At 40.6% G+C, this 143667-nt stretch overlaps 1 protein-coding gene across 8 annotated transcripts; it reads left to right on the top strand.

Annotated features, from left to right (window-relative positions):
• The first annotated feature begins 56638 nt into the window (after positions 1-56638).
• Positions 56639-142501, top strand: DOK5 (docking protein 5). Of its 8 annotated transcripts, XR_006285462.1 has the most exons (9): positions 61534-61645; positions 100579-100686; positions 119034-119148; positions 119228-119368; positions 121817-122006; positions 123307-123442; positions 130509-130603; positions 135226-135346; positions 140432-140453. XR_006285462.1 is itself a non-coding variant. In XM_027822296.3 (8 exons), exons 1-8 carry the CDS (start codon positions 56930-56932, stop codon positions 140494-140496), a joined length of 942 nt encoding a protein of 313 aa, XP_027678097.1. In that variant the 5' UTR covers positions 56639-56929; the 3' UTR covers positions 140497-142501. The 8 variants fall into 8 exon arrangements, 7 of the variants coding, with proteins under 7 accessions (XP_027678097.1, XP_007059820.1, XP_043383134.1 ...); XM_027822296.3 differs by lacking the exons at positions 61534-61645; positions 130509-130603 and adding an exon at positions 56639-56995 and having other exon boundaries at positions 140432-142501; XM_007059758.4 differs by lacking the exons at positions 61534-61645; positions 130509-130603 and adding an exon at positions 56642-56995 and having other exon boundaries at positions 119249-119368; positions 140432-142501.
• The last annotated feature ends 1166 nt before the right edge of the window (positions 142502-143667 follow it).

The raw sequence follows: 143667 nt of genomic DNA, 5'->3' as shown, positions 1-143667 counted from the left end.
CCAGTTGTTGACCTGTCATCCCTGAGCTGATTTTAGGGAATTCTATCATGCAGGATTAAACTGCATATCCTATTCCAAAGCATGTTAAAATGTTTTAAATAGTTAAAATAGAAGCCATTAGAGGTGTACTGCAAGTAGGGGAATATAAAATATTAATAAGTATTTGAGATAGGCTTTACAGTAACTTGAGGCCTAGTAAGGCTTGTTAGTTTAAGTGTTACTGTTAGCTTAAGTGTCGCAGGCCGTTAGCATGAGTGCTTGACCAAGGCCTGGAAATTTAGCAATAAGTATCTTGGGACAAACAAGTAACCATGAGATTAATCACATTATGGTGTTGGAAATACTGGGCAATGTATTGATGCAAATATCTTATATCAGCAATTGGAACCCCAATGATGGTTCCCTGGAAAGCCACACATGGAGAGGGATCAAAGGGCAATTTAAATACTGTCAGCAGACATAGATGGATTTACAGAAAAGAGGTCTAAAACAAGATATATTTCCAGCCACTGGTGGGCTCACCAGGGCGATGATATGCCAGAAGCCTGGATTATCACATCCCATTTCTGATGGTCTCCACTTACTTTTCCTTCCATCTTCTTTTCTGATACTTCTGATGGTCTCCGTAAGATTGTGAGTATGCACAATGCAGGGGATTGTTTTGCTATACTTATCTTGCTTTTCTGTGATTGCTATTACACTTGTGTGTATTTAAGTACTAAATAAAGTCCTCATGTCTCTGTGTGATTCACCGTTCTCATCTCCAGTAATAAATTTACATAGGTGCCTGAATAAAGAACGTGTTGTTAGTGACTTGTGTAATTTTACACTCTAAATTAATCAAAGGCTACACAGTTTAAGCATTAAGGTCCTGATCCAAAGCCTATTGAAGTGAGTTGGCTTTGCACCAGGCTCTAAGGTAAAGGGTCTCAGGTGAGCCCAGACACACTCCCCCATGGCTGGTTTTCCCTACAACCCCAATGATAAGGGCAGATAATTCTCTTCAGGGGCAGACGTTTAACTTCCTAGTGGAAGGCCTATGTATCCAATCTAGAATACATCACAAAAGAAAGCAGTGATGAAAATAGCTTTGTGACATTTTGTACAAGAGAGGTGAATGCAGGGGCAGAGATGCTGTCAACAATGGAGATTGATCATTCAGTGGCTACCTCTGTACACTGTACAAACCTCACATTTCTTTTCTCTATGCTGCTGTACTTCAGTATACCCACAAAAAATGTAAAGTGTATGGCTGCCTGCTTTCTCTTTGCTGCTTCCCAGGAGTGGCATAAGCAGAAGAACAGATGCTCCCTACATCTCAGTCTCAGCAACATCAAGGTGCAGGGAGAATGGTTGGAAGAGGCTACATCATAAAATTGAAAAAATGAGGAAAGCACAATCTGCTTCACATTTTTGGCTGGTTATCTGATTTCTGCCAGTGAGGAGAAAGATTGATTTTTACTCTCATTAGCAGATAATATTGGAAAACATCAGCACGTTAAATGTAATTCTGCATCTGAGCATAAGCTTTCATCACTCTGTAGCCACTATGGGCCTAAGCCTGCAAAGTGCTGAGTTCTTCGTCCAAGTTGCTGAGCCCACACAGGAACAGGGAAATGCCAAAAAAATACCCATCAGAAAGCCCAAAACTTGTTTGCAGTGGTGTTGTAGCCATGTTGGTCCCAGGATATGAGAGAGACAAGGTAGGTGAGAATATCTTTTGTTGGACCAAGTTCTGTTAATGGAAGGTATAGGTTTCCAAGCTACACAGAGATCTTCTTCAGGTCTTCTTTGAGTTCTGGGTAGCTCACAAGTACCTTCTGCCAACAGAAGTTGGTCTAATAAAAGAGATCACCTCACCCATCTCATCACTTGCTGTAAAAAAATTGATCCCCCCCTCGCCCCCCCAATTTTTCCAAATTTCAGTCTACTCAAGAATTGGTCAAAAGATGGAGAGAAGGGCAATTCTTAAAAATCTAGTTGAAAAATGTTCCCATTTATTTTTCAAATTTTGAAAAATTTGAAATGTTAATTTTTCTAAACTTTAAAACTTCCAACCAGCTCAGCGATTGGTAGGTTTGGGCCTTATCTGCTCACTCTAAGGCTGGCCCTACAACCTGTTGGCTCCTAAGCTTTGTTTGTCTTTGATAACTGAAAGTTCTTCACATGAAACATTTCTGAGTTCTTGGTATATGTTTCACCAGCCATTGGACACATACCCTGCTGCCAGGCACCCAGCAGATCCCTGATTCACATTTTCACATTCTCCCAGCAGAATTAACCTTGCTCATCAGTCACTGAAGTCAATGAAGGGTCACCTTCCAAGAACCCACTCAGCAATGCATGGGCTTAGCACCAACTAGTAGCAACAGATTTAATATTAATGTTCATAGGATCTTAATTTTTTTCTTTGTAAGCTTAAATCCTGGTAAGTAAAAACAACTAATTAAACATTGAGGTCACTTTACAGAACTCTTGGTGGAATATGACAAAATACAGGACTTATGAATGACCATAACATGGGCATTCTGAAGTCCAGCAGTCTGAAATGCAAATTGCAATATATCAGCTGTGACCCAAGAACCCCTTAAATCCAATGGGCAAAGGGATTATAGTAATATCCTGATTCTGATATGTGCATTCTGGTTCACCAAAGAACGTCATTGAGATCTTGAATGAAAGCTGGGGTCACACTGGTCATTGATATAATTGTGAAATGTATGTACAGATATTATGTAAGGAGTTATGTTTATATATACAGAAAATATGTTTTAAAGTCTCTGTCAGAACAGAGGTGAAAAACAGGTTTTCTTCCAGACAGGAGGTAAGATATGTGTATCTCTCTATTGGGATGTAAATTAAAAAATTGTAAGCTTATACAATGGATGACATCCATATTATACAATGGATGACAATTTACATACAAAGTCAGAGGTTAACGAAGAGATGTGAAGTCAACAGGGAATCAGCCTAAAGGAAAAAAAAGCCACAGGTGTTTATGCTATCTCTGAATACAGACAATGAACTTGGAGGGAGGGTTAATATGTAGGAGGTAAAGAAGACACCTCCCCTCCCCTTTCACCCCCTCTGCACCTAGGAAGTAAAAAGACAGCATGTTTACATTCATGAAAATGGGATCTCAGCCAGCCTCAGTTAAAAATGCTGAAGAAAACTTTGGGTGAGACAAAATTTGTTAGACAGGAAATTAACCTGTTAATGAAGTTTAGTGTCTAGAAAGCACATTATGATTTTGTTTTATAGGTAACCATTTGTTTCCAATATCCTTACTGAGTATCACTTGAATCTTTTCACCATAAATATATCAAGTGCTATGATGTTAAGCAAAATGGTAGTTCTGAGTTGAATCTTGCAAACTGATGTGTGTACTATTCTTCTGCAGACAGCTGACCTGGTACTTTTCTGAGTTGCCAGTGACAGGGTCTGGCTATCAAAGGGAAATACTTCAAAGGGACTTGGAGACTGGGATGCATCTATTGTTAAAGTGTAAGACAGAGTAAAGTCTGGCATAGTCCAGAGGAGAGTGCTTGATTGGCTAGAAGGCTGGGGGTGTTAGGAAACCGACACCCAGCCATGCACAATCAAAACACTACTACCCTGGAAACAAGGTGACACACAGTCCTGGGTACCCCTAGAACCATCAGATTGGCTCACAATTTTTTAGATGAAAAGTTGTATTGTTGTTTGTTGTTGGTGTTGCAGTTGAAACTTTGGGTCACCTGGAATGAGATCAAGGCCCCATTGTGCCAGGTATTGTACAAACACACAGGATGAAATCCTGGTCCTATTGAATCAATAGGAGTTTTGTCACTGACTTCAGTGTGGCCAAGATTTCACCCATAGTGAGAGCCAGTCCTTGCCCCTAAGAATCTGCAGTTTAAGTAGACAAAATAAAAGGTGGGAGGAGAAACAGAAGCACAGAGAAGTGAAGTGACTTGCTCAAGGTGACACAGCAGGCCAACAGCAAATCCAGGAATAGAATGTAGGTATCCTTGTATAAGTTACTTACTAACTACACTGAAGATTTGGGATTACTCTCTGCTCAGCAGTGGAGGCCGAATTACTCACTCAGGCCAACATCACTTGTGATTGTGAAGCCATCTGTATTGCATGAATATAAATTCTGTTCTCTTCTGTACAGTTATAGCATTATGGGACTGGCATGTTCCACATAGAGAGAGGGAAAGTGAAACACATTACTGTCTTTAAAAAACAGGAACAGTTTTCTGGCAACATACAAATGACCATGCATCCAGAAAGATAGATTATTTCATTTTACTCCTGCTGACATGCAATATGTCAATTAAAAGATTAACATATTTTTTAATTCAGCAGATTGATTTTCACTTTGCCTTATTTTAAAGTAATTCATCGTTGTTTGCTGCCTGAAAGAGACGTGATATGTTTATTCATTGTCTAGTCGAAAATGGTGATTGCTGTGTGAAGCACTTACTTCCAGTCTCTTCGTCCTCTCTAATACTCCTTCCATAAACCAGTACCACTGGCAGCTTGTGCATTACAGAGGCAGAGGAATGCAAACAGCACTCTTGTTTTGTTACTGACTCATTGCATGACCAACACTGGGTCAACATTTTCAGGTTTAGGTTCCTAAAGCTGTGCAATGAAATTGGGCAGTGAAATAATTGATCCAATGTTCGGAAGTGCTGAGCTCCTGCAGATCCCACTGAAGTTTTAGATACCTAATGATGTAATTAGGTAGATAACTTTAGGCACCTAAATTTGAAAATGTTGGCCTTAATCTCTACCTCACAGGACTATTGTGAAGATTACTCTATGTTTCTAAGGCCTTTAGGATTACTTGGATGAAAGGCTGTTTAAGTGAAAAGAGAGAGTGGAAACAACAACAATAATAATATATGGTCTAATATAGGAATATTTGTTAAACAGATCAAAAAGCATTCTAGGTAATCAGTAATATTATAAACTACACAGATTTTTAGGGCCAGATTTTCAGCCCAGCCATAAAACCATTCTGGTGCTCACAATTTTGTGAGCACAAACAATTGCAGGTACATTTGTGTGCCCACAATTATTTCCAGGTGTGGTTTATAAAATTAATAGTGATGGGGCATTTTTCACTTGCAGATCCAATGTCCTGTACAGAGGTGCAAGTACTGCCATTTTTCAGATCTAGAAGCTAATAAGAGAAGTGACTTCCTTCAGGTTAATTGGTAACCCAATGGCACCTCTGGGAGTAGAACTCAGGTGTCCTGACTCAGACCAGAGGCCTACCCACTCGACCACACTGCCACCCTATTTAACTGGAAGGAAATTTTTCAATGAAAATTTTTACATGTAAAATTATAAAATGTTCCTTATTTTCCAGTCAAATATTTATCATTTAAACATCTAAGACTTGATCCTGTAACCAGTAATGTCAGGGACAAAGCCTTCACTGATTTCAAAAGTGCAGGACTCTAAACAGTTGTTTAGAGAAAATCAGATAGTATCTAAATGACCTGAACTGCAAAAAATTGTAGTGTCACCAATGACAGGCTGAAAAACACACCAATGTTGGATGATCTGTCTCTTAGTATTCCTCTTCTCATAGCAGTAGTTAAACTAATGAAGAATCTATGCCTGTCACTTCACTTAGGTTCCATTAGAATCAAATCTCTCATTTAAAATGTGGAAACCTGAGCACAGAAATTGCTCAACAACTGACTACCCATTTTGATCAGAACCATACTTCATTTCTGAAAGCAATTATTATGGTTCTTGACAAATGTAATATTCTTGCTGTAATCTTATTAATAGTAGCAGCAGTACTAAGACAAGTTGCAGTCAGGATGAATTTACTGCCAAGGCTAAACTATTTATTTTCAATGATACTCATTTTTCAAAGAGCAGATGGTTTAATTCTCCAAACCAGCTGCTAATAAATAGCATTTGGAAAATCAGAGGTGAGGAATTAAATAACAATCATATCCACCCTTGAAAAACAAAAGTTTTGGGACAGGTATGTATTTCTTTCTCAAGTGGATTTTTATCTTTTGACTACAGCAAAGAGACTGGGAACTATGCAGTGCCTAAAGTGGTATAAAACATAAAGAAGGTCAATGTAAATAACCAGCTTTTCAAAAGCAAGCTTTGGGGAGTGTAATTTTGGGTGTTGAAAATGTTGGGTGGATAAATTTAGATAATCAGGATACCCAAAACCTTGGAGGAGTTTGCCATAAATATAGTGATATGATTTGCACAAAGACTTGAGGTTAATATATTTATTTGTCTGTACTGGAGTGGGGAAGGGGAGAAGTATATGGGAATACTTAGTTGAACTGTATCTCAAATGACAGGTTTCAGAGTAGCAGCCGTTGTTAGTCTGTATCCGCAAAAAGAAAAGGAGGACTTGTGGCACCGTATGCTCAAATAAATTTGTTAGTCTCTAAGGTGCCACAAGTCCTGCTTTTCTATTTTGTATCTCAAATGTATCTTCAGAAGAAAGGTAAAGTTTTTAACGGCCAAGTCTCATCTGAAGCTTTATCTACAGTAGACAATTACATCATTGCTGTTTGCAGTGGTTTTGTCATAGTGTTTCAGGTTGCAACTCAGCATCCTCACTGGCCATGATGTTTGGGAGTAGAGTAAGCACCACATCTACACACCTTGCTCCCTTCTACCATTAATAGATTTGTAGATTTCAATGTGATAGCAACTTGGCCAACACACCATGGATTGAACCAGGGGCCTCTAGAGCTAAGAGCATGAGTTGCCACAGCTTGAGTTAAAAAAGTATCTTTTATCTTGCAGAAAATTGAAAGGGTCTGTTTGGAACATTAAATTTAACCTTCAGTTCTGAACAGCACCTAGCTGGTACTATAATAGCCTCAGATCCTCTGCAGATTGGGCACAGAGGGGGACCTGTAGTATACACTCAGTAGTGGGTGACAGTCTGGGATTTACTCAGGTGGGCTAGATGGGTTGTCTTCTGTATCTGTGTGTGGCATTACTAATGCCTTGGTTCTTGTTTTCTTTTTTTCAGACCTCAGAAGTCTGTGATACAGCTGAAGCAGTTGCATCACTATGGTGCCAATCCCAATAAGGTAAGTGCAGTGATGCATTGCTCTAATGCAGTCAAAGCTTGAGATGCAAGTTCTCCTATAATGTTCCCATTTAATCTTGGTCTGGCAAGAATGTGGAAAAAAATCCTCCATAATCTCCTTAGATGGGATTCATGGAATGTCTTCCATCCTTCCAAGCATGCCATGCTTCACACTGAGCCATCACAGATCGGGATTGTAGCCTGCATTAAATTTTCTATTGTAGGTCAGTCTAAGACGCTTCTGTCTTGCAGAAAATTGAAAAAGACTGGAACAAGGAAAATCAGAGAGTGCCAGTTTGCCACATGTCGAATACTGGCTGTAAGCTCTTGGACTCCTATTGTAGCAGTGTTGGGCCCAGTGGAGTTAAGCCAGGGATGAATTTGGCACTTGATGTCTTTTCTGTTGTATGCCAAAAGAAACAGCTTGTGAGGCGGTGTTGGCCCAGGGATGAGATGGCAGAAATGGCAGTCTACAGTCTCGTATCAAACTGCAATTTGAGAGTATCCATCAATAAAAAAATAATGGTGTAACTCAATGACTGCTAGGGTTGCTAACAAGGAAAATCAGAGAACCCACTGCTGCTGCCTCAGACTCCATAACGAAATAAACAAAAAAAAAAAGGCCTAGGAAAGAAGAGTTCGGGAGGCACCATGATTTACAATCCCATTGGCAAAATTTACTATCTGAAAAAATGAAATCTCCTGTGTTCTTAGATGGATTGGGGTGTTTGATTTTAGCAGTAGATTTCTCCTCCCCCACTCCTTCTGCTGGGAAGTTTTCTGTATTTCTGTTTCACCTTGTGAATACCTTATCATTAGCTGAAATTTTCATGGAGAGGTCAGGTGGCAAACAGGGTCCAGTGGTTAGGGCACTAACCTGGGACCTGATCAGCACAGACTTCCTATGTGACCTTGGGCAAGTCACGTAGCTTCTTTGTGCCTCAGGTCTTCATAAGTAAAATGGGGGTGATAACACTTCCCTAGCTCACACGAATGTGGTGAGGATAAGCACAGTAAAGATAGTGAGGTGCTCAGATCCTGTGGTGATGGGGGCTGTACAAATACTTTAGCTAGAAGGCAAACTTTATGGTCATAAAAGGGTCACAAACCCAAACAAAAATAAGCAGGCAGCAAGAAGGATGACTACAAAAAGCATGCAACATTAGCAAAAGCAGTATTTAATACACCAAATAATGCTACCTATTCAGTTGTATGATACAATGGGAGGGAAGGAAGAGTAGGATGAAGGTTTATAGCAATATGGTTATACAGTTTCTCCAGATAGTTATGCCTATGGTTCACTGTCTAGCAATATATGAACACATGTTCAAAAAAACCCAAATCCCTCCCATGGTTACAGCCAAAAAATCCCATCAGTCTTTGGCTATTGGCAACCCTTGACTACAAATCTATGATTATTTTCTTTGTAAATTGGAATTTAAAATACTAAAATACTAAGCGAAATACCTCCCTTGCCCATAATCCACTCTGCCATTCTCCCCTACTCAATCCAAACTTCTCAGTTTTCCCCTAGGGCCTCTTTTCCTGTGTCCTCCCCACACTGTTCAGCTGACTATCATTCTTCTCTCTGCACATATGTCCCCACTAGAGCTGTGCAGAGGATGGGGATGTTCAATTTCTGAAAGATTTTTGAGATTTCACAATTTGGCTTTGTTCTAAAATTAGGAAAGTTTAAAAATTCTCCATCAAGGAAAATTCTGAACAAAAATTGCTGAGTGTCAATAGAACCATTTCCTTTCAACAAGATCAAATTGTTTTGTTTCAATTTAGACTTTTTAAAAAAAACATATAATTTTATTTAAAAACAAAATGCAAAATAAAATAGCATTTCAAAACAAAAAAAAATTAAAATGTTTCATTCCAAAAATGTGAGAGCAGGATATTTTAACATTATCAGAACTTTTTTCTGGTTTTCTTCTAAAATGAAATTTCAGCAAAATCTCTTGTTTTTTGAAGCATTTAGATAGAACGGCATATTCCAGCTGACTGAGGTTCTGGGAATATGTCTCCCGCCATCACTAGCTCCCACTCATTGTACTAAAGAAGAATTCAGAAAAGTAATTCCTAACCTCACATGGGCTGTTGCCAGGAGACATGCTGCCCCGTGTGGATTTGCTGGATGTTAGGAGTGGGGTAGTGCTGGGGTGTGGTGTCTGCGAGGGTCCTCCTTCTGCTACACAGGGAAGGGACTGGGCCTTCATGCTTCCAGCTAGCCACTGGGCAGCCATGGGCTCCCACTTTGTGCTTGCCAGGGGAGCAGAATATAACTGCCATATATCTGTAAATCAGCAAGAGTCAAGATAAAATTATAACTGCTAAACACTTAGTACGTAAAAAAGAGCCTTAAACAGCAAACCAAACTTTTCTGGAGCATTAATGGCATTTTAATAGGGCTATCTATTTAGACAAGAGATAGCAACCACAGCTGTACTAGATACATTGGAGGCTTCAAGCTTTCGAGAAGGAATGGCATTCAGCTCTTTGCTTGTAATCTCTCTGGAGTTCTACAACATAAGGGACTCTTTTTTGCTGCGAGTTGCACATTTAGCAACTAATTGCTAGTTGCACATCTTACCAAAAAGAGAGACGTGCCATTCTTTCATCCCCTTATTAATCAAACAATGATCCGGAAAGGAGGAAGATGCCTCTATTAAATAGTTTGGCCCTAGTAGAAGTGATTAAAGTTTCTGGCCTGAGCATAAAGAGACCTGTGTGTTATGAATGCTTTGGCAGTGATGGGAAAGATGCACCCACAGAGCAACGAATGGCACTCTGCACTTGGATGCTTCATCAGAGTGGTTATGAAGGTTTCTTGGAGGTTAGGAGAAGAGATGGCTTAAACACCATATGGCCAACTCATACATAAGCATAACTGAGTTCATGATGTTACTATGTTGATTATAACGTGCAGTATAACACTACTACTATACCGGAGCCTTTAGAAATAGCCTTTGTAAACACAGTGCACCTGCTTCTGCAGCATTTTTCACAAGTGGGACACAAAAATAATGGCTGATAATAGTTGTCACACTCATGCATCTTCTGAATATTGTTAAAGCACCAGTTGGGCGTGTAGTTCATACTTATTCATATCTTTATTCTTTCAAAAGCACTGCCTTCTGCCTGGAGGCAGAACAGAGCTCCTTTTGGTAAAATAGATACATGTTTAATATATAGGAAACAAGGTAAAAGGCTAAAAGGAATGAAAGCTCCTTCGTTACGGCCCTAATTCAGGAAAGCATCATTATTCAGGGAAGAGATCTGTATCCATTAAACCATTACTTCAATGGGATTTAAAAACATGCTTCTGTGCTTTTCTGATTCAACGTCCAGACATTTACCATTCATGTATTGCTTCTAGTGCACTGAGACCTATAAGATATTTTCTTAGATGTTTTGGACTCAGACCAAAATGGCTTAGTGGATACAGATCTCACACAAGAAATCCTGGTTTTTCATAATTACTTTGACATTACCATGGCATTCACTGCCCCTAGATTGAATCTCATGTTTGGTCTACACTTAAAAGTTATGTCACCATAGCTACAACAGTCGGGTGTGCAAAAAAAACCCCACACTCCTGACTGACATAGCTTTTCCAGTCCAACCCCCAGTGTAGATGCAGTTCGGTCGCTGGAAGAATGCTTCCATCGATGTAGCTACCATTGTTCATTATTCCTACACCACCAAAAAAAACCCTTTTGTTGCTGTATGCTGTGTCTACGCTATGGGGTTATGCCAGTATAATCTCTGTAGGGTAGGCATAAGATGAATCCAATGGACAGATTTAGAGGCAACTAGTACATTAACAAGTGTCATACTCTTTGGAGCTGTGACAGAGTCACTGCCAAATGTCAGAACCCTTTCAGAAAGGAAATAGCAAACCCAGAGAGCACACAGCTCTTGCTAGAGTCTGCAGCTGAAGGACTGAGCTACACATTTGCTGCTCCGCTTTGCCAGTAAACTGTATTGGGAATTGAGCTACAGTGATAGCCAGATCTGGCACACACATCTGTATGCTGAAGATCAGGCAGACAACTGTGGGAGTTTTATTAACCACTGCAGATCCTTTTGCACAAATAAATAAGAGCACTACATTAACAAGGTCTATTACATCTCCTTTCTTGATTTCGTCTGCTTGTTGTAATAACATTCTACCAGCAAAGGTACTTTTGTTTAATTTAAAAGATGTTTTCCCCCATTTTGCATTTGTCAATAACTGTGTCACTAGATAATAAGCAATCCTAGTAAAAATAAAGACTATATTGATTGCCAATCAATTCCAAAGTAGGACACGTAAATACTGAACTAAGTTTTAATTACAATGCCATTTACTAAACTGGCAAGTTTACACTACCCCCTGCGTTCTTTGTTTTATTACTTAACCGAATAGCTGAGGGATGTTTAAGGAGATTATAAAATCTAAATTATTTAGTTGTCAAACAGATCTACTATCAGAGTCGAACTCATTAAAAGCAAAAATCAATAATGCTGTGGCTTCCATAACATTTATTTGTTGCATCCTTCCATGTTCCGACACTGGATGACAAGGCTTATGAGTTCTGGAGATACAGCATTGACATTCTCTGGTGCTGAATAATAATCATGTGAAGAGGAGTAGAGAGAGGATTTTAGCTGAATTACACAGTAAAGGTTATCTGGTTCATTATTTTCAACTTATGTTTCATAGTGAAGTGTCCGTTATAAAGGGAGAAGGAAATCAGAGGGACAAGACTGGTGCTTCCGCTCCTTCACTATTCTGAAATGCAGTTTTGAAGCCAGTCAGCCCTGGCGTCATATTTCCTGCTCACTCTTACAAGCTGGAAAGAGACTGTCTTCCAAGTGGGCGATCCTAGCGGCAATTAGACAGTGGCACAGGAAAAAAGCAATAATTTTCATTAACTTGGTAGCGCTGAACATTTCCGACAAGAAAGATTTCTGAGTGAAACTGTACAGTGAAACTTTATTAGGATGAAAGTCGCCCATTGATGTAACTAACAGCTTCTGGTTCACTCATTCTCTTTCTGTTTCTTGCTTTCTTTCTGCTGTCATTAATATGAGCATATATTGCATTTCTTACTATTTTCAGAGTGATGTGCACTGAAGTACACTTTGAAAATCTGACCTCTTCTTTCTAGAATGGAAAGGACTGATATGATAAATAGCTGGGGCTTGCTTCTCCAATCCCTGCACCTTTTCTGTGTAAAGTGGGTGTAAAACAGACTTGGCATTCAATTTGCACTTGTGTAAATGTCTACACAAGGTGTAGAGTAGTAGCGAATCAGGCCCTAAAATGTATATTCTGTCATAAAACTGTGTACCATTTCCAGGACTTCAAGTGTCCCAGTTCATATCTCTCCTTAGAGTTGGATGAAATTTTCTGGACAAATAATTTATTCATTGAAAAATGCAGTTTCAGGGGACACCACCTCCACATCCTTGGGTTTTGTGACTGGCACATAAACCCACTTGTGAACCTAGCCCAAAAAATCAAAATGTTTCATTTAAGAAAACTTCAATAAGCTGTTTCAACACTTCAATTTTTTACCCTTTTTTTTTTTTTTGGAACAAACCAATTTGCAGAGTTGACACAAATTTGCTACTTGAATTTGCATTTTTCAGCCAAAAAATTCACCTCTCTACTTCTAAGTAATTTAGGTCCATATTTTCATAGATAATTAGGCACCTAAAATACAGTTGGATGACCAGTGAGATTTTCAAAAGTGTCTATGCAGTTTAAATGCATAAGGGAGGGAGGGAGAGAAGCATAGCTCAGTGGTTTGAGCATTAGCCTGCTAAACTGAGGGTTGTGAGTTCAATCCTTGAGGGGGCCATTTAGGGATCTGGGCCAAAAATTGGGGATTGGTCCCCTGGTGAGCAGGGGGTTGGACTAGATGAGTTCCTTTCTAACCTTCATATTCTATGAACTCTCATTGATTTCAAAAGGAATTAAGTGTCTAACTCACATAAAATGCTTTTAAAAATCTCACTAGGCACCTATGTGCATCTTTAAGGCACCTATGTGCATCTTTAGTCATCTAAATACTTTTTCAGACTGGCCACTAGGCACTTTAAAAACTTTATCTACTATCTCACCTTCTCTTCCTATTAAATTTTTCAAGGAAAGCTAACACTTTCTGCAAATTTCTCAGTAAAACAACCAATCTTCCACCAATAAAAGAAAAGTTTTAATGGAACATTTTTCACCAGTCATTTTTGACTTATCACATATTACCCATGTCCAACATTTATTTTTAGCATATTTTTCAGCGGTTTTCTAATTAGGAGTGTTCAAAAGTAAAATCTAGAGTTTAACAAAGTTACATAGTAAAATGATCTGAAAAAAATCATAATAAAACACATATAAAGAGAAAAATACCACACTCTGGAGTAATTAATATGTTAGTCTATCTTAATTTCATATTTAAAATTTATAATGGTGAACTGGATTATGGGAATTAAATATCAAACAGTAAACACCCTGAGGTAGCAGGTCGTTAAGTATGATTTCAGACCATTTGGATTGCAAATGCAAGTTTGCATACAAATTCTGGGTTTGTGGATACAGATGGTACACATATACTCTTGCCATTGCACCAGTGTTTGGAAACTTGGTGTGTAAGCTCCATCTATAAACATTCTTTCCTAAACGTTTGTGTTCTGAATACTCCATAGAATATTCTCCTCTTGCTGCCCCTGGAAAACTCACATAAATAGGCTTGGAAAAGCACACACCCAACTACTGGAAAAACATTTATTTTTTTGGAAGTAAAAATAAATCACTCTTCTTTCAGGGCATATTAGAGCGAGATGGAGAAGCTAAGTGGAAGGAGGAGACAGATGGATTGACAGAAGAACTAATGAAGTAAAGTTTATTTGCTGTTGGCCCTCTTTTTCAGCTTGGCATCCACTGGAGCATTTGATTAGTTATTCCAATGAAACACAAGCTTTTTCCTCCTGAATGTCACTGCAGAGTGTCTTGGCCTATTTTTGCAGCCATTCTCCTTTGGCTTTGGTTAGCAGCTTCGTGTTCAATTTTCATGTTAATGGTTCTGGTAAAAATCAGAACCCACCTCAATATAAAAATGAAAAAAACGAAGCAAAGACTCAGTCAGGAAAATGTATTGGTCCTATCAGTAAATAAATAGCCCGTTCTGTAGGCTAGAGTCTGCTTAGCCCCGACATGGTGTGCCGTTGGGTGGTGGGGATGGGGTGAAAAAGCAGACTCTCCCCTCCTATTTGTGTCTAGGCAAAACTTCTGCCCCTGCACTCAGACTGTTCCCTAACTATTCCCTAGGAAGACATTATGTTCTGAGGAAGATGGAGACAAAGACGATTCAGAGCCCTGGCAGTCTCCTCTATATACCAGCCAGCTGAGCTGGCTGGCATCACAGAAGAGAGTACGCTGTATCTTTAAAATCGCAGGGTCGTGTAAGCCCGCCCCCTGTAAGACTTCCATGTGCAGAATGCCTCTTTAGTGTTCCCACTGGGTCAGTGCAGGTCTGGCCCCCATCTCAATACAAGCTAAATTGCACAATCTATACCTGGGACAATGCTTTAAAAAAAGCAAGAGCTAATCCCATCAGTCTAAAGGCAGTGCAGTGTGCAACCATGCAAAGATCCAACACCCAGGCTGGTGGGTATATCCTTTGTCTGGATGATTGTTTACAATTTCAGAATTACCATTGATTTTTAAAACCATCACTCAGAGTGACCCCATGCTGCCAGCCATTAAAAACAAGACAGCTGAAGAAAAATATACCTTGGGTCTATCATCAATCAAAGGGCAGAAAGAGTGTGTGTGGGGGGGAACTAACACAGGCACCATTTGTCATCCAACCAATCATCCATAGGTTAATGTCTGAGGCTAATGAATATTTGGAATGGGGATGGGGAGAAGCAAGGACAAATGTTTGTGGAGCCAGGAATGCTGAATAAAGGAGTGAACCCTGACTGGGGGATGTCCTTCTTTCCCCAATTTCTTTTCTCACTGCTTCCCATTCTTTTAGACTTTTGAACATTGATTTATCTGTTTTGCTGTCAAGATTCAATTTCTCTCTGTTCTGATCTCTCCAAAAATTTTAGCCAAGATTTTCAAAACTGGATGCCTGAAATTAGGCTTCTAACTCCATATATAGGCACCTTGACAAGATATCTGATTTTTCAAAAGTGCTGAGCTCTCATAAGCTCCTATTAAAGTCAATGGGAGTTGCTGGTGCTTCTGAAAATCAGGCCACTTATTTAAGTTTCTAAATAACTTTTGGTACCCAGTTTTGAAAATCTTGGCTTTTGAGTCTACCATGCACTTGGGCCTTCTGAGCTAGATTCAGAATTCACATTTTGAGACCAAAACTGAATGTGTTTATTTGATTCTATTTTACTTTAAATATGTTTGGAAAGCACTGAGAGATTTATATTTTTTTTGAATGGTGATGTATAAATGGGGCTAAATTCTGCTTTCAGTGTGAATTTGGAGTAACTATTTCAATGGCATTAATCTAGCTTTAGCAGAGTAAATGTAAATTGCATATAGCTTATTATTGCTCTATTCCAGCCTTTTACTTCCACATATTACACATTTTATGCTGTTTATAAAGTGTGGTTATAGTTAGAACAGAAACTGTACTGAGTTCCATGTTTATTCCCTCTCAATAACTTCTAGGTCAGATTTGATCAGTTTACAAGTCAAAGGATGTTTTCTTTCTAACTGCCAGAGTTGTAAACTCAGCTGAGATCTGAAAGTCAAGCTGTGAAGAGCAAGGGTATCCTGTTCTCTGCCTCATGTACATACATTGTCAGCTTAATTTTGCTTGCAGAATCTTTTATTACCAGAAAGAGAGAGACAATGTCTTAATTTTCAGATCCCAGAGTGTCTTAGTCTTCTGACACTCTGCAGGTTCTATTATAGACCAAAACGTTCATAAGAAATCACAGTCTGGAAGTCAGCTCTGCAAGTACTAAGAGGAGCAAAAACATATCTTTTCAGTAAAGACAGCAGATATCAATTAAAGATCAACAGGAATCTTCTTCCCGGTTCTTTTTTGGAGTGGGAGACTATAGAATAGGTCAAAGCTGCTGCCACACCCAGCTGACAAAGGAGACAAAATGGCTTTTGGAATGGCAACAACAGTTATGTTAAGGGCTATCAACTTAATAAATTGACTTATAAAAGTTTATAATTAAAAATCAAACTCTTTTAGGGATGAAATTCTCCCGCTTGCAAAGGGCCCATGCCTCGTTTTAATTACATATAAGCCCTGTCTTGGCAGCATAAGTGGTACATAGGCTGAGTGCTGGTCCTCACGTTAGGTGCTTTGAATATTATTGGTTAAAATCAATCACAATATTCAGCAGATGGAAAAAGATGGCAAGGTTGTGAAATAGACTAATAAGGGAAAATATTAATATAAATTTCAAATTATATTCTGTGCTGAAGTGGGTCCATTTTTCTCTGATGAAAAAGGTTTTTAGAGCTTCCTGCATTTTATTTAGGGAGGAAACTGCAGCAAAACGTTTGATGCGAAGACAATTTGCTTTTTCTTTCAAAATATTGCATTATGCTGTTATCTATTTGTATATGTGATTGCTCAGCCTAGGTTATTTGCCTCTTAAATGAATGTTTCTGATTATTTTAATTGAAAATGGCATAGTATAATTAACATCTCTTTAATTCCAGATTTTCCTTCTTATAGTTTCCACTTATAAAATTGTTTCCCCACTTACTTTTCATATATACAGAGCAAACTAATGAGATGTTGCTGAGAACAGATGTTGATAGGAACAAATGGATCCATATGGGGTCTTGTGTTTTTGCTTCACTGTGGCTATCGGTATTATTGACTGATGAAATTCAAAGTTTGGATGTTACATTTGAATAAGTATTCACAACTCCAGGGGTGAAATTCTGGACCTATTAAAGTCAATGGCAAACTCCCATAGACTTCAATGGAGCCAGGAATCACTTTGGATGCTTAACAGAATCATATCAATAGTATCCATGACAGGGATGGAGATCTGAGGAAAGGCCTTACAAGACTTCTGGTTTTTCCCCCTCTTGTCTGGCTGGAACTGTCATGAACCAGGACGTGGGCAGTGAGGCCTAGTGGCTGGGACAGGAGCTAGAGTCAGAAAGCCAGTAATCAAAGCCAAGGGGTCAGAGCTCAGAGTCAGGAATCAAAGCCAAGGGTCAGAGCCAGAGTTAAAAAACCAGTAAGGAAGCAGGGCTGGAGTGGACTGGGCAGGGCAGGAGCCAGACTGGGAACAAGGCAGGATCAAAGCTGGAGCAAGGTAGGTCCAGGAAAGATCACAGCTGCTAGCGTTATGTGTTCAGCAGCCAGAGACCAGTTGTTGAGGTTGGGCTTAAGGGCAGGTTTACTGACTTCCTTGGCCAGTCAGGTAGGACTGCTGTGGCTCAGCTGTGCTCATAAGCTGACCAGAGACTGGACAGGTACAGCTGCAAGTCCGCATTCCTGACAGGAATCTAGTAGCCCAGGAGAGGCCCAGGCTAGAGCCCACTGAATTCAATGGGAGTTTTCAGACTGTCTCTAAAACTTGATTCCTGTTTGATGCCAATTTATTTTCTCTGACCTGGTGCACCCATCATTAGCAGTGCCATGGGCTAGTAACTATTGACTGCCATCATGGCTACCTCTGATCTAGTGTGTGCAGAGTAACTGGAGTTCAGTCTGTGAACAGCAGGCAGTCTGGCCTTCTCAGTCATTGAGTTGGTGCCAAATTGCTGCATTATTTTGGGACTGTACAAACAGCTAATTAGGAAGGGGAGGGTTTCCCCCACATCCCGTCTGAGACTTTGTTCCAGATCACTCCTTTCTGCAGAAATATCCATGGTGAAGGAATAGGGGTGGGGGAACTGCTTTCAGGACCTTTCCTGGTGTCCCTGTCAGTTGTGTGTTTTACCCCAGTTTTAGTAAGCAGATGACAGCTGCTGGAAGGATCCATTGAGGAGCTGAGCTAGAACGGCTGATGACCAAGCTGGCTAAGCTTACAGGAACCTCAAGAACCATCATTAACCAGGCTTTTCATGTTGCTGCTTTCCTCTTTGTAGGGTCCCCCACCCCACCACAGCTTCCAGAATGATCCTTGCAAGGGGAGGACTGTGCACTCCACTCTGACACCCTGCACACCCCACTTTTCCTGCTAGCTACCCTGGTTTTCACTTTGAACATCTGGTCACTCTAAGCATATCAGAATAGAACACAAGAACGGCCATATTGGGTCAGACCAAAGGTCCATCTAGCCCAGTATCCTGTCTTCCAACAGTGGCCAATGCCAGGTGCTCCAGAGGGAATGAACAGAACAGGTAATCATCAAGTGATCCATCCCCTGTTGTTCACTCCCAGCTTGTGACAAACAGAGGCTAGGGACACTATTCCTGTCCATCCTGGCTAATAGCCATTGATGGACCTATCTTCCAGGAACTTATCTAGTTCTTTTTTGATCCCTGTTATAGTCTTTGCCTTCACAACATCCTCTGGCAAGGAGTTCCACAGGTTGACTTTGCGTTGTATGAAAAAATACTTCCTTTTGTTTGTTTTTAACCTGCTGCCTATTAATTTTATTTGGTGACCCCTAGTTCTTGTGTTATGAGAAGGAATAAATAACATTTCCTTATTTACTTTCTCCACACCAGTCATGATTTTATAGATCTCTATCATATCCCCCCTTAGTTGTCTCTTTTCCAAGCTGAAAAGTCCTTGTCTTATTAATTTCTCCTCATACGGAAGCCGTTCTAGACCCCTCATAATTTTTGTTGCCCTTTTCTGAACCTTTTCCAGTTCCCATATGTCTTTTTTGAGATGGGGCGACCACATCTGCATGCAGTATTCAAGATGAGGGCGTACAATGGATTTATATAGAGGCAATATGATATTTTTTGTGTTATTATCTAGCCCCTTTTTAATGATTCCCAACATTCTGTTTGCTTTTTTGACTGCCGGTGCACATTGAGTGGATGTTTTCAGAGAACTATCCACAATGACTCCAAGATCTCTTTCTTGAGAGGTAACAGCTAATTTAGACCACATCATTTTATATGTATACTTAGGATTATGTTTTCCAATGTGCCTTAGTTTGCATTTATCAACATAGAATTTAATCTGCCATTTTGTTGCCCAGTCACCCAGTTTTGAGAATTCCTTTTGTAGCTCTTCACAGTCTGCCTGGGATTTAACTATCTTAAGCAATTTTGAATCATCTGCAAATTTTGTCACCTCATTGTTTACCCCTTTTTCCAGATCGTTTATGAATATATTGAATAGGACTGGTCCCAGTACAGACCCCTGGGGGACACCACTATTTACTCCACTCCATTCTGAAAACTGACCATTTACTCCTACCCTTTGTTTCCTGTCTTTTAACCAGTTACCAATCCATAAGAGATCCTTCCCTCTTATCCCATGACTGCTTACTATGCTTAAGAGCTTTTGGTGAGGGACCTTGTCAAAGGCTTTCTGAAAATCTAAGTACACTATATCCAGTGGATCCCCCTTGTCCACATGCTTGTTGACCCTCTCAAAGAATTCTAAAATAGGAGGTAATACAGGCCCAAACTCGGCAGTGGATGATGTGCCTCCCCTTGTGTGCAATGCAGCCATGTCAAACAAGGCTAATAAATCCTCTCCACAACCCTTATGGATGTGTGGGCAACGTTATACATTTATTTTGTTTTCATTATATTTTACATGAATTTACTGCTGTTGAAAAGTACTAGCATGTTACTTCTGAAACTAAACTCCCTTCTCGCTGGTAGGGTTGGTTCTTTCTATTCAAGGTAAAGGCACATTGGTAAGAAATGTAAAGCAGAAATGTTGTGGCTTTTGCCCTTCATACAACTCTATTGGTATAAAAAAATACCTTTGAATAGGTGCCCACTTTCCAGAACCCAAAAGAACAAGGCAAAGCAGGTTGATAGGTTGCACCTGGGGGAGAGGTGGGCCCCTAAAAGCTAATTGATGATGAAGCCTAGCTGGGCAGAGCAGGCTGAGCTTGTATAAAGCCAGGGAGCTGAGACCAGAAGAGGGTTGTAGGGCAAATAGTCTATACTTATTTCCTGGGAGAAGGGAGGTAGGTTTAGGACTATAAACTTTAGCAGCAGCCCAGATAAAGGAGTAATATACAGTCCCTCCTTGGGAGAAGGGAGTGTGGCCTGGTAAACTCAGAGAGGGAGGCCAGAAGATAGAAAAGAGAAGTAGGAAGAAGTCCAGGAAATAATGACAGGGTTGGGAGTAAGCAGACTGTAGTTGCTAGAGATAGGGTCCCTAGGCTGGAACCTGGAGTAGTGGGTGCCCCAGGTTCTCCTACCACCTTTGGAAAAGGCAGCACAGGACCTGGCCCTGGGCTAGAAGACTGGAGTGGCATGAGGACAGCTGATCCAGTGGAACTTTCCTACCTTGCAAGGGGAGAACTATTGTGACCTGGTTGGAGAACTAATTCATGATGAGGGAGTACCCTGAGTCCCAGAGAGAGAGAGGGCTGTGATATGAAGAAGGGGGTATCAGATCTGAGTGGAGTTAATCCCCACATGCAGCCACGAGAAGGTGCCCAATGGTGAGTGGACCCTGTGAGATGCTGTTTAATAACTAGGCTTTGCATGTTATATATATTTATGTACATACGTTTCTCCTGTGGGTGGGGTTTAAAACGTAGTACACAAAAAACACACTGCAAGGCTCTCAAACTATTTAAAGGGATACTTCCCAATTCATATATTCTACAGCAGTGGTTCTCAACCTATTTACTATTGTGGGCCACATATGCAGCTCTCTGTCTTACGTGGGCTGCATCCACACAATACATATATATACTATCTGTATGGCCCTGAGGATGTCACATGGGCTGCAGCTGTGCGGATTGGGCTGCGGTTTTGCGAATCACTGCTCCACAGGAAGCTTGCATTTCCATTGCCTGTACTGTACCTCTTATGCAGTTATGTTCCAGTTTCCACAGCTGCCAGTGCATCACTGAAATTCACATAAGAGTAAAAATGATATTCCTTCGTACTTAAACTGGTCTGTGCCATATTGCAGTTTAAAACACACTTTTTATGCTTAAGTTGTTATAAATGCCTGGGAATTTAGGTTGATGATGGAAATAGTAGTTTAAGCTTAACTAAAGCAGAGCTAACAGGCTAATAAAGTACTGTATTATGCACTACTCTTGAAATATTGCAATTAGTACTATGAATGCAAATCTCATAGAATAATCTGACAAAATCATTAGAGTGGGCTTCAGTATCCTGATATATTTGTGAACTTGTGCTACTGGGCTGAATTAATGAAAAACAGTATAATTCTCTGTCCCTACTATTTCCCTTATTTTGATTGTAAATGAATAAATCCTACAGTATGTTTTGACTGTAGAAAACACTTTCTCATTTGGTCAAAAGCCAGTAGTAAAAAATAGCTTATTAGTATAAATTTCTAACTTCAATTTAAAATGATCTCATTCCTCTGTGCTGGCTGCTGCAAAGGCATCAGAGAGGCACTGTGCTGGCAGAAGCATACTTGGAGGCTGTATCCTTCTGCCTGCCTGTCTTCAGAAAAAATCCAAGCTGAAACATTTCAAAACAAATAGCTTTTAGTATAAAATTAATAGCTGTTACTGTATTGCCCCATCGCAACATGTCTGGCCTGCTTTCCAAGCTCCTAAACCATCCAATGAGCTTTTAAAAAAGGTTAAGAAAAACACAACATGGGTGTGATTTCTTTTATTGCATATAAATGCAAATAATCTGGGAGAGCTTTCAAAAAGCACATACTCTTCATGGGGCTGTACGAAAGTCGCCCTCTGATTCTGGGGAAGTAGATCAAAGAAACACACCAAATGCATAGGTGCAGGTGTGGATGTGGAAGGTATTCACTTATGTCTAACACAATAGCCATGTAGGCAATATTCAGACTAAAGGAGAATAATGGACAAGCTCCCCCTGCCTCTTCTGGAATTGGGTTTCCTCTTTGCACATTGTTAAATTATCCCTTGTCCATTATGATAAATCTATGAGCAATTGTTTTGCCTTTGACTCAGGCTAAATGGCATGTCTTTTCCAAGTATTTTCCCAAGAGATTGAGGATATCTCCAGACCCCTATAAAAAGAGAATTCTTTATTTCTCCCTCTCACTTCAAATGCCAAATGGAGTTGCCCTTGAGGAAGGGGAGGGTCACATACCCATAACTGCCCCCTATTCTTCTACGTAGTATCTCGTTACCATTGACTAATCCTCACATTGCATCATAATGACCAGTGCATAATAAATAGGTCCAGGTAGAAACCATCTCCACTTTTCCTGTAGTACAGAGCAAATATGTGTTGACCAAAATTGCTATATACTTTGAACCAAATGAATTGCTTACATCAGAGGGCAACAGCTACAGCTGGGCCTAAAATCTTTTTGACTACACACTGCCAAAAACACAAAAACCGAAAGTTTTCTAGCAAAATATTTTGGCTGTCTGACAAGACTTTTGTTGTGTTTGAAGTATTTTCAGTGAAAAACTTTCATCTTGTTGAAAACCCAATTTTCTGCGGGGGATGTGGAGGGGGAGAAACAGTTTTGACTGAAATAAGGACAACATTTTCTTTGAAAGAATTGAACTTATTTAAAACAGAGCTGAATTTTCTCTTCTGTCCTAAGCTTGGGAAATCTCTGGGTTTTAACTGATGCTAAATAACCTATTAGCATGGATATAGTAGCGCATTTTTTCTTCAAAACACTCTACAAACATTAACTATTAGTACTATGTGGACAGGGGTCTGTGCTATTCAATCAGAGGAACACATGACCTTTCCCCCACCAAACCAAGTGAGTAACGTACAGCAGTTTATGAGCATCTGTTGGCCAGTAATTTCAAGATAAAACAGTACTGCAGGCCACCCTACTTTTTTTTTTTGTCCTGGCCTTCAGATGTGCAATACACATGAGCTTTGGGTTTCTCCAGACTTATTTGATTAGTCATTAGAGGCACATGTGTTGTCTGATGTTGATTTTTCCTGAATCAATTCTTGTTCTTGAGGCAAACTGAATTCCCAGTGATGTCTCAGATCATCCTTCCAGTAGCCAGCTTGAGTACCCCAGAGGGGCCCTGGCAAAACCTGCTAAGCCATTTGGGGAGGTATCCCCCCTGACTTGGGCTGAGGAGTGGGAGCAGACTGGGTCTGCAGTCACAACTCTAGCCTAAGATCTGGAGTAGGCTGTGTGTAGTCTCCACTCCACATTTCCATAATGTGAAATGTCCAACCGTCTCCCTCCAGAGCCCTCATTGGCTAGGGGGTTGGAAGGAAATCCCACCCCTTTTTTGTGCTGCCAGCTTTGCTCTGCTTATGGGCAGCTGGACAGAGCACATCCTCTGTAAGGACACATCAGAGTAGAAGTTTGGAACTACTTACCAAAAGGGAAACCCCACCACAGTTCCCTGGCTCTACTGCAGACCCCATCTCAAAAAGAGAAGACCAGAGGGACAAAATCTCTCCTGCACCCTCCTCAATGGGTGGTCACACTAAATCCCCTGCAGAGGGTGATAAAGCATCTGCCTAGCCATAATGCTCTACGCCTCTACTCCTCCCCACTCAGTGGCCCCACATTAGTTTCACTCCACCCCAGCAGAACTGGAGAGAAAAATTTGGGTCCATAAGAGAAAGTAACTCTTGCTGGACTAGAAACATTTGACTATACCATGCCAGCTGTAACCTCCTCAGTGTAATTATAATTACACTAGGGTTTGAGCTCTTATTCCAGCTACAGGGAAAGTTCTAAACTGAGTTTTTCTAACTGAGTTAACTGTGTATATAATTGTGGAATATTGGATATGATACCAAGTTTGGTTTGCAATTGATAGTATGGTCGTTTTTACTTAATTTGATCTCGGAGCCTGACAAGACTGACATGTAAGCATTAGCTAGCAGGAATATCTTTAATCCCAATGATGGGAGACCTATCTTTCTGTCTGATTTAATAACCAGAGGTTGGGTGGGGGAAGTAACACAATCCAAATGAGGTGAAGTTGTTTGAATTAGGATTTGTAAATCTTCCCTTTGAATATATTGAGTGTTTGCTAAAGGTAATTTTTTCACATTTATTTACCAGCTGGATCAAAAATGATGTCTGTCACAGGTAGGCTCTTTAGACATTGCCATGTAATGTTTTTGTGCACGTCCATAGAAAAAATGGGCCAGCTGATAAGCGCTGTTTAATTGAAAGGTCTCTGTCTTGCCATCTGACATGAATGTCCTAGGCTGAGAAGTTATTTGCTTTTCAGTATCTGTCATCAGCTGCTATTTGTGCATTTCCCTCAGTGGAAAATTAATATTTTCCTTCCATACTTTCCTTCAGTTTTAGCTGCTCAGGGGAAAAAAAATTCATTCTAAAAGATAGCAAACTTAAATTCTCAGCATTTGAGTACTAGCTATATATTTTGAAGACTTTAATAAGGCCCATATTTTCAGCGGGCCTATATGAACGCATCTGCTTAATCTGCAACTACTTGCATGCACAATTGCATGTATAAAGTTACATGCTGCAAAGCCACTAGCTGAGCATATCACTTGCTTAACTGCACATAGATATTTCACGTGCACTGATACATGCACTGAAAATATGGGCTATATAAATACCTTAATTCACATACACATCTGCATGTGGCCATTGGAGACACCTTTGACTGACAGGTGAGAGTCTCCGTATACAACTCCCAGGCCCTTTAAATCATTCCCCCATCCCCCCACTGTGCAGTAGATACTGTTGATAAGTTCTGAGTGCACTATACAGTACAAATTTGAAAGCATAATCTGTAGCTGGAATTTGTTAGGAGTAGAAACAAGCTGCAGAATTTTTTTCATCCTTAGAATCTTCAGTATTTTGAAGATATTCTCATGGTTTTGCTTAGTGCTAAATGGTATGTTTAGATAATTATCTGCTAAATCTTCAGTTCTCCATGATTTCAAGCATATATACATTAAAATAAAGACTCAAATGCTAAAGGTTCTCATGAAATGCCTTTGTTTTAAATATTACCTAGCTTAAGGGCATTAGCAGCATGGCAAATGTAACATTGACATATGGATTTCCTTGAGTCTGGATGTCTGCCATCCACACAGATAATATGTACTTGATATGAATTTCCAGTAAAGGGTAGAAAGAAAATGAATTCCAAAAAATGCCTTTTTCTCAGGCTGGTTCTCCTGTGGAAAAGGCAACTGCTCAAAATCATTTAAAGTCCTCTGTCATTGGAGTAAAAGCAAAATCTTTTACTGACCTCTACCTGTTGGAGACATTTGGCTGGGAGATTAAGTTAAAATTCTCCTGCTGTAATTATGCCCATACATTATAAAGCTACTGTGATGCTTGTTACTAAGATCTTATAATGGACAAGGGATAGATACCCTAAAAGCATCCTCTCATTTAGGGCCTGATAAAATTCTATTAAAATTTAGTCTCAAGGCTGTGACCTGTCTTGGGCAGGGAATGTCTCATTACATCCTAATGGACTATGGTCATTCACGTCTGTATATGAACATAGGCATATAGAATAGAGCATGGGCTGGGTTAAATACTGTGTGTGTGAAGGGTTGGTGGCAGCTCCCTGAGTCTGTTTTAGTCCTGGCTTCAGGACCCTATGTACCCCCAAGAGGTCATAGATAGCTAAGGAGATCTCTCTATCTTCATGGACAATCTCCTGTCACTTCTTTGTTGGGATGAATTTTTCTCACCTTACCCATTGAAGGCAGTGGGCAAGATGCTGCTTAATCTGGCCCAGAGAAAATTATGCTCTACAAATGGTTCTATGTCCCACAGTTCCCTCTCCATGGGCCTTCTCCTTGGGGAGAGTATGAGAGAGCAGGGATATTGTAACATCATTTTGCTGAGCACAAGTGCATGTTGGTTGCCTCCGTTTGCTTGTGCTCCCATTTTGGTGCATTATGTCTGTCCAGTGTGGCTGTAATTCCCTCTGTAATTGTGTCCTATACATGTCATCCCCAGTACATCACATTGGTGCTTTATCTTTCCTTTCAAAGTTTGGCATAGTTTATGACCCACTGTGGGCTGAAAGGTATCTAGCTAGAAAAGACTATCAACTTGAAATAGTAGAGAAACAGCCAGAAGGAGAATGTAGTTACAAGTTATCTACTAAAAATCGCATGTCAAAATCTTAATAGGAAAGTGTACAGTAACAATTATTCAAAATAAGAGTCTTTTATTTAAGGGATGTTAAATGAGATATAAAGCTGAGTGCCAGAGTAGGTGATATCGGTGATAGTCCAAGATTCCTGGCAAATGTCCAATTCAAGAATTACATTCTGGACCACAAGGCTTTCTCTACAATGGTTGCTATGAGCCAACGGCAGGTGTATTGATCCTGTACTGATTGTAGAATATCTTGGGATACTTCTTGGAGATAGTATACACATAGTAATAGGAGTATAGAGATAGATGAAAACACATGGTACACATTTATATAATAAATCTTAAAGCCAACTGGGAAACATCATACCTTTCATTCAGTAACCAAGAGGAAAAAAATGGCCAAGTAGTGTGTGTGAGAAGATTCCCTTGTAAAACCTTGACAAGTACATGCTGACTTTCTCCATATCATTAATTATGGATAATGATAGGTATTTAGAAATTTGTTCACCTTTTTAGTGTACTCGGAGGAGGAGGGCTCCCTAGCCAGCAAGACAGAAATTCTAGCCAGGTTCTTTGACTATTAACTTGATCCCCAACAAATGTGCAATGTACGACACTAATAAAATGCTTCGGTACAGGATGGGTTTTTAAGTGTCAATCTGTGAAAATAATTTATCTTCAAAAAGCCCTATGTCTCTACATAAAATATCTGCAACAAAATCATGGCATTCAGAGGTTTTCCTATGAGCTGAGCTTTGGAAACCAATTGTGGCCACACATTAACACACAGGTAAACCAGAAGATAAACTAAACAAAATCATGCACCACTAAAAACTCTAATTTGTATGCAAATTTATTGGGGAGGGGGATGCAGGGATTTTTCTTAAAAGAGGAAGTGGCTCTAGATAAGAGGCAAAGGTGTTAACATATGACATTTATAATCCGCGGATGTTTGAAGCTGGAAAGAGGTGGGCCTTCACTCTGCAAACTATTTTAATAATAATGACTTTACACAAGTGAAATTACTAATTCATCTAATTTATATTAGCATGTAAATTATTCATTAGCAAAACACACTGAATACAATTAGACTAGCCGGTGGAAAGACTTATAAATTGTCCATGTCCCTGCCCTTGGTGTGAGATCTTAAATCATGTATAATTCCAGGGAATAGCAGTGCTGTGCAGATGACACACATGAAAACTATCTAAAATGTCTGTATATATTTGGCACAGGGAGTTCTGATATGTTTCACAGTTTAAACACTGAGAGGGACACTGCCAAATACATTTGTTTATAGTTTTCACTTAAAATTTAACTCCCTGCTATTTGTAACTTTTCCATGGAATCGTGACTATAACCACCCTTCCCCATTGTTTCCTCTCCTCCCCGTCTATTTGACAAATATTTCGTTCTGCTGGGTTTTTTTTCCCCCAGGGCTGTGGCAGGAAAACCAGGTGCTTTTATTTATGAATTAGTCATTCTGTTTCTGTGCAGTGGGAATGCTTGCTGCACCATTTTTCCTAACTTGCTTTCACAGATGGCCATTTACAGAGGCAGCATGGGTAACTCTGTAAATAACAGCTTATTTTGCATGTGCATTTATCTATTTCTGGGGCTGAGTCTGTCCAAGGGGAAGCATCCTCAGTGCCCATTCACGTCAGTGGAGGTTGAGTGTTCTCAGCAGTTCTCAGACATCTTACATTCTTTCACATCAGGACCTTTTAGCTTATTAGTGTAGGTTTGCAGACTCAAGTAGGAAGCCTGCTCCATAAATTGCTTTTAGAGGAAGCCAGGATAATTAAAATATGCAAGGTACACATTCTCTCTTGGGGTGACAACTTTTCATAGATCTAACAGAGAACTGTTTTTCTTGTAGGAAAACTTGGAGGCATAAAAAACTTTCTCCAGGTTTTAAAGATACCTTCATATTTCACCTGAGTGACATGTTTCAAATAATGCACTAGTATAGAGCTTTTCACTCGTGCTCCATGGACATAAAGTAATCAGTTCTTACAAGTTCAACGCTTCTGTTCAGTAGAAATCCATAGAGATCACTTCATCCATCACTATGTACAGCCAGCTTTAGACTGGGGTGCAGCAGTCACTTCACAATGCACAAGATTACAGAACGGCTTAGAAAAGGGAGTGCAGAAGAAAACTGTATCCAGTTGACACTGCAGGAGAGCTTAGGCAGGCAAAGTAATTGTTGGAATTAGATTTTGGTCAGAAGATCAGGACTAAAACTCTTACAAAATGTCTCAGGGGATCTTTTATGAGCTCAAGAGGTTAAGAATGCAGTGCGGGAGTGTGGAATTCACCCCTGGACTGCTTATATAGCTTTTAAATCCTCAAAATAGGGGTTAAATGGGGACTGCACAGGTCTTGTGGTAGTATTCTGCACAATGGTGAATTTCATCCAAAAAAGTGCAAAACTACTCAAAATTTATCACTTAACACTCCATCACCCATTAGAAAATGGGCTCACTTTGGCAAAAAGTATGCCAATGATGAATTATACTAATGGTAAGCTCTCTGAGGCAGGAATTGTTTGTACAGCACATAGCCCAGTGGGGCTCCAGTCCATGACTGGGATTCCTAGGCACAGCCACATACAAATCAAGGTTTTCTGCTAAAACCGAGCTTTTGAGCAAAGATGGCTGTAACATCCAATACATGTAAAGTGTGGTTTCTTTGCGTACTTCTGAAAGGAAAATAAGAGCGCTTTCCTCTAAATGAGACATTACGGGAAGGAACCTGAAATCCCACAACAGGAAACAGCGATCATTTTTCTAAAGCCATTCCAGCAAATGAAGGACCAAATTCTGAAGCCCAACTCACATGATTCAGGTCACTGGGTTCATGAATGTGAATTTCACGCAGCTTTAGTCAAAATGACTTGTTTTATATCTCATTTGAAAAAAAGTGGCTTTCTTTCCTTGCAATATTAAGTAAATCTCTAAATTTGGGGAGGAGGGGAAATCCCTAGGAGGTAGCCCCTGTAGGTGGAGATGAAAAGAGCTATCTACAGGCTATGCTGAAAATAGAAAGTAAACTCAGCACTGTCACTTCAGCTACAGCTATAAGGTTGGGATCTCACTAAAGTGGGTGATAAAATGGCAGATGAAATTCAATATGAAGTGCAAAGTAATGAACACTGGAAGAGAGAATCCCAGCTATATATACAAAATGATGGGTTCTAAATTAGCTGTTACTACGCAAGAAGGATCTTGGTGCCATTGTGGATAGTGCTCTTAAAACATCCACTCAGTGTGCACCACAGTCAGAAAAGATAATGTTAGGAACCATTAGAAAAGGGGAAAATGATAAAACAGAAAACTACATAGTGCCACTACATAAATCCGTGATGCCCTCACCTCGAATACTCCATGCAGTTCTAGTAATCCCATCTCAAAAAAGATGTATTAGAACTGAAAAGGTACAGAGAAGGGCAGCAAATTACTGAGGACTATGGAACAGCTCCCGTATGAAAAGAGATTTTAAAAGACTGGGACTGGTCAGCTTAGAAAAGAGACAACTAAGGGAGATATGATAGAGATCTATAAAATCATGACTGCTGTGGAGAAGGTGATCAGGGAAGTGTTAGCTACCCCTTCACATAACACAGAATGAGGGGGTCACCTGGTGAAATTAATAGCAGCAGGTTGAAAACAAACATAAGAAAGCACTTCACATGACACAGTCAACCTATGGAGGGATGTTGCCAGGGGACGTTGTGAGGGCCAAAAGTATAGCTGAGTTCAAAAAAATTAGATAAGTTTATGGAGGATAGGGACTTTTATGCCAACTAACAAAGATTATCAGGTATGCACCTCCATGTTCTAAGTGTCCCTAAACCTCTGATGACATGAAGCTGGGACTGGACAACAGGGGTGGATCCCTTAATTCCCTTTGAAGCATCTGTCACTGGCCACTGTCAGAGACAGGATACTGTGGTAGATGGACCATTGATCTGATCTAGTATGGCTGTTATGTTTTTATGGATTATTTTCACTCTTTAGGAGAAAAACTATTCCTATTTCCTAGTGTGTTCCTCATGAGTAAATCCTGCAGTCCTTTCTCAGGGAAAACTCCAAACACTGCAAATTTCAGAGCCCATTTTGAGAGTTGTTGAGTTCTCGGCAACCAGTTGGTTTCAGTAGAAATTCAGTGTTCCAATCTCACCAGAAGTGAACACCTACTAGAAGGGGCACTGCTGAGCATGCACAGTTACCACTGAGTTCTAGGTGCCACAGGATTGAGCCCATTGACTTTTAGTTGAGTTTTCTTTGAGTAAGGATTATAGGCTTTGGTCCTCAGGGTCTTGTGGTCAGAACTTAGCCTTGTACTATATTTTTGTACCCGAGCCAATTTATTACAGATGAGATGGTGCTAACCCCACATCAACCTCATCTGTACTCGTTTGATGCAGAACATAAATTATTTTACAACCATCTTTGCTAAAATGCCTGGGTTATGAATTCAGAATATTCAATGGGCCAAATTCTGCTCTCAGCTATACCAGAATGACTTCTGGCCTAGCTGGAGTTACACCAGCATTACACTGGTGCAACTCAAAGCAGAGTTTGATCCAGAATCTCTCCACTGTTAATTACCATAATGGTAAACAAAGCCTAATATTCTGAATGCATTAAGAGTAAATGAAAAAGGGCATTACAAAGTAAAGTGGTGGGTGGATCCATTTGCTCATCATATGTTAAATAACCCCAGCAGTTAACTCTTTTGCTGGCTAACTGCTTTGCCTTCTATTTTATAAGAGAAAAGTCCTTTTTGAATAAAATTGGGGAACCAGGCTCATGTACCATTGTAATGACTAATTACTCTTTCATGTATTTAGCCACTAAACTTAAGACTCATGAGCAACATTCTCTCCATTTGAGAATACACTTCAAATTGCAGCAAGGTATGCCCGCAATCGATCTAAAATTCATTAGCTGGCTAGTACAACAATGCTTCAACAATCTTTGCCATGTCATTTTGTTTTTACAGTCGTCTGTTTGTACTATCACTTTCAAAGCTTTCTAGTATTTGCAAAGCAGCCTAATAAAATATTGGCCTGTCTATGGAAGATTGCTCATCAGAGATTATTCTAAACACTCAGGTTAGATTATCGCTGTGCTTGGTGTGTTAATTGCTCTCCTCCAATAGCAGTGAGCTTTTTAAAACTAATTTTATCACTGGAAAGTCATTTGAGACCTCTGTTTATTTTGTGATATAAATATGCACCAAGGAAGTCAAATGACTGCAGATGTTTTAGCTTGATGCGGAGCATATATTTTTCAACAAATTCTAATTGCGCAAAATACATAGATGGACTTTGAGGTCAGAAGGGACCATTATGATAGTCTAATCTGACCTCCTGCATAATGCAGGCCACGGAATCTCACCCACCCACTCCTGTAATAAACCCCTAACCTATGTCTGAGCTATTGAAGTCCTCAAATTGTGGTTTAAAGACTTCAAGGTACAGAGAATCCTCCAGCAAGTGACCCAGGCCCCACGCTGCAGAGGAAGGCGAAAACCCCTCAGGGCCTCTGCCAATCTGCCCTGAAGGAAAATTCCTTCCCGACCCCAAATATGGTGATCAGCTAAACCCTGAGCATGTGGGCAAGACTCACCAGCCAGACACCAAGGAAAGAATTATCTGTAGTAACTCAGATCCCACCTCATCTAACATCTCTATAAAGGAAGATTTTTTTCCATTGCCTTGTCTTTAAACTTCTTTCTTTTTTTGAATATCCTCGCCTTATAGCAAAAAAGAAGTTATAATGAAAAAGACTTGATCCCCTGTGTATTGATGGAATAATTAGGTGTTAAACATGGTACCTATTGGAGGAACCAATATGCCAGTGGTGTTAAGGAGCGGAAGGATGATCCAGTGGTTGTCACCATCCCTACCTATAGAAGAGTTGGGCTTAGTTCCCTACTCTGCCACATACTTCCTATGTGACCTTGGGTAAGTCATCTAATCGCTCTGTGCCTCAGTTCCCCACCTGTAAAATGAGGATATTTGAACTTCCCTGCTTCACATTTGTGCCATGAGGATAAATATATCAAAGGCCTGAGTGCACATATACTTAAATGATGGGGGTAAAATAAATACTATAAATAGAGAACTACAATGGTAATTTTGCCAGTGCTACATATTGGCACCTGCTTCACTCCCTTGCCAGCATGGATTTTGACTAGACAACTCAATGCCCATGCATGTGGTTCACCTTTCCCAATACTGCTGACTTAGAATGCACTTAATCTGTAGCTTGAAGGCCATCGCAACTCTGGCAGCCCAACTGATTTTCGGGCTTTGTGCAAAGGAAACAGGCTGTGGACTAAACAGCTGTTGTTGCTATTGAAAGGAAAGTGTGAACAAGGCAAATCCTGAAATGGAATTAAGTGGCCATGTCTCTTCTTTTCCAGCTGCCCCTAGAACTAAGTCAATGAAAATTTCACCAAACTTGAGTTGTTTGCCCTTATTGGCTTGAGCCAAATTCCAAAACAACTCTGCCAATACAACCTAGCTTATAAGGACCTAAAACCTGGCTCCTTACACAACTCCCCAGCCAGATGCACTACACAAGAACTGCAGTTACTGGATAACAGTTCACAGAAATGCTTTAATGCCCGGACTGTCTTACTAAGACAGTATAGTCCCACCTGGCACTTTAGAGCAAGTTCACTTTTTTAAATGATCAGAATGAGTCTTCTCCTGTCCATCCAGTCATCTCTGGCTCCCAAGCTGCTCAGGTACGCACAGGGTGCTGAAAAGAACCTGTGAATTGTAACATCTTACCATTCTCTGACATTCCAAGCAGCGGGATGGTTGGTGGTCATTTATTACTCCTCCTTTGGAGCTCCGACACGTTGGTCTGTGTTATGGCATGAAGCTGCTGCCTGGGTTGGGGTCTTGGTGCCGCAGAGCTACATGCTGATCACCCCTCACGAGGAATGCTCCAGAGGGAGGGTGCACAGGTTCTGGGCTCACCTGTGGCGCATGCATAGTGGCGGCTTCTGATGCTCTTTCACAAGGTGCAGCATGCACTCCTATCTCCTCTCCAGCCCAACCCTGCTGACCAGCATAAAATGGGGAGTTGGGCATGACCCCACCTTTGCCTTTCTTACTTCCTTGGGGTTTATAGTGTCACTCTTGGCCAGAGTCCTCTAGTCTTTATACACGGACAACTCAATGGTTGATCGCACTTGGCCACAACACAGGGGCATTAAAAATAGCTCTGGTCCTCTCCTCACACTTCCATCTACATGTCCCTGCATAAGGCTAGTCACACACAGCCTAGTGCTAAGAGGTTAGCACTGCATTATGGGTTCAAAATAATACAAGTCAGATCACTACAAAAATCTCCAAGAACCTGAATAGTGCACGTGTGGTTGGGAGTAGGGGAGTGAGATACTAAGCAATTAGTACTGCTACATGCATATTAAAATATATGCTAGAGGCTCTTGAGAGAGAAAATACAAGGGGATGTAAGTAATCTTAAATTAATCTCAGGAAATGAGCTTTGCCTGCATGTGGAATAGTCTTCCAAGATATGTGAGTGTACATGTCCTGGGCATATGCGGGAGGAAGCCATGGGCATATGCGGGAGGAAGCCATGGCCCAGAGCCATATTAAATACATGGGCCTAAACTTCCAAGTGACCAGTGACATTGTTTTGGGGTGCTTCAGTGTTGCCCAATTTGAGGCACTGATTTTCAAAAAGTGCCAATTTCAGCTTTCCAGGGACTCTGCTATTGATTTTATGTGAAAAGTGCTCAGATGGGTGGCAGTATAAAACCCTGAGATAGAATAGAGAAATAAATGAACCAACCATATAAATCATAACTCCCGGGGAAAATTTAATGAGTATTTTTAAGCACAGGACCCTTGGCATTGTGACATTAGTCAAACAGCACATACCACACCGACAATAACATTAACAGACCCTTTCTCCTCCTCCCTACCCCATTCCCTTCTCCTGACCCACACATGGAAACTTGCCTTTAGGTAGCCACTCTTTTGATTAGTGAGAAACTAAGCCCAAAGCATATTCAATATCAATTTCCCTACGAAGAAGACATCTTGGTCCCTGTGGATAAACATAGAAACAAATGACACTTGCTGTGACTGTACAGATTGCAGATTAATGGGCTATCCTGCTATGAAGACTAAAAGAAATGATAGCCACCTTGCAGTATTAATCATTTTGTGACAGTCTACCCTAATAGCACCATTTTTATACCTCGATAGGAAAATTTAGCTTTCAGAGTTAAATCATCCATTGGATATCATCCATCCTCACAGTGGTATCCTATGTTTCTAATACAAAATGTTGAATAAAAATGGAATGGGAGAGGTGGCTTACCTTGTAATGTTTTTGATAAATCAGAGGGCTTGGTATCATCTTTTGATTTTCAGATAGACACAAACATAATCATATTCACAACATGGTCAAAGAGATGTTGCCTTTGAAGCAATAGATGAAAAGCCAGCACAAAATGAAGAGATTTGTTTTGTTCATTGATGTCAATATTTTTTTCAGTGCTTGAAAAGAATGAAGGCTGATGGGCCATGTTTGTGTTCCTGATGCATATGTGTGTAAACTTCTGTTTAATCCAGAGAATCGTGGGTTAAAATGTTGAGCTCTAATCTTCTGTTAAGGAAAATGCAAATATTCGCTTATCCAAACAGAGCAAGCCCATCTTTGAAATGCTCATCTTGACATTTCTCCCCATATTTAAAATTCTCTTATCTTATTTGATCTTGACAGTAGAGACCCCTCCTTCATCTATAATTCAAGGGAAAATCTTGTAGACTTTGAATTTAAATCATTGGGGTTTTGTTTATTCTCACATGAAAAAACTGATTCAACCCTGTTTTGACTAAGCTACAAGTACACAAAAGTAGCTCTTTCCTTTTATAGAGTGATTTGTGGATCCAATGCCCACTGGAGTCTTTCCACTGACTTCCAGTGTGCTTTGCATCAGGCCCTAATATTTCCTTTTTACAAAACTCTTCCACCAGTTATGAAATAATAAACTGTGATCTCATAGATGTATACAGGATGACCTCACTTGGTCCTCGGCTGAGATCTTGAGCACAAAAGTGAAAACTCAAGCCAGTGTGCCCTATCAAATATTAATTAAATAAGCTGCACTACCCCAGTGTAAAGTATGCATTACTTTTATTTTACAGATAACATTTCTGTGCCTCAGTTTGCCTAGCTGATTTGCCCAAGGTCACCCAGCAAGTCAGTGGCAGAACTGGGGATAGAAGTCAGTTCTTCCCCTTGATAACTCAACAACACTGCCTTGCAGAACTGTGCTATTATCTGTATTCAGTCACACTGGATAAGTGACTTAACTTTTTTGCCTTAATTTCCCTATCTATTTCCCCATATTTCTGCACACATACCTTACACAGCCAGTGTTAAACTATCCTATGCTCTTTTGTCTGACATCATGCACTTCTCACATCAAATCATTCTTCCAAGCCGCTTCTTGTAATCAAGTATGCTCTGAGGCATGAAATGTGCATGTCTCAATCATGAACAATTACTGCTAGGGTCCCATTGTGTGCTGCAGTGCACTCTTTCCCCGCCCCTCCCTGCATCCTTTTTTCTCTGCTTTTCACACTCTGGACCGCTATGGACTTGTTTTGCAAGATTGTTGCTGTATAGCTACAAATTCCATTTGGTGCAGCCCTGATTTTTCCAGCATGACCCCAAACAAAAACGAAACGAAAAAAGCTCTTTGGCGCAGGGACCACATTTTGTTCTGTTTTTACAGTGCTGAACACGATGGGGTCCTGGTAAATGACTGGAGCTCCTAGGTGCTACGGCAATACAGATAACAATAAATGTGTTACGGTGAGTACACTTGACAGAAAGCTGTTGGACATTTTCCAGCAAGAGAATAGAATGGAATAACTTGATTGGTTCACTGCCTGCAAGTCCTGCTTGGCTATGGTGGAGGATTGGAGCTGGTAATTACATTCCTGACATTTCCTTGTCTACTAGCTCTTCTCCCACCTTCCCTGGTCCCTCCAAAACTTAGCAGAGGGGCACTTAGCCGTTGTGGGGAGTGCTGCTTTGGCTCCACTCATCCTGAGCAACAGGATACCGTCTGCTGCTGAGAGCCTCCCCACCTGCACAGTGTAAGGAAGCAAGCTCCACGCTGATTCAAGGATAGAATGGATGCACTCCATTGGTTAGAATAACCAATTGCTCTACCACAGATTGATCTTTCTAGTGCAGACATACCCCTAAATGGGTTATAATCCTAGAAATGAAATCAAACACAGAAGTAGGTGGAGGTCATATTTATACTTTCTGCTAGCAAAGTGTCAATTAGGACTCAGTAATGCAATGTCTTTACACAATAGCTGTTTGATTTTCTGTTGCCACAGATGCTCATTAGCACACCAGTTCATTAAGTTTCTCTTAATTGCTTCATTGGTTTAAGCTTCAGCAAGCATCTGAAAATATTTTCCATTCAAAATTATAAGAAGCTGGAGATGTGCCCTACTTGATTTTGTTTGTTTTTATTCATTAGAGGATGGTGGTAATTTTGCCTTTAAAATAATAGAAAATAGACTGACCTCACTCAAGGAGAGTAGATCCAAACACAGGCCTCCTCTAGACTCTTTTTAAAAGATGGAGAGTTAGGTGTTTGTCTAAGGTAGCAGTGGTTTCGAACAGCAATGCTTACTGCTCCCATAAGTCTGTCTGGCCCAAGGAATCTGAAGCTGCATTCCTCTCTTCCAGAAAAGATGTAGGATCCTTGGTAATCTCAAATGTTCTGAGACCCCCAGATGGCGTAAGTGGTTCAGAATCTGACACAGAATGTTTTTCTAACCTCTCTTTAATGATGAAGAATGGAGAGGGTTGCTCGACAGAGGCTCTTTTGGTCTGTACAAAATATGAACCTCTGTTCAAATGCTAAGAGCTCCTTGTATATATCTGAGCAGGAATGTTCAGATCAAATGTAGGCTATGGCGAAAATGAAACTGGTGTATCAAATGCACTGCAGAAATGAACTGCTCAGAGTTGGTCGAAATATCTTTTTTTCTGCAGAAAAATTCCAATAAAAGAAGTTTTTGAAATTTTCAGCCACATTTTTGGACATTGTAAAAAAACCCCAAAACCTGAAAACCAAAATTTTCAGCTGACCCTAAAAAAAAAAGTTTCTTCAAAATTGTGTTTAGTTGTAAACAACATTGTCATTTTCAACAAGCCACTTTCATCTGTAAAAGCAATCAACCAGGTTTTTCCATTTGCTGTAATAGTCGTGGGGTTCATAGAAAACTCAGCTCTGGCTTGTTTTTGTATATGAACTAACTCACTCAGCTGCACTCTTCTATCCTGGTCAGTGTTTGGAGAAATGCCTCAGAGTGACATCTGAAGGATTTTACTGCTCAAGGTGCCACCTTCCATGTGATATGTACAACCCAAGTTTTTTCCTAACTCCTTGTATCATTAATGATCTCTTGACACTACTCTGAAGAACAGGGTATTAATTCTTGTGTCCTGGACAAATTACTAGGTTAGGGCTTGTCTACACTGGCACTTTACAGCGCTGCAACTTTCTGCCTCAGCACTGCACGTTTTAGCGCTGTAAGGTGCCAGTGTAGACAGTGCACCGAGGCTGGTAGCTACGCCCTTCATGGAGGTGTTGTTTTTTTTAGGGCTCTGGGAGAGCTCTCTCCCAACACTGCGCCACGACTACAGCACTTTTAACGTTGCCAGTGAAGACGTGCCCTTACATTCCACTTCCCTAAATCCCCCCAACAGAAAAGAGTTTTTCACTCACTGTGTCCAAGGTAGGTTTATCTACATGAATACTGAGTTGTGTGGCCCTACCCCACACTAGCCCGCTGCGCCCTAAGGGTATGCCTCCATGGCCTGTGGCTGTGAGCCTCTGAGCCTGCATCGACAGACTCAAGCTCATGGGGCTTGCACTCCCACACTACTAAGCTGTGGTTTGGACTCTGAAGCTCACCCCTCTTCCTAGGCTTCAGAGCCCAAGCTGCCACATCGACACACCTATTTTTAGCAAGGTAGCACAATCCTGAGTCTTTTGACCCTGGCTCGGAGGCTCGTTGCCTAATTGTCCATGGGCACCTCAGCAGGGTCCACAAACAGCTCATTAGAAGACTTTGCAAGCTCCCATTTTGAAGTGGGGTAGATCCAAGTGGTGGTGGTGATGTACGGAGGACTGTTGGAACTGCAAACTATCATGATAAAAGTGGGAGGGTTTCCTGGTCCTCCTTGCAGAATAGCGGGCTCTGTGGCAAAGCATATGATCAGAGTCAGTCTGAAAAGACACAGCTTAAGTAAAGTTGGGGTGAGTAGTGCCTCACTGCTTTGGGGAGCAATCTGTTTTCTCTCTCTCTGGGTTCTTGTGTGTATATCACTAAATTCTATGAAATAAAGCTGTGTAATGTTGCAATCTTCCAGCAAGAGTCTTTGTTTGTATCTGCTTTCTCTGTCTATACCATGAACGTAACAGTAATATAATGGTGACTGTGTGTGTCTGAGAACAGTATGCTATCCTCTTGTGGCTGACTGCAGAGAGACTAAAATCCTTACTTCTTCTGAGAACTGAGATTATCCTGTTGCTAAAGTGTGCTGTGTTTTAGGAACAAAGGACCAGATTTTTAAAGGTATTTAGATGCCTAAAGATACAGATAGGCACCTCGGGTGCTTTTGAAAATCCCACTAGGTGATACTTTTAAAAATCTAGGTCCCAAATTCCCAGGTTGTGTCCATTTTTGCAGGTAGCTGTTTTTTGTGCCTATTGTTTCATTGAAGATTGGACTGAATGCAAGTAGACTATTACAAACCAGCAGAGTGTGCACAGGATTTATTGCCAATTTTTAAAAAAACAAAACTGTGTATTGTGGAACACATTAGAATAATTTTAGCTATGACAAGTTAGTAAACACCACTGCCTTGATTGCTCGCTTTAAAAGGATGATTGAAAATCCTCCAGAGTCTTTTGTTTGATTTCCCTCTTCCCACCCCCATCACACACCCCAAAACTTCTTGAATGAGAAGATACTACAGCTTCTGGATTTATTTTGAGTTTTTAGACTGAAACTAATTACTCCTGAGGGCATTCTGCACCAAAAATTAAAAATTCTGCGCACAATATTTTAAAATTCTGCAGGTTTTATTTGTCAATAAATAAATGAAGAGGCTCCAGCATGGTGGTGGGGAGCACAGGCCACTGGCTGCATGAAGCTGGGAGATCACCCTGCAGCCCCCTCGCCCTGCACCGTGGGACATGCACTCAGTGGTGATGCTACACCCAACCCTGACACAGCACGAGGCCTGGGACCCTGCCCCTATGTGCCAGGTGCACCAGGCGTGGGGCAGGCAGGCTTGCCCAGGAAAGATCCACATGTGGAGGGGCTCAGTGTGGGGGGATCCAGGTATGGGGTGAGAGGATTCTGTGTGGGACAATCTGGGTGCAGGTAGCTCAGTGCGGGGTCTAGGTGTGGGGGGATCTGGGTGCACAGAGGTTTGTTGGGAGGGTTCCAGGGGCGATGGGACTCACCTTCACCTGGAAGCCCCTGGAGGTTGGAGCTTAGCAGAGGGTCTGGGTGTGGGGGTCTCAGTGTGGGGGTCTGGGTGCTGTGGGAGTGGGGTTTGTTGGGGTGGGGGTCTGGGTCCAGCGAGTTGGGGGTCAGTGGCATGGGGGTCTGGACGTGGGGGCTCAGGGTGGTGCAGGGGGTGGGGCTCATCAGAGTGGGGGTTTGCATGAAGGGAGCTCAGTGGGGGATGGTCTGGGTAAAGGAGTGGGGGTCTAGAGGCAGGGGGTCTGGGTGCAGGGGGGCTCCAGATGCAAGGGTTGAGGTTCAGTGGGGTGGGTTCAGGTACGGAGGGCTAGGGCAGTTCTAGATGTACCGCATGAGGCTTGGCAGGGCTGTCTGGGTATGGGAGGTTTGGAAGCATGGGGGTTGGGTGGATGGGGGAGCAGCTCCCTGTACTGTTACCCCACCCCCAGAGCTGAGGAGCAATGGGGGCAGGAAGCAGGGAGGATGCTGAGCTGGGGGAGGTTTCTGGGGATGAGATGCTGGGGGACGTTTCTGGGGGTGGGTCTGACACAGCCCCAGCAACTCCTTGTAGGGGAAGAGGAAGCCTCGTCCTCTTCTGCCTCCAGCCCAGCCAGGACTAGCAGCTGATTCCAGTTTAGGGTAGGAGACACTGGCTAGGGTGTCCCCAGTCCTGCAGTGATTTACCTCTCTCCTGGCTGCTCTGGGTGCCTGAAATGATGTACCTGTGTTGCTAGGGAGTGGTGCATGTTTGCTCTTGCAGCTTCCCTTTGCTTTCCTGTCAGAAAGTCATTTTTCTGCGGGGAAGCAAAGAAATCTGTGTGGGACATGAATTCTGCTCATGTGTAGTGGTGCAAAATTCCCCCCAGGAGTAACTAATCAACAGAATTTTGTGCATAGCAATGATTTATTTTGGCAGAAGCCCCATGTTCAGCAAAGTCCAGAGTTCTTGTCCCTATGCTAGATCAATATCCCTATCTGATCACTGGTGAAGCTAAAGTGAACTGCTTAGAAATTCCAGCACATTAAGTAAACTAAATTAACTCTTTCTACTTCTTTACAGGGCATAGTGTTTACAGCAATGACTTTTTTTGTTTGGTCTAGAAAACCAGTGCAAATCAGAAGTGTCCACAAATTAGACAATCAATTTTGTCCAGAAGAGACTGAGGTTGGTAATACTGAGATACACTTACCTCTAATGGATAAGCCTAAATCAAAACTTCAGTCATACATCAGCTGATCCACTCAGAAATTACAAAGATGGTGCAACATATAATAGTATGTTAACAGTATTGTCAACCTTATACAGTCAAATCATGACATTTTAAAAAATGTTGTCGTCTCATTTGCGTTGGGGTTTGTGTGTCTTTCAGGTTGACACTTTTCAGCTTTTCTCTGCAATCATGAGGGCTAGAAACTTTCTTTTTTCAAAATGACAGCTGAAATGCTGAGTAATTGCATGACTCCAGGAGCTGGGGCTTTAAGAAAAACACCAAATACTGCAAGGCTCACAATAAAACCATGAGCTGGCAACACTGCAATTAATGCCCCAAAATCTGTTTAAAACATATCAATTCCATTTGATTTATTTCATTAGATTATTCACTGCTGTCTGGAAAGATCAATTACTATTGAAAAGTGCATCCTAGATTCAGATGGGTTCCTAATATAGAAAGAAATCTTGTAGATCCAGGTTGTTAATTGAAGAATTCTATACAATAAAACAAAAAAACCCTGATTTTTTCAAAATTGTAAATCTTGCTTGTAAAGCTTTCAGCTGAATCTTGAAAACAGGTAATTGTACATACATTGTTAATTAGGCTCATTTGCACATGCAGTTAGCCTATTTGCAAGGGCAATTCTAATAAATGCATGCCATTGCACATCTTACATAACTAATCATGTCTAATGTAATTTGAAATGAACCAAGAAAAGTACAATGAAAGCCTCTGGGGCTTGCACTAAATATTGCACAAATATAATGAACTTTTAAAGAAGTTTGTACCTTAAGCAAGTCCCATTAGAATCATTGATTTAATATAGAGAAATTTAAACAAAACTAATGTTTAAATTAAAGTTTAATGTTAGGGAAATGGACTGTCAGGACTTGTGCAGGCTGAGAAGGAATGGCAGCACTTTCAGATTGTAAAGTGTTGCTAAATGCCATAGCAACACTTATTTTGCTATGGAAATTAATAATGTACACGAGCTTTTGCAACTATGAGTTAAGCCATGACTGGCAACTAGAGTTTTTTCTTTCAGTCAAGACCGTCTCCCTTTTAGGAATTCAGTCCTGCTCCCAGTGGATTCAAATAGAGTGTTCGGTTTTGTGTGATTAGAAAGTTGGCAAACCTGCATGCAAGTTGTGGCTTAAGAGCCAGATGATAGGCCTGGGTAACTTGCCCATGGTCACAGCCTGTAAGTGGCAGAGCTCAACAATTTAGAATCCTAGTTCCTGGAATTAGAAAACCCTTTTATTGCACTTAGAGGAACTTAATGGAGTTCACATCCAAATCCCATTGCAAGTTCAATGGGTTGGGCTTCTAAGTCTGTTAGACTCTTTCAAATCCCAACCAAAGTGAGTTATTTCAAATATATGAATGTCTAAAGTTCAGACAGTTTGAGTTGAGACTTTAAATAGAAGGCTATTGTGATGTGCTTAAATGTCAATACGAGAGCACCCGGACAATTTTTCATCTCTGCTTCAAACCTTCAGACAGTGCCAAAGGACAGATAATGCTGCTTCAGCAAGAATAGGTACTATTCAAGCTGACTGTACTTTCTGATTTAAAAAAATAATCTATCTTAATTCTAAAACCTCACTAGCGTTTTGTTTTCAAAGAAGATCTGTGAGCTAGATGGTATATTCATAACGGCTGCTCTTTGAATGAGCATAACTTTGGTTGCAATAGATTAAGACAAAAGATAACATTGATTAGGTAACAGAAGCTCCACACTGGGAGTCCTGCAGTCTTATTTTCTTTCAGTACTGGTATAAAAACTCCTTGTCTAGTATAGTAAATGAAGATGAATCAATATGGAGTTGAATCATATTTATAAGGCGCACAGTGCATTGGACAAAGCACATAGTTTGAGACATGAACTGATCACACTTTATATTATAGGTCCCCTTTTCAATGTCATAATGTATTAATAGATTGTTGTATTTAATAAATGGTTAATGAATTGTTATAGGTTATCCAACAGGTTGCATAATAGGCCTTTAAAACACATTTTAGCATTGGGGTTATAACCACTGATAGCATATACTTCTCATGTCTCTTACATGCTTGGATAACTTATTAACCCTTTAACATTTTTGTAATAAATTGAAACTTTATATTAAGCGTGGCCAGTGAATTTTCCCAATAATGACGCTAAGGTTATACTTGATGTGTAGCCTATAGGTATTTGATAAGTTAGACAGAAGTTAAAGCAGTAGAGCAATGAGCCTACAGGCCTGTATTCTGTAACACATTGGCTTAAGCAGTTAGCATAAATCTTTGAGACCTGTGAACTTTGACATGGATAGATGGCCTGATAGTCATCCTGAGTTTTGAGGAACTGGGAAAGGTGTGTTTAAGGGGGAAGCTTATGCCAAGTTGCTGTAAAAATACTGAAGTGATACTAGGCTCCTATTTTAAGATAGGAACATCCACAGATGTCTGACCACAATAGTGCCAGAGCAATACATTGACATATGATACATTGAGATAATTAATATACTAACGTATAGGATAAGAGCACCCCAATAATAGTAGGATGAGGAAATACAAATACGTAATAGGGGTTTCTCCCATCTTCAATATGTATTAGACATAATGACATCAGTGTAACACATAAAAGTTGTATCCCAGTCTGTGTGTTTGCGAAGGGAGAGACAAAGCCTTTGGGAGGTGCCAGGATGTTGGCCACTGGTGATGGTGATAAGGAAGGTGATGGTGATGAGGAAGGGATAGTGTGAGAATGTATCCCTTGTTCTGCAAGGGATAGTGTGAGAATGTATGTTCAAATGTACATTCTGTATTCTCTCTCTCTCTGTCTTGCTGGTTAGAGTGTTGGTGACTTTGCTAACTGTACTTATAAACTATTACAAGTATAGAAGGATTTTCCTAAGAGTGAGTGTTGCAACCAGGCACACTGGGGTTCCCAAATGAACCATAATTTTAATACTGTGTCTGATCTTAGGACAAGAACTTATTAAACCTCAGAATTAAGTAATCACTACAATTAATACATAAACCATACATCAGGCAACAGAGGTAACCTAATGAATTTCAGATGGGAAATATAGACCTTGCTAATAAGTTGTTTCTTAACTTTGTGCATCTAACTTTTTTGTGTCGTGACTGTTCATGTATCAGTATACTTTTTCCTTATTTTCCCCCCAGTCTCCTCCCCGTAATCAGTGTGCATACCCCCTCAGAGCACAACTGATGAATCCCTAGGCCAGCTGAGCCTTAGCAAGCAAAGTCACCGATGTTAATGAATACTGATTTGGGATATTTTACATGAGATGAAATTTACAATATTTTCCATGGAAATTAAGCGTAAATGGGAGCTCAGTCATTCTTGGGAGTCCCTTAGGCAGGTCACCTTATGAGAAAGGTTCCTACATTCACCTAATAGAACCAGATGTTCAAATTCTGGCAAACTGGCCACATAACTTTGTGATATTAAGCAAATATTTTTATTAAGATATTCTAGAATCAAAACACATGGTTTGAGTGACCCAACATTTTTACAATTAGCTGTGGGTATGGCAAAAGCTGTTGATCTAAGCAATCTATTTCCTTAGTGGAATTCATGTCCTAAAATACCACTCCCCAGGTATGTGGGTGGGGGAGGAGCAATGTCAACAACATGTAAGAGGTGTAGCTATAAGGAAATTTTCTCCAGAATGCAGTCTTTTGGAACAACCTCAGAGAATCCTTGCCTTTGTTTATACTGTGTCCATTACATGCTGGGACAGGACCTAGAGTCTAGTGAGCACGGAGTGAAATTCCTTCCTGTGCAGAAGGCCTAAACATCACTTACGGTCAATTTATGTTGTAAGAATAGGCTTGAATTTCATCCACAGTGCACATATGATTAATAAATTGTCTTTCATAACTTAATGTCACAGAGTTAACAGTTGTTACCAAAATCTTTATTCTACACATGAGCCTTTTGCTACCACTACATTATTGAGGTACATAAATATTTCTGAACTCTTTTTTTGAGTGCAATGTACTTTAGCCATCTTTATTATCATGAAAATATTCATCACATTTTAAATAACACTGTGACACAAGCTCATGCCAAGGCCGTGGGCCTTACTGAACACTGACAAACGCATGGCTGGAAACCAGTCTGCTTCATCTCTGTAGTTAGTATTGTGGAAATAGAAATTAGAGTTATAAGAATGTGTTTAGTATTTAAACTTTGGAATGTTTGTAGGATGCTGCACATATTAATCCTACTTATATCTGTGTACCATGTTAAAAGGTAACATTTACATGTTTGCTCTAACTATAAAAATGTTTATGAAGACTGTAAACTTCCTACAGTCAGGGGAGCAGCATTACCAGCTGTACAATGCTAGCTTACCACAAGAGGCATTCTTCCCAACAGAAGAAGGTCTATAGACATCTGACAAGCCATTGTGCACAAGAGACTATGTTGATTGCTTCCCCCAAACTCCTAAAGAGGGTACGTGCACAAGCCCTCCTCCCATCGCAGCTTGAATGCTGGGGGAAAGGAATAAAAATCCCTGATAAGGAGAAAATGTTACCTTTATGTTGTCTGGACGCTGAAGGGCAAGGATTCCTAAACATGGGCAACTGATCCCAATGCTGCTTGGCTTGGGTTAGCCCTAAAGGATATAAAACTTGCTTATTATAGAAACTTCTGTTATATTTTTGAACTTAAGATTGTACTTTATTTGTGTGTATATGTTTAACTACTTTAGCCTTGTAAATAACTCATTTCTTTTTTTCCTAGTTAGTATACCTTTAGTTATAGGATTGGCTACAGCATTGTCTTCGGTTTGAGATCTGACCTTGGGTAAGTGACTGGTCCTTTGGGACCGAATATTGATATTTTTGGTGTAAGGGACCATCTATCACAAAAGCAGGCTTGACTGGGTGGCAAGATAGACTGGAGAACACAAGGGGACTGTCTGTGGCTCCCTATTAAGGCTATTATAGTGCCTGAGGTGTTCACACTTGTTACTTGGTTGGTGAAATATAAATATGGAACACACAACTAGTTTGGTGTTCATGCCCTGTTCTTTGACAGTCTGCCTTGATTTTGACACTCATGGTCATGAGCCACTCCAGACAGCATGACAAAAATAATACCATCTAACAAGCTCTCAAACCTTTATGGAGCTAGGTTTTCAGCAGTGCTGGAGGAGGGGAGGGCGGGAGGTGGGGGGAGAGATGAGTCATTGGTAGTTTGCCCTTCCATTATACCTATTGGTTTGAACAAGTACCATACATACACCTAAAAGGCAGCTGAGGGGGACAGTCACCTCCTGCCCCCCATTAGCCCTGCTGTCCCAAATCATGAGCTAAGTACCTTTGTTTTGAGTAAGAGGAATGTCATCATATTCAGGTAATTGTGTTTCCTTGATTTTGTTTATTTCGTCTTTGAGTTAATGATTGAGCACAATGTTTGCTTTCAGATCAACTTTCACCTTGAAAAGTCGCAAAGAATATTAATGAATCTGGGGCAGGTTTTCAGACAAATTGGACGTACATTTCCCCATCAAATTGCCACAGTTTAGCCACTTTACAACAATTGTTACTAAGAACTAGACTGAGTCTTTAGGTTCAGACAATATTAAGGGGAGGAAAGTAGCTGCAGTGCCCCAGAGAGCCTTAAAAAGCCACTGTGACTCTGAGTCCTAATTCCTGCACTGAAACCCACCTTGCTCCTCTGGAATAATAACTTACCATATTCCTGTACTGGATGCAAGTTACTCTTCCCCACGTGACATTTTGGAAGAACAGCATGGGAGCTAAGGCTGCCATACTCTGCCCCTTCCACATTCATCTGCTCAAGTGGGAACAGTTCTGGTGCACAACTCCTCCATTTCCCACTTACAACCCCGGCCACATTGCCAGGGCACTATGTAGGGGTTGGGGTTGTCTCAAACCCCCTTCCTCTCCTGAGCAAAAGATTGGACCAGTCATGGTCTGGTCCTGAGTGAGCAAATGGGCAGCTCTGCTCACTTGAATGTGAAACCAATTGAATTAGAGTGTGCAGTTATGGAAAATAAGCTTACAGTTGCAAACTCAAACCCTGAAAATCTATTCCAACATTTATTGATTATAAAAGCAGTTCATAAAACCTGTCTATGGTGTGAAATGAGACCATTAGTATCTTTTCAAAATGCAATCGGCAAATATTATAATTAGACACTTTATTTTCCTTCTAACATTTAACATCAACAAAAAATTGTATACTTTCAGACATAATTTTTCAACAGACATGCAGCAATAAATGCTTAAATATGCATTGATTCAAGATAAGAATTTGCCTTGGAGACATTGTTCACACAGACATCAAATTAACATGACATTGATTCAGTAATGAGTATTTAGGGCAAAACAAACTTCACTGGAATCAGTCAACATTAGGAGAACTATAAAGATAAATGTGGAAGTTTAATTCAGAAATGAATTATTTCTATATGTTCAAAATTATATGATAGAATATGATAAGTTTTCATCAGAACTGTGTTTTCCTAATGATTTGATTACATTTATGGTTTATTTAAAATTAAACATGAATGTTTCTTTGCCACATCAAAGGCATAATTGTCAGGCTCAAGTAGCTAGAGGTCCCTCTTAAAACTAACAAACACCACTAGCTTGAGCCCCCACCCAGGATGTGTTGGATCACTAACTACCTTCCTTGGGTGCCCTTATAATAGGCAATACATCCCAGTTTGCAATCTGGTGTGTGTGTGTGTGCGCGAGTGGGAATTAAACAAGGTAAACTTTATTGGGTGAATGTTGCTATGTTCCCTGTCTATCTAAAGAAAACACTTCCTCACAGTAACACTGGCAGTAGCCCATTAACTTGGACTCCCACCGACCACTGAATGTCCAATAGGCAAATATCCTTTCACCACATCACTTCCCCTTCCTGTCCATGAAACCCCAGTCGTGGTTTGGTGTAAGTGGGTAGTGTAGTTCCAGTGTCCTCATGTGCACCTGGGCAGGTCTGTCTCAAGTTCATTGACATGCTGACTGATCCTGTTCTGAGGCTTCGCCACCTAAACCAGCTACGATTTCAGCTTTATTAGCTGGCTAGGAAGGGGCCTCACTACAATTCACTCAGCTCTGCTGCTTTCCTCTGCAGCTTCAGCAATGAGCTATCTGACTGTTGCACCAGGCTGATGCACCTTCTCTGTTATTTCCTGTCAGTCTTCCCAACAGCACAAGATCCCCAGAGAGGAACCATACCACTGGGGATACATTTCTTCCCATAAGGGAGATGCCTATATTTTCCCCTCCGTCAGGTCAATTCTGGTACACAACCAATTCTGAATTTCTGTATAGCATGATGGATCCCACAGTGCCACTAGAAGAATTTGGGGTAGAAAGCTTATGCAAATGAAACACTCAATCTGTAACTACTTCCACCTGTTCACCAATGGGAGGGCGGGGGAGAGCTCATGCCCTCCAGAGCATCAGGTCACAGGGATCATATTAGTATAATTATGCAGAACTTTATGAACTGGATTTCACTTTGAGGATCAGGTTTTTCAGGCTGCTGAGACTTCCAGAAAGTAGTATGGAGACCAAAAGGGTGAAGTTCAGCACTTCATGTTTACTCCACACCTGAGGAGAGAGGCTTTAAGACAGTGACTTGCATAAGTGCTCAGCAACCTGAGAAAACCTTTACCAGAGCGGTGAGAACAGGTGAGTAGGGGTGGAAGTGGCCAGTGGTCACAACGTATGAGCCTTGAGTACAATCCAGTGCATAGTGGCCATTTTAAGGATTTTTAATTACTCCCAATGCCTGCCAGGAGCAGAGGCTACATAAGTGTTGGCAAGATCGGTACTTAGAAGGAAGTGAGCCAGATGCTTGGCCCCTCTTGTGGCAGCACAAGAAAGTAGCCTTTTAGCTGCCCTAAAGTTAGCTGTGGATTCGCGTGGCATAGGAAATTCCCAAAGTAGCCTAAAGCTGACATAGCCGGCTTTATACTGCCCACTCTTCTCTCTCCCCTAACAAAAGATGCATGTTTGGGTTGAACAGAGCCTCTGGCTACCAATTGCTAGGAATTCTAGCCCCTGACTTGTCCATAGAGGAAATATTCCTGCTAGTATCATTTAGAGTGTTTTTAGGATGGGATTTGGTCCGTTGACCGTGGGGTCAACCATGAGGGCTGCTGATCCAGAAATGTACCTGAAAGTTCTGAGCAAACACTAACCTTCAGCCAGCTGTTGGTGCCTCCTGATGAAAGCCGGGCACAGTGGTCATGCTAGTCCATCAGCCTTCAAAGCCCACACCTCTCACCTAACTTCTCCTTAGTAGATCATGAGTAAAAAAGCACACCACTCAGGAGCTCTAGTGGTGGCTCAACACTGGTCCCACACAACTCTTACCAGCATGCATGCAGGATCAAGCTCTAAAGAAGCAATAGGATGACCCTCTTTATATTTTATATTAGTATGTCATATAATCTTATTTTGTGGATACACTTTCAAAATGGTATACAGGGATTTAGCTGTGCAAGCTCCACTAACATTAATGTAAGTAATGCAGCTAAATACCCACACAACTTAACATATCTATCTCTTAAGAGATAATGTCATAGATTAGAATTTGCATTTTGCTATTGCTGATGCCTGTATCTCCAGAAAAGATGCACTGCTTCCTTACTGCTTGTAGTTTGTTTTCACTGATAGCTATAACAGATTTAGGACTAATCCTGGGAATAACACCCTTGTGCTGACTCAGGCTGAGAGAATTACATAGACAATGATCCCTGCCACCTGGAGAAGATAGCCTGTATCAGTCAGAGCTCTCCCTTAGCAGCCAGTTCAAAGGAAGCTGTCAGTCCTGGAGCTGCGCTCCGGTATGCTGTAGATTCTGATGAATTACATACTGGAAAAAGAAGAATGGATGATAACTTTGTGATCTGACATTCAGTTCTACTTAATGCCTGAGTCACTGTTGTGTGGCTGGAGGAAGGTCCCTTGGCATATGTCCTCAGGAGATTGAGGATGACAAAGTTGTTTGGATACTTGTAACCTGTCACAGAAACACAAAGCAAACAAAATAAATGTTTTGTTTCTCAGTAGGTAATGTTACCCAGGATTCAAATGCATTCACTTTGCTTGCAGATTTAGTCAGCATATATTTATTTTTATCTTAACATTCACCATCTTGACAGTAATTTTTGTTAGGCACACAATATTAAAATCAGAAGCACAGCTTCCAGTAAAAGGACACATTCCATTTGTTGCTGGTATTTTTAATATATTCTGTCTCGCCTCACTTTGGCCTATATAAAATAAAAATATTTGAATGGGACAGAGGCAAGATAATTACAGTAACCTAGGACTCCACAACCTATGTTACTCCATAAACTGGCATATCAGCCTGGTCAATAGATTATTTATTTTCATAAATCATAACATTACAAGGTGTTTTCAGTAAGAATTTCTTTCCCAGTTGTGCAGTGGGTAAATACTTCTATTCATTAATGACCATATTTATTTGTTTTTAAAGTTAGGTGGGCAGTGAGCTGAATTTGTATATCCTGTCACCTGATTTACAGGGGCAATCATAGTAAATTCATTCAAACTTAGGTCCTTTTTTTACTGACTTCACAGTCTTGAAAATCTGGCAATAAATTAGGACGTTGAGTGGGTTCTAGCAAAAACACTCTATATATTTACAAATATAAGGAAAGGACGGAGGCGCCAAAGAATAGCCCAATTTTTAGGGCTGCCCAAATTTTATGATCCTAACATACAACTCCTCTGCCAGAAATATGTCCAAGTAGACTTAGGGATTCACAGTCTTTGATCACTCGTGGCCATGTTTAACCTTGACTACTCCTCTGTGATCACATCCACGAACTTGCTATGCCTAATTCTTTTTCAACAGCAACCACCACAATAACCCCACTGCACTGGCCTGATAGAGGCATAATTCCAGGGCTGAGCCAGGACATCTGGCTTACCTAGACCTTCCAAGTTCTACAGTCATCCTCTCCAGAAAATGGTCCACCCTGATAATGTCAAGATAATGACAATAAGTGTTCTTGGAGTGAACACTGACATTTTCCCAAGAAATCCTCCTGGAGTTAAGTCTTTTGTGTCCAATGTTAATGTTGCTCCATCTGGTTGCTCAAATCAGATTAACTGGATAGCTGCATAATTTGGGAAATTCCCAAAACATTCCTATAGCCAAGATAGGGCCATTTTTTGGCCTTGTTTAATCAGACAGAGTGATTAGGTAGAAGAAGACTCCCCCTTGGTTTTCTCTTTATATAAAAGGATCTCAAAATAGAGAGGATAAAGTTATGCAACCTGGTTAATTCCATGCCAAGTAAAGAAACCTGATAACTTTACAGTCTCTCAAAGGCCACAACCCTCTGTTTTGAAAAGAGTGCTTATTAGGGACAGATTTTCACCAGTCAAATTACAAAATTTAATTAAATAGACCTTTGGGTTACTAAATGTTTATACACACTAGCTTTGCTCTCATCTTAGTTCCATATATCATATAAGAGACAACCAGTCAGGAAGAAAGGAACACTTGCAAAGTTAAATTCTTTTCAGAGAGTGTTTTATCTTCTCTTCTAACACCAAGTTAACATTCCTCTCAAATCAAGTTAGGATGTCTTTCTATATGATGTGCTCTAGTGCAACCAAAAGTTGTGGACGTTTGCAGGAATTACTGGGTGAAAATTTATTTATGCCCTGTGTTCTGCAAGAGGCCAGTCTAGATGATCATGATGGCTTCTTCTGGCCTTATGAATCTCAGTGGGGAAAAAAGATCTTGGATCATCAAAGATAGATCCATGGTTTATGTAGAAAATATTACCATGGTATTACCATTACTGACAGGTTTCAGAGTAACAGCCGTGTTAGTCTGTATTCGCAAAAAGAAAAGGAGTACTTGTGGCACCTTAGAGACTAACCAATTTATTTGAGCATAAGCTTTCGTGAGCTACAGCTCACTTCATCGGATGCATACTGTGGAAACTGCACACAGTGTGCAGTATCCACAGTATGCATCCGATGAAGTGAGCTGTAGCTCACGGTGGAAACTGCAGTTTTCACAGTATGCATCCGATGAAGTGAGCTGTAGCTCACGAAAGCTTATGCTCAAATAAATTGGTTAGTCTCTAAGGTGCCACAAGTACTCCTTTTCTTATTACCATTACTGTCATCTGCTTTCATAGCAATTATACAAAATGTCAAAGGTAAAAGTAGAGAGCTCTCTCAGCTGAAGAACTTGTTTCTCATCATAAGAACACAAGAATGGCCATACTGGGTCAGACCAAAGGTCCATCCAGTCCAGAAACCGGTCTTCCAACAGTGGCCAATGCCAGGTGCCCCAAAGGAAATGAACAGAACAGGTTATCATCAAGTGATCCATCCCCGGTCGCCCACACCGAGCTTCTGGCAAACAGAGGCTAGGGACACCATCCTTGCCCATACTGGCTAATAGCCATTGATGGACCTATCCTCCATGAACTTATCTAGTTCTTTTTTGAACCCTGTTAGTCTTGCCAGAGGATGTTGTGAAAGCCAAGGATTTCCACAGGTTGACTGTGTGTTGTGTGAAAAAATACTTCCTTTTGTTTGTTTTTAACCTGCTGCCTATTAATTTTATTTGGTGACCCCTAGTTCTTGTGTTATGAGAAGGAGTAAATAACACTTCCTTATTTACTTTCTCCATACCAGTCATGATTTTACAGATCTCTATCATATCCCCCCTTAGTCGTCTCTTTTCCAAGGTCAAAAGTCCCAGTCTTATTAATCTCTCCTCATGTAGCAGCCGTTCCATACCCCTAATCATTTTTGTTGTCCTTTTCTGAATCTTTTCCAATTACAACATATCTATTCTGAGATGGGGCAATCACATCTGCACGCAGTATTCAAGATGTGGGCATACCATTGATTTATATAGAGGCAATATGATATTTTCTGTGTTGTTATCTCAATGATTCCCAACATTCTATTTGCTTTTTTTACAGCCTCTGCACATTGAGTGGATGTTTTCAGAGAACTATCCACAATGACTCCAAGATCTCTTTCTTGAGTGGTAACAGCTAATTTAGACCCCATCATTTTATATGTATAGTTGGAATGATGTTTTCCAATGTGCCTTACTTTGCATTTATCAACATAGAATTTACTCTGCCATTTTGTTGCCCAGTCACCCAGTTTTGTGAGATCCTTTTGTAGCTCTTCACAGTCTGCTTTGGACTTAAGTATATTGAGCAGTTTTGAATCATCTGCAAATTTTGCCACCTCATTGCTTACCCCTTTTTCCAGATCATTTATGAATATGTTGAATGGGACTGGTCCCAGTACAGACCCCTGGGGGACACCACCACTATTTACCTCTCTCTATTCTGAAAACTGACCGTTTATTCCTGCCCTTTGTTTCCTATCTTTTAATCAGTTACAATCCATGACAATTCCCTCTTATCCCATGATTGCTTACTTTGCTTAAGAGCCTTTGGTGAGGGATCGTGTCAAAGGCTTTCTGAAAATCTAAATACAATATATCCACTGGATCCCCCTTGTTCACATGCTTGTTGACCCCCTCAAAGAATTCTAGTAGATTGGTGAGGCAGGATTTCCCTTTACAAAAACCATGTTGACTATTCCCCAACGAATTATGTTCATCTATGTGTCTGATAATTTTGTTCTATAGTTTCAACCAGTTTGCCGGATACTGAAGTCAGGCTTACTGGCCTGTAATTGCTGGGGTCACCTCTGGAGCTCTTTAAAAAAAAATTGGCGTCAAATTAGCTATCCTCCAGTCATTTGGTACAGAAGCTGATTTAAATGATAGGTTACAGGCTACAGTTAGTAGTGCTTCAATTTCAAATTTGAGTTCCTTCAGAACTCTTGGGTGAATACCATCTGGTCCTGGTGACTTATTACTGTTTAGTTTATCAATTTGTTCCAAAACCTCCTCTAATGACACCTCAATCTGGGACAGTTCCTCAGATTTGTCACCTAAAAAAGAATGGCTCAGGTTTGGGAACCTCCTTCACATCCTCAGCCATGAAGACTGATACATAGAATTCATTTAAATTCTCTGTAATGGCCTTATCGTTCTTGAGTGCTCCTTTAGCATCTCGATCGTCCAGTGGCCCCACTGGTTGTTTAGCAGGCTTCCTGCTTCTGATGTACTTAAAATTTTTTTTTTGCTATTACTTTTTGAGTCTTTAGCTAGCTGTTCTTCAAATTCTTTTTTTGGCCTTCCTAATTATATTTTTACACTTAATTTGCCAGAGTTTATGCTCCTTTCTGTTTTCCTCACTAGGATGTAACTTTTTAAAGGATGCCTTTTTGCCTCTCACTGCTTCTTTTACTTTGTTGTTTAGTCACGGAGGCACTTTTTTGGTTCTCTTACCAAAAGGTGGGTCCATGAACTAGTCCATTTAGGGTATGGAGCAGAGAAGTGGAATATGACCATGGAGAAAATTGCATGACCTAGAACCTGCCTTTCCCAATACAAAACTGTATGTGAGGCAATAGGTAAAGCAGGGGTTGACTCCCTAAACTGTACCTGCGTTCTGTCCCTGGTCCCTTCAGCTGCATTTAATGGAGATGCCTATAAAAGCAACTCATAGTTACAGGGCTAGAGGTTCAGATGGCAGACCACAGGCCTACACTATCTCTGCTTCCATGGCTCTCAGTGAAGTTACAAAACCTTATGTGACTGGCCAACTTGTTGCTGGTTTGGTGCCAACAGTATGCTTGGGTCTGTACAATAGACATTAAAAAAAGCAATCCCTGTCTGAAGAATGTAGTTACATACCTAGAAGGTATATTCCACATTTACTATTGATCTCTGGGTTTCAGTGACTATTTCCTGGTCTGCCTTGTAGCCATCTGCCCAGCTCCTCTGTAAAAAGCATGTCACTGCAGTAATCGGGTAGTCTCAGTCTGAAAGAGATTGGGAAGGAGGATACTGAAATACCTGACAACAGGTGCCTGTGTTTAGAACTCTTAACAGGTAGTAAAGGATGCATTTTTAAATAATCTCCAGTTTTACAAAGTGAGCAATTCCTTCCCCAGCAATGGGGTGTACGAATAAGTTATTTCAACAGTGGTCGTGCTGGGGTGGGGGTGGAGTTCTCCCTTTCCTGGTTTCATTATTATGCTCAGCAGTGCTTGCAAACATCTGAAAACAATGACTATCCACTGGCTGCAGCATGCTGCCCAGCGCCAGCCAAGTTTCTTTCATCGGGACAGCCACACATTGCCAGAGTAAAAGTCTGTGTCAGTGTGACATTTCTACCACTTCCCCAGGGCCAAGGCTCAGGTTACTTTCACTCAGAGTCTGGAGTGGTGCCAGTTGACCCATGAGGCAGCCAGGAGACTTTCTGGGAAACTCACCTTCCTGCAGAAAACCACAGGGGGACCACCACTTGTCCTGAGAATTGCAGGACAGCCCATTATTGAGCACTGGTCCTTTCTTACTTGGCTCTTAAACTTAGCACAGAACACACACACACACACACACACACACACACACAAAGGAGGCTAAGAATGCACATTGGAGTCTTTTTGTTATCTCTAGTGGACTTTAAATCAGGCCCCAAAATAGCATGTCAGTTTATACTCATACATGTTGAAAGATCGTAGGAGAGTATCACTTTTAGTGGTTTTAAGGGCGACATGCAATTTTTTTTTTCTCCCAATAAATGACTTGGGGTGTGTGTGGGGGGGTGGATGTGGGCTTGTCCGTGGCTTAATGTGTGGCATGTCAGGGTATGATGGTACAGTGCACTAGCTTGCTGTGCACCATGTTGACGTGTGGACCCTGATATTGGGCATGAAAAGTTCTGTAGCGTGCTTTGACATACTGTGACCTGTTTCAAACAGCAGTATGTCAAAGCATGCTCCAGAACTTTTAACTAAAGTATCTTGTTCCACGTGGTCAGAGTGCTATAAATGTACACCTGAGCTCGCCACCCTGCCCCCTCTCCACCTCTTCCCCCCCCAAGGTAACCAGACTTTTGGTGGCCGGTCAGTACATCTCACCAGACACTGCCCGGGTTCCCTTTTTGACCGAACTTTCCAGTCAAAAACTGGGCAACCCTAATGAGGGCACCCGGACACAGCAGCCAAAAACTGCACTGTCCAGGTAAAACCTGGATGGGTGGCAACCCTATGGCCAACCCTATAAAAGGGGAAAAGAGAGACTGAAACATGGGTAATGAGAAGGAGTGAACACAGCTGAGAGGCTGGTGAAAGAAGGGAACAGACAGAAGGAACTGGGACAGCCGCCACAGAGCATAGAAAAATAAGGGTGGAGAAGACAGGTAGAAAAGAGTGGAGGAAATAAAAAGGACGAGTAAAAAGCACTGGAAGGAAAGCTAAGTCACTTCAGAGCGTGTGTATATATTTAAAGGGGCTGGACAGAACATACAGGGAACGGGAGAAACTCACAAAGCAGCAACATCTTTCAGCCAGCCCTATTCCACCAGTCTCTCTCTCACCCCCGCGCTCATTGTCTCTCTGGCATCGAACATAATTCTCCCTGGGATCCCCCCAACTTTCCGGTGCTTCTCCCCGCGCACAGCCAGGACGGCTGCTTCTCCAGGTGCAGCCTCCGCTAGGTGGGCTGGCCTGGGGGCTTTCTGCCCCGCTGGGGAGTAAGGCAGAGGGCGGATCCCGCTGTTCTGCCGGAGGAGAGGCGCTGAGCTCATTGCACTTCCCAGGCAGCTGCAGCCGCCAGCGCTGTCAGCTGGTGCAGAGGGGTCTTCTAGCCTCTCTTCCTCCCTCTCCCAAGTGGATTAAAACTCTTGCCGCTGAGTTTCTGGGTCAGGAGGATTATTCCAAGTGATGTGGGCTTGGTGAATCATTTCAGCCACAGACTGGCTTCAACTTGGGCGAGCAGCTCCTCCCCACAAAAAGGATGGCTTCCAATTTTAATGACATAGTGAAGCAAGGGTATGTAAAGATTAGGAGCAGACGTTTAGGTGTAAGTATTTGTGCTTTCCCTTTCTGTTTGTTTGCTCTTTTTTTCCTTTTGGTTGTTCAGTGTGACATGCCTTAGCATTCTTGTGGGCCAGGCTGCAGACAGCATGCGCGAGGGCTCCCATTGTTATTTCTTTTGCAAACTGCTCGGTGGCTGTCTCGCGGGGGGGGGGGCGTTGCCTTTTCTTTTTGTAAAGTGTGAGCTTGGGCGCTAGGGAAACGTCGGTTCCCTGCGTCCCCCAATTCAGATCGCTACTGTGTCCTTTGCACACAACAAATACAGAAACAGCTCGAGGTGCAGCGCAATAGGCTGCTCTCTGAACAGATGCACTTTGGTTTTTTGGAAAGGGCAGACCTGAACTTGGATTCGGTTCTGCTCGGGAACACGAGCAAGATCTCCATTGCCAAAGGGCTCTCGCTCACTCAGCTTTGCACTTGAGCTGCAAGCCTTTCGGTAGCAGGGACGGTGGATCAGAGTCTGACAGTAACATGCAGCTTCCAAAGAATCTGAACTGGGAAGATAGCTTCTGAAATATGGGGGTTGGCTTTCCGTGACTTCTTTTAAACCACATGTGTGTTTTGGGCAGTTGTTGAGAATCACTGGGGGCAGGAAGCAGTAACATATGTGGAGGGGTGTTAACTAACATTTTCATTAGGATGACAGCGGAAGGCCTGTGTGACTGATTTTTGATGTACAGGGAGAAACTCAGGAAAATTAATCGTAATTAACTGAAGGTGTGAATTTAGTCGATTAGTTAACTCCCATTAAACCTTTGTGTGGATGCTCTTACTCAGAATAAAAGTGGCCTTAATTCAGTTTTTTAATCATTAAGGCCACTTTAATTCTGAGACAGAAACCCATCCACACAAGAGTTTACTAAGCCACTTTAAATTCACCCCCTTGGTTAATTAGGATTAATTTTCCTGAATGTCCTTATGTAGACAAGACCTTACTTCCTGCAATGCAAACCTGTGCCTTTTGAATTCAGTAAAATTTGTGGCTGTCAAAACCATTAATCTTACCTGGGTTTGCGATTGCAGCTGCTCTGATGCCATGGGCACTAGGTATTCCTACCGACTGACCATTTACCCATTAAAAGTTTGCATTTATGATTTAAAAGCTCTGGTGTGTTGTGGGGTGGGGAGGGAGATTTGTACTAGTCTTAAAACACTCTAAAACTCTCTGCACTGAGTTTGCGGGTGCACAATAGATTTATAATTTCTGATATTTTTTTCTTTTGTCTGCCACTTCCTTTTCTTTTGCAAATATGCATTTGGTTACTATTGTGAAATGTTTATGGATTTAAATGTGGGGGTGATGCATATAATGTAAGCAGGCCAATTCCTTATGGAACATCTTTTGGCTTTCATTCTCCTCTCATGTGATTAATTCCCATTAGCATTATTGAAAATACACTGCTGCTGTCTCTCTTCTGGGTATCAAAGCATGGCAAGCTACCTAAAAGCTACAGTTAATCAGCCTTTCAGGCTGCAAAGCATAGTTCTTATTGTATAAAATATGCAACCTAGTGGGAAGGCAGTTGAAGGTGGGGAGTGGGATGGTTCTTAGATTTTGGATTTTGGATGTACCTACCCTTTTGTTATGAGAAGTTTAGAATGCCTTCTGGTTTTTGTTGTATGCCAATATGAACAGCCCTTGCATTATTAACTCAGTGACTCTGAATCATTCATAGTTTGAAGTTTTACACTGAGGTTTATCACATGGGAATTTATTTGAAAGATTCTGTGGATATCTACAAGGTTTTGCTGGCTTATTACAGTTATGATCTTTTTGATCTATATTTACTTGGTATATAAATAGTGTTCTAGAAAACAGACACTCAAGGAAGTCTAAAAGGAGAACTTTCCATAAGTGTTGCATGGAGTTTGTACAGTGCAGTCTTCTGACAGCTAAAATATGATACAGCTTGTAATTGCCTCATGTTGATGGAATCTGCGCAATCTGTATAATTAGTCTTGGAAGGATTAGCTTTTTATCGGTAAATGTTGGTAAACATTGATTTCACTGTACACACACAAACCGATGAAAAAATATTTCTCAATAATTGAAATTTACAGGTAGCAAAGTAAGAAAAGTACTGCTTAAGAGCTTATTCGTTTGATTTAGGGATATATACTTTGTACATTTTAATATGTGATATCAACTTGTGCTTTAACAGTGATAAAGCTAGAACTTTTTGAATCTCAACATCTACTGTCATAAAAAAATTGACACCTTCTCATCCCCATAGTTTCCCCCCCAACTGCAGAAAATTTAAATTGATAGCAAAATTTTTTTTCAAAATAAATATAGGTATTATCCATTGAAATTATTAAAAATCTAATTCTGCCAAGTATATGTATAATATATACAGTAGCCATGACCCTTCGAATAGAAGGATTTCATTTTGAGCATTCTCTGACAGACTTATTGGGCCCAATTCATTTCAGGTGGAACTCTATGACAGCCATGCATCCAGACCCTTATTATGGGTAACTTTTATTGTATTTATCAATACTGGGGAGGGGGAAAACACTTGTAAAGCAGAGGAAAATGAACACAGTGTACATAATTTCCCATTGAAACAAACAAGGAGCATATCATGCAGTTCACAACAGGTAAATAAACAGACCAAACTTCCAAACAGCAGATAACTGTAAAAGATGTGCCGGAGAAGGTGGATGGGTATGTAAGCAAGCCCAGTCAGTGGTAGTAAGACAATGTGGAACTTCATTTATCACTAAAAGAAAAGGAGGACTTGTGGCACCTTAGAGACTAACCAATTTATTTGAGCATAAGCTTTCGTGAGCTACGGCTCACTTCATCGGATGCATACACCTATCACTGTAAAACCTTGCAGCTCACTCGTTATGGAAGAGTATTCAGTCCCTATAGTATATAGACTCACATTTTTCTGTCGTTGGTGTATTTAGTTAAGATCCATAGAATTGGAATTAATCTCTTTTTAAAAGGTTCTCTCCTTTACCTAATCTGATTGCCTTTTATTCCAAGTATTAATTATGATTAACCAAGGTAAAATACTTTGCAGTCTACCATCACCAGTTGATCTAAGACAGGACAAACGTGGTGTGGAGAGTGCTCTTATAGTTTGACACCTTCATAGAGTCAAAAGCTGAACAGGATCAAAATTCGGACAAAGACCTAGACTCTAAGTCAAGTACCCACATTTGGACCTAAATTATACCTTTGCTAAGCCACTGACTTTCCAACCCAATGGGGCATAGGTAGTAGGCTTGCTGCAGCTACCAACTGAGGGGGTTACTCCTGTAGCTCAAGTGGCCAAGGTCTGTGCTGAGGAACTGAGGTCCCTCCTTCAGACTCCACTGATGCCCCATACACATTGCAGTGTGTAATATTCTCTCTAGTACTAGTTCAGGCTGCTAACGCTAGAAATAACCTGGCTTCAGATTTTTCACCACTTGCATTTGCTGTAAATGTCTCAGCTCTACATTGCCAAGATATCAGATTCCACTTCATTACAGTAATACTTTCAGTAATTATAATTAACATAAGTACTTAAATATAAGACCAGCTTGTGTAGGGAGTGCTGCAGCAGACTAAGGATCAGTACCACACCCACTTGTAGCTCTGAACCAGCACAAACGTACCAGCATAATTCTGCTTCAGCCAAAGCTTTCAATGGGTTGTATTGACTCCTGGAGTTGTCTATTTTAAGACCTGTGACCCCCCCATTAATGTAGTATCTGTGCACCTCACAATCTGGGATGGCTTTTATCCTCCCAACACCCATGTGGGGAAGGAAGTGCTATTTTATACCAATACGATACCGTCTTACAGATGGGGAATTTAGGCCTAGATCCTCAAAGATACTTCAGTGTTACTCTGCTCTGCATTGCAGCTCCTAATCCATAGACAGCTTGCTGTCTAGTGAAACGCACAGCTCCACGTTAGGCTCCCCATACAATGCTTGGGGAGAGTTAGGCACCTAAGGAAGGGATCCTCAGAAGGCAGCAACCTGAGCGGGGAGCCACCGCAGGTAGCTAGAAGGGAAATGCTGAAGAGAGAGAGGCTTAGGCACCAGACTGGGCCAGAGACTGGGGCCTTTTTTTGCTCAGGATCCTCTCCTGGAGTCAAGTGCCTATGTCAGGTCAGATAGCTCATGCTTCAGCAGCCAAAACAGAGACCTTTGAGAGAGAACTTCACCCCCTGCCAATACCCTGATGGGTAGGACGCTGATTCAGAGCAGGGATTTGAACCAAGGGCTCCCCCATCTGGGGTGAGTACTCTAACCACAGTCAGTCTCTCTCTGGCCTACTGACAATTTATGCGAAGTGGAACAGCTTTAACAGGAGGGATTAAGAGAGATTCACCCTGGACTAATCAATAACTTGATGGCTGGGGCACTCACCTGGGATGGGGGAAACCTCTGTTTGAGTCCCTGCTCCTAATCAGGGATTTGAATCTGGGTAGCCCCTTCCCAGGTGAATACCCTAATGTCTAGATTGGCTACTTAGAGAGTCTTGATGGTCTCTCTAAACCAGAGGGGAAGAGGTCTTAGTTTCAGATGTTCACATGAGCAGAGTTCTGTCAAAAAATTCCTGTCCTGCTTGGTTTTTATGCTGTGCTGCCCTTCTACCTATTGGTATCCTGCATCTGGCTCTTCTGCTAGAGGTATTTGATCCTAGGTGCATTCAGACTGGGCCTGCTGGTGAGACGGGCATTCCTTTGTGTACTTTGAGAATCTTGCTTTGGAGCCTCTGGCTCTGAGCAGCTTGTTAGCTATGGGGAAACACCAGCAATTTGACATTCAGAAAACTGCCTACCGGTGTAAAGTTTGCTGCCCGCAAAGTTAATCAACAGCTGAGTGGTGGCTTTGAGAATATAGGCGGCACCTAAATAGTGGATTTAGGCACCTAAAAGAACAGATAATCCTGGATCCTTAGATACCTATATAACTGGGGCAGGAGGTCTGTGGTGGAAGCAGGGACTTGAATCCAGGTCTTGAGAGATCTGGGCTAGTGTCCTGACCACTGGACAATCCTTTCTCTAGATGAGGATATAGTACATCAAATTATCGCTTTCCATATATTGTGGGATGCAGCAGGCAACCCCTCTAATCTTGTCATAGTGAAACCAGTAAATACAAACTGCTCAGCACTTGCAACTGGGCCCAGATTTCCACTTCCATATCATTTAGGTGCCTACACAGGAGATGAGCTCTTTGAAAATCTGGCCCACGAGTAACTTGGCACACTTTGTGGGAAGTCACATTAAGTTCAGTGGGGCTACTCATGTGCTCAACTATCAGTAGGATTGCATCCTTAGTTTGTTTTATTTTACAGAAAGACACAGCCTAGATGAATAAACGGGCCTCTTCTCTTCTTTCCATATGTTTATAGTTATGATATAGGTCTTGTAGTTCACTCAAGCATGCCTTATTGACAGCAGTGATCTAAGTTAATTTGGAAGTGGGTGGTTACACTCCAGTATTATCCAATCCCGCTTTATTTTGATGATTTCTAGCTTGGTGTGTTTGACTACAGCAGGGGTAGGCAACCTATGGCACGCGTGCCAACGGCAGCATGCAAGCTGATTTTCAGTGGCACTCACACTGCCCTGGTCCTGGCCACTGGTCTGGGGGGTTCTGCATTTTAATTTAATTTTAAATGAAGCTTCTTAAAGATTTTTAAAACCTTATTTACTTTACAAACAACAATAGTTTATTTGTATATTATAGACTTATAGAAAGAGACCTTCTAAAAACGTTCAAATGTATTACTGGCACGCGAAACCTTAAATTAGAGTGAATAAATGAAGACTCGGCATACCACTTCTGAAAGGTTGCCGACCCCTGGACTACAGGTGTATTTTCTTGATGTATTCTGGAGTTAGATTGGAGAGGTAAAATACATCAGTAGATGTGTAGTGACACATCTTCTTGCTTTTGTCTTCACAATAATGTTACGAGTGCTATTTTTATGGATACAGGGTTGAGTCGCCAGGTTCTACTGTGTTCTAATCCTGACTGAGACACTCAGTCTATGGCCTTGAGCAAGTTACTTCAGCGTTCCATCTTGGTGAGTCTTGCTGGCTAAAGTAAGACTCTCACCCAGTTCTCCTTAGCAGAGGTTGGGTGAAGCTGATGCTTGTGTGTGTGGTTCTTAAAACATTCAAGTAATTCAACCACCAGCTTCCCAGCGTGGGACCCCAGAGCAGTACCATCCTGCCCGGGTCAAATCTGGCCATTGTATGGGTTAATACCCAGTCTGCCTCTCCCTCAATGTGAAGAGAACAATGCACACTTGTGGTAACCAAGCAGAGATTTTCCCCAAGCACTCCAGTCAAAGCCTACTGGTTTAGATTAAAACAAAAATAAGTTTTATTAACTTCAAAAGATAGATCTTACATGAGTATAAGGGATAGCAAACAGATCACCTAGCAAATAAACAAAAACACAACCTAAGCTTAATATACTAGATAGATTAGATATGAATTAGCAGATTCTCACCCTGGGAAATGATACAAGCAGGCTGCATATTCTTAAGGCACAAGCTGCATTAGTTTTACAGTTTGGATTTCTCAGGTCTTCATTCACAGGCTAGAAATCCCTTTAGCCTGGGTTCAGCACTTCCCCCAGTTCAGTCTTTGTTCTTCAAGTGTTTCCAGGAGTCTTTGTGTGTGGGGAGTGAAGAACCACAGATGATGTCACTCCCTGCCTTATATAGTTTTTGCATATGGTGGGAACCCTTTGTTCCAAAGCTTGGTTCCCAGACTAGTCTGTGGAAAAATACTGACATCCCAAAATGGAGTCTAGTGTCATGTGGCTTGTTCACATGTCCCTGTAGAGTCATAGCAACCATCACTCAGACTGTCTGTAGTGTTCTCAGGAAGGCTCAGCAGGTGGGAGATAAGCTTCTCCTAGAGCCTATTGTTCTTTCTAATGGACCATTTCCCTGAATAGGCCCTTCCTCACCCACTTTCTAGATTGAAAGCATCTTGTCTAGTGGGCATTATCCAAGTGTAACTACATTTGAAGTACAGATATAGTCAATATTCATAACTTCAGATACAAAAATGATACATGCATACATACAGGATAATCATATTCAGCAAACCATAACTTTTCCAATGACACCTCACATGACTTATCTTGCATAAACTACATCATAATTATGCTATAATCATATTGTAATAATATCACTATGAAGAATATGGAGTGCAGTGTCACAGTGGGATGCTGTCTCATTAAATAAGGCCTGCCCCTTACCTTTCATACATTTGTGTGCGTGGTCTTTTACTCCTTGAAATGTAGGTGGTCACCCTACTGCCTGGAGACATGCATTCAAATTACCATATCAGATTGGACCAGCAAGTCTGGCATTTAATATAAATAATTGATCATGACAACAGCAGATCTTTGTGGAATAAGATTCCTCTTGTACTTGGGTGACATGAGGAATATAGGAGGTGCCAGTCAGGTTACACTGAAACTGTTCTTGCCCTCTCATTTATCTTTCTGAAAAAAAGATTTCTGTCTTGCCACTGAATAAGCCAAACCAGAAAAAAATTAATGAAAACTTTTCAGGTTTTTTTGACCGGCTGTAGAGCTGACCAATGGCTCAACTTTTTTTGAAATATTAAAAGTAATCTTTTAAATATTAATAATGGTTGGGACTTTATTGCCATTGACTTTTTTAACATGCAAGGTGCTCTGGTATAGCAGTGATAGACAGCAGTATAATTCTCTAAAATAGGACTGTAATATATACAGCAAAGGCCAAGTCCTTATATCAAGCTATGCTCCATCTAGGACTGGGGTGGGAGTAGTAGCTGTAAGCCACTTTTCTGCTCCCCTAACGCAGGTGATGGCTGGGGTCCAGAGCACCTGATGTTAAGGGTGGCAGGAGCACTTCTCTAAGGATTGCTGGATCACAGGATGACCTTTATGTTTCTGGGGAGCAGGGAGTGGGTGGTGTAGAGCTAGCTATGTCAGTTTTATGTCCCTCCAGGATTTTCACAGTACTAGGGAATTCCCATCTGCCTTGTTAGGGCATCTCTTCAGCTACTTTGTGCTGCTTGAGAAACTAGCCCAAAGACTCCTTTGTTCAAGATCCACATTAGCATCATGAAATATCAGAGTTTATATGCATTTGGTTGTTGGGTTGAGTGTTTGCTTTGACTTTTGCCATTGGTTTCCCTTTGCCTTTAATCACTGGACAAGACTATATCCAGTAATGGAGATACCCTATATTCATTCTACTTTTAACAGCTGCTTCGTGACCCTGAGAGACTACTTGTGTTGGCTGCTGGTGGGTGGATGTATAATTTGTAAATTCAGATTGTGTACTTCCCTGAATTTTGTGAGATTTGTAAACTGACCAGATTCTGTGACAACTCTAGACTTGCTTGATTTACAGTATCATAATGAAGGAAAACTTGCCCAGCTTAAAGACTAGTTGTCACTAGAGATTTAGGAAAAATTAAAAATTATTAATCTTCTTTAAATACCATGGGAAATACTGTAGAGCACTTTCATATGCAAGATAAGAAGGCTCATATGTTAGATGAGGATGTATTAGTGATGAAATTTGATTCAGAGAAAAGGCTAGTTATTAAAATCAGCTTTGACTGTCTCGTATATCTTGAGGCCAAATGTATATTAATTCAATTCTAGAGCAGTATATACACAGACAATTGCATGTGAATCACTTGCGATTCTAAATGCTTTGGTCATCTTTGCCATTCAGCCTAATGTATTTGCTTTGTAATGTTTCTTTAATGTCTGGCCACTTCATTTGGGTGCCTAAGGGGAAGCTGAGCTTTCAAAAAATCAAGGCTCAAGGGTGGGTGCCTAACGCTTTCAAAAGCTTGATTTTATTAATGAAGAGGCTAAATCTTCAAAAGACTCATGCCCAGCAGCTCTCATTGAGAACAAAGGGGACTGTAGATGGTAAACACTTGGGTGCCTAGGTAAGAGCTGTTGGGTACTTGGCTCTGTAGAAAATCTAGACCTTCTTGTTTTATTTTTTGCCAGGGGAGAGAGGTGGGCAAAAACTTCCCACTATTCCAGCTCCATCAGTGATAACACTAGAGTAAAAAAGTCTCCTGTGGTGCAATTATCTTAATCATCATGTCCCCTAATCTGGATCAGAGCTAGTCTAAACAAACATTGGGTGAAATCCTGGCTCCCAGTGTCCTGGGAAATCCTGGCTCCCAATGATGTCCCAGTGTTAAAAATGCTGGTGGTTGCAATAGCTTTTGTCTACACAACATCTCCCACTATTACAGTCACAGGTAGAGATGCAACAATGGGAATTTTTTTTGCTTCTAGTGCAGACAAGATCACTGAGGACTAAATTGGATCCATGTATGGCTGTGCTTTTCCTTTGTCAAAAGAGGTGGACCATATTCCTCTCCCAGAGACCTGCAGGCACCTTTTTCATTGTTGTGACTACAGCCTAGGTTTAAAGAATTGTGGCTCTGCACTCAAATTCTGTTCTGGGAATTTGGTTTTTGAGTGAGATGAGGGTGGGGGGAGGGAAAGCTGATTTTCTTAACTGTCTATCACTTACTGATAGCTAATTTCTAGGAAGCATTTGTGTAATAGGTGGAGTAACATGAAATGCTCTGAATGCCAGATGTTTCCAGTTTGATTAAAGATTCAAAAGGAAGAGGAGTTCCCCAGGCTTCTGGACTGTTTAACTAGATTGATGTGTTACCCACAGGATTACAGATTCTTCTTTTATCAGACTTGCATGGTACTGTGAGGCTAATGTCATCTTAGAAACCAACACAAAAATGTCACCTAAAAACTGACAGATGCATATTTTTAGCATGTGCTAATTGACTGTGTTGAACCTGGAATTTACCAACAAATCTCAGCCACACAGGCTAAATGCTAGATTTAAAAAATGTGGGCTGTACAACAATTTCATTTTACTATGAGCCCCTTAGAAAATAAATTGTCACTGTTGTTGCTATTTAGTTCTTAGTTTGCACTAGAGCTAGCCTGGAAACATTTTTGTTCCAATTAAAAAAAATTGATGGATCTCAACATTTTATATTAAAAGTCTTGGGGTTTTCATGAAAAATCCAAAAACGTGAAGTGGGGGTGGTGGAGACAGACTTTTTTAAGGTGAAATTTTTCAGTTATCAAACTGAAATTTACAGGTTTCTGTTTTTGACACCATTAAAATTTCTCAAATAGAGAGTTCCTTTTTGATTGGGTGGGGGGAAACATTATTCTTTTGGGGATTTTTTTTTTCAAATGAAATTTTTTGACCAGTTCTGTGCGGTGCAATTTGTGTCCTTGGCATCTTATGAAAAATAGACCCTAATCCTGGAAGTTCAATGTGAGTGAACTCCTGTGTAATGGGGAACAAAATGCAAGTTTGGGGTCATAGTGTAAGAAAATTCATGCCCTCACAATCATACCAGATAGTTATGACTTAAACTTTAAGCTGTGAAGACTGAGTCAAAGGAGATGAGTGCTGGAAAAGTTAAGAACCTCAGCCTGCAATATGTTAAACTTGTTGAGTGATCATATTTTTAGCGAATTATAAAATGTAAATGTTGGAACAAACCTACAGCTATCAGGGATTTCATGCCACTTAGTATGTCCCAGTGACAGCAGGGATAGAACTCAGAACTTTGTGCCCTAAAATCACAGGCCTCAACCATTTAACCCTCCTCCCATATTCATGGGATAATGTTGTACCCTGTGAATGTATATATGTTGCGATAACTCATGAACTAGTGGCCATCCAACTATGTTTTTTTAGGACATTGTCACCTAGGCACAGATACACAATTCAGCCAAAAAAGAAATACAGAAAAAAATATTTTTCATGCTATCAAAAAAGTACATGGTTGTACAAATGTACCCCAAATATGTTACACTATATTGTATTTTTAGTAGTTCTGTGTACGTTTGCTTCTAGTCAGAGTATCTTGTGTTGCAATAGTGGTAACTACGTATCCCCTACTAAGCAAGCTGTTTATTTGACGTAAATGTAGTTTGCACATGCTAATAGATAATGTATTTGTGGGGTAATGTTGTACCCCTCAAACATACATGTTGTGATAACTCATGAACTAGTGGCCATCCAACTATGCCGCTTTAGGACATTGCATGTGCTTATTGATGATGGTGCATTGCAGTACAAGTGGTGGCTTTCATACAGTTGCCTTAAGGTAGAAGCGGCAAAGAGTCCTGTGACACTTTATAGACTAACAGGCGTATTGGAGCATAAGCTTTCGTGGGTGAATACCCACTTCGTCGGATGCACAAAAGCTTATGCTCCAATACATCTGTTAGTCTATAAGGTGCCACAGGACTCTTAGTCTGGATCTGTAAAAGTGGCAAACACGGCTACTCCTCTGATACTTAAGGTAGAAAATACTCCAAGGAGGTATGAAAATTGCATCTAGGCACACCTGGAATGAGAGTCCTGCTAGTTCTTTCAATTTGCTAGTTAAATTATTTTTTTTTTTGCTTAGAACAGTGGCTTTTAAAAAAATATTTTAAGTTTCTGAATGCATTTGGGGTACAAACTTCCCTCATGACACAGTTAATGTAAATTTTTTCTTGACAATGAATGAAGATTAAACTGAAGAAATCTCCTTTTGTAGATAGTGGCATAAATCCTATGGCACAGCTAAGCAGGGTTGATTCCATTTGGTAAAGGGTGGTGGGTAGGCATGCACACTAGCCAGTTCATTCCAATATTGCTGTAGGACATTGTTAGGGTGACTTATTTGGAGATTAAGAGGACAGTAATTATGTGACTGCCACCATTTTGGCCAACACGAGAATTGAACAGGGGGCCTTCAAAACTAAAACCATGCATTGCCACAGATTGAGATGAAGGTAGCCTTGCCATGTGAGAGCTGTAACAGTCTCGTATCATTTGTGGACTGGAGACGGAGTAGGACATATAACATCCTGACCACTGGGTTACAGTTGCAAACTGATGATTACATTACATTTTATGACATAAATTAATAGGATGGTATTTTGTTTTCAACCTCAAGCACTGGCCCTGTGAGTTGTCCAGGGTTTTTGTTTGCAGGAGTTCAGGGGAACCTGTTTCTCTTCACATGGTTCTCACGACATGATTTTTCAGTTTGCGATTTTAAATTATTACCCCAAACTAAAATAATCTAAGTGTCACACAGCTTCCTCTTGAAATCACTAAGAGTCTAGATGGATGTGACTGTGGTCACTCAAAATCTGACCTGGGTACATTGGAGGTTTGCATAGTGCAGGAGTTTTCGGAGTGTAATGAAACCTTAATCAGGTGAGTTGCACCTAGTTCCCACTTCTGTTTAAAATTTCATAGCTCCTCCAGGTCACTAGTTTCGAGCCTCCTAATGTCACGCATGGTTGTGCTGTTAGTTTATATGGTCACGGTTACCATTAGTAGCATCTGAAAGGCTGATGGTAAAGAAAGGTAAAAGATGTTGGTAATAACCTCATAAGCAAAGGATTCTAAAAAAAGCTCTCCGTTTGCTGGCTAACATGTAGATCTGAAATGAAGAATTTCTAGATGTACCTTCTTTATGATTGTCTAAAGATGGAGGATTGTGTAGAAGACGTTTATGCTATGGTGCATGTAAAAAGCCAACAATGAAGCAGGCACTTGTGTGTGTGTGTGTACACACACACACACACACACACACACACACAAATGCCTGCTTCATTGTTAGCTTTTTACATGCACCATAAAATATATATTTTAGAATAGGAATTACTAATTTTTCTAGGTATCTTTCAGCATGTGTTTCAGACTGAGTTGAGTCCCCCATATTTCTCTGGGTTTTCATTATTTTGATGTAAAATTGGCAGTAATTCCAAATGTTGGCTCTTCCCCCCGCATAAACTAAAAAGACTCCCAAATGAACGGAGGGGGAGAGAGAGAAAGTGTGTGTGTATGTTAGCAGTGTTTGGGGGAGAGGCTTTCTGATTTTAAAAATCCCAAAACAAGAACACCTGATTAAGGTGCTTTTTAATCTCAGGGATTCAAAGTAACTCACGGTGCCCTGTACAGCAGTGAATATATAATCAGTGATTGTGCATGATGTTTAATAAGGACAGCAGTGATGGAGAATAATGGGATGGATGAAAATCCTTCATCTTCTTGCACTTCATCTTTGTACAAAAGAGAGAGTAAACAGTAGAAAATGGCCAAAGAAAACCACACTCTGTTGTGAGCGAAGTTGATCCTTCGCTATCCTGGAAAGCCACCAGCCAGTGTAACTAACCTTTATATAGTCTAAGGCCAGGTCCTCAGCTGGTGTAAATTGGCATAGCTCCACTGAAGTCAATGGAACTATCTCTCTATATAATATAGACCTGCCAGCTATATATGTCTTTTGTGCCAGTGAAATATCTTGAAGGAAATAACAGATGGAGGGTGTGCGATAACTAAGGCTGACATGTTGATTTTATTTCTATAGTTTTAGATACATTATGAGAGTTGATGGACTAATTTTGTAATTTTTTTGCCTCAGTTCATCAGGTGCTGTCAGAAATATCACTGGAGTCCCAGGCTATCAATGAATCTGACTTTATTTCCTATACTGAAGTAACATAATTTGTTTTAATTAAAAATATTGATGGGTAGAATGACTGTGGCATTTCTCTCCTAGTAACCTCACTACAGCAGATGAAATTGCCCCTTTACCTAGCATGTTATGTTCATCTGGGGAACAATACAATCTCCATTGTCAGCAAAGGAAAAATTAGTTTTAGTGCTCTCACTTATTTAGGTAAAGAATCTGCAAGAAGCAAAAGATAAAGAAGCTGCAAATTGATTATACTGAAATAATTAATGTCTGTATTTTGTGTGCTGCTGAGCTGCACTTACAGTACAATAGCAACCAAAGGCACTTCTTGCCACACTGTGTTCACATGGCAAAATTCCCGTTATTTTTTCCTCTCTGTTTAGCCAAATACTGCAATTTGCTGCGTGATGTGAAGACAATGAAGTAAGTGTTGTGCGTATGTGTCATAGTCTGTGGGCCTGATTCTAATCTCATACCCCTGTAAATCAGGAGTAACTCCATGGAAGTTAACTGGTTTTACACTGGTGTAATTCCATCTAAATGAAATTGGAGTCAGGCTCTAAGCATCTAGTTCTGAAATACCTGAATTACCCCATTTATGTCCTGGTAGGACCAATTTATTCTCCTAAATTGAGATGCATGCAGTTTACACTGTCTGGATATTTCAGATGAGACCTAAAAACTGAACCTTTGTGTAATAGTCCCAAATTAGCTGCACCTCAGACCCCCTCATGGTCTCTATGAGGGCACCCCATTTAAGTCTCAAGCAGTCACCTTTTTCATGGTGGAATCTCACGTTCTTCTCCCTCCCAACTAGGGTCCTAGGCAGCAGACTCCTGCAATTCACTGACATAACTTCAGCAGGTCAAAGTTCAGTTTAGCACGTTGGGTGCAATGTTAGGTTACCAGTGACCAGGAAGCTTTCATAAAGCAAAGTGCAGTTCTCCAAAACAAAAGCATTACAGAAGGAGTTTGTTCCTGCAGGAAGCATCCTTTTTCTGACCGATTTAACCAGGAATACAATCACTAGCCAGCACATAGAGAAGGAGACCATTCAGACATATATCATTTATAAAGAGAGTGCTGTTTTCATAGCATTGCATCTGTCACACTCTTTAACCTGCCTGGACACTGAAGTCTCCAAAGTATTGTTTGTAAATTGGCCTCTGCCTTTTTGGCCAAAATTTCTTCTCCTTGAGGTCTGGCTGGCTGCTGCCCCTCTTGTTCCAGAAGTGGCTGGAGTTCAATGCTGAGAAAAGGAGGTAGGCACCTAACTCCCATTTCAGTATGATTTTGGAGCCTAAGGAAGTTAGACATCTTTGAAAGTGCCAGCCCAAACGCACTGGGGATATTTAGGGTGGAAGGTGCAGTGACACTGCATCCCATATTCTTCACCGTGATGTTATGATGATATGACTATGGCATAATTCAAGATAGGTCATGGGAGGTGTCATAGGAAAGGGTATGGTTTACTGAATATGATTATCCTATCTCTATATATGTATCGTTTGTGTATCAGAAGCTAGGAATATTGACTATATATCTGTATTACAAATGTGTTTACACCTGGGGAACGCTGATTAGGCAAAAGATGCTCAGTCTAGATGGCTGGCTGTGAAGGGCCCTTTCAGGTTGATGAGCCTTTTAGGAGAAAACAATAGGTCTTGGAAGAAATTAATCTCCCACCAGGAAGCCTTCCTGAGGATACCGTACACAGGCTTTGACTCATGACTGCTATGACACAACAGTGTCATGTGACCTGGTCACCTGGTGCTGGACTCCATCTTGGAATACCAGTGTTTTTCTACTGACGGGTGTGGGAACCAAGCTTTGAAACAAAGGGTTCCTGCCATATGCAAAACCTATTTAAGGCATGGGAATGACATCATCGTGGTTCCTCACTGACTCCCCACCCCAAAGAGACTCTTGGAAACATCTGAGGAACAAGAACTGAAAGGAGGGAGAGAGTGCTGGACCCAGGCTAAAGGGATTTTTAGCCTGTGAAAGGAACACCTGAGTTTTTAAGGTGTAAACAAGTGCAGCTGGCCCCTTAAGAATCTCTGCAGCCTGCCTGGATCATCTCAATTTGCTACTCATATCCAATCTCTTTAGTATATTAAGCTTAGTTTGTGTGTTTTGTTTATTTGCTAGGTAATCTACTTTGCTCTGTTTACTATCCCTTATAATCACTTTAAAATCTATCTTTTATAGTTATTAAACTTATTTTTGCTTTGTCTAAAACCAGTGTGTGGGAGTCATAACTCAGGGCAGAAAGCTGTTGCATATCCTTCTCCATATTGAGGGAGGGACTGAATTTCATGAACTTATGCTGTACAGATCCCTGTGTAGCATAATTTTGGATTTACACTCCAGAGGGCGGTGCATGCCTTAGGAACTGGGAGGTGCCCTAGCTGTGCCTTCCCATGCAGAGCTGATCACAGCATCTGTATGTCCTACAGCTAGTGTGTCCCTACCTTTATGTGTGCTGGTAAAGTGCAGGCTGGAGCTTGGGAGAGGGCTTGGCAGGCTGGTCACAGCAGTACAATGTAAAGGGAGCCCAGGCTGGTGGGGCTCAGTGGTACCCCAGTTTCAGGTGGCATCCCAGGGGGAACCCATCACAGGTGCTATATAAATACAGTCTACCATCATTGCTTGTATGTATTGAAGCAGAGCATCCGTTTGGACAGAATATGCACCAGGGTATGTGACTTCTAACTAGAGTGTCCCCAGCTCTCAAGGGTGGTATCACAGCTCAGGATGGAATGGAAACTATGGCAGCACTGAATTATCTCCTTATAATTGTGATGCCAGTGGAAGAAATGGACACGTATTACTAGATCTCTCTGTTACTGTATGAAAAGCCCAAATAGGGAAGTATCTGTTGTTCTACACGTGCTGAGCCAGCAGCTGAATCTTTCCTTGGTGCTGTCAAGGTGGCTGGTGTAAGGCTTCAAGAGCAGGAGGACCAATGGGTAGGCTCGGTCCCCCAGGATCACTAATTGCATCAATACTGGTAATCTGCCAGTTGGGAAAGGAAAGTCCCCGCTTATAGCTTTCTGTTCTTAAAGATGTGAGCGTCATGCCCCTTCTCTGACCAGCCAACATTGGTGTTGGTGAAGTGTCTCCTCTGATCCACCAATGCTTGTTTGGCTGTAGAAAAGTAGCCCTTCCTATTGTGGCAAGGTGGTCTGGTCCCAAAATAGGGATATGTGTGCAATCTGTTGCTCCACCGCAGTTCAGGAACCCCATTGCTGCAAATCCAAACACTATGTCCTCTAAATTGCCGAGAGTCACAGTTGTGCATAGCAGGAAACTATTCATGGCCCTGCACCCTTGCATGATGACAGCTCCTGCAGTGGATTTTTCCAACTCCGAAATGGTTTCCCACTGACCAGTAGCAATCCAACATTGCACATTTCCACAGTGCAATCACCATTTCTCCACTGTCAGAGCAGCTCTCATTTTGGTGTCCCTGCACTGGAGGATTGGGTTGAGCTCGGATCCAGGAATGTGGCCTTGTGCATCCAAAGTTCTGCAGCCACTGTTTATCATCTCAAATCTGCATTACTATGTGATCCCACAGCCTGTGCTCTTTTTTGTCAGGCCCAGAAGTGACACTCCACCACAGTGGTTCCCAAACTAGGGGCGCCACTTGTTCAGGGAAAGCTGCTGGTGGACCGGGCTGATTTGTTTACCTGCCGCGTCCACAGGTTTGGCCGATCGTGGCTCCCGTTGGCCATGGTTCACCGCTCTAGGCCAATATGGGCTGTGGGAAGCATTGTGGCCCGAGGGATGTGCTGGGCGTCCTTCCCGCAGCCCCACTGGCCTGGAGCAGTGAATTACGGCCAGTGGGAGCCACAATCGGCCAAACCTGTGGACGCGGCAGGTAAACAAATCAGCCCGGCCCGCCAGGGGCTTTCCCTGAACAAACGGCGCCCCTAGTTTGGGAACCACTGCTCCGCCATCTGCAGCTCATCTACGAACACCAACATAAACCTTGAATAGGTTCTTACTGTGTCCCACAGGAATCTGTCCTCCAAGAAATCATAACAACTCCCACTGATCCAGTTCTTCTTATGGCTCTGCAAATACCAGAGGATCACAAGTCCTGTGCTTGCAATGCTCATGACAATTGTGCGGAGCTCTGCAGGCTCCATGCTTCTGTCAGCGATGGCAGACAGTGAGGAGGGCTGTGCAGGTTTGTGGGATTTTTTTTTTTTAAGGTACAAAATTATGGGATATAGATGACATCATGTGACAGAGACAGTTGCATTGTGGGAAGTTGACCTCTTGTTCCCAGTTAGATTTGTTTCTATCTCACCAGGCCTTGCTAAAACTTCCCAAAAGATACTGTGCTGGATGGTGACAGGTTGCACACTGGGGATACCTATCCATGGTCCATTCCCCTGTGCATCAACAACGGACAGCACTGATGCAAGAAGCTCAAGTATGTAAGCACACAAGCAATATAGTAACTCTGGCAGCTTCATGCCAATGTAACTTGCATCAAGCAAAGTTTCTATTGTACACGTGGCCTTATGCTAGGATTACGAGCTAATAAGTATGTTACCCTGTATTCCTTATGGACCCACTGGCTCATTGATTTCCACAGGAGTTTTTATATATGCATGGGATTCAGGATCAAGCTCACTTTAATCACACATGGGCTCTACTGTGTGTCCTGGTTCCACTTGAACAACTCTTTGATTACTTTGGTAATTTAGAGCCCAGAGGGGGCTATAACTCTTATGTCATTACATCAAAGTGCTAGAAAAGGGAAATACATTTTGATAGTTGTGGGCTCTGCTTGGCAACAGAGCTGTGCCACAATCCATTAGTATGTCCAGTACTTCATGCCAAATGATCTCAATTACCATTCTGATTTTATTTGCTGTAAGGCAGAGCTGAAGTGCTTGTTCGTATGATTTAATGGACTATAATTCTGTCACTTTTAAAAAAGCAAAATGTTGTTGTTTGGGGTCAGCTTGCTGTGACGCACTTGATGGCGTTATTTGCTATTTCATGAAAATAAATATCTTCCCTTGATTTCAATCAGTCATAAATACAAGTGTGTGTGTGTGTGTGTGTGTGTGTGTGTGTGTGTGTGTGTGTGAGTGAGCTATGACTCACTGCACAGCTGTGATAAGTCTGAATTGGAAAAGAATAGAAAAGTGAAAGGAAGTAGTTGGCAGGGTGTTTGCTTTGGGAGGTCTGCTCCTGCCCCCCCTGAAGTTAGTGGGAAACCATCCAGTGATTTCGGTAGAAACAGGATTGGACTTTAAAAATGGACCATTATACTCATCATGTGTTAAATGCTATAGGAGAGCTAAGTATTGTCATCTATGGATCTTGAAGCAACTTTCAGTGAGCATAAATATTGTTAGAATTTATCAGACTGGAAGGTGGAGACAGGTAAAGTGACTTGTCCAAGGTCATGTACCAGGTGATTGGCAGAGATGAGAAAAGAGCATTAGTGTATTGACTTTCAGTCCAATGTCCTGTCCACGGCACCTCACTGTCTAAGGAAATAAACTGCAATAAGGAAAATATTGGTAGTAACTTTAATTAAAGGTCTGAAATCAACCTAGATCCCTTTTCCCATGAAATCAACATCCTTGAATGCTGATCATGTTAGTCAATGCCTATAGGTTTATATACACAGACGACATGAATAGGTACTATGCACATGGTATTAATAAAATATGTATGTGATGGGTCACCAGGCTAAATTGTACTATGCTTATTCTTGATCACTTTTGCTGAGGCATGATACCCCCTGGGGCACGTATCGCTCAGCACTTGGCCTAGGAAAATACAGAAACTGTCAAAAGCTAGATGGACAAGGTACAGTGTGGAAATAAAGTAAGATGTATGAATGCTTTGTATTAGAGATTATCTTCGTGCCCCTTAATGTTTAGAATTTAATATTCAAAATGAGAGCAGAGGAAAGTTCCAGGAGGCCTCAAAGTCAAAGCTGGCACAGTCTAGCTAGCTGGCTAATCTTAGTGATGTGAACAGTGCTGTGTGTATTGTAAAAGATCCCTAGTTTAAGGGGTCATTTGGGAAGCACATCTTCTGTGTGAGGTGAACTGAACACACTGCGAGAGTTCACTTCCTGGGAAGGATTGGTGATGTATCAACTCTTTCTTTCCTGTATGTATTGCTTTGGCTGAGCTTGGTTACTTGATCTCTTGAACATTCTTAATATTGAACTACAAGTATAGTCAATTATTTGTTAGTTAGGGTGACCACCTGTCCCGAATTGGGTGGTACAGTCCTGAAATGCAGAGTTCAAGTCCTGGTCCCGAGCTGAATGACTGTGCAGTGAATGACTGTCCCATTCTGTGCTTGCCCAAGGCTCCGGGGGCAGCGCCAGCCTCTTCCTGGTGGGGAGGGTGGGGGCTAAGGTGGGCTCTGAGCCTCTGGTGGGGGACAGGGACTGCTCTCAGGCACCCAGCCCAGGGCAGGTAGAGGGTCCAGGCTTTCTGCAGTGGCCCAGGCTTCCTGGCTGGCCAGGGGGCAGGGCCTCGGGGTGGGGTGGGAGACTGTCACGGGCCCCTGCATATGTCCCGCTTTTGCCTTTTTCAAAAGTGGTCACCCTACTTTTAGTCAAGATAGCAGTCCAAATCCCGGTCTGAGTGAATTTTGCAAATGGCTCTGGGCCATGTTGGCTAAAACAAAACCTCTGATCCACACACACGAACTTTAGGGTGTTGAACTTGAGAGCCAAATGTTGTGGCCTGAATTTATATTTACCTTCATAAGCAGCTAGATTTGGGAAATTGAAATAAAGTTGTTTTCCCATTGCTTTAAAAAGAAAAGCTTTTTGCACACCCTATGATTGTCATACATCCTGTTGATCACTCATAATTATTAGGTGCCAATAGATTTGTGGCCTGCATCCCATGTGTTAATTATTGTGCTCCATCAATTATTAACAGTGGCATGGACACAGCTCTTCTCTACCCCCCCCCCCCCGGCTTCCTTCTAATCAAACAAGCTGTCAGATATTTGCAGTCATAGATGCTCACAGCTTTATTCACAATTAACTAGTCCATTCAAACACAAATTGCATGCCAATCTACTTGTGAGTTGGTCCTTGATTTTTTTTTTTTTTTTTTTGTACCTTGCCAGTAAACAGCCTATATTAATGGCTTGATTCAATAAAACAACATATCTGGCTTGTGTTCTTGGATAATGACTGCTCCCCGCCATGCCAGTCTAAAGCATTGCTCCTCTCTTCAGTCTGCATCCTGGACACTAGATTTACTTATTTAATTAAAGGATCTCCTATGACATTCGTTGTAGAGTCTGAACATCTCACTGGCCCTACTGGATTCAATACCCGTGTGAAGTAAGGAAGTATGTATTATCTTTGTTTTACAGATCGGGAAGCTAAAGTGCAAAGAGATTATGGCCTCAGTCCTGTAACGGAGCTCAGTGCGTGATCATGGCTTAGTGTCTTACCCAGGGCCTCACAAGGACGCTGTAGCAGAGAAAGAAACCAGATGTCCTGCATTTCATTACCATAACCCTTAAGACTTTCTTTCCTTTTGTCAGCCCTATACGCCCGTCAGCCTGGATAATAAGAGATGAAGCTGGTTATAACGAAATGAAGGTGCCCTCCAGTGACTGTTTGGAAGCATTCATTTGAGGTGTCTTTACAATTAAATATATCTTCCAACTGTTTTGTGCATCAACAACAATTCCAAGGAGATATTTTGCTTTTAAATTATCTTCTTAACAGTTGAAGTGATGTGCTGCAAGGGGCTCTTGGAAGCTCCCAGGTGCCCTTTTAAAATTTGTCTCCAAACTGAAGGGAAGGTTGGAATCGTTTTCCTGCCTTTGAATGAGTTCACTACATTTTGGATCCTGCCATGCCAATCCTGCCAGCGATGATTTATTCTTGGGTCTTAAAAAGTGTTTCTGACGAGCAACTTTTTTAATCCTTTTGGAATGCATGAGACTACACCAAATGTCATATACACCTTCATCTTCCCACAAAATTTTACTCATGCTTCCCTTTCCTCCACACAAAGCAAGCATTTCAATGAATCTGGCAAATGTTAATAAGAGCACTGGACAAGGTCTCCGAAGCTTTGGGTTCTATCCCCAGCTCTGCTATGGGGTTGCCGAGTAACCTGGGGCAAGTCACTTTACCTCTCTGTGTCTTAGTTTTCCCCTCTGTAAAATGGGAATAATGATGCTTGCCTCCTTTGTGAGAGCTTTGAGATCCACAGCGTAAGATCTAGATATTAAAAAAAAAAAAATCTGCAAAAGTCCTATGAGGTAGGTTAACCTTTTCTTACATATGCATAAAGTGAACCCCAGACAGTCCAGGGCAACACAGTGAGTGAACAACAGAACAATTAATAGATCTTATTGGTTTGATATTGGGACAGAGTCAAGACACACGTCACATTTCACTGCCAGAATTTCTGGTGACATGTCTACTTTCTGTGGGTTAACACTTGACCAAAGAAACTCACTCCTTATATTTCAAGCTTAGCTGATGACGGACAAGTAAATTGGGATGTAGAGTTAATTGGAAACTTTTATCAAAATATATTTACTCCAAAACAACTTTTTTTTCGGGAGGGAGGGGAAATGTTTCAATTTTGGCAGTGCAGATCTTGCTGAAATTTCAAAATGAAGAAAATTGATTTAAGAAAGGAATTTTATTTCCAATTTTTGTAGGTTCTCATTTTTATGTTTATTTTTACATGGTTTCACGATATGTCCATAATGTGGGGAAATCTGGTGGAGGAAAAAAAATTATAGAGTATGTGCACAATTGGTTGAAAGACTATACTCAAAGTAGTTTTCAGTGGTTTGCTGTCAAACTGGGAGGGTGTATCTAGTGGGGTCCTGCAGGAGTCAGTCCTGGGTTCAGCACTAGTCAATTTTTTCATTAAAGACTTGGATAATGGAGTGAAGCATATGTTTATAAAATCTGAGGATAGTATCAAGCTGGAAGGGGTTGTAAGCACTTTTGAGGACAAGACTGGAATTCAAAACAATGTTGAGAAATCGGAGAATTGATCTGAGATCAACAAGATGAAATTCAGTGAAGATAAGTGTGAAATACTACACTTAGGAAGGAAAAATCTGAAAAGGATCCGGGAGTTATAATGGATCACAAATTGAATGAGTCAACAGTATGATGCAGTTGCAAAAAAGGTTAATATAATTCTGGGGATTTATTTAGAAGTGTTGTATGTAAGGCATGGGAGGTTACTGTCCGCCTCTTGTAGGCACTAGTGAGGCCTCAGCTGGAGACCTGTGTCCACTTTTGGGCACTACACATTAGAAAAGTTGTGGACAAATTGGAGAGTGCTCAGAGAAGAGCAATAAACATGATTAAAAGCTTAGAGAACCTGACCTATCAGGAAAGGTTTCAAAAACTGGGCATGTTTCTGAGACTGAAGGGGGACCTGATAAGTCTTCATATATGTTAAAGGCTGTTATAGAGAAGACATGGATCAATTGCTTGTTGTGTCCACTGGCGGTAGGACAAGATGTAATGGGCTTAATTTTCAGTAAGGGAGATTTAGGTTAGATATTAGGAAAATCTTTCTAATGTCAAGATAGTTAAGCACTGGAATAGACTTCCCTCATCATTGGAGGGATTTTAAGAACAGGTTGGACAAACACCTGTCAGGGATGGACCAGGTTTGCTTGGCCCTGCCTCTTTGCAGGGGGCTGGATTTAATGACCTCTCAAGATCCCTTCTAGCCCTACATTTCTATGATTCTATAATATGCTCTTCTGCTACTGGCATGTCATTCCGACAGAATAGCTAAAATGTTCTGTTTTTAAAATCAGTTATGGCAGCTGCTAGTTAGTACAAATTGCAACATCTGAAGAAGCAGGTTCTGTTATTGATTTTTAAAAAAAAATATATAAAAATTAAGTATTTGAACCATATGGAATTTACATGTCATAACAGGCACTATTACTGACATGTCATGAAGTAATATAAAATAATAAATTTATAAACATCAAATAAAATTCAAAACAAAATTTTGAAATTCTGAAACAATTTTTCTGAAACTGAAATTTCAGAATTTTCATTTCAGTAGAAGTTCAGAAAATTGTTTTTTTGTTTGTTTCAAATTGGAATGTCAGTTTCCTGAGAATGGAAATGTGGAGTTTTGATCAGATCCTTTTGGATTCCTTTGATGAAGGATGCCAAATTAGAATTGATCAAAAATGTTCCCTCCCCATTTAAAAAATCCTCATTTTTGGTGTTAGTGGAAAAAATTTAAAATGGGAATCCTCCCCTTATCAAAAATGAAGCCATTTTGATATGATTTTTCTCTTTAAATCAAGTCACTTAAAATTTTATTTCATCTTGGTGAGACAAATCCCACAGTCTTATTCGTAGTACTTCCCCCTACTTTCCACTGGGGAAAAAATGTGTGTGAGAGAAAGTAAAGGGGCGGGGGGAAATTTCATTTTTAATTTTTCCACCTTCTCTCGTGGGGGTAGGCTAGGGAAGGAAGAAAAAAATTTTTTAAACAAAAGTGAAAATTATCCATACTTCAATACAAAAATGCTGAAAATTTCCCCACAAAACTTGAAATTTAAAAAAAATGTTTTGAAATTTCTTTGAAAAAACATGTATGACAGTATTTTTTTCAGGAAAAATATTCAACACCCTATTTCTTGTTTGAAAAAAAATTTCACTAGCTCTGGTACTAAACGTGCACAAAGAATTATCGTGGCCTAGCTGTATTCCAATATCAAATGCTATAAGTTAAGCTATTTTTAGCTACTAGATAATAGTTTCTCCTGTTCTACACCTGATACAATGTTTCACTTTGAGATCTTGGGTTAGAAGGCTTTCCCCATGTATGTTATGTGTTATAATGTGATCAAAAAAGACATTACAGACCTATCTAGTGGTACAATGCTAAACACTTCTATTTATTGTCCGTTGGAGACACACACCTCTGTTTTATTGATCTGAATTCCTACTGACGTGTCTGTTGAAAGACAGAGGCTTTAGATTCCCTCTGGAAACCGTGCAGTACAGAGCAATTTTCATTTATGCCAGCCGAGATCTACAGATATATGTTATGTGAGATTGTTCTTTCTTTCTTTATTAGCAAACCGCAGATTAGACTAATTTATCCTAACCGTTTTGGTCTGAAGACACATAGGAAGTGAGCTTCTCATGAGATTTATTTTGATTTGTATACATTTGTTTGTTTACCCAGGGAAGGAGAAGAAATGTACATGGTCTTCTGTAAAACGATGTTGATTTATATGGTCATTACAGCCTGATCACTATGAATAATGTAATATATCATTTATGCTCATAACACAGTAACATTAAATAGGTATTACAGGCAAATAAAGTCCTCTGTGCTGCCAAGTGCAGTTATATTTTATAAATAAAGTACAGCGTCAACACTCCGTTTGCCAAACCAGTGAACCAATCTGCATTTGCATGCGTTGTTTGTTAGGTCTGTAGCAGTCTATTTCTGATGATACAATAACAATATCTTTTTTTCCCCTTCAATGGGAGGGTAATAATAGTGTCACGCTAAACAACCCAAATTTCAGCTGAAATTTGTTTGCAGCTGTGTAATACCTGGTACTTTTCTATTTAGTAATAATTGTATTTTACATTTGTATAGTGTGTTTCATCCGAAAGGGCCACGTAGTACTTCACACAGCACTGTAGACATATCTTTTTAAATAGTAAATCTTATGGCTGCTGTGCCCAACAGTGAAAGAATAAATTTCTCCAATATCCGCCTGCCTGTAATTATCTCTTCTTATAGAAGTGCAGTGATAAACAACAAGCATTCATATCAGTTTGTAATGTAAAAAAGAGAGTGACTGACTGTGTTCAGTTAAAAGGAGACCATCCTGCATTCTCAGTCTAGGGGACATTTCCTCTAAAAGAGCTGAATCCTATATGACCAGTGTCCCAATCTTCATATCTGACATTATCAGCTTTCCGTGGTGATAGCTCCACCAGGTTTCCGATCACAATTTGTAACCCATTAGAAGATGCTCAGAATGCTTTCAGGGAAGAGGTATCTCTTACTGCACTGCTATGTGAATGAGCACTAAAAGACAAAAATAGAAGTCAAAGCACCAGCATTAATTGGGATTCTGTCCACTGTATAGTCAAAGGAAAAATTCATTGCTTTTGATCAGAGTAAAATTGCAAGTCCTGCTAGGTTTTTTTTTTTTTTTTTAAAGGCAATTTAGCCCCTGCCGTAAATAATTTGAGCAACTAGATGTGTTGTAATGCTTTTGTGTTTGGGATTTTCTTGTGAAAAATATTAATGAGGGGAAAAACACATGGAGACTGTCAGATAACGTAAATCAGTGTGGGTGGGGATCTAGCCCATGGAGTTACACAGATTTACACCAGCTGAGGATATTGCCTATCATATTTTGCAAATAGCACAAAGGAATTTTCCATTTCCATATTGACTGTCTTGTTCAGGAACTGAAAACATAATGCAGTCAGGTCCTTTTCGAAGATAAAACATTTAAACGTAAATTAATTTGTATTGCATACTGCCTAGGAATCCTAGTCATGGACCAGGACCCCATTGTACTAGGTGCTGTACAAACACAAGACCAAAAGATGGCCCATGACTCCAATTGCGTATGGTCTAAGCAAAGAAGACCCAAAGAGTTGCAGTACGTTTAAGTCATAGCAGTTTTATAGAACGTGTGTAGGGAGAACTGAGGATGTATTGGCTCAATCTATTTCTTGAGAGATTTGGGCCAGGTTTTCAGCTGGTGTAAATCAGAGCCAATGGAACTAGATTCATTTGCACCAACTGAGTATCCAGTGCTTTGTGTTCAAATTAAGGTGCAGTGTATTAATGAGAAGCCAAAGCTTCTCAGCCCTCATCATAGGTAGATCAGGCCTCAAATCAGTTAAGTGATGTCATTGGTAATTCCTGTTGATCATAGGAACGATCCTTCTAACTGATGCCAAAAATGCTAACTATTTGCATCTTTGTTTAAACCGATCAGATTCAGTTTTGTCTTTGAAACAGACATGTTTATATTCAGTGTGCAGTACTGATATTATTGTAATGCTGGGTGTGATATATTCTGCAGTTATTTGCAGGTGCAGATCATAGTGTCTTGGGTTGAATTCTCAAAAATGTGCTTTAACAGATGCCCAGTACTCATAAGTCAAGTATACATAACTGTGCACTGTTAATGATTTATCCCTAGATAACTGTATCCAAAATGTTACTGCACTCACAAAGCTGGCAGACAGTTATCTTGGTCCATCAGAAGCCAAATTTTGTCTGTGTACAACCCCAGGTGGACAAACAGAAGTCAGAGGCTGCATATTTAAACTTAATTTTAAATTCCAGGAGGTTGCACACATGCAAAGTAAAGAGATGTTTGCTTCTGAAAGTTTAGCACTTAATCTTTCGCCAACTGAATTCAATGGCAGAAGTCCCAATACGCTAGCATTGCCATGTTAGAAGTCTTACTGATGCCATTTTGGAAATGGCTTTAAATATGCTGTTTATGAAAGAACTACTTAATCTCAATCTGGGTCACTTTATTGGATTCCAGTTCACAAATTAGATTGGCCAATGTATTTTCCAACCTACCATGTCTCTCTATCCATGTTTTGATTGACTCTGTAGTTGGCAGCTGGATCTTCCAGGGTGTGTGTGTGTGTGTGTGTAATTTTTTAAGCAGTTACAAAACATTTAGGTTCTGCACTTCTAATAATATAATATATTTACAATGCTTTTCATCAGTAGCTCTCAAAGCACTTTCCAAAGGAGGTAAGTATAATTATCCTCATTTTACATATGGGGAAACTGAGGCACAGAGAAGGAAGTGACTTCCCCAAGATCATCCAGTATGCCTGTGTTGGAGCCAGGAATTGTGTGCAGGTTTAAACTGTAGCAGTTGTATAAAGAGGCTTCCATACTCGCAGTGCTACTATAGTTGACTGAAAGTGCTGACTCATTTAATGTCTCCAAGAAGCAATTCCACAGTAGGTTCTTTGTAGCCATCTGTTCGTGTGGCATCCCTGTCTGAATCTGAATCCAAAAACAAGTTCCTCAGCTATCCTGTTGGATGGAATATGCTCAAGCAAACTACCTCAGAACCCAGTAAAATTAGCATTTTCCATTTTCCTTTGTATTCTATATGAGTTACACGGATGGCTCTGCAAATGGTTTTGGCTGCAGGGAGTTTTCATTTGAGCTGAGTATGTTGGTGTTCATAGGATCAGATCGTGTTCAATGCACACAGCCTGAGTGCAGGGATATATCAGAGATTGGGGAACAGATAATATAGTCTCATTCCTATACTGTAGTTATGAAGCAGCAATGGAATTGCTCCCCAACTGTGACTGCAGCCCATGAGACTCAATAACATTTGTGGTATCTATGCATGGTGCGGGGCACATTTCTTAGGGCTTGTATACACAGGGACCCTCACAAAAATTAATCTGGATTAATATTTAAAGTGAATCAGTTAAACTGCATTGAATCCCTGTGTGGACGCCTTTATTCAGAATTAAAATGGCACTACTTCACTTTGGAAGTAGGTAAACTGAATTAAGACCGCTGTAATTCTGAATGAAAGCATCCAGAAGGAGGTCTAATGTGGTTTAACTAATCCACATTAAAGTCATGCCTTTAGTTAATTCGGATTAATTTGCTCTGTGAGAAACTCCAGTTGCACAGCATAGCCACAAAGGATGGTAGGAGGCAGGATTTACTCCTTTATGCCAGTAATCTTCTCCAGAGTTAAAACTGGTGCTTACTGATTTTTTTTAAATCAATATTTTGAGTTTTGCTTAACATCTGCCAGTTAGAGCCTATTCCTTGGTATTAATTCTCTTTATACAACGTGATTTGAGAGGAACTGGTAGGGTAGATGTCATCAATAATATTAGTAGTGTAAGAGAGGCATTAATTAGGTGTCCACTTGTTTGTATGTTTGGCCTCACTGAACTGATGAATTCTTACCTTTGATAAAATGGAAATAGACAACAGAGAACTTTGATCATCTGTTTTAAGAAGCAGACTAGATTGTCCAATCTACATACAAAAGGCAACTATTTTGCCTTTCAGCACTAACATGCTGTAAATGCATGTTGTCATAAATATAAAGGGAAGGGTAAACACCTTTAAAATCACTCCTGGCCAGAGGAAAAATCCTTTCACCTGTAAAGGGTTAAGAAGCTAGGATAACCTCCCTGGCACCTGACCAAAATGACCAATGAGGAGACAAGATACTTTCAAAAGCTGGGAGGAGGGAGGAAAAACAAAGGGTCTGTGTCTGTCTGTGTGATGCTTTTGCCGGGGACAGAACAGGAATGGAGTCTTAGAACTTAGTAAGTAATCTAGCTAGATATGCGTTAGATTATGATTTCTTTAAATGGCTGAGAAATTAAGCTGTGCTGAATAGAATGAATATTCCTGTCCGTGTGTCTTTTTGTAACTTAAGGTTTTGCCTAGAGGGATTCTCTATGTTTTGAATCTAATTACCCTGTAAGGTATTTACCATCCTGATTTTATAGAGGTGATTCTTTTTTACTTTTTACTTCTATTAAAATCCTTCTTTTCAGAAACTGAATGCTTTTTCATTGTTCTTAAGATCCAAGGGTTTGGGACTGGGGTCACCTATGCAAATTGGTGGGGATTTTTACCAAACCTTCCCCAGGAAGTGGGGAGCAAGGGTTGGGAGGATTTTGGGGGGAAAAGACATTTCCAAACAACGCTTTCCTAATAAATAAACCCAGATAAATGTTTGGTGGTGGCAGTGGAAGTCCACGGGCAAAGGGTAAAATAGTTTGTACCTTGGGGAAGTTTTAACCTAAGCTAGTAAAAGTAAGCTTAGGCGGTTTTCATGCAGGTCCCCACATCTGTACCCTACAGTTCAGAGTGGGGAAGGAACCGTGACACATGTAAAGGCTAATAGCTATTTAATGTTCTAATTAGCATCTTATTTTAGGGTCTACAAGGTAAATGAGGTTACATTCGGGTGTAGTGATACTAAGGGGGAGAAATCACCCTTCTGCACACATTATTCAATTCTGTAGTAAGATTACACTGTTTTACTCGTGTGGTCCCAAAGTCCAACGTGACAACAGTGTGAGGGGGGTAAAAACAATATATCTATCTCCTAACGAGACAGACTAGGTATCCTATTTATGATTGTCATTGTATTTGAGCACTAACACAAGCTGTATACGGAGACACACACATTGTCTCCTCCACCCTCTCTGACATAGGCTATGGGACTGTGCTTGGAAAACATGTATGTCCCCTCTTTTCCTATCTTTGAGAACAGGAACTAGGCTGTCCTGGCACTGTTATTGGGAGATAACTGGTGAGTCTTACATACACACATGTTGGTTTTTTGGGTGCAACCCAGAGCAGTGGGTTCTACCGCCTCTACCACCCTGGGCCCTTTAAATTTCCACCCAGCCCCGCCGCCGCTACCCCAGGGCTCCGGCAGCGGGGCTCTGGCAGCAATTTAAAGGGCCGGGGGCTCCAGCCACTGTTGGGAGCCGCAGGCCCTTTAAATTGCACCTGGGGAAGCCGATCCACCCCAGTACGGCTCACCGGCTCTTGCCGGTGCACCGTACCGGGGCATACCGGCTTACTTTCACCTCCGTTTCTTCCCCACTCATGCTTTTTACAATGCAAATTGATTTGTCCCTGCAGTCTCCGGTATGCCAGTGGATGGCCACTTGACTGATTGCCAGATGTCTGTGATTACACTTGAATGGAGGCATCGGCCTTGGCTGTGTCTGGAGAAAAAAAAACTTGTTTATCCAATCCCCAGACTTGTCTGGTTCAAACACATTTTAGTTCCATATTTCCTTTGCATTTGTACAGCCCTTTGGGTGTTTAATATTCTTGTGGGGTTTGTGTACTGTAATGATCAGTGTGTTGGTTTTCCAAGGATACCTTACGTGACATCTGTTAGATTATGACATTAATGAATTGAGGTACACTGAGCTGGTCAGGCCAACTGAAACTCACTTCCTGATGTCAGCCTCTGCTCCCTGGCATTAGTATGGCCTTAGGATCACACCATGTCAGTCCCATTTTGTCTGGTGGCTCTCTATATTAATGAATTAGTGCTCGTGGGAACCAACATACTTTGGCTATTTAGATTCATATTAATACATACCAATGTAGGAGTGTTAAGAATGCCATTTTATGCAGTTTCTCTTGCGGCAGACCCTGGTGTAACAAACTTTTATACCAAGGCTGCTAGGGACACAGGGACTCTAGAAAATTGACTCTCAGCTCAGACTGAGGAACAGGGTCTGTTTGAATCCTGGCGTGGATTAACCCATCACAGAGTTTGCTGCAGACTACATTATGCAACAAAACATTAAAGTGTTAGCCTATACATAAATAATTAAGGGACACAGCCAGTTGCTTGCTCACTATCACTCCGTGTGACCATGTTATCCACCATTCCTAGTTTATGAAATGTAAATTCCAACAAAGTACTGTTTAACAATATTACCATTTGGTTAGTGAAGTGATAGAACCTTGCTAGCTGCAGATTAATTTGTTAATCCATTAATGTACATAACTAATTGCCTTTCAGCAGCTGTTTTTGTTAGTTCTTAGCCTGTGGCAGTGATGTCCCAAAGTGAACAATTTAAATTGTCTGTTTTAAAATTTGCATAGCACCTTCTTCTTACTTTGACCAAGTCTGCTCATTTGATGAAGTCTGGTCACAAAAACTGGCTGGGAATTTTTTCTGAAAAAAAAAAAACAAAAGAAAAAAGGTTTCATTAGAAAGTGCTGAGTTAAAACTGATACATTTCCATGAGCTTTCATTGGGAAGGATTCTTCTGGTCCAAGCTTGAATTTGTTTGTAGGGTTTGGGGAGGAGGGAAGGGAGAGAGTCTGACTGACTGACTGACTGACTTCCTTTCCCCCACAAATAGCCAGGTGCTTAGGGTACTCACGTGGGAAATCCAGGTTCAAGTCCTTGCTCTGAGTTAGGTAGAATAAGTACTTGAACTTGGGTTTCCAACATCCCACTTTAGTGGGCTAACCACTGGACTATTGGCTATTCTGGCATGAGTGGATCACAGGGACCTTGAAAAATTACAAAGGTCTCTGGTTCATGCCAACTCAGAATGAGAAAAAAATTGAATTAGCAAAGATTTTTGCAGGATGGGAATCCAGTTTCCCCACCCAGCTCTGCTTGTTACTGACTGCAGGCTTATCTTGCTTTCCATGTGTGACCATGAAGGTGTGAACTGCAGCGTGTGTAGTACATGGTAGTGTTTTATAAGTGTGGTTGAGGTCTGATCTCTGTTTATAATTGCAATTTGCGTAGTGCTTTGCTAGATTGGGGGCAGAGGGCTCAGCACCTTACTGGATCATACCCGTAAACCTGACAATATGTAGCATTTACTTGCTGAAATTAAGAATCATATGATGATTTTAAAAAAAATAAGTTTTAATCTGGATGAACTGATGCTGACTGTTCTAATGCTATATTCTACCTTTTGCGTTTGTTTGGCTCCTATCCTTCAGGAAAATAACAAAAAATACCAAAGCAGGATTGAAACTCTCATTCAACATACCCAGGAAATTTGATTCTTTTCTCCTTCCATTGTATGGATTTTCAGAGCTCTATCCATGAAATCTCTGATTTTGCTACTATCTCATCAAATTCCTTTTTGACTGACTTCTTGAATGTCATCTTTTTTTTCCCTCTGGTTCTTAGTGGTCTAGTCAAACATTGAGCTGGGAGACTCGGAAGTCTTCTGTCCCAATGGTATCTATTCAGGCATTGTTTGAATCTCTTCACCCATAACTAATTCCTGCCATTTGACTTCAAGATTTCTTCTTAGCTGTGTAAAGCTTTTGCTGTAGTAGCTGCCATGTGTCTGAATCAATATAAAAGTGTGAGGCTATTGTTGTTCCATTTTAATTTAGGCATTAGATAAATTATTTCTCTGAATCTGCACTTAGGGAGCCATCAGTGCACTGTTAGTTTTCCGTGTCCTCATTTCTTTTCCTGCTTCCTGTTTGTTCGGATGCAAAGAAAGTGAAGTGTTGAACATGGATTTATTGATCTGTCTGTCAAGGTATTTATAGCTTGCTCATTGCTGTGGTACCTGAATTCCCAAAACATCTCCTTTCTAAATTATTTTTCTTTCAAATCTTTTGATCTAGCCACATTTCTCATAACTTTGGTCACTTGGCATATTGAGGATTTCCAGAGAGCAAACACGTCTTGTGCCAAGTAAATATTACTTACATTATACTTTTTTCTCTATCACACCCTTCAATGATCAAATGTTGGCACCGCCTGCCAGAATTGCTACAATCTACTACTTCTGCGGTTCTCAAACTATGGGTCGGGACCCCAAAATGGGTCGCAACCCCATTTTAATGGGGTTGCCAGGACTTGCTTAGACTTGCTGGGGTCTGGGGCCAAAGCCCGATCCCTACTGCCCCCAGCTGAAGCTAAAGCCCAAGGGCTTCAGTCCTGGGTGCCAGGACTCACGTTACAGGCCCCCTGCCTGGGGCTGAAGCCCTTGCGCTTTGGCCCCCACCTCCAGGGCAGCGGGGCTTAGGCGAGCTCAGACTTTGGTCCCCCCTCCTGGGGTCGTGTAGTAATTTTTGTTGTCAGAAAGGGGTCACGGTGCAATTAAGTTTGAGAACCCCTGTATTACTGTAACGCCGACAGACCCCGGTCATTGGCAGGCGGGATCAAACCGGGGACCTCTGGAGCCTCTACTGCATGAGCTAAAAACCAGCTGGCTGTTAGCTAAGGCTGTAGAGCAGACTCATTTTATCTCTCTCTCTCTCTCTAAGTGGTCTCTGTGCCACTAGATGGGACAGAACACCACACCTAGGAAGTGTGTGGGTTACACTACTTCATTCCCATGAGTATAGAACCTATATTTGATGCTGTAGTGGCAAATGTGAAGTCAGCAAATATCATTGCAAAATATGAAAATACCTACTGCTTTGGATGGGACATTAGAATGCCATGTGGACTTGAACACTCCTCACGTCACAGAGGAGGATCCATAACTATTTATTTTGTTCCTCTGGGCTTTGACAGGATGGATTTTAGATACGCACATTCTTGTAGGAACAAGATATTTTCTCCACCTTGTGTAACCCCCTGATGTATTTGTAAATTGCTGAATATCAGAGTCAAAAGGCTGTAACAATGAGGAAGATAAAGTTTTATAGGGAAGTCCATCCTATTTAATAGAACAACTACAAGTGGTGCAACAATCTCCATTGACAACGTTCAATCTGTGTTCTTTCTTTAGTATGTATTATTGTTACTATAGCTGGATGTTTTTAATTCGTTTACTTTCTTCATCTCTAATATTTAAGTAGAATTACATGTTTTCTTGGCTGGAAAGATAACTAATAAAGACCCTCTCCTGTTGAAGTAGCAGGCTCTTTAACCTCCTCTGAAAAAACAACTACTAAGTATGAGGTCATAGAATTGTTTGATAGAAGTGGGGCTGAGAAGGCAAGTGCATCTAGAATAGGGAAGACCCATAGGTACGTATCAAACAATCTAAAATGTGCAGCTGTAATCATTCTAGCCAGCATATGAAACATAAACTTTAGGATGAAATCAAACTTGACACTAATTATAGTAAAATCTTAAAGCCAGTATGCAACACCAGGGTTGGAATCCGAAACAGATTCATAGTCCAAAATCTTAGTGCTCTGCTCTAACCACTGTTGACCGTTCGGTCAAAGGACCTGTTGCTATGTAAAGGCCTATTGTCAAGTGAATCAAACGCCCTAGCAAGCATTAAGAATAATGTGTATAATAAAATTGTCATCTTTTTAAAGAAGACAGTTTAACTGCTTAATGTTTAGTATAATATCCTATTTATCAGAATAAATGTTCTAACTTCAAGATGCACTGGCTGCATTAGTATGGAAAATTTGTGTATTGCAATATTTACTTGGAAATTTGCAATGTGTACCAGAAAAAAGTGGATATGCACAATGGTCCTTAATGTAAAAAGTGAAGTTATCGATTGTCAACTGTCTGTCTATAAAAGAATGTAAGTTTGAGTTATTGATTGAACCGGACAGGACTGGGATCAGGCTGCCATCAGCTGCAAGCTTTGGTTCCATAAGGACTGGGTATTGTGTATCTCTCTTTGTTATACATTGTTCTTAAATAAAAAAAGACAATTTTTAGTAAGAAAGGCAATGAAATTTGACTGACTGCCTTGTCTCTCTCTTTTATTGTAACTGGCTAAGACCAGACCTCTAATCCAATTTTTTTATATAAAGATAACACCACTAGCCCAGTATAATGGTTCTCATCAAGACCATAATACTTTAAAAAAGAGGTACTATGGGACTTTTATTTTCCAGTGTATTGAGCTGTAAAGTTTCTGAACTGAAATGGTTGTTTCATTTGTAAGTGAGGTAACAAACCGGGATCAATACTCAAGAGATATAATAAAAATCTCTATTTTTTTTTTCCCCTACTTGGAAGCCAGTCTGGTTCTCCAACCTCTTCTCTCATTGGGAGAAGGGTTTGAGGAGAATATTGTCTCAAATTGTAGGGTTTATATGGTTAAAATAGACTAAGCTTTTCATGACAGGTTTGTATAGCATGGCACAATGGGGCCCTGTTCTTGGCTGGAGCCTCTACGTGCCATGATAATACAAACGGGATGATTTTTTAGAGGCACAAAGATACCCTACTCCTCATTGTGCCTATGAAAATTTTCCCCATAACAAATAATAAAGATGCTCAGAAAAAAAACAATTGCAACACATGTCCTAATTGCAAAGCCCAGGTAAATGCAGAAGAGGTTTTTTTTGTTTTTTGTTTTTGTTTTTTTTAAGTCTTGAAGTAAGATCTATTTTTGCTAGATTAAACAGAGGGTTTTCATCTTGGTCACTCTTCAGAAATCCTTGAACAATGCAATTCACAAACGCTAGTAACTCTAGGGTTCAACAGAACATGTTCTTGAATTGCCAATAAACTGGAAAATCAGAGAGAATTCTCAATAGGCTGTAAATGTCCCAGACTGTTCTTCATTGGGGGAAGGGAGGCAGTAAAAGTTATTAGCAGAACAGAGCAATACTCAGAGGGGAAAAGGATAAAATGGAAAGTAGGGAAAGATTGAAAAACAGGGGAAAGAAACATAATTAGTCAACAAAAGAGTCACTGTCGGGGGTAGAACTGAGAATCTGAGGCTACTTCTCATAAGCCAACATTTGTATCTGGTGTGGATCACAGGTCCTGAGCAAAGTACTTAAGCATATGAGTAATTTCACTGAAGTCAATGGGGTTAATCCTCTGCTTGAAGTTGGGCACATGCTTGCTGAATGGAGTTATCGGCTGAGATCTTCATAAGAGCCAAAGGGAGTTAGACACCGACCAATAATTTCAATGGGAGTTGGATGCCTAACTCACCTTTAAAAGCTCAGCCGTACTCTTTTCTAAGTAATTATACAACACGGGTTTCCTGCTTTCCATCTTTGACATGATTTGGTTTACGTCAACAATGCAGAGGTGTAAATAATTATTTAACAGAAATTTCTGGTTACATCCAAATTGAAGGCTGGGGATAGCTAGTGATACCTTTTGAATGGGGTCCCTGTGCATATACTGTTATCTGAGCTGGTACGGGAAGCTGGTAATGCTATTTTCAGTGCAGCCTCTAGTCGGCACAAGGGCCCTAATGCAATAGAACTGCGTTATTATGTCTGTTAGCCTTAGAGCAGGCACACAAGGTAGACTGAGTTTTCTCTACAAGTGGCAGATGCTTTGCAGGTGTTTTTCACATGGATATGACAAATGAGGGGTGTGTGTGTGTGTGTGTGTGTGTAAATACTCAATGGGAAATGCATGTGAAACTGATTAATATATGCACAGAACTTTCAAAATAACAGGCCCAAAGAGTGTACCATATTTTCTTCATGTAATTCCAGATTGTGTGATATTCTTTCCCCCCAACCCAACCCCAGTTTGTCTCAATCCAAAGATTTAGCCTGGAGTCTTTACTCCAGCCAACTTCTCATTGATTTCCCTGGGAATTAGCCAGAATGAGCACCATGGATTGTTTTCCAAAGGCCTGATCCAAAGCCCATTGAAACCATGGAAAGGTTCCTATTGTCTTCAGTGGGCTCTGGATCAAGCCCCAAGTTAGTGTTTCCATCAGAGATGTCCGATAATTCACTCAGGCAGAGTGCATAAATTGAATGCCCCTTGTTTCTTAAATGTGATTAACATTATTTGGTTTAGTGATCTTCTCCATCAGTGTTTTCTTTATTATTTGTATTACCATAGTGTATGGACCAGGATCCTGTTGTGCTAGACACTGTACAAAGAATAAAAAAGACAGTCCTGCTCCAAAGAGATTACAATCTAAAATCCTAATCCACCTAGTGAAATAGTTCTTCCTGAGTTTTCTGTATATTCTTGTTTCATAACATGGCCTCTAGTTCTTGTCTTCATTACCTGCTATTGTATTTTGTTAGGTTTAATCCGGGTAGACATTTGTTGGTCATAAAATACATATGGATCCAGTTATGAATTTTTCTACACTAAGCTGTCCTACATCCTACATTTTACTTCCATGAATTCAGGCTTTACATTGTATTAGTGTGTATAGTCAATCACTAGTCTTTAATTCAAACTTAGATCAAAGGAAACTAGAAGACATTATCTTCGGTAGTACTTTTATATTTCTTCCTAACCTTTTTAAAGTATCATAAAGATGTCTGTTTAATGTTTGATATTAGGAAGGTTATCCTAAGTAAATTGACAGCTTAATGACTTGGTTAGCATGTGTCCCATAAACTCTCAAGATAGTATTTCAAATTAAGTATTGTGGAAAATTACTTACTAACCTCCTGCTCTCATCCAGAAACCACCTCAAACATTCCCAGATGTAAAGTATAATCAACATCTGAGACTCTTTCAAGTAGAAAGCAGCACAAAGTAAGTGTTCTCATTGCAATGTGACACCAGACCTAGGCTGTAAGTAACTATTCTTATGTTTTAACTAGTAAAGCCTATGGTACTCAGGCAAGAGCACGAAGATAATAAATAACTCTAGACTTTTTCCTTCCATTGTTCTTTGCAATCAACATCCTGCTGTATCAAAAGCATAAAAGTCAAAAGCAAGATCTGACCCAAGAAGATAGTAGGTCAGATTTTTCTGCTGGTATATTTTCTACTTTCAGTGTTAGGCAAGTCTGGAATGCAAATAACAGTGGTGAATTTGGCCCATTAATTCTTACTGCGTTTGAACTGTATCCTTTGTGAAATTTGTTTCCTTAGTTAGACTTAGGGTGAAACCTGACAGGCTCTGAAGATTACTTAGAAGTACTTTGCTATAGTTTTGGAGTCTGTGTAATTGCACAGTAAATGGATCATTTTGTTGCAAGCGTATATCTAATGCACACAAACATTTCATTTTAAAAATGTAGTGGTGCTCATCATCTTACGGCCTGATCACCTCATGAACAAATTTATCCTCAAAACACTTCTGTGAGAGAGGAATATTTCATCATTTAGTTTTTTTACAGATGAAGAGACTAAGGTACACAGATGACTTTCCCCGGATAACATGGGAGACTTGTGGCTGAGCTGGCAAGAAACCCTGGCTCTCTCAGTTCTTATACTGGCACCTTAAGCACAAGACCATCCTTCTCTGAGGCTGTGTGCTTGGAAGCATCATGAGAAAGTGATTCGTGTCTTCAAATATTTTCATTTTCCCAACGATTCATTGCATATCTGTCAGTAGCAATGCGTAATAGCTGTAATTTATATAGTGGATGTTGAGCACTGAGTAAGAATAAGTGGATCCAAAAGGTTTCTGAAACACACTCATTTTCACAATGCAGTATTTTTACTGCTTGAATCTGAATCCACACGCTCTAGAATAGTTGGGGAGTTTCCATAATCAGATACGCTACTCTCTAAATATGTGTCCGTAACTCCCAGTGGTAGAATGAGAGAGACACAAAATTAAGAGCTATGTGCCCATTGTATTGGATCACACAAAGACAGGAAAAAGAAAAGGAGTACTAGTGGCACCTAGTGAGTGTCACATCCGATGAAGTGGGCTGTAGGCCACGAAAGCTTATGCTCAAATAAATTGGTTAGTCTCTAAGGTGCCACTAGTACTCCTTTTCTTTTTGCGAATACAGACTAACACGGCTGCTGCTCTGAAACCTGTCACAAAGACAGGAAAATCTCCTCTGACACACAGCAGATCAGTGATTCATGTAATGTGGCATCATGTCTCCACTGGTGAGACTATTTGAGAAAGGCACTCCTCCCCGCCTTATCCGATAATGCACCTCAGAGGGCACACAGACAGTGCCATGAAGTGGACCACACAAGGACACCTGGAGTGAAATTGTGCTGTACTTTTAAGAGGTGAAGTGCAGGACTTGCCGCGTAGGCAGAGGGTGATTAAGCCTCTTTCACACCCTCCTGGCCCGAAGTTGCTGTGTTCCCTGGTAGGTAGCCCTGAGGGCCTCTCAGATAAAGCAGGCTGCAGAGCTGCCCAGAATCTCTGGGCTTTGCTACAGTCCAGCCCCCAGCACACCTTCCTGCTCCTGGTCCTACTCCCCTTATGCTGGGGCGTGCAGGAGCACCCTTAGAAGGCAGTCTTATAGCTGTCTTTTGCAGTGTCTGCACCAGGGTTATCCTCCCCCAGGTAGAACCAGACAAAGGAGCAGGAACAGTGTCCTGCTCTATACCTTTTGAAGCACTAGTTATTGTCCATGCTGGAGGTAGAATACTGCACTAGATAAACCCAATGATTTTATTTATAAATAGTAAAAGGCTGTTTTCTGTAAAGTGCCATGCACACCAATGGTATTCTGTATACAAATATACATACATGATGTCAACAGAGCATCAGACTCAAAGCAAGATTTATAAATGTATAAAAAATTAATATTACTGACTTAAAAATGAATGCCTTCCCAGCTGTTACACTCAACAAATAAATACATTTCCCTTCTGTCTGTTAACTTTCCAGATTCAAATAATCACATTTAACCTTTATAGTTTATCTAATGGCTATTTTAATAAGGCAGAAATTGTTCATCTAGCTTCTGGATCCTCTAAGTCTGTAACTCTGCTTGTATTTGCCTAGCTGCTGAAAACAATTTCACCTCAAGAATGCTGCAGTTGCTGGCATTCCTCTGCATTTTTAAGTGATGGACACTGTTAAATTCATTACAATTTAACTCATCCTTTCTTCCTCTAAAATGCTGATTATGCATTGGTTGTGTACCCAAAACTGCCCCGTCATCTGTGCCAGGTATGCAGGGGTAAGGTAGGTGGTAGGAGGCTAGAGAGGAGGGGGTTACGGTAATCAAGACAGGAAATGTTATTGGTGTGGACAGGAGTTTTGAGCTGTCTAGAGAGAAAGTAGGATGGATGTTACAAATGGTGTGGAGGAATATTTAGATACAACCTGAATATATGTGGGGGGGGGGGGAGGAGGAGGGGAGGGAACAAGGCTTGAAGATGGCATCCCAGATGATACCAGGTCTGAAAGACAGGAAGGATGTTAATAGTGACAGAGTGGGGAATAGGGAGATCTCGGAAGGAAAGAGTAGGAGTGGGGAAGAGGTCCAGGTAGTCCTGGTCTCTCTGGTGAAGGTGAGTACAAGAAGCCCTGGACGGCTACAGTCTTGCCAATGGCTTCTGCCTTAGGCAATTTCAGGTTGAGCCTGTGCACCAGACACCCAGGGGAAGATGTTAGAGAGACAGACTGAGGATGGATGGGAAAAATAGATATGAAAGAATACCAGCATAAAGATGGTTCAAGCTCTGTGGCTGTATGAGAGAGATTGTATGTAAAGAAGAGAAGGTGGGGCCTCTGTAAGCCCTCAAGCACGGTGGCTGAGGAGAAGGAAGACACTGACCTAAAGAGATACTGAGGGAGAAATCTGAGGTTGGAGGAAAACAAGAAGAGGATGCAGTCATGGAGGTCCAGGAAGGATAAGAAGTCAAAACATGTGTCGCTCACCTTCTTGGAAGCAACAGAGGGTTCAAAGAGTGGGAGGAAAGAATAGAGATCCTGGAGTCTGGCTATAATGGAGTAACTAAAGACCTCTGAGAGGATTTTGGTAGTGGAAAAGGGAGAATCAAGCTGTCGACACTACAGACGCTACAGCGGCACACTGCACTGCAGTGGTGTTTCTATAGCTCTGTAGTGTAGACACTCCTGAGCACCATAGCTAGCTCAACTTAAGTGTTAAGTTTAGAACAGCCCTCAGACTGAAGGGGGTTTAGAACGCAGTTGTATGGGAAGCAACAGTTGTAAGGAACCAGAACTACTTTTCCCCACCCCAAAGCCAGCACCTCACTCCACTTTCTTTCTGTTTAAGGCACGTACATGGCTCCCATATCTGAGCACCTTACAATAATCTTAAATACAGTTATCTTCATAACACCCATCTGAGGTAGGGAAGTGCTGTTTCCATTCTACAGATAGACTGTCAGTGCCTTAGTTTCCTAAGTGACTTGCCCAATGACAGACTGTCGGTGGCAGAGCAGGGAGTTGAATCTGACTCTCCCAAGTCCTAGATTAGTGCCCTAACCACTGAACAATTCTTCCTCTCATACCCACTTCCTTCCTTCATTCTGTCTTCTCTGCTATTTCTCCATCCTGTCCCACCCTTCCCATGTCTTTCCATTTAGCTAATCCCCATCCTAACAGAACACTGCCCTGAAGTGTAGAAAACCCATGGTACTAACATGATGCTCTCAGCCCACCACATTTTTTCACTCTGCTTGTGTTATATCCCCCTTCCTTACCATTTGCCATCTTGTCTCTAAAATTTAGATTATAAACTCTCTGGGCAAGGGACTACTTACTAGTCTGTTTCTACGGTACCTTGACGATGGGGCCACAATAGTTTAGACTCCTAGAAATGCGGGGTTGGAAGGGACCTCAGATGGTCATCAGGTCAGGCCCCCTGCACTGAGGCAGGACCAAGTAAACCTAGACCATCCCAGATGGGTTTGTCCAACCTGTTTTTAAAAACCACCAATGATGGGGACTCCACAACCTCCCTGTTCAGTTTCTGGTCTGATGTTTCTCCTGTTTGGAACCATGCTCACTTAGGTCTCTTATACATTTCTGCGTTACAGATTATTTAATCTTTATCCCATTGGCTTTTAGCACATCAACCCTTTGGATTTTAGGTAACCCATACATTACACATGTGCAAGCTTCAGGTACCCATCTTCTGTATTTTTCCTGCTGGGTTTGCAGTTTATGGCTTAGATTGTTTTTGTGTCACTATGCCCTGGGTTTTCCGAGAAAAAAGTTTTTTTGTTTTGTTAAATTTATTTATTTATCATTTCATGTTTGGTTTCAGAGTAGCAGCCGTGTTAGTCTGTATTTGCAAAAAGAAAAGGAGTACTTGTGGCACCTTAGAGACTAAATTTGTTAGTCTCTAAGGTGCCACAAGTACTCCTTCATTTCATGTTTCTGACTCCTTTTACTTACATCTTCCAACACAATGTGTTGTTTTCTGTCAGCAATAACATTTCAAGCAGATTAGCAATCCTATGTAAAAGAATTGCCAAAACCACGCATATGCTGACCAAAACCCTGACCTAAGTGTTTAATTCATCTATACATAATTACAAATAATTAAAAATACAGCTATCAAAGCTCTTAATCTTATCATTAATAATTCTTTATTTTCTATTTCAGTGTTATGAGTAAATATGTTATTCTGTGCTACATTTAATCTACTAGAAAGGGGAGGGGGAGGTATGGAAAACATGATGATTTTGTCAACGTTCGTTGTCTTCTTTAAACATGTTTTTTGTGAGTCCAGTTTTGTTTGTGAATCATACAATTAGAAATGGTCTTGTGAATGCATTTTGAGGGGTGTCACAATTTTAGGGCTTTGATATTTAGTTGCTTAACATACCTGCAGACTCTTCATCAGGTCCCCTGCTCAGTCATTGTTTCTCAAGACTAGACTAAACATGCCCAGTTTTTTAACCTTTCCTCAAAGGTCAAGTTTTCTAAACCTTTTATCACTTTTTTCTGTGAACTCTTTCTAACTTAGCCACACATTTCTGAAAGTGTGGCAATTTTGGTTGGCTCCCAGATGCTACCGTAGTACAATTAATGATAATCAGTAAGTGGCACAATTATATTTAAAGGTGAACAGATTAAGGGGGCTAGAGCAGTAGTTGGAGAGACAGGTGGGTAAAGGCTGGGTTTATGGGGGCTTTATGAAATACTCCTTCAACTTCCCTGGTGTTCTGTTAAGCAGAAGAAGAGCTCAAAAAATAAATATCAGGTGAATACAGTGAACATATGGGAATGATGAATGGCAAAATGTTGGTAAAATTCCCATTGACTTCATTGGGACCAACCTTTAGTTCTAGATTCCAGGATAATTGAATGATTTTGCCTTTGTGTTGCCCAGTAACTTTTCCAATCCCTTCAGAAACAGAGTGTTGTTTCCTGTCTTTGTTGTGTAAAGTTCCATACCTGCCTGTCTGCTCTGACCAAGATTTTACAAAGTTGCTATCTGAAGTGCATGTAGCAAGACTGAATCCTATGTCTATTTTAATTACTCCCATTACAATAATACAATATGTCTAAATAAAAATTATTCAACTGTTCACTCTATAGTATTGATCCCCTGGGAACAGAAATGATCTTGCATTAGCAAGTCCATGATTTGCATCCTTTTCCCTCTAGTGCCTAACATTAAAGGAAATGATCAGACAAGTATTTTGTTCCGAAGCTTTTTCTTCATGCCATTGTATTCTGAAATCAGGCCAGTGACGATTTTTTCCCCCGGATCTGTCTTCAAAACCCTCATTTTCTTTCTTCTGATTTCAGTAAATATATCTAAGATCCATGGTGGATAGAATGTTTTATTTTTACTCTAAGCAACAATTAGTTTGTGACTTGTAAATAATTTACATGCAAAAGCATCAAAAAGAAAGCATTTTATGCAAATGTCAGCGATATTCAAGTCATTGGAGATGCCAAGCTTACTCTTTTGTGCTTCCAGATTTATCAGAGATGCTGGTTAGTATTCAAGAAAGCTTCAAGCAAAGGGCCAAAACGACTGGAGAAGTTTTCAGATGAGCGTGCTGCCTATTTTAGGTGCTACCACAAGGTAAGATTTGGACATATGTAAACGTATCCAAATTTCCATTGAGTTCATAATTCTACACTGCTCCCACAGATGTTTTGAGGCCAAGAATACTTAGTTTTGTTGCTACTTCAAAGACAAACTCTCCAGTGAAATTTAAAGATTTTATAAGCTGTATAGTTTGACAACTCATCTACTATGAATATAACTGTAAATAATCAGGATACTCAAAATTGTGGGCTCACTTTTGTGTCTATCCTAACTCTGTTGCCCTGATGAGCCTTAAAGCTGGTTGAAAAGTTGGGAAAAAATTCATGAAAGTTTTCACAAAAAGTGTGTCCCCTCTTTTTCAACATTGAAACCATGTGATTAATGATTAATGTGATTAATTAATTTATGAATCAAAACCAGAGTTTATTATTAACATGGCAAGAATAGTGAGCTAAATACACTTCAGACATATAGAAAGATAGGATCTAAGTCTCATTTACACTAAGGCAACTTAAAGGTCCCTTTACACTGTCAAAGATGTAAGTGGGAGTAAGTTAATATTGTACACCTACTTTAAGACCCATCTGCACTGCTAAAAGAGTGTAAGATGGCCTTAATGTAAACAAGAAATCAGGCCCAGAGTGCTTGCCTTGGAAAGGGGAGTCTAAATCATAATTGCCATAACCCAAGACTTTAAGGGCCCTACTGCCAGGTTTTTTAGACACAAGTTTCAATTGAACTTGTAATGGTCTATATTGGCAGAGATTATTTGTGCAAACTCTTGGAAACATAAAGGAGCACATATTCATCCTTAGTCTAACTCTGCTGAAGTTAGCGAATTTGGCTAATGTGAAAGCCGTCATTGATGCCTTTCAGACCAATGAACTTCCTTAATTTTTCTAATCACTTCTCTCTAGAGTCCTCTGCTCATCTCAGTTCATCTGAGAATTTACATGAGTAATTCTCCTGGGCGTGGAGTTGAAAATAATATGCTTTAATTTATAATCTTTGTTGGCAAAAGCTTAATATGTTTGAAAATTAGGAATTATGTGCATAACCTCCTAGGTGCCTGACACTACAGATGAGCTTCTGAGGCTGATCCTCTCTTATCCAGTTTGTGATACATATAGGAGGAAATCCTGAGGGAATACTGGATCTGAATTCTCTCCTATTTGACTCCATCTGTATCTATGCTCTACATAATTTATAAGGGATTGGTCATAAAACCCCAGGGCTATTTGTAGTACATCATGCCCAGAAAAAGGAATTCATTCAAATTTATATTAAGCAGTTTCCAAAAGCAATGAAAAGTGAATAATATATTTTCCATTTGATCTGTGCGGGGATTACACAGTATATATTTTTAGAGTAGATACATTTCAGCTCTGTACGGAATATGTAACATCTATGATGGTGCAGTTCTGACAATTACTGATGCTCTGCATTAGTATTATAAGAGATTAAATTTACATCAGCCATATATGCACCACTGCCTGGAAGATTTTGAATTTAAGACTGGATTTGAGATTCAAGAGGAACGGAAATACTTAAGGCCAAATTTTCTTCTCTTCTTTAAGAGGATATCCATTTTTGCATTTGCAAGTTTATTACATATGCAATCCAGAGGTCAATTCCTGCAACTGGTTCTGCACACGTGGACTACTATACCATATGGCTACCACTAACTTCAAAGGGATTCCATGAAGGCATAGGGCTCCAACCACATAAATCAAGTTGCAAGATATGGCCTAATGTCAAGTAACTGATTTATGGATGTAATCGGGAGCTCGGACAGCTAGGGTGTCATTTACAATAGCTCTCCGTATAGGCCCAACTCTGCTCCCAGTCACATAAATGGTAAAACTCCCACTGATTTCAAAAGGAGCAGAATTCAGCCGGTTCTGAGTACTTATGAAAATCTCACCCTTAAGCAGCTAAACTTATAATAGTTGCAGGCACAAAATAAACACTAGACTTGGTTGAAAGATTTTGTTTTAAAAAACGTTTTTTGAGTAAAAATAACATCTAAAAAATGTTCCCGGAAAATATTTTGGGTTGTTTAGAAATGTTTTGGTTTAAAAAAAACAAAAACAAAACCCCAAAACAAGCCCCAAACCCAACATTTCCCCCCCCCCCCCCAAACATGAAGTTCTAAGGAAATAAAACCTCTTCATGTAATTTTAAAATTAAAAAATGTATGTGCAAGACATACTTCTGAAAGCTACATTAGTTCTATCTAGAACTACATTTAATGATATTTTTTGGAGCTGTGTGAACGATTTGACTCGGATGCTGAATACACTTGAAATCTGTTTAGGTCTGAGTTTGACTCGCATCCCTAGATCAGCCACCATCCTTTCAAACCTCTATATACATGCACTTCCCAGTCAAGATTTTTGGAAACTATACTTGCTCTTTCTGGGTATTCACAAACATTTTGGTATGGTTGCTCATGCTGCATTTTGAGCTCAAGCTCAAATGTGTCAAGCTAAATGGTATATTCCAATCAGTTGACTCTCATCCACCAAGCAAGCAGCCAGTTGGCCAGGACTGTCCTTTTATTCCCCCAGAAGGCCCAATTCCTAGTCACCTGATGCTTTGTCAGGTGACTTCACTCACTGCTTCTACCTGGGGAGATCACCATCAGACCAAATTTGATACAAGTTCAGCTCAGACCTCAACCCTCTTAATGGGCCAGCTCATTCTGTGACAGGCTAATAGTCCCACTTCTGGTACTGGCCAATCCATGAGAATTTAAGCAAACCTACTGTACACAAGCTATGCTTTCCCAATGAGATTCTCCTGTGGGAAATCCAGGTTATTCCAACCAAAATGTTTCAAACTTCAGCGCCCATTAACCAGAGCTGACCCAAGTTCCAGATATGTAAGACTCAACTGTCTAAATACATGGGAAATGAAGCCACAAAGAATCCATGCAAGGTATCCTGCAATTTCCTTTACAAAATGGAGCATAACTCCAGTATTCCCTATGTGAGACCACTATGGACAAGAATTTGTAGGTGAGCCATGCATCTGGCCAGTGGAGCTCGACATTGTAAACATGTTGGTCAAGAAGCCTGGGAGTGGGTGTCCTCATGCCCAGTAGAAGTGTGTGCGCCAGAAGCCAGTTTGCCCCACGGTTTAGATGTAAACTGTCTGGCACAGGGTTTGTCTCTAACTATACATTTTTGTACAGTGCCTTGTATGACAGGACTCTGATTTGCAGCGGGGTCCTAAGTGCACTACTGCAATGCAAATTAGTCACAATAATAATTATCTATATCCAGAATATTTCTGCTGCAGTATGTACATTTTCATGAGAAACCATTTGTAGTCTAGAGTAAATGTTATTTTAATTAATGATTTCGTTCAGTATTCTAACAGTGAATCTGGAAGTATATTTTCTCCATGCCCCTCACCAAACAGTCAGTGTCATCATTATAATTTACTGCTTCTCCATGTTTATCATTCTTCTATGCACACCCAAAAATGAAAAATAAGCAATGCTTATCAGACCGTATTGTTTAAATTTAATTATGCACCAGGATGAGCTATCATTTGCCTGTGTAGTATTTCCCCTTTGCTGTGGTAACAAAGTCTGTGGTGTAGCAGTATCCACATTTTTCATTGGGAGAGAAATTGGAAATGGAGATAGGGTGGTGTTCAGCTGTAGCATAACTTATTCATTGACAAAATGTCCACAAGTCCTGTTTACTAGGCCTGACTGGGAATTTTCTGACAAATCTTTTAGCTGAAAAATACTTGTTTGTGGGAAAGCGTCCGTTTTGACAAATTTTTCAACACAAAACAACAACAAAATTGGAGGAAAAATGTATCAGAATTGTCAGTGTTTTGTTTTGACATTTTTGAAACAAAAACTTCCAGTTTTCCAGGTTGAAATGACTTTTCTTTTGAAATTGATGCTATCTCTAGTACAACTATAATTAATAAATTAATAAAAATGAAACTTCTCCAAATTACTAAAAGAAAATGTTTTGATTGACACGGTTAGATTTTTTTTTCCCCCTGTTTGTGAAAATTTTCAAATTTTCAACCAAATTCATGATGGGGAAATTCTTTTGATATCTCAAAAATGTTCATGGGACGAGAAAACCATTTCCCACTCAGCTCTACTATTTGTCTTGTACAGAGATGGTAAAGTCAGTGATGAAGTTGCAGATTCCTCAGCTGGTGTAAATTGGAATAACTGCATTGACGTCAGTGGAGCAATGCCACTGACTTGCATCAGCTGAGGGTCTAGCTCCAGTACGTCCAACCTGTAGCCAAAATAACACCAGCTCCTTTTTCTGCCCCTTACTCTCGACAACCCGTCTGCTTTGACCTGGGAAATCCCTTGTCCTCAAATCCGTGTGCCTCTTTGCATGAAGTTCCATGTGCTCAATGTTAAGCACAGACTAGTTCAGGTGGCCCTGGATGTTTACCTTGATCTGACAGGTGACTGAAAACTTTTAGGCCAAATTTTGAATTTTTGAAAAAATGTCAACCACTCTCTAAGCTGGTCAAAATACCAAAAATGTAGCACAAAATCTTTTTTGATTTTTTTTTTTTTACTGTTTTTACCAGAAATCTGAAAATTTTCCACCAGCTCTGCCTCATTTCATCCAGATACTCTGCAATACAAAGGAGCTCCTCAGTCAGGTGTGACCATAATCAATGTCCATCAGAGCCGAATTCTGTGCTAGTGTCCATCCAAGCAAGAGAGATTGTCTAATCCACAGAGCAGCTTGAATGGTCATCTGGTCCTGGCTGGTTGTGAGATCTACCTTTAATTCTTTCTACTGAGGTTTTCAAATTATTGATAGGAGTACTGAGTAACATGCATTCAATTGCTACTTCTACCATGGGAGTATATTTTATAGGAAATTTCTGAAAGTTTTGTAGAACTGCCTCTCTTGTAGTCTATGGCATTAAAACAAAGGCTGTCATAGCCACAAAAAGTAGTACCTAAAGTTTAGAGGACTTTGTGGGCCAACTTGTCAGCTACACTCAAATCTCCCTCTCCCACCCGCCCTCCTGTGTCATGAAAAACTTTTTTTTTCCTGCATCCACTCACTTAGGTGCTGGGCATATATCCATATTGTGAATGCAAATTGTGAAGGTGATTGCTCAGAAACGGAGTATAGTCTTTCTGATGTTACTCGCTATGATGTCATAGTAACCAAGAAGAATGGTGGCATTACCTGTCTAGGTGAGTCAGGGCCTGAGAGCTACTTTCTTGATGTGTGAAATTCCAGTCTGGGATATAATCTAACTAAATGTGTCTGCAATAATAATGATAATAATAATAATAATAATAACAATTAATAATAGTAATATTAACTAAATCTAATAAAGTGAAGAGGAAAAATAGCCATATCCTCATTATTCCTTTATTAGAGCCATGAGCTAGTTCCAGGAACAGCATGGCTAATAATTCAAAAGCAATTTTACGTGGCAGAGACTTCAGCTAATATTCCCTCTGGTCAGTTTTTCACTATGTGTATCATTAGAGTAATGTGGCTTCGGTGATGTATTGTACTAAGGCATCATCTTTATGCTCTGTTTCTTTGATGTATGAGACCAACATGGAATCGTGGCACTCTGCCTTTATTGATATATAGTCACACCGGTCAGCAAGAATGGGTCTAAGTGTATGGTAATAGCTTTGGGGTTTTTTCTGCTAATATTCTCATTAAATACCCGTGGGAAAGAAGGTTGCTTTTAAATAGCTATGACAAAGGCAGCAATGCTACAACAAATGAGAAAGCAGCCCCACCCCTTTACCATGCCTGGTGTCACCGCAATGAGAGATTGTGCTAATGAATCCAAGGGGATGTGGTCCAGCTCAACAAATGATGCAGTAGGAGGAAACTCCACTTTTGCATTAATAATGTGTAAGAAATGTAGTTATTATCTTCCCTCTTGCGCCCTGAAAAATGACTCTCAAATGCTGATGAAGGCAGCATCAAATGTAGAAACAGCAGGAGCTTCTACTCGCCTTATATATCTTTCTATAAGAAGAGTTTTACACCATCACAAAAACTATAAAGGGGGAGGGGGAGGAAAAATGGCAAAACCAGCCAGTGTTTCAGTAGCACCTGCCTCTTCACTGAAGCGTTAAATCTTTTCTTCTTCTTCTTTTTTTTAATGATAGATTTAACTGCAGGTGTTTCTTTTAATTTATTACGATAGGACAGGGCTCTTTCTTGAGTATCTGCTTTCACGGCATTGTTCTACCAGTAGTCCTGGTCTGGGGTCAGAGTCTGAATTTCTGTGGCCTGAGAACTCTTTTGAATTTTGCTTGGTGGGTTGCTTTGCTATGTCACCACGTAGGGTTTTGGTCTGTGGGCTCTAGATTGGTGTCATCACATTGAGGTATCTGAGACTGCTGATCATGAACCCATGATATCTGTATTCTGTTTTGCATATCGGAACAGTCAGTTCAGATGAGTTTGCTTTTCTTTTCTGAATGGTTCACACAGGCTTAGCCCAGATTGGAATTCTGGGATCAACTCTGCCCCCTATATGCCACTCCAGTGGTGTATGGGGCTGTAAAGGAACTGAAAGGGGTTGGGTGAGATCATCTGGTATAGGAGCAGCACAGGGATGACATAAGCTCCCTTATATTGTCTCACCCCCACAAGCCCCAGGATAAGATGCAAGGCAGGGATTGGGTTGAGGGTGGGAGGAAGCCTAGCCATAGTGCCTGGCACTGTGGAGATACTGAGATATAGTGCAGTCCATAGGCAGCCTGGAAGATACTCTTAGTAATGCTGTTTTGTCTGCCTTGCAAACTTGGTGGTGTAAAGCCATCTTTCCTCCCACTCTCTGTGGCCTGTATCTTCTGTGCTGTGTTTTTGATGCAACGCAGATTTGGACCTTTATTTTAAGTATGCATCAGGCCACTTCTGAAATGTGAAAAATATGCTGGTAAGTCAAATACAAATAAATAGAGAGTATATGACTTATTGACGTAACTTGTGATTAATTTCAGAATGACAGTACAGAAGCCAGCATGAATTTCAGCTTCAAGACTGACTCCCCCAGTCAGTGCAAATGCACAACCAAATAACTAGGAGCATTTACATATGCAATCAGAGAGATTATGCACACCTGAATCAGGCCTTTAAACATGCATATGTTTATTTTATTTAAAGACTATCCTGAAAAATATGAATGGGGTGGGGATGGGAACTAGATGTTTTAAAATTGATGTTCCCCCAAGATCAAGGAAAAACATGTAGTGTGAGGCTATGGCTTATGGCAAATCCTGAAAACCCTAAAATCTTCACAGCATATTCAAATTACTTGTAAAAGGCTCTTTACGTTTGTTTTTTTTAAACACCACCTCTGACACCTCCTCCAGCCAGTCCCCGAAATGTTAAAGGTCTTTTACTGAACACACACACACAAAGGGAAATTCAGTTATAGCTGATTGTTTTCATGCGTAGCCCTGCTCATTATGCCTAGTGATTTGGGGCTCGATTCACAAAGGTATTTAGGCACCTAGCTGCCTTTTTAGATGCCAAAGTCCAACATTTAGGCTCCACTGACATTCATCAAACCACTTCTCAGGTGCCACCTAATCTTGTAGATGCCTTACTCCCCATAGGTGCTTAAATTTCCACTGATGCCGCCCTGCGGCTAATGAGCTGCTTGGAGTCCTAGCTCCTGCCCAAAGCTTGGTGGGATTCTCAAGCTAGGCATTCCCCTGCCTGCCTCACCCGTGGTGCCCAATCTGGTAGGCATTCTCAAAGCACGCTCTCTTGCTCAAAAGACAGGAACGAGCAGATAAGGAATTTTGGGGACTGCTGTACGCACACATGTCCTGTAGAATATCCAAGAGCCCAGTGGTTAGTGTAGGTGACTCAGATTCCATCCTCCCTATCTAATTTGGCATAGGGACTAAAGCCCAGGATTCCCATTAGAGTGCCCAGACATGGGTCATTCTCAGTTTCTCCTTTTGAAGCTGTTCCACACTGTATAAATTAAATTTTCATTGGAGCAGGGGCTTGAACCTGACTCTCCAGCTATAGAGTCAATCTCTCGCTTCTCTCCCTCTCTCGTGCCCCTCCCCCACCATGGGCTAATGAATATTTACTTATACAAAGTGGAAAAGCTTCAACAGAAAAGAGACCCCACCCCAGAGCAGCCTCTAGCAGGGTGGTTGGGAAACTCTCCAGGATGGTGGGAGACATGGATTAAAGTCCATGCTCTAAATCAGGCACAGCAGGGATTTGAACTGGGTCTCCCACACCCTGGGTGAGTTCTCAGTCCACTGGACTATTTACTGTTGGGGTCGGCTGGCATCTCTATGATTTTTCATGAGAAAGGGCTGACCTGGAGAAGGGATGAAAATCCCAAGCAGAGATAGGCACCTCCTTCTGGCCTGTCAATCAGGACACGTCTACACAGTAGCTGGGAACCTGCTTCTCAGCTCCAGTAGACAGACTCACAAGCTCTGCTTGAGCAAGTACAATAAAAATAGAACCATAGACAGGGATAGCACACAGGCAGGCCACCCAAATATATACCCAGGGGGTCTGGGTGGGTTTCTACCTGAGCTGCTGCCTGTGCTATCCCCAGCTATGCAGCTATTTTTAGCATGTGAGCTCGAACAGAGCTAGTGTGTGTCTGTCTATCCAAGCTCGGAAGCATGCTCCCAGTTGCAGTGTAGATGTGCCCACAGATGCGTCAGTACCTTTGTGGATCTGGGCCCCAGATCCACCCTCATCCTTGGCATTTCACTGCTGGCAGTTACTTACTCATCCTGCTGGCTTCTGAGAATCCCTTTCTTCGGCACTGAACTCGCCCTATAAAATGCTATGGGAGCCTTGGTGTCTAAATTGGGGCTGTGAATTCTACAGGGCGGCAGGGAGCCTAAGAATTGGACAATACAATGATCAGCATTGCAATGCACAAGTCCCCTGTGTAAATCATCCCAGTCAGGATTTTAGTGGTGGTGCAAAGTGTCTAGGTCAGCACAGAATTAAGCCCAAGAGTTGTCTGAAAAATTGGAGGGTCTTCCATAAATGCTTTGCCCAGCAATCTGTTGTCCTCCAGTTTTGCATGCCCATTTTTGAATGGTAAATTAAGCCAGTGCTGGTTTTTCATGTGCAGAGTAGGGGTGTTTGTCAGCTTCTGAAGATACTCAGTTGTGTGCACAAATTTTGAGGACAGGCCTGACAGTTTGCCAGCCCTACACATGGCTTAAAATACCTACAGCAGAGAATCATTAAAGGTAGGAAAAACAGATTAGTCTTTGGGTTTAATTCTAAAGATTAATGGTATGTGGACTTTGTTCGTATGTATGTGTTGCATTAGCATCCTCTATAAAATAGGTGCTCTGATCCCATGGTGATGGGCGAGGCATAATAATTTCAGTAGATGTTAAATTATGCTATACAAGTTCTCTACTAATTACCTAGGGCCAGATTTTAGCTATCCCTTTTTTGAGCGCATAGGGGTGGGTTCAATAGTTCCATTACCAATCTAAGTTCTATGGAAGAGTCCTGTACTTAATAGATAAAAAACAATGTCTCATTAAGGTAAAAAAAACAACAAATCCTTTTGAAATAAGTAACTTTGTAAAATATTGGCCTATAAATAATATCAGTTTAACTTTGGAATCTTCTATTAGTTTTGCAACATATACAGGTTAAAAGGCTCTGTGGGTGTGATTTATTCAGGGCAAGGCAATAGATAGGTGACTTGTATGAGAACAAAGTCATTTGAAGCTTATGAAGTGGGCTGCAAATTTGTATACACAAAGCGAATTGGCCACTTAATTCATGCAGTCCCACAAGGGAGAAAAAATAATTAGGATACAGACTACAAAAGCTGTGCAGAAAATTGCCTTTTAGGTAGCTGTCTTGTTTTCATTGGTAAACATAAATGAATCCTCATCTTCTACAAGTTATCATATGGAAAGAAAGAGCGGGGGAAAATGTTGGAAGTCAAATTCTTGTTTCTCTAAACGTCTTTTGACTTTGCAACATACCAGAAACAGTCTTAATTTTCCAATACTATACCAACTAATTGCATAATGCTGACAGGAATATACGGATTCCTCAAGGGGATCTGACTTTTAATCTGGTCGTATTAATCTTCCCTTGAAACAGCAGAAGTAATTTAAGCAGTCTTTCTGCCTAGTTACAAAATAATCCATTTGGAAAATTGAATTCTGTAATTTGTAATTGTTTTCCAAGCTCGCTAATGCAAAATTATATTGGTAGCAAATTAAACATTTTAAGTATGGCCACTCTGCTAATCACTGGTTGTTAAACATTTATTTTAATGAATACTATCACTTATTGTAAATAAAGTGTCTGGTCTGAGACTTCAAAAAAATTGGCAAGGCATTTTTGGCATCTTTATTGGACTGTCATATATCAAGATGTATCAGGCGTATTATGTTGTATATGGCGTATATGTGCCATTCCTTACTGTGAAATGACAACTAGCATAAAGCTGGTAGCCAGTGGTTATGGATCTCAAGCACAGCTCAAATAAACATGTGAGCCAAGGGACTAGGTCTGAAAGTGATAGAGTTCGTGATATATAGCTAATAAGTCCAGTCTCAAAATTCAGTAGGTGGTTTTAGCCGTAATCCTTCTACAAGCCAGAATTGGAAGCCTTATGAAATGTAATATCATTTTTGTCAGAGGTCAAACCATAACACACTTGTATCTTGGTGTGCATGCAGCTTTGCACATGCAGAGATGGAGGCTAATGGTTGATAATTTGCCCCTTTAAGAAAGGTGTGATATATTTGGCCCTCTAAACATTTTAAAACTGTTTATGCCCACAGGTGCTAGGATTGTTAGCAGGTGTTTTTGTGACCGTAAAAGCGGGTGCAAGTAAGAGTACATATAATTTTTTGCACCCATACATGGAGGCCAGAGTAGTGTTCCAGCTGCAAATGTACTCCTCCTAATGTTCCATTAGAATACCGGCACTTTATTACTTACATATGAGGTGAATATGGGTCAACACCGGAAGCACGTTTTGAAGTCGTTCTGAAGCAGTTGAAACAGTTTGTGGAGTTCATGTACTACTATTCACATGCATGAATGGGCTTTTGGGGCTTCATTTGATAGGAAGAAGCACTCTGCCCTCCTCCCTCAGAAAGCCTGGTGAGGGAATAAAATATAAAATACTGTGAGTACACGCACACAAATCCACAGCCTATGCATATGCAGGGACAGTATGCTTTGCAATTTGGGAGTGCATGTATTTTTGAAAATTGGGACTTAATTTTGAGTTCCTTGGTTTTTAGATGCCAGATTTTAGACCCATAGACCTGATTTAAAAAAAAGCCAAATACCTGTAACTTCAGTAGCTGCAGACCCACAGTACTTTTCAAAAATTAAGCCCTAGGGGTGAAATTCTGGCCCCATTGAAGTCCATGGCAATAGAAAATCAATGGATTTCCCCCAGTGTGTAAGCAAGGCATTTACAAACAGAAGCCATGACAAATTTTACAATCAAATGTAGTATTTTCAGGGACTATTATATTAACTTTATGAATGTTACATGGATCATTGTGCACTAGAGATTGTATTCTACTTCACGAGCAAGGGTTACTACAGCTCAGCCAAAGAGGTCATTACTGCAGTCTCTAGACTGGAGGCCACTCCAGAGAAGTACCACCCCATGGGGTTGTTTTCATGTATTGGTTTAGTTATGTATCGGAGGCCCAAGGAGACAAAGAAAAGCTTTTTGGTATAAAAGACTGAGTTTAACCTGCCAGAGGTGCTTCATTTTGATTGAACAAATGGACACAACCTTTTTATCCAAACCCTGCTGAAGGGTTGGTAGGACTTTGACTTGCCAGACTTGTGAAGTCATATGATGAAAAACTGCTATATTACAAATTCCTGTCCGTATGTAGGTTCATGGTTGCTGACAGGTCCTGTAGCATGTACACACCAGACAGATACAAACAGAAATACTTAAGGTTAACAATGGTGCTTGACAGTAGAAACATACCAGCGGTAGAACAAAACAGGCCAGCTGACCAGGAGGGGCTTAAATAAAGAAACAGAGGAACCAGGGGCCAGCGAGGAAGAGGTAGGATGGGGCAGAAGATCACAGAAGCTGAGTGAGGGGCTCCATGAGTGAGAGAGACCAGCTAGCATACCATAGCCTGTATGAGGAGGGAATGCCTTGTCTGTCTGCTTTCCTGGACCCAGATGGTTCCCAAGAGCTCACAAGGGAAGTGTGAGCTAGAAAGTGAGGGACATTGCGGTTTCAGATGTTTGTTGTTTTGTATGATCCATGCTCCCCTGTTCTTGACACGATTACAAATAAAAGAGCATAAAGGTTTTGGATTGTGCAAAGAGTGTGTATGTGTGCTGACTGCTCGACAACTACGTTGTGCCCTGAGAGAGTTAAACTGTAAACTAGGACCTTTACGCTTTTTGGATGGAGTTAAAGGAAAGGGGTGTGTTTAATTAACTGGGGTATCTCGTGGGGGGTCAGTGCTGGTCCTGGGGCTAGGGCAGGAGGCAGATCAGGTAGCAGACTGAGACAGTACCCAGGAAATATGCCAGAGAGGCAAAGGGAGGAACCAGTGTTGCAGCTCTAGAAGTCTGACAAACCCCAGGGGATCCAGAGCACAAGGCAGGACGTTTGTCTGGTTTTAAGCCAGACTGTCCTGTTTTTGGAAAGGTTTGTCCCTGTCTGGCACCAGACATAGTTTTTTCTGGTATCATAGGGGAGGAGGCCATTTTACAGAGTGTGCATGCTGTGCACATGCATGGTGCAGGGTGACACCGCTCCGGAAGTACTGCAATGTCCAGTATTCTGGGGATGCATCGGTGGCCACTCTACAGAACACAGAAGCTTAGATGCCACTGACAGCAGCCCTAGGCAGTGCTCGCTAGGACCTGTGATGACCTGTAACCACTGGCATATGTCAGTCACAGCCCTTGGAGAGACAGCAAAGCATGGGGCCTAGACTTTTGGTCAGATCTGGCTGGGGAGATCAGGAGTACCAGGAGGCTGCAAGCCTAAAGCCCTGGTCAGGAGAGAGTGGAACATGGGTCCCTGTCCAGTGAGACTGATTGTTAGAGATCTAAGAGGACATTATTTGACCAGATCACAGAGGGAGGTCACAGGTGCAGTTACTCTGAAACTGTGGCAAACATCCAGAATTAGTGGCCACTTTTGAAAATGTTGTCCTTAATTTATTTGCATCTCAGTTTTCCTATTTCTAAAAGTGGGAGTTGGTACAGTAATTATCATGATCTGAAAGAGTTGCTGAGGATTAGCTAATTAATGTTAGCACAGCACAAATCATGCATATGAAAATACATTTGCTGTGAAAGAGTCTGAGTCACGGAGAGCTAGTAAGATGCAGAAAAGAAAAGTGGTGGTAGTAGTAATAATAATAAACAACACCAGGTAAGATGGTGACACAAGTCAAAGGTCAAAATTGTGGATTATATATCTATCACAGCACACAGGGTAATGTTTCTACCACAGCCTGTTCAGATTTGCAAAACCAAATATCATCAGAAAATGTTCATAGCTACAAGTAAAGGATTTCAGAAAGACCACACTGTGTGAAATGCCTCCCCCCTGAACTAAGTTTCCAGTGCAGTTTGCTCTAAAGTTTGGTAGCTGTTTGATTAATTTTATCGATGGTGCTAATCTTTCTACATTTTTGTTTACTATCTAACTTCAGTTATAACTATGGGTTTTTCCTTCAGTATAATACCTGATAAATCTTAGTCTCGTTTAAATCTATGGCAAAGTTCCTACTGACATCAATATTTCCAAGATTTGTCCTAAAGGGTGAAATTTACCCCATGCATGACCAGCAGAAGGCACATCTGAAAGCCTTCAAAATAAACTTTCTACCAACCAGGCCATTATGTGTTCCATATATTTTTCTCCTCTGATCTAATGTTGGTGTGAAGAAGAATTTATTTTGTTCATTAGGATTAGTGTTTCTTGATAACTGTTAAAGCAAACTGAATCAGTATGGGCACTCTGAAGGCAACTGTGATGAGAGAGAGAATAGTATAGATAGTCTTCTTTGCTTTGTGACACAGTACGCTCATAAAGAGCAAATGTGAAAGGAAAAATGAACCAAATGAAAATAAATTTTGCTGTTCAAATGGATGAACTTTGGCATTTCAAGCATGAATTGGAGTGTACTAAATTACTATTGAAATGTATTGCTCTGCCTTTTGGATTACCACACTAGTTCTTCATAACTGCGTGACCTTTGAGATGAATTGATAATGTCAGTACTTTTTTCCCCCTTCTTCAATTGTATATTCCTCCCAAACTCCATAGTCATGATATGCTGAACAACAGAAAACCCGTGTTTAAATTTATACACGGTTCTCTTAAAGAGCTTCAATATTTACATTAAAAAGAATTCCATTTGAAGCTTCTAAAAGCTTAGTCACCTGACTACAGTGTTCCTTGCTACCCTCAGAAGGCCTATGGAAGAGAGACTTTTGAACCCCAATCGACCAAAGCATTTAAGCACACGTTTTAATGGTAAGTATATGCTAAGTCTCATTTTAAGATGATGAAGGCTGAAATCACGCATCCAATCTGCAGGCATTGGATTCTTCCATGGTAGCTCTGTGTTGTATTTTGTGGCTTCAGCAAAAAGTTCTCTCAATGGTACAGGATCCTCAAGAGCAGGGAACCACTAGCATATAAGTCCCTTGAGCAAAGTCCTTGCCATTTTGGGTGCACTCCATGACACAAGATAGAGTTCCCCTCTCTTCTTTGTCAGTTCAGTTCCACTACTCAATTTTTGTGGGCAATTTGGTGGCTCCCAAAGTGTGACTGGAGGAATTACTGGTAGAAAGATTATGAAAATGAAGCTTTCTCTGCAACCATACTTTCCCTGTTCACCAATAGATGGGGACAGAGAGCTCCTTCCCCTGGGACATGCCCCCTGAGTTCTAGGTAAATAGCTTATGCAAATGAAGCAGCTCTGGGGCCATTCTTTCCCCTGTTCAACAACAGATGGGAACAGAGAGCTCCTCATTCTCTAAAGCGGTGGTGGGCAACCTGCAGCCCGCACATGGCCCATCAGGGTATTCCGCTGGCGGGCCGCGAGACTGTGTTTACACTGACCATCCACAGGCACGGCCGCCCGCAGCTCCCAGTGGCCATGGTTTGCCATTCCCGTTCAATGGCAGCTGCAGGAAGCAGCGGCCATCCCACACCACTTCCCGCAGCTTCCATTGGCAGGGATCAGCGAACCATGGCAACTGGGAGCTGTGGGTGGCCGTGCCTGCGGACGGTCAACAAAAACACTGTCTCGTAGCCTGCCAGCGGATTACCCTGATGGGCCACAGGTTGCCCACCACTGCTTAAAGCGTCAGGGCACAGTGCTTATATTGATATTATTGTTAATATACATTAGAGAAACCACTATGAATCATCATATGTCCCATTATGAAACCCTCATCCACATTAACTAGTACATTATTCTGCAGGTAATACCATTGACTTGTAAGGTACTGCTCAGCGTGAGTACAGATAGCAGAATCTGGCCTTTATTTTGGAAAGCTTTGCTCTGGATGCGTCAAGTCTAATGTAAATCATTGGAAGAATGCATATACCAGCTTCTGGCACCAGTCTTTCTCCATGGTCTGGTCCTCTACCAACCACAAGATGAAGGCTAAATTGTTTCAGAGATGCCATATTAGTGAATTAGGTTATTTCACCTTTTTGTGATCATGGATTCACATTCTGCAGACAAAAAACACCCACTAACATCAGTTTAGCGAAGTGCCCAGGAATTGGAGTTTGTGAAGGGAATTCTACAAAGTAGAGCAATGCTATTCACACAGATCTTAGCGCACAGGTAGGGAAGGAGCTATAATACAATCTCTGTGTGGCCAGAAATATTGCACCAATCTTGCACTCCTTCTGTGTTGTGGTTGTGAACAATGGGGGAACTAAAGCAAGCTTAACGACTTCAGGAAGCGGGCTCTTCCCTGTGTTCCATCTAACGCTATATGCTAAATGACAGAGTAGTGCATTCTCTGTAATACTGTAGCAAACTATTACGGGTCTGATTCTACCATTCGCTATTCAACATGAGTAATAATTTACTCCACCATTAGTTCCATTTTCTTCAGAGGAATTACTCAGAGAGTAAAGTACTATTCATTGTGAGTGAGAGAGGGAGACATTGGTCCTAAAAGAGGAAATGTCTACGGTTTCTCTCATGCTATTGAATTCTTTCCTTGGGGGCGAGGAGGAAATGTTAGAAGTTGAACTTGGCAGTTGACAATTTGCAGTTCATCTGTAATGTGATGAGGCGAGAGCGGGATAGATATTGACAGATTTTTCATTTTTATCAAAATGTTTGTTAGTGTCTTGTTAGCATCGGTAATGCTCTTCCATCATGGGCTCTCTTGCCATAGTCTTCCCTGTAAAAATGGGAAGAGATCATGCAAATTAAGCACAATTATGTTATCCTGCTTAAAGCAATGTTAAGATTGATTCTAAAACCCATAGGCAAGAAAGTTTGAGTTCCAAACTCAGCCACCTGGTGGTGAGACTTAGCAGCTGGCTTAGTGTTTGTGTAATGGCCCTCTCCTGACTTTCTGCTGCTTCTCAATGAATTTTCAGAGTAGCAGCCATGTTAGTCTGTATTCGCAAAAAGAAAAGGAGTACTTGTGGCACCTTAGAGACTAACAAATTTGTTAGTCTCTAAGGTGCCACAAGTACTCCTTTTCTTTTCTCAGTGAAAGTGTGAGTCCAGACACAGGTGGCAGCCAATGCATTGCTTTTTTTTATTTTGGAGGCTGCTCATAATGCACCCATCACTTTGCTCCTTTGCCCCATTCTCCTTCAGGAGAGGTTAGCTTTAAAAGATTTTCCTCCTCTAGAGCTGTTCTCTGTCTCTCCCCATCTCTCTCTCGCTTGCCAGAAGGGAACATGCATTAGAACGGCTTTGAGGAGGAACGGGGTCAGACAGGGTCAGTGGGAGCCTAAGGCTCATTAGGATATTTGTCTCTCGCTTCTTTATAAATAGATTGTAATGCCTTTTGGTTTTCAGTACTGTAGAGAACCCGCCCACAATGGTAAAAGCAAATGAAATTTTCCACTGGGATGTAATGTGGCTCAATGTTACAGTACCCTTTCAGTAATATTCAGAGAACTAGGAAAACCTGGACAATGATGGTGCAAGCTGTTTTTGGAGAGGACAGGTCTAGCAGCAATGTCCTTCCTTTTTCCGATGAAATTATCAAAAAAAAAAAAATGCACCAGTGGAGGGAGTGGCTGACGTTCATGTTCAGATGGCTACTTTGGCAATGAAAATATTGAGGTGTAAGGCCAAGACTTTCCAAAACAGATGTCTAAAATTTGGTCTCCTGATTCCATATTTAGCCACTTGCCTGAGTGTTAATAGTGCAAAGCAACCAACAGTTACCACTGAGCCAAATTTTAGGCTCTTTTTTGTTAAAATCTTAGAGCAAAGTCCTAGTCTAGGCTGAAAAGTAAGGATCTTTGTGTAGAAATGTTAAAAATCACCTGTTGTCTGCTGAAGCTATCTACTAGAGCTGGACAGAAAATGGAAGATTTCCACGGGGGAGGGAATCAACTTTGCATTGAAAAAATGAAAACTGATTGACAAAAACTGAAAAAGTTTTGATTTTCCGAAGTCTGGAAATCTCTGGCTAAAAAATACTGAAAACCATATTTGTGAGGGGTGGGGAGGACTTAAATGTTTGGTTTTCAGGTTTTTGTATTTCTGACCAAAAAACTGAAAATGTTCAAAGAACGTAAGACATAGGACTGGAAGGGACCTTTGTGGTCATTGTGTCCAGCCCTCTGCTATTACAGGCCTACAAGGAAAGTGGACACTTCTGTTGAAAAACTAATTTTCCATCAAAAATAGTTTTAGATGGAAAATTTCACCTACCCTAGTGTTTTTTCTTCCATAGAGCAAGTCGTAACAGAATCGGTTTCACCGTCTAAGTGAATGGATCAAGTGAAACCTTTTCTCTTGGTCCTGTTGCTACTTCTGGGGCACCTGGTTGCTCTTTCCCATGTACTACTTATAGGTGTTTCTCCACTGGCGTGAATGCTGAAAAGATGATTCCACCATCCCTGTGGTTTAAATCCTGTTTTTTATTGGGTCTCACCGGAGCTTACATGCAGACAGAATATGAGGCAGTGTGGAAGTGTCAATATGGCTATATCATTTAGAATCTTCAGGTTCATCTCTGAGCCTGATTCATGTCAAGGTGGCTTGTCCTTGTGTGTTCTCATGGGCTCATTCTTTTTGTTTTTTTTTCCAGCTTGGCTTAATGTTTTTCTCTTCTCTCCTCCGTTCAATAGTCATTATTCAAGGATCCTAATTAGAACTCCAAATTGCTCTTTTTCAGGTCACAGAGCTCAATAACGTGAAGAATATATTACGACTGCCAAAAAGCACGAAGAAACATGCTGTAGGCATTTATTTTAATGATGACACATCCAAAACTTTTACTTGTGAATCAGGTGGGTAAACTGGCACAGTATATTAGAAAATACTGGAATGTTAATTGTGAAATTATAAACATATTGTACCTACACACAGATTTTCTGGGCATTTATACAGAACTCGAGGCGGATGAGTGGTGCAAAGTGCTGCAGATGGAATGCCTAGGAACTCAAATTAATGACATAAGCCTTGGAGAGCCTGACTTGTTGGCATCTGGTGTAGAAAGGGAGCAGAGTGGTATGTATAGAAATATTGAACTTTATAGCATTTAGAAAGTTTTAGAATACAATTCCTACCTGAGTGCATGGCTCAGTTCCTGAAATGTGTGGGCCATGCACATAGAAACCAGAAATATACTCAAGCTTTTACAACCTGGTGCAAAAAACAAACAAACAAAAAAACAAACCCCAGAACAAAACAAAAAAACACTATTCTTGGTTGTTATCAGCACTAACCTGTTCTGCTAATCTGACGCTCTGATTTAGGATTTTAGAAACGTTCTAGTGAGATTTTTCAGACAAATTAGGTGCATTGTAATCTCTTTGAGGCAGGGAATGCTTTTTGGTTCTGCATTTGGAAGGTACCTACCCAAATAAGGTCCCAGTCCATGACTGTGGCTCGTAGGCACAAATAAAAAGAATAAATATTGCTATATAAATAATAATTGCATATATAATCTGAGCTCCATTACTTCACTTGCATATGGAAATCAGCTACTTGTATGCACACATGGGCTTTCCATGATTTAATTAGTGTACACAATTTTATTAACTCCATGCAAAATACAGTTGTGAATGTCTTGTGTGTGCCCACATGCATATACCTAAACGCTTTGAAAATACACGCCTCTTTGAGAAGCACAGGCTGGAATTTCTCCTCCTTTCAAGCAGCCCTAATTATTAGCTTATTTCCCCTCATGTCTGTATACTGGCCAAACACACATTCTCAGATGCCCATGTATGGTTAACATATTAGAATTTATAATTAGCGCTCATCCCATTTCTGTTTCTTACTGAGTCCGGGGACTTGCACTAAAAATATAACCGAGAATGCAACATCAGCTAAATTTTTAACCATTCATTGAACCTAAAAGAGTTAATTTTGAAAGCTTAGGTTGTCTTTTCACCCGAAGAAAACCTGGAATTCCTTTAGTACCATTTCTCCAAGCTTTTCTAAAACCAGATTTCAGAGTTAAAAATCTGAATCTGTGTTTCATTCCATTGTCTTGGTGCAATTCCATTAGCTTAAACAGAGTTATAACATCACAGAACTAATGTAACAGAGTGTAGAATCTGATTCTAAACCTCTAAAATACCATCCCAGCTTGAAATTAAAGAACATATTAATTTCCAGATTTACTTGCCACTTTCCTCTATCGATTCTGATTGTTACTCATTCAATCCAAAATATGTGCACTAAGTCAAGTGAATAAAAAAAGGTGATGAATGAGAAGGAACCAGTTTGACAAGTGGGTGAGTGGCTTTAGATAATTCCAAGTCTGTGAGAAGTAGACTGAGGAATCCTCTTTGCGAAACTGAGTTCATATAAAATCTTAAGTAGTCAGGAACACAGACAAGAGACTTATTAAATGCACAGACTTGCACTGCAGTTAAACTATTCTTGTGACACTTTTTATATACAACCATAATTATTAGAAGAGAAGTTCATTGCTATAGTTCTTCACAATGACACACATGTCCTGAATGTAAGGTCTGAGTAAATAGGCTTTGTCTGGGGAATCAAAACCTATTTGGGTAGAGAATTCTGAATCTTCTGTGCAATCTCAACCGGGGCCAGGACATTGGAGAGTTTCCCAGCTCTTCCTGAAGGCCATGGGTAGCAAGTGTAGCCTACTGCAACCTTCCATATGATGTGTTGTCAGTGGATTTGTGTAGGTCTGGATCCATTAGCAATGTTCCAGTCACTTCCCAGGCCATACCAGAGCTCACCTCCCTTCCAATCTCCTGCAGAGCAGGCCACTGGAGAGTTTAGTTGTGCAGCATGCAGAGCACTATTAAATTCCACTCTGTGGCTTCTCTATGGTTTCTGATCCTTGTGGCCCCACATCTTGAACCTTGGCAGCTTGAACTTTCTCCCTTGGTGTTTGGAAGTTTGAAGCTAGACAAATTCAGACTGGAAATAAAGCATAATTTTTTTAATGATGAGAGAAAATTAACCACTGGAACAATTTACCAAGTCTCGTGGTGGATTCTCCATCACTGGTGATTTTTAAATCAAGGTGGGACTTTTTTCTAAAAGATCTGCTCTAGGAATTATTTTGGGGAAATTCTATGGACTGTGTTATACAGAAGAGCAGACTACAGAATCACAATGATCCCTTCTGGCCTTGGAATCCAGGACTCTATTAGGCCCTTTACAGATGTGTAATAAAATAGACCCTTGCCCCAAAGAGCATCAGATCTCAGTTGTTTTAAAAAGGATCATGTAGATAACATTTTTATGGATTTTTAGAGGCCAGTGCTATGTACTGTTTTTATGGTACTTAAATGGCTTCACTCTATATGCAGTATATTTTTAGAAACAAATGCAATCAATTGAGGGAAGTGAGTTTTTGTTCTTGGAGTAATTGCTAAAAGTGGATATAAGACTTTGTAATTATAAATCCTATAATGTCTACAACATGTAACTTAAAGATTTTAGACCAACCATTTGTTTTTCTTCCAGAGAGATTCAATGTGTATTTAATGCCAACCCCGAATTTAGAGGTGCATGGGGAATGTACCTTGCAGATAACATTTGAGCATATCTGTCTTTGGGATATCCAGAATCCCAGAGTAAAACTCATCTCTTGGCCATTAAGTGCCCTCCGGCGGTATGGACGAGACCCAACCTGGTTTACATTTGAAGCAGGGAGGTGAGTGCTTTGCTATAGTACTATAAGCCATTTTCATATAGGAGCAATAGGGGGGGGCTAATCCTAGGTGGTACTAATGAGCTTCCCCACCTCACACTGAAGTGAATGAGAGTGGAGATTGTTCAGAACCTTACAGAGGGTGTTCCACATTTTGCACACTGATTCTACTTTTTACTGTGTAGTTGTTTTTAATAAATACTGTACATGAGCCCGGAGAACTGGATGTACAGATTTAAAAGAAAAAGGGGGGAAATATCATACTCTGCCAGTAACTCGTACAACACAAAGATTGACCCTTGGACACTGATAGCACCTACCTTAGCCATAATGACATGAAGATTCAGTTAGGAGTGACTAATGGATCTACTAGCTACATGTACAAGTGTTTCAAGTTGAAGGCAAACTGCTCTCAAAACTTTACTGGAGTTCTGTGCAATTATGGAGAGCTAAATAGTGGAGTCAGGATCTGTCATGTAGATGCAAGAGGGGAATTTTGCCTTAAAGCATTGGCATTAGTGTTAAAATGCTATTTTAGTTCCTATTAGAACCCTATGTTTTATGCCAAGATGGATGTTTCATTGTAGACCTGAAAGAGAAAAAATCTGAAGAGAAATGGCATGGTGGCTTCGCACAGGTCCCCGAGGAAATTTTGTGCTCTCCTAATGGTGCAAATCAATATAAGCCTAATTACTGACTTTCTCAGCAAATTTACATATTGGTCTCCTCAATTAAATAAAGTTCATATCCACCAGTGCATGTGGAGGTAACATTTATCTTCTTAGTAACTTTTCTGATTGGAAGCAGGCACATGGCTTCCTCTAAGCGACACTTCCCTATCTCTAACATTATCTTTAATCAATCTACACAGATACGCAATAATTTAATTTAGATTGTACATCCTAGACAGGGGCCTGAGTCTCACAGCTGAATCAAACCCTTTCAAGCATACATAGTTTGAGAGTGAAATACACCAAGGACTTGATTCTGTAATGTTTACATTGAGAAGCAATTATGTGCATAAGTAAATACTACTCCATGAATATGAGTTGGAGAATCTGGCCCGTATGTTGTTGATAATGATGAGTAATCATCATATCCTGTTCTAGTGGTTTGTATATATGTTTATGAAGTTGTATCTAAATCCGTGTGTTGTACTGCAAACAATCATTTTTTGTTTTTATTACCTTTTGCTTTGCTATCACTTTTTTTTTACAGCAGTACTGCCGAAAATGTACTTTACAAATCACCCTGAACAAATGAAAACCTCACATTTGGATCATTTCTGTTCTCGCTTTGGCAGGATGTGTGACACTGGGGAAGGACTATTCATCTTTCAGACAAGAGATGGGGAGGCGATCTATCAGAAGGTTCACTCAGCTGCTTTGGCCATAGCCGAACAACATGAGCGCTTATTACAGAGTGTGAAAAATTCAGTGGTATGGTTGTTAGTCGTACTTGTCATCCAACACTCAGCATTAATGAGTAACATAATCCATAGACCACCTTCTTGAGCATGTTCTTAATTTAAGATGTACAGATATTAAATAGTTTGATTTTCTTCTCTTCTAGTTAAGGTGTTAATGTGTTCAGTTCTGACTGCATTTAGCGCTTGGGGTTACTAAAGCAGTAAATAATGATGGTTGCTTTTTTTAAGCAACTGAAAGTAGAGAAGTTTCTGCATTATATTCCTTGATTGCCTTATTTGTAAAACCATCAATGGGTGTAAATTGCTGTGGGAAAGATGGCTCGGTCCTGTAGGCACATGTTTTCCATTCTCATTAGCTTCCCATTATTAATCAGCAACTTGAGTAGTTTATTTGGAAGTGTTTCTCATCAATTTAATTCCAAAATATTGTGGCTGACTCATGGTTTTCCATTTATTAATTGATGCCTACACTTTAAGAATAATTTAGAAAGTGTCATATGTTGTTTTAAACTGAACGGCTTGATTTGTTAGGGAGAAACAAATATTGGTCTAGAGTCTCAAAGGATCTCTGCTTCCTGGGGCTGTAAATGCTTTAATCATGTCTTCAAAGCTGTTTTTTGACATTTACAAAACTAGAGAAATTAGGCATATAGGGACCCAGTAACTGGCGTACTGGATCAGACCAGTGGTATAGCTAGGCTACTGTCCTATCTCATATAGTGTTCTGTCTAAAGTACTTATATGGCTCCTGTCATTGTAGCATCTGAGCACTTCACAGTCTTGAGTGTATTTATCCTCACAACACCTCTGAGAGAGGGGGAAATATCTTTTATCTCCATTTTACAGCTGGGGAACTGAGGCGCAGAAAGACTAATTACTTTGCCCAAGATCATATAGGAAGTCTGTGGCAGAACAGGAAACTGAACACTATCCGGAATCCCACACTAGCACTCTAACCAGTAATAGATGTTTCAGAAGATATAAAATTCCCTTAATGGAGAACTGTGGGATAACCTGACCATACGGGAAATTTCCTCCTTATTCCAGATAGATAGTGATTGATTTATACCCTAAAGCATAAGGGATTATCAATACTTATCCTTCCTAATGTAAACATGGATGTTGTTGTTGTCCATATTAATGTCTAATCCTTTTCAGAGTTCTTCTAAGCGCTTGGTCTAAGTGATATATTGTGGTGTGAGTCAGGCTGGATGTAATTGGTTGAGACAAAATGGAAACTGTCCTCTGAAATTTCATCCAAAGATCGCTATTTTTTTTTTTGAAGATTAATATATTGAATTAATATTCCACCTCTTCCTTTCCTCTTTTTTTTTTTTAAGTCTTTTGTAGGTTTTTTTATTCTTCTGAATGTGGGCCAGGATTTGGAATCAGAATCACAGAAACAAAGCTAGAGAGGCTGTTCTCACAGTAATTCCAGCCAAACTAGAATGAGGAAATACAAGAAACTGTGAAAGGAAAAAGAATCTTACTGTTCTCTTAAGGTGTCAAGCCAAATTTTGCAGATTGGATAATTGAGCTAAACTTCAATTAAGCACCCAAGCTAATAAATAATTCATTGCTGTAGTTTGCAAGGCATTTTGGAGGAGCTTGAGTCTGCTATTATTTAAAACAAAATTTGATGCTGTATATATTTTTCACCTAAAAAGGTCCAGTGGTAAAACATTCACTTGTTTCCAGTCAATACCAATATTTTAATTTGTAGCTAATATTGACACTTCACAGATATTGTTACCTAAGTACCTTTCCTAGACTTTCTGCCTTGTATTCATTTCCTTAATCAGCATCTGTGATCACCTTGTAGGTTAGGAATATGGGGAGGTTTTTACCAAGAAGTCGTTCTTGAAGGCAAGATTCTTCTGTTGATACCGTATTAGCTGGCTCCTTATATATTCACTGTCATTATGTCAATAGGAGATCCACATGTGTTGTCATGACGACAGAATACAGCATACCAAACCTAAATGCAATTGTAAAAACTCTGCCCCAAGTGCAGCCATTGGGATTTTAGCAATTTCCAATGCAGCCTTCAATTTATTAGGTTATATTTGGGTAGTACTTGTCAAGGACACACTTTGCTTTTCTGCCTGCACAAATGCATTGACCTGAGGTGCAAAATCAGTAGCAAATGTAGTTTTACGCTGTTCTTTCTTTCAATGCAGTATCCTCTATTGATATATATCTTAGAGCTGCGTTGATGGCTTTCTGATGGTTAAAACAATGTGTTATGTTCAAGTCTTTAGCAGCAATGTCAGCTTTTCATCAAAGGGGGAATAAAATAGTGATAATTATTTTGTTTATTCTGAATTAGCAATTATTTTACTAATGTAACAAAACCACTCAACAAAACAGATTACAAATAGCCTGGCATGGGAAGCAAGGACTGGCCGCAGTCCGCAAGTGTTGGAAGAGACTGAGTAACATGTGTTGTCTATTCAGTCATAGCTATTTTCAAAGACAGTCTAAAGTCTGTCGTAACTTTTTCCTGTTGAAGTGAATAGCATTTTCAGACCACTTCACTTTACAGAAGTGTAAATGGCAGTCTTATTGTGCAATATGGTATTTGAAGAGTCACTTCAATTGATTCTTAAAATACTAAACTGCACTGTAAAATCGTCACTTCAATCACTTCACAGAGTTACAGTTGCCATAAATTTCAGCGGGGAGCAGCTGCAACAGATCGAAACTCCATTTTACTAAAACTAGGGCCAACTGTAACCTCTAAAAATAACACTGTCAATCGTAGAATGCTAACCTGACGATAACAACACACTCTTCTTTTCAATTTAAAGGCATATCATTTAGTAGTGGTATACAAAGATCAACCCATCTACCTCTGGAAACAGACTTAAGACCAACCGGAAATTCAGATCTTGGGTTTTTGGTGAAGCCCATCACAGAGATGGCTCTCAAATATGGCTCTGGATCTAGGTTCAGATTCCAGCCTTCATCCTAGAGTTCAGGGGTGTCCAGATTAAGGTTTTTGGTTGTCTTATTAGATTTGAGAGAATACTTCATAATAGGTAATCTATTTGATGAATTTCACCTCTTTTGCAGACCACAAAACATGTTCAACTACATCATGAAATTCTCATTTTTATTTATAGAAAGTGTACCTGGAAGGGTAGAATATGTAGATTATTAAAATTCATTTTAGAACTCAAATATTCACAGAAAATTTTGTCCGCTATTTACTCATCTCTAAGGTTGATATCTAATCATTGGCTCAGATACTCCAATCTGACTGAGTTGTGCTTAGCACAAGACTGGTGGAAGGTTGGCAGAAGTGACATTAAGTTACCCACATTCTTCCCTAGTTCTGGGACTGACAAGGAATCAGGCTAGCCCTCACTGCAATTAGAGCAGACAAGGGATCATTTCAGATAAGATGCTGTAACCACATGACCTTGGTCCAGACACGTGACAAGTCTCATATGGGAGTGGCATAAGATATGCCAATTTTATGGCTTCTTTGCACCATTGGTGCAAAGCAGCCCTGTGACACATACATACCAGATGGTTGCATTTACTTGTCAGCAGAGTGAATTAAAAGATGTGTCCTTTTTGGAAAGAGCAGAAACAGTGCTGGCCCTCTGCTTGGGTGAATTTCAACCTTTCTGATTATTTGCTAGCACACAGCATATCTGGTTTATACCCACCCTTTTCATGCTTTCTTCCTTTCTATTTTGTACCGCCATTCAATGGAAAAGTAATATTTATTTAGAGCACAAACATATTTTTCAAAACCCATGAAAGATTATCTAGCTATCATAATAATTGACCAACAGAATTATAATTCCTGACTGTTGCCATTTATGCCAGATCTCAGGCCAGGTAGTTTAAGAAAGAACCTCATTACTTCTCATGATGGAATATCAAGACTTAATGAGAATGAATCTTCCTAGTTCTGGCAACCGAAATCCAATATTGCCTAGAATGATCTTATTGGCCAGTTCAAAGAGCAGCCTAGATGCTTGGCGGCGGATTTTCAGAGAAAAGTACATCTGATGCATATGATAATACAAGTCCAATTGGATTATTGGATGGCAAATTGCTAATTATGGTCATTTCCATGTGTACTTGTGATCATTAGAAATGGAAATTAGTGCTAGAAATGGTACTTTCTATCTCTGGGACTAGAAAAGAGGAGTACCTTGTAATAGAAAGGATGACAGAAGGGTAAAAAATGAACGACATAAGTAAACCCATTAAAAAGAGCATTAACATATCACTGTCTATCTGAAGATGTTAAAATAAAAATGTTTCCTCTTTTACAGCATTTGCATATCTTTTGCAATGGATTTGGTAGCTGCCTTAACTAAGCAATGATTGTCTTAAACAGTTTGAATTGACTACATGAACCTACTTCACCTGTCAGGAAAGAAAAGCCCCATCTCAATTAGGGCTGACAAATGATTAAAAAAAAATCACAATTAAGTGTGAGATTAAAAAATGCTATTTCTTTTATCTTTTTCCAGTGCAAATATTTGTAATAAAAATATCAAGTGAGCACTATACACTTTGTATTCAGTGTTGTAATTGAAATCAATATATTTGAAAATATAGGAAGCATCCAAAATATGTATAATACATTTAAATTGGTATTCTATTATTGTTTAACAGTGCAATTAAAACTGTGATTAATCGCAACTATATTTTATCTAGTTAATGTTTTTGCATTAATCACATGTATTAACTGTGATTAATTGACAGCCCTAATTTCAATATAATAATCCCAGGACTAGGAGTCAGTTACTTTATAATTAGAGTGTTTGATAAATCTCTGAAATGTATACTCATCAGACTAAGTGAACAGATCACACACTATTAACAAATGTTTTTCATAAATTACCTAGGTGGTTTTTTCTCTGTGTGTGTGCGTGTTGTTTTATTTTTTGAGAGAGAGAGAGAACACAGGACATACTAATTTGTGGGATGGGGGTGGTGAGGAGTGGTTTTTTTGTTGTTGTTGTTTTTAAATCAACTATTTCTGCCCCAAACTTTTAGTCCTGGCAGAGCTGTGCTTAATGTAGGATCCAAGAGAAGTGCAAAGGTGACTCCTTCAAACGGCTGGACTGCTTGGAAACCAAGCCCCAGGACTAGGTTCCACTCTGGTAACTGTCCTCTACATAAGCCTCTAATACAACCCCCATGCCAGGGGAATTCTCAAATGCACAGCTGGGGCAGCTTTACACATCTTTTGCAGCACTAGAATGACACAAGGGGCCATAGTAAGAGCGATTTAACAGAAAACACTTAAAACACATTGCAAACCCCAGTTGAAATCATGTGTTTTATTCACAATGGACAGATAATATTGGAAAAGTATTAGACCACATTCTGTTCTCAGTCACACTAGTGCATTCCTATTGAAGAAGGACTCAAAGATGCTCTCCTTGTTCAGGAGAAGGATTTAAGATGTGGAGACATTCATCCAGAAAAATTTCAGGCAGAGCCAGGTATATACACTATATATTACATCTTGCCTGTTTCATTAATTTATTGAAATATGAACTAAAATAGTAACTTGCTTTTCACCACTGTGTTTTTGCTTCTCTCTGAATGCAGAATGGAGTCACTAATATGGCACAGAATTCCATTGTTGGCTGAAACACCACTCAATAACGTCCCATCATTCTGCATTGTTTTACAAAATAGCATTTGGCTCGCCTCTAATGGTGAAATGGTACAATGCCACTGACCCCTGAGTGCCTCTAAATTGCTTTTCCTGTTACGTATGTGCATCAGAAGAACATTATCAACAGACTACACCATCCAGGTTGCCAGTGAACCTCAGTATACAGCGAAAACCCTGCTAATGATCACTGTACCATGGTCATCCATCCAAACAGCCAGTAAAATGTTAGCCTTTGTGAGAGTGCCTCCACACTGCATTATGCAGTCATCTGTTACGAAGGTCAGAAAAATTCCAGTCCCTTTCATTGCCTTTAAGAGGAGATTTCACCATAATTAAGATATAAGGAAAATGAAGAAGCCACCACAAGAAGTGCACCTAGGTAGGGCTGAGCATAAATGTTTGTCTTGATGGAAGAGGATGCATTAGCGTGCAGTATTTTTGTGCTAGTGCAGGGTTCACCAACAAGCCATCACAAGCGCTACAGTGTATCCTCTGCAAAGACGGTGTCTCATCAGGGAGAACGCAGTATCTTTTGGATGGGATGTGACTGGAAGGGTCCTGATCGCCTTTAACCAATGACATGAGTGGAAATATCTAAGCAGCACTCCCCACATGGTAGGTTTTGGGTTGATGTCCTTCAGTTGCCAAATCACTCACTCACCAAGTTAATGCAACACAGATTCACACTTCTCTGCTCCTGGCCAACTTGTAACTATTGTTCATGTGCACATTAACATTTCATTTCCTACGGCTTTCAACCCACTTCTCAGTGCTGAATGATTATGTGAAATAAAAACAGCCAATTATCATGTCTTTCCGGCTCCTTCTGTTGCTGCAGAGATACCAGTGAATTAATTATGGGAATCAAATCAGTCATGGTCTAGACAGGGTTTGCATGGAATCTGAGCTGTGTTGACACAGTCTGTGTGTTCAGGACATAGAATTGCTTCTCCTTATCTCTCCAGACCCATTTCCCCTCCTTTTGGGTCAAAACTCACAGCAGGCTCTCCTTCAGGCCTCTTTGTCCTCATCAAATCATCTTCCCCCCAAGTCTATTTCCCATCCTCCAAGGATGTCCCATTATTAACTCCACTTACTTCAGGAACATTGTATTGTCACTTAAACTCCCTTCTCACCCAGCCTACCTTAGAGACACTCTTAAATGGAATTCAGACTGCTGAAGATTTTGTGCAGTTGGGGAACTGTCAAAATCACAGTGTTCTAGTTTTACATTTCCTGGAATAGATCTTAGTTTGTTTCTATGGTGCTGAACTGTATGCTAACACTGAAGTTTCTGCTGATTCTTTATTGAAGAGACTGTAAGTGGATGTGTGTGTTGTTTAGAGTGATTCAGTATTAGTAACTTAGATGTGGGTGTTTTAAAGATCACTAGGTGACTTGTGTTTGCTTTTCCTTTCAGATCCCAAGCACAATGTCGACACCTGACAGAAAGGAGGTTGTAGGCGAATGGGTTTCGCTAAATAGCTTCAACCCTGACCTAAAGAAGAGCTCTGTGTAAGCTTGAAAGCTTGTCTCTCTCACCAACAGAAGTTGGTCGAATAAAAAATATTACCTCATCCACTTTGTCTTTCAAATCTTTACTTCTTCTCCTCTAAGACAGCCAGCCCTTATCTCTACCTCTTCTGTGTGCTTGCTTGACCCTTTTTGCTATAAAATACACTAATTTTGTAAAGATTCTTTCCCTCCATTTCTAGATACAGATTTTTTAAAGGAAAATAAAAGTTGAAACATGCTTGAAGCATGTCTTTCAGAACATATTCCACAACAACACGGTGTAGCGTAGATATATTACTGTGCTTTTTGCTCCCAATATAACAGAGATTTTAAGAGAATGGGGATGATCCAGGCCTAGACTATTATGTATGTTGGCACCTCACATGCTTTCTAAAATATTATTATTTATATTACTGTAGCACCTAGGAGCCCTAGTCATAGAGCATTACCCTATTGTACTAGGCTCTGTATAAACACAGAACAAAAAGATTGTCCCTTCCCCATAGAGCTTACACGCTCCAGAATTTTTTTTCTTTAAACTTTGGGTTTTAGAGCCCTTAGTCTGACTTTCTGGACAGAACCTTTGGCAGTTCCACAGAGTTAAAGTTGGATAAATGTGTAGCTGACTGTTGCTTTCCATTTTTAATAAACATATTTATTAAAAATGGAAAATATGAAAAATTGCATTAAAAGTCAAAATTCAGAATATTTTTACCAGCTTTCGCGCAGATCTCATGCATTTTTGTATCTTGAAGCATAGTGTAATTGACAATGATTTCTACTTTAAAATAAAAAAATTAGGGAATATAGCTGAGGGTGTTACATGTAAGGGAAGAGGCCTGAGACTTGGTTTTACATGAGATAGTTTTAGCTCGAATGCATTTAGGAAGTCCTAAATCCTAAATGGACTGGGACTTCTCCATTTAAGATTCCACGTCTTTCCTGACACTGAACTGAAACAGCTGCAATCAGAGGAGACATTCAAGCTGAGAAAATGGTCAGGAGGTAGGACATCCTCCTGGAGGGTCCCTAAGCTCTGGGAACAGCTTTCTACCCTGATCTGAAATACATAGGGTCTCCTGATCTTCAGAGGAAGCTGTAAGGTGTGTCTATATGCTAAGGTTTTTGCAGATGAAAGGGTTTGACAGAGTTTAGGTCTGCACAAGGGAGAGAATCTTTATGTTGTGTTGTTGACTATCAAATGGTAGGATGATATTTAGTATTCTTGGTTATCCTTTTTCTGTACAAGTTTTATTTCATGTTTTTGAGTTTTACAGGTTAATAAGCTTTGATTTTTGGTGTTCACCTGTTAACTGAAAGACACCAGAAATGGTTTGATCCTGTTTACATTAGCAGCTGGGACAGCTGAGAAAGTTTCAATGGGGTTCATATAAGCATCTAAAAGTTTAGAACGTGCTCTGAACATCCAAAACTTCTTGGCCTGAAAATTAAGCTGGAAATATTATGAGAACAAGGTTTCAGGTTGGGCTGGGCTGAAAATCTCCCAAGAATGGTCCACTACTCAGTATCTCTCTATTTCCACTTTTGGTCTCATACACAACAAAATATAGAGACACATACAAATAGCATTATTTTGAAATGTTTTGATTCAAGCTGGGAGCAAACTGAGTGGGAGAGATGATCTACTGGATAAGGAACAGGATCTGCTTTTCTTCCCTTTCTGCACATGCTTCTTCTCTGACCTGAGCCACGTCACTTGCTCTGTCTGTGCCTCGGTTTTTTTTTTTCCTATGGAGTGGTGGTAAAAGGTGGCTCACTGATTTGTGCATTCATTGTTTGTTTGCATATGCAAAATGGCTGCATACCTCCTACTTGCAGGTGCAATCACTCAGTGCACAAAATTCGAGGAGAGCCAAAAAATTACTGCATTTTTAATTTGATATGTCTCCTTTTAGAAACTGCCTATGTCATTAAAAAAAAGTATTGTGTCTCAAAGTGCTTTATTTGGTTGACTAATATGATTTGAAATTACAGTAATTTGCTAGCTTCCCTGTTTTCAGGGGAGCAAATGGTTAAGAAGCTGTAGGCTGTGGCACAGTAATACTACCGCAACTCTTGTTTGAAGTCCTGCATGTTTGTCTGTTGACATGAATGTGTGGTAAGCTGTAAACCATGCCATCTTGCAACTATGCCAACATAACCTAAAAGTCCTCAACTATCAGATTAATGGTATTCGTTCATTGGTGGTAATAGCCATACAGAGCAAGTGGCCAGGAAAGGTCTATCTGAATAGAGCTGTGCAAGATTCAGCAGTGTCTTTTTGTAAGCTATTAGGCAAACCTTATTTCATTTTGAGTCTTAGGCTTGAGTGAAGTCCCAAATTAGGTACAATGCAGCCCAAACCTGCCATTTACACCTAGCTAGGGATGAAAGGGTTCATCACTAACTCAGGCTATATCAACCCAACACGTGTCCTGGGTTTACCTTGGTGAACCAAGGCCAGGTTCCTAATGAATCCCTAAGCAAGATGAATTGGATATGAAAGATTCAGACAGCTGTACCCCTGGGTAGGGTACATTTAGCATGGTCCCTTCTGCTGTATCCCAGCACTGCCTCTGCATTGCCACAGGGTTCTTCTTTCACAAGACTGTCTGTCTGTGTCTTAAACTGCTTCAGTGGCCTTAGTTGGCAGCTTAGTCCATGCCAGATGTTCTAACTCGTTGTATGAAATGCTGTAGCCATAGCCCTGCTCGCATTCATAGTTTACTCTTCACATTGTAACTTTTAGATGATGTGCTGACTTGACTCTGTCGCTAATGAGAACAGTTTATCTTTGTCTGACCTCTGCCTGTTTGTGAATTCTGTTAGGTCACCTGAAAGCCTTCTGTGCTCAAAACAGTACTGGCCATTCCATGCCCTCCCACCCCCCAACACCTCCTCAGTCGTTCTGCTTAGAAAGCTTCCGGTTAATGTACTGCATTTAATCATCATGATCTTGTCAGTCTTTCTCCTCAGGCCAGTGAAGTTTGAATGGGCCCAATTCATGCCAACTCCCTAGCTAGGTATTTCTGTGCCCCTCCTCACTGTGGAAATCTGATCATTTGTGTACTGAGCCCTGGCCTATACTACAAACATCTGTTGGTATAACTGTGTTGTTCAGGAGTGTGGAAAATCCACAGTTATACTGACCAAACTTCCGAGGTAGACACCACTGTTGATGGGAGGGCTTCTCCCATTGACGTAGCTACTGCCTCTTGGGGAGGTATAGGTGTAGACAAGCCCAGATGTCTAACTTAATGAAGGTGCCCAAGGGATGAATTTATTCTATTGTGTGGATGAGCCAATGAACTCCTGTGTCGTCCTCAGTGCAGCATGTTATGGCAAGATGTTTGCTGCCCTGCTGATGAGAGAGGAGATGGAGAATAATGAAAAGAAAAATCTATGCACAAAAAATAAGAACGACTTTCCTTTTCTTATCACATCCTGGCTGAAAAAGACTGTGAGTACATTTGGCGCAGGCAGGCTGACCCCCACAGTAGTAGAATTCTCTGGTGGCAAAGATGTTTTGCTGCTGGCAAAGGGGGAGTGGCCAGAAATTCCTCACGTTTCACTGATTTTCTGTTTCAACCGTTCGGGGCTCAGAACAGCCTTCAGGGGAACTAGTGCTGGACCAGGACCAAGAAAGCACAAACATGAGCTTCAAGCTGCCTTTGCACACCCCTCTCCCAGCCCTGCTTTGTGGAATTTAGCCCCTAATTTCCTGTGTCACTGCTACCAGTGCAAAATATAAAATTACACTACTTTTGGCAAGAGCTGGGGGTGGAGGGATAAAGCTATTATTCCATTAGAAGCTCCTCTTGGGAGTTGACATAAGGGTCATTTCTAAATGACATTTGTACTGATTTGGCTGGCTTCAACCTAGTTTTGATATGAGTGTTGTCTTTGTGACCTTGTTATTAAGTAAACTTGCTTACAGCTGCGGCTGTACGGGACAACAGTGATGTTTTCACCATAGGATGTGCTTAAATTGGAGGACAGTGAATACACAAAATGTGCTGCCAAAAGCTAATTGGAGAAAAATTAGTCCTTGATATCAGGTAGAAGATAGAAGTAGCCTGGTCAAGCATGTGCCATCAATGTACGATCAGTGATAATAAACAATTTAGAAATAACACAAAAATAGCCAGGACAGTAAAAGTCATCCCAATTGAAGTTTATAAGTGTATTTTGTATGAGTTGCATAAAACAAAGAATATTCATACTACTTAGTGGTGATTGGAAGAGAACTAATGAAATATGTCATTTGGATGTATACAAAAAGGTGGTAGGTTGTAAGGGATAGTTGGGGCTCCTATGGAGACACAGGAGAAGTCCATCATGACCTGCCTGCTCCCTAGGAGAAGGTAACTAGCCATTGTCTTTTTCAGTATCTCTATTGTTTCGTGCTTTTAATACTAATTGTAATCTAAGGCATGTGTCTGGTTCAGATAAAGATTTGAATTAATAAACCTGTGTGTCTCGGACCTGAGTGTTTGTCATTCTCACCCAATGCTCCAGCAGGTTTTTCTGTGCAACTATTGCCTTACAATTAACATGCTCTGGTGGGTGTTAGAAACACCGCTGTAGTGCTCTCCTCCTGATCTCACTTTCCTTTCTTACAGCTTCAAATGAAAATGAGCGAGCGAGCTGTCTCCCTCAACACCATAGTGCCCTTGCCCCGGAGTGCCTACTGGCAGCACATTACACGGCAACACAGTACGGGCCAGCTGTACGGCCTACAAGGTAAGGGAGAGATGGTGCAGGGAGAATCGAACTGCCACAAACCGGACCAAAGAGTGGTTTGAACACCTATTGTACTGGAAACAATAATTGTGTTATAGGCAGGGATGGTAGCACCATCTATTTATGGTTGCCCAGCACTTTCCTATTATAAGATCCTGTAATTAGTTGCTTATAATTTGCCACACTTTGACCACTCAGCCGGAAATTTACTATGTCACGTGTCTGTCCAAGGCTGAATTATTTTGGAAAACTTCAGCCAAAATGCTTTAGCCATTTCCAAGAACAAAACTACGCAAAATATCAAAAAATTCTAGCAACTTTTTCTTTCTCTAGCACCGCCCATGCTTTGGAGCAGGGACTTGAATTTGTCAGCAGGTGGCCTTTGTGTCAGGGCTGTATCATTTGCTGTCCCTGTGAAAATCTGCCCAAATTTGGGCAAGTTATAAGCCTTTGAAAAATTGCAGTTGGCACGTTTATGGTCCGGTCCTGGAACATGCCTTACTCATGGGAGTAGTCAATTGAGTACAGCAAATTCAAATTATTCTAATAACGAAATGGTTTGGAAAGATCAAGTGATTTGAAATGATCAGAATGAGTTGAAATGATTTGCTGGGGGATTTTTTAATCCACCACTCAAATGTGTTATCCCTCCACTAACAGTCACTAACCCTTCTCCTTGTCCAACCCTCTCACACCAGTCCCTCCAACAACAAACAGGGAAATACGGCTTAGTAAAGCACACAGTGGAGTAGCCTGGCTGTGAACAATTCATCCAGTTCAGCAGTGGGATAACTGCTTGCTTGCATCCTCATACTCAGGGGAACTGCAGTTCCTCTGGCTATCACATTTCAGATCTACTTCCCGTTGCCAGCCTAAGGGATAGCACAGACCATTCTGTGAGATTTCTCAGAAGAGCCTGAGCAATTTTGAGTAAAGTTAGATTTTCCTATGGGGTCAGTAGTTCAGCAGTTCCATACAGCCCATTATTGCCTCTATCATGATCACTGGGGGACATCTAGTGGCTAGTAAGAGTCTTTATCTTGATAACTAAGTCAGTGCTGTAATTTATCAGGTAGGAATGTTGAATGGTGAGTGTGCCATAGACACTACAAACATGGAGGAAAACATGGTCCGATCCTTAGTGTCTGGCATGTGATCTTTAAAAATGATCAGTGTTGACCTGATTCTACTGGTAAAATTCCCCCCAAGCTCGGTAGGAGCAGAGTTAGACCAGTGCTGAGCATTTCTGAGATTCCCACTCTTACAATTTACGAGCTGATCCCAGGAGGTTTTACTGCAACATCTCCAATATATTATAGATCCTTTGGTTCAAATACATCTATTATGTAACTCCGTTAAGCTCCATCACATGTCTGGACTGTCTTGTTTGTTACTATTGACTCCAGTCGGAATTGTGGGTGCTCAGCACCTCTCCGGATCAGGCCCTAAATCAGTACCTTCTAGTTTGTGCACATAGTTTTAATTTAAAATTGAAACCTTTTCCCATCTACATTTTTACATTGTGAAGTTTATTATTTTAAATCTGCTGGAATGAAGCTGACGGGCTGTTTCGGGGTTGGTACTGTATTGATGATGATCAGTAACTGAGGACTGGGGATCTGTTCTGAGTCGTCAGCAGAGGAATTCTGAAAACAGACTGGATTAACCGAATATTTAACAGAAACAAGGCAATAGTGGATTACTGGATGTCAGGAACCAAAAACTGTCACAACCCCTCTGGCCTGATTTTCTCTCTAGAGCACTTTGGAATAAAACTTGGACAATTCCTTTGTTTCCTTTAGTTAATGAAGAGGGATTGAAATAGCTTTGCTAGATGTCAATACTGGAGAGGCAATGGAGAGAGGCCTAGACTCTATCATCCAGGCACAACCCTTAGTAGGGTAGAGTTGTATTGTCCCAAGAGGAGGCACCACTGACACGCACCACAGAGATAAAATGTTTCCCTGAGCTCACTGACTTGCAGGAAGAAAACACCTGCTGCACTAACCCTGAGAAGGCTGCAGCATGAATTGTTTAGTGTATTGAAGGACAGGCTAATCTTGGCGTGGCTTGCACTGCAGAGAGCACCAGTAGGGAACATTCATGCCACTCAGAGAGCTCAGGGACAGCAGTTGTGTCTGGCGCCCATGCAGGGTGATGCACAAGGGCAGGCTACTGGCAACCTTGTAAAGTTTAACAATGGGGATGTTGGCAACAATTTGTCCCAGAAAGAGAAATAGTTGGAGAAGTCAAGGCCTTACTGCGCCTGACTACAATTGAGTCCCATGAAATAGGGAGCATGTGGACAGACTTTGAGCTAAATGACTGAAAAACAAAACAAAATGTTGTAAATGTGTGTTTTGCAGAACTGTGTAGGGGCTGGTAAGGCCACACACTGCAGTTCTGATATCAAAGTGCAGATATCACTTGCCAACCCCAAGTGTTCAAATGTCAAGTTAGAACTAAAAAAATCATGAAACTGGCATGAATGATGGGGATTTGGGGGGGGAGGTTAAAATGTGGGGTTCTTTTAATTTGCTACCTAGTTTTGAGCCTTTAGGGTTCATGTTTTCAAGTTTTTTTTTGTCTGCAATAATGAGGTGTACAATTTTTTTAAAATGAAAGCTGAGATTCTCACATTCAAATGACTCCAGGAACTGGGTTTACCATATATTGCAAGACTTGTGATAAAAATCACAAGAGATGGCAACACTGAGATACAGATAGGCTTGACAGGACTAGATTGCTATTGGTAAGAATCTGTAAAACATCAGTTTCACAGACAATTTGTACACACACAAACCGGCAAAAAAGTTTTCCATCTAGGATGACTGAAATTTACAGAAGTAAGAAAAATGCTGCTTCAGAACTTTAGAGTTTGATATAAGGATATTTATTTTGTATATTTTGACTTATGATGATGACAGTTTGTGTTTTAATAGTTATAAAACATTCACTTTTTGAATCTCCAAATCTACTGTCATGAAATAATTGTCAGACCCCCTGTGACTTCCCGCAAGTGTGAAAATTTAAATTGATAAAAATAAAAAAAGGTTTAATATAACATTAATATTAATCTATTGAATTTATTAAAAAAAAATCCAGTTCTGCCAAGCCATAGCCTGTGTACCATTCTCATTCTCTTGCCTCATTTATCACCAACTCATAAACAAAGCTAAGCAGATTTTTCCCTACTGTCTTTGAAGACTATCTGAACACTAAAAAGAAAAGGAGTACTTGTGGCACCTTAGAGACTAACCAGTTTATTTGAGCATGAGCTTTCGTGAGCTACAGCTCACTTCATCGGATGCGATGAAGTGAGCTGTAGCTCACGAAAGCTCATGCTCAAATAAACTGGTTAGTCTCTAAGGTGCCACAAGTACTCCTTTTCTTTTTACGAATACAGACTAACACGGCTGTTACTCTGAAACCTATCTGAACACTAGGGGGCGCAGACACAATATAAAAGCACCATATGTTTTGAAAAAGGGATGAAGAGTAAAAGCAATACTTTGCTTAAATGCCAGTTTGAATTTGCTCCATAAATTAGGGCTTATGAAAATGATCTTCCAATGAGCCTTTGACACAACAAGAAAAACATGTTTGCAACATTGCCCCACAATCAGCAGATTTTTCTTACTGTGGTTTATGATAAATTATTACTTTAATAAGGGGCTTTAACACCAATGTTTTTGACGTAAGATGAATAGGGAGACAATATTGGTACAAACTGTTATTTTTATACTTGAAAAATTGCTTAGATTAGATAAACTAAATAGAAGGATCCTTGAAAAAATCCACAGCTCGGACTGGCTAATGGATCTAAATTCTCTGATAAGCCCTGGGACTTCCAGAAATAAGTCATACATAGAATAGTGTTCCAATTAGTAAACACCCAATAGGATTATTGTGTCACTCGGCATTTAGAACTGCTTTTCACACAGTACCTGTAACATATGTAATCAGTTTAGTTTACCAAAATCTTAGAATGCACCAAGTTACCAAGAGAAAAGGAAACACTCAGTATAAAATAAACTTGGTGCTAAGCATGGGCCCTATTGCAATACCCTTACACACTTTGAGTAGTATTTTACTAAGTGAGAAGTGGAGAAGGTTGATATTTGTAAAATTGCTATAAAACTACATTTTCTGAGGGAAAGTTTTTGAAAGCAAAAAAATTCAATTTCCAATTTTCTTTTTTAATTTTCCAAAATATATGAACATTTTCATTTTGAATTGACATTTTGAAACAAAATGGCCTGATCTTGTTTTGAAACGTTGAATCAAAACTTTGGGTATGCTATTCGTTTGTGAAATGTTTCGCTGTTACGACTTTCTGTTCCGATTCAGAATGGAAACTGATTTGCTAATGTTGAAATTGTCATTTCCCGACCATCTCCAGGGAGTAGTCCCATGGATCGTACTGGGATGGCCTTTGAAGTAAGGCACCACTCTGCATGAGTACATGCAGCTCAATTTGGCCCTGTTTACATTTTTATTTAATTTAGGGCAAAATGACTGCTTGTCCTATACACTCTCACAGGAGAGTGAGGCGATATAGGAGCCCCTGTGTGTCCTGAATGGGGTAAACACTTTGTGGGTCGCACCAAGGAAGGGAGAGCAGCCTCTATGGGACCGCTCTTGTCCCTTCCTCACAGGAGGGTGGAGAGTGGGTGGAGCCTTGGCTCCTTCCTGCAGCAAATCAGGTAGTAGAGCTGAATCAGCATGGCAGGAGAAGCAGTCTTCTACCTGTATGTATGTATGTATGTGTGTATATATATATATATATATATATATATATATATATATATATATATATATATATATATATATGTGTGTGTGTGTATACAGACCAGTATCAGATTGCTTCCCCCTGGAATAAGGAAGGAGCCCAGAAGGGACATGTGACTCTCTACATTCCCTTCTTGGTCAGCTCCTAGGGCAGTGCGGCAGATTGCACAGTGACAGTCTTTCCCTGAAGTGACTAAAGTGAGTCTAATGCATGTCTCATTCTTTAGCTAGTTCTCGAATAAAGTGCTGTGTACAGTAACTGTGCTTCTTTCTCTTACATCTGATTTGATGAAGATGTTTCAAGCCCCCTGAAGCTTCATCGAACAGACACTTTCCCCACTTACAGATCAGAGCATTGATAAAAGACTGTAAAGGATTTGAAAACTCTCTCTGTCTTGTGACAGCCTGGCCCGGTGGATAATAATGATGACGGCAAGCAAACAAAGGTGGAAATACTGAAAAATTCAGCTTGGATTGAATTAAGTCCTTGAATACAATTTTTTTTTTTTTTTTAACCTTGGCAAGAAAGAAATGTGTACTGTAGATATTTGAAAAAATGCCAAACCAACTATCACAATGTATTTAATATTTTACACCTGGAGGGGACAGAAATCAGAAATGTTACTGAATGTTTTTATATGATAGATATATGTTGCAAATATATGAATTTGTCTTATGATGTGGAGTACTGTGATACCATTTAGTCTGTTTCCGCATCGTGTTTGTTGATGTCAGCTGTGCCAGCAATCTCATGGTTCCTGTTTGTTGTAACTCTTACCCTTTAGTTGCTAACATTATTGGTTAAGACTAATCTGTGACCATAGTACTTTCAGAAATGATGGCCAGTTTTAAGCAGCAATTGGATCTGTTTTTCCTGTGCTAAGTCTCCTTGAGTCCTGGTAGACTTTTAAAAGGACACTGTCAAAGTTTCTTTAATTTTTCCATGTTTATTTCCAACTCTGTGGTGTTTAAAAATAAAACCTTTTCCCCCAATGTTGTGCTTTTCCGTGTGAATGCCAGAATCAGCAGTGCAGTCAGCTCAGAGAATAATGTCAAGCAACAGCCACTCATGAGTAAGCAGAGGGAAACTGGGTTATTTTGGATCTCTCCCAAAGAATTGCCATTCTTTAGGATTTGTGATGAATTTAGAGAAACAGAATAGTAACTTCCACAGTCTTTATCCCATGAGCTCCAAATAATTTTGTGGCAGTGGTCACATTTTGTGTCCTAGCTACTGTGTTTGACAGTATCCCTTTAAGTGCTGCATTCACAGATATGATATTAGAATGTTAATTAAGTTGGACAGAATTTTTCACCCAACAGTTGTGTTTTGTGTGTTTTATATTGCGTTAACTGGATAGCCAGTTTATGGGCATTAAATGGGGAATTGGAGACCCATAGTGAATAATTCTGACTGTTCTGATATTTCATAAATGAGGGAGCTATGTGTAGTGATACAGACTCTTAACAGTAGTTAATAAAATTTGCTAATAAGTCAATGAGAAAGAGCAAGGGTGAACAACTGGTTTATTTTCCTCCAAATGATGGGCACTTGTAGCTTGAACTCCAGCCACAGTCGGTCCTAAAATGTATAGGTTCTAGAAGCCACTCCTGCATCTTCAGGCAATGCTCACTTCAGTATCAGTAAACCCACACATGCCCAAGTCATCTGGAAACTGACAGGAACATGAAATTTCCCTTGAAATGAGCACTAGCACTCTTTACCAGGATGTATCAGCGAAATGTAAGATGGTGGCATCTATAAAATCCATTTTTTTTTAAATCAAACAAGTATTGTATGATGATTTTTTTTTTAAACTGGAAGAACTAAAGTGACATGCAGGGGAAATAGCAATCAGTCTGCTTACAATGCCAGAAGCCAGATCAGTCTCTCTCTGAAACCTATTACTTACATAAAGAGCTTTTTCCCTTTGCCGCTAGAGACGGTGCTGTTTTTGCAAATTCAAACCCAAGGTGGGTTCAGATCCTGGTCCCATTCAACCAACTCCCACAAAGTTCACATGTTGAAGTAAATGGCTCTGGTTTGACTGTGTGTGTTCAGCATCAAGGCAAGATAGAAGGGGTGGTTTGGGTTTTGCAGAAATGTGCTGGTCATGTTTAGGTTCTGCAAAACCCAAAGCAGGGTGGTTTAGATCTGAGTCCCATTTTACCCATACTCCAAATGTCTGATAAATGGTTTTGATTATCTGTCTTTCTGCCTGTGGAATTTCTAGAATCCTTATCACCCGTGTCCCTGTCTCGAGTAAAGTGTTTTGTGAAAAGGTTTTCATTTCACTTTTAGATGTCTATTCCAGGAAAATGATGACCTTTTACAATACTTAAAAGGAATCATGGTCTTTTATAATAAACCATGATACTGTCATAGATTTTAATATTCAGAATTTAACCCATTTTCTCCCAATTTATCTACAATTTTATTCTTGGGTATCAATTTTATTATGTTAGAATATCATAATGCCCAAAGGTCACAAAGCCCAAAGTCTGCATTATGGTAGGTGCTGTACAAGACACAGTCCTTCCCTTCGAGAGCGTACAAGCTATGAAAACATGGAAGAGTTTTGGAGCTGAAGACACAACAAGAAATACAGTGGGAAACAGAAGAAAGAAGTGGGTGAAAGAAATGGCTGGAATGTTTATGGGAGATACCATTTTGCTGTGGTGACCGCCTACAATGAGATTTTTATTAGCAAAGACCTCATAATTTCGACCTATGAACATTATTAGAAGGAAGCTCAGTGAAGTCAGAGTTGAGCTAATAAATAAGGCCTGATTAATTTTTACTTAATAATTTCACCAGCTTCGGGGGAGTTACTCTGAATTTAAACTGGAGTAGGTCAGGTCCTTAGACATCAGGTCCTTAGACATATCTATGCATTCATTGTGTGAGCAGGTTTTGGAAATACTATATGAGAAAGGATGCCAAATGATTCATGTGGAGCCTGGTCAGTTATGTGCTGAGTCTGATATGATTGTGATGCCATCGCTTTTACCTGTCACAAGTGGCTGGCCCTTTAAGGAGAGTCAGGGTCAGCATTGCCTGTGAGCAGACACCCTCCCAACTGATCCTGATGTGCTGAGGGTTACATGGTGTGGGTCTGGTTTAAGTGCAGGTGTGAAAAAGCTGGGTGATCTCACAGTCTTTTAGGGCAGCTTGATTGAGAAGAAGGTAAGCTGCTGCAAGGAGAGGCTTGTTTCTCATGTGACTAGCCCTGAAGGGAGAGGGTAACTGGAGAGAAAGAAGCTTGTGAAGCAGGGCTTGGGAATGGCCCAGGCTCAGGCGGATGTATGTAAGGATGCAGCCTGAAAAGAGACAGACAAGGGGAAGGTCACCAGGGAAGAAGCCCTGAGGGACAGTGGACTGAGAAGAACTGGGCCTCCATGGAGAAAGCCATGGAAGATGGTGCTTTGTAAAAAATAGTGAGGAAGATCTCTATGGATCCTGGGAAAGAGTGAAGAATCTGCAGGGAATTGAGCCCAGGAAGGGTGGTAGTTATGTTTCTTTGTGTTTA

Source organism: Chelonia mydas, chromosome 13 (assembly GCF_015237465.2).
Source record: "Chelonia mydas isolate rCheMyd1 chromosome 13, rCheMyd1.pri.v2, whole genome shotgun sequence".
Classification (NCBI taxonomy): Eukaryota; Metazoa; Chordata; order Testudines; family Cheloniidae; genus Chelonia; species Chelonia mydas.
This window is presented reverse-complemented; position numbering and strand designations above follow the sequence as displayed.

Bases quoted from the DNA above. Each gene is read 5' to 3' on its own strand.
- DOK5 (XM_043527198.1), top strand. From the start codon at position 61,547: ATGAGCAGAGTTCTGTCAAAAAATTCCTGTCCTGCTTGGTTTTTATGC. The intron at 119,149-119,227 runs GTGGGTAAACTG...ACCTACACACAG, and splicing joins AACTTTTACTTGTGAATCAG to ATTTTCTGGGCATTTATACA. The intron at 123,443-135,225 runs GTATGGTTGTTA...CCTTTCTTACAG, and splicing joins AGAGTGTGAAAAATTCAGTG to CTTCAAATGAAAATGAGCGA.